Below are 130,219 nucleotides of genomic sequence, written 5' to 3'. Positions count from 1 at the left end.
AGCGCGTATGGCTGGGGAAGAATGTCTCGGACACTCAGACTATCAGCACAGGATCTCCACAGGGCTGTGTACTTTCTCCCCTGCTCTTCTCCCTGTACACCAACTGCTGCACCTCCACCCACAACTCCGTCAAACTGGTTAAGTTTGCGGATGACACCACCCTCATTGGGCTCATCACGGACGGCGATGAGTCTGCCTACAGGAGGGAGGTGGACCGGCTGGTGTCCTGGTGCAGCAGCAACAACCTGGAGCTTAACGCCCAGAAGACAGTGGAGATGATTGTGGACTTCAGGAAAGTCACAGCCCCCCTGCCTCCCCTCACCCTGACGGACTCTCCCATCACCACTGTGGACTCTTTCTGCTTCCTGGGCACCTGCATCACCCAGGATCTCAAGTGGGAGCCGACCATCAGCTCCCTCATCAAGAAAGCCCATCATAGGATGTTCCACCTGCGGCAGCTTGCATTTCCTCAGCTGCCGGTCCAGATGATGGTGCAGTTTTACACTTCCATCATTGAGTCCATCCTCACCACCTCCATCACTGTGTGGTTCACTGGGGCCAGGGACAGACAGAGACTGCAGCGCATTGTGCGCTCTGCTGAGAAGGTGATTGGCTGCAGCCTTCCATCTCTACAGGACCTGTACGTCTCCAGGACTCGGGGGTGAGCAGGCCGTATAGCAGATGACGCCTCTCACCCTGGACATGGACTATTTGAGCCACTTCCCTCTGGCAGGAGGCTACGGTCCATTGGGACCAGAACCTCTCGTCATAAGAACAGTTTCTTCCCCTCTGCAGTTTGTCTCATGAACACTTTATAATATTTGCACAAAACTGGACACTTTATAACACCGGCTACTTTAATAAGTCATGTTTGCACTGTTGTTCTGATGCTGCTGATGCTCCAAGTCCTCCTGACAGCACACACTGCCGTCAAGACTGCTGAAAGAGCGATGTGGATACACAGCAGCCACTGCAGGAAGGTCCCAAATCCCAGAGGCGACCCAACATCTACAGAGAACCTCCAAGCACCAGCTGAAGTACCAGCTCCCCAAGACACAACCATCTAGCAGCCACACCTACTACAATGGCAGATCCTTCTACACATCCCCACGTTTCAACCATCGCACAGCTGTCCAACACACTGTGGATCATATTGTTCATTTCACCTTTGCCCTCGGATACACGAACACTGTCAAGCCTACAAACAAGCACCAGCCATGACATGTCAACAGAAATGGATGAGAGCTTTCTGGGAAACTATCGTGCTAAACAAGCTCTTACTAAATGCAATCACAATACTGCATGTGCTCTGGCACTACTGAACAAACAGGACTTACAGATTGATGGGAACTGTTGGATTTGTCATACATTGTCAAACAGGTGGCAAGCAGAACCATTGACAGCAAAGTCAGTACTACAGGCTCAGACAATACAACAGCCCCAGTCACCTTGCCCTATCCCCCATGGAATGATGCTGCTGCTGATTGCTGGTAACCAAATTCGAAATAACATGCCAGTAAGCCCACATCCTAAGATCACGTGTTTAGAGAATCATCCCGCTACAAGCAACATGGTGATTAATGTTCCTCTTCAGAATGCAGAAACTTGTGTATGCTCAACATCGACACGAGGCCCATACTTAGGACACTCCCAATGTCAAACCAAAATATACATGAATAATGAATCAACCCAAAGTTGCTCTTTTAACTGGTCTAATGGCACCACAATCCATTTCCCTTGTTCATTCCAATTGCTGTCTTCGAAACTAGGAATTATGTGGTCATGTGGCACAGAAGCTTATTACAGTTTGCCACCTAAACTCCAATGGTCTGGATGCTGCCACCCATCTGTTGTCACCATAGGGATAACAGTACTTTATGAAGGCAAACATTAGAATTGAACACAATCTTTTGGGAGTGCCCCGCTGGTACAAAGGTTTTGTCCTATCAGACCCATGGACGACTCCAGGAGCAAATATAGGATGGTCTGTGTTCCTCGGAGGTGGCACCACTGCAGCCCTGAAGAAAATCAATGGACTAGCCTGGTCGGTATTGCAACTAGCCAATGAAACTGAATCAGGGCTCACACTAGTAAATGGCATGGTCAAGAACATGACAGTCCAACTGTCCTTCTTTTAATCAGTCTGTGTGGTGTAACTGTAGATACAGCTCCATCACAGGGCCTCAGCATGATGGGACTGAAACCTCTGGTGGGGCTGTCACAGACAGGTTCAAGGCCTGTGACGAGGGCCCTGGGGGAAGTGATGAAGCCTTCACTTGGGAAGGTAGTGCTGCTGATTTGTTCTCTGGGGAAGATGGTTGTGCTGCTGGTGGTGGCTCCTTCACTGGGGGAGGTGGTGGTTGTAATTGTGGTGCTGCTGGTGGTGCTGACACATTGCCTCGGTCACTGGCTGGTGGAGTAGGAATGCTTCTCTCATTTCTCTTTTCTCTCACTGGCCCAGGACCCTGTCCAGGCCGGTGCCTCAGAGCGTGGAGGAGGTTATCCGTCAGCACTGTCACTCCACCTCTGCTCAGGTGCAGGCCATTTCCCTTAAACAGATCCTCTCGTTTCCAGCATAGATCAAAGTTCTCAATGTAGTGCAGTCCTCTGGCTGCACATTCGTTGAATGGCCATGTGTTCAGCTGAAACAGCCAGGTAAATTTGTTCATCTTCCTTCTGTCTATGCTAACAATGAAACTATGAAGCTATGAAACAGGTACGAGGTATGATCAGACATGTTGGCTTTCAATGCTTCTTGGGGACATCACACTGACTTTTCATTTCATTCATTTTCTGGAGATTTATATCATGGAACACATGTGAGTATATGTACACATTTAAGTCCCCACAATAGGATAGATACCAGGCCATCACACACAAATATGGACTGGACCAGAACTAAACCAGGATTAGAACAGGACCAAACCAGGAAAGCATTCACACGTAAACATACTGTACATTATGTCTAAAATGGGACTAAACCACCTAAAACTGAACAAACAGCAGACCAGGACATGACCACAACAAGATCAGGATTAGACCAGGACTAACCCAAGATAAGACAAGGACTAGATCAGGACTAGACCAGCACTAGACCAGGACTAGACCAGGACTAGACCAGGACTAGACCAGGACTAGACCAGGACTAGACCAGGACTAACCCAGGACTAACAAGCACTAGACCAGGACTAGACAGGACTAGACCAGTACTAGACTAGTTTGGTCTTGTTTGGGCTTAGTTTGAGTCCTATTTTAGATTTGATTTGGTCCCATTCCAAACCTGGTTTAGTCCTGGTTTAGTCCATTAGTTCCACATTTAGTCTCATTTTAGTCAGAATTTTGATGTCACACCCTGGGACTAAACCAAAAGTGAGACAGCCAGACCACAGTCAGAGCTCTGCAGGACTCAGGGATGAGCACAAACCTTCTCAACTTAAATCAAAATAAAAGTGACATTATGGTCTGTGTCTAAACCATTGACTGTATATATAAATGGCCATAGCTCACTTCCAGTTGAGTGAACGCTGGCGCATTTTGCTGCCGCTGCTCGCTGGGCAGATAAAACATTTTTTAACTTAATCGGATTGTGACTGACCTGTGAATATAGGGCTATCTGCTAATGTCCTATATCTGCATGAGACTTCTGCTGTCTGCTGCATATGTGAGTGACTTTGGGCTTTGGCTTACCTGGGATCAATGTTCCCTCTAATTTTTCACGAGTCTGAGCAAACACACAAATTCCCTGAGCGGTCCCATGGACCAGTGTGACCAACATCAGATGTGTGCACTGTGGTTATGCTGCATCGCATCCATCCAAGTTAAATGGTTTATTAAAAGAATCAAATTACTGCATTTACATTTCTGTTATAAGACTTTTAATTAAGTGCTTTAGCCACTTATACAATGAAAATGACAAAAATCTTGCTCATGACCTGTGTAGTATGTTAATGCTATTGGAAGTATAAATATTTAATTTTAACTATGGCAAAACATGAGCTTCCAACCAAACCAAGCCAACTGTAAACTGTAAACTAAAATGTTGAAAACACACTTAACATTTTTATAATAAAGCTCTGACTTGTATTATGAGTATAAGCCATTGTGTGAAGCTTTTGCTTGATTTTTACAACTCATAAACTAGTGACAGTCAATGACCAATACACACAGAGGAATCTGTATTTGCACAGCTACTCTATTATTGTACATTTACATATCATAACACAATATATAATGTGTATTTGTATATAAAATATATTCAAAACAAGTGGTATGGGTCAAAATAAATATATATTTACAAACCACACACTGCAAACAGTGAACAAACACACACATTTCAAAATAGAATAAACCACGCTTACCGATCAGGAACAGCATCCAGTCCATCAGCACATCAGGTCCTCTGCTCCTGAGTCCATCATGAGATCTTCACTCGGTTCCACGAACCGCTCCGGGTCCGAGATGCCTCTAGTTTAACTTGTACAAACATCCACAGTGTCCTCGGTCGCGTACTTCCTTTGTTTTGTCCGTTTCGTCATGTTTAAAACGCAAAACTGCTGCAAAACAGTGCGTAAAATTACGCAATTACGCGCGCGTAATTTTACGCTCGGATCTGTGCCCGAGGGCGGGCTGTCGGAGCGTTAAGGGGTTAAACACTTAGAATCTTTAGCGAGTCTTCACTCCATATCGGCCACATCGGCTAAAACTCTGGTAGCGGCGCATGAGGACGCCTGTCAATGACGTAGATAAGCTGCGCAAATACGTCTGTGAATCACATAATTGTCTGGAGCAGCTCGTCCCCGCTCACACTCACTGACTCACACTGAAAAATAGCGCAGAATGAATTGTTGTGTGTTTATTTTATTTTCAACTCCGGTTCGATTTTTTTGTGCGCAGCACAGATTTTCTGTACGCGGAGACCGTGTCAGCAGTGCACAATTGCGCACGCGCGCAGTTTAGAGGGAACAGTGCCTGGGACTTGCTTCTCAATCACATGTGGCTCCTGTCTCTCCGACTCACTCATCTGGGTAACTATGTGGATTAATAAAATAGTCCGTTGGATTGCTGTCAGCTGGCTCTTAGTGTCCCTGGTCCATTTACAAACAAAAGCACTTCTCCAGTATTCTGCTGGTGAACTTTTAAAACTCCGGCATCACGTCACCGCTCCATGGCCCCCACCTGGGCTAAACCTGCCCACGGACATAGCCTACCAGCCTCGGGGGAGGTATATTCACCGTGGATCTCGCCGCAAGTTCCAATCCAACGACTCACACCAATCACACATGATGCACACATTTTCTGCGTCCTGTGTTCCCTGTGTGCTTTTCCCCTCCCTCACCTACCTGAACCTGGAGCTGGGTGGAGTTCCTGGCTCCTCCTACACGCACCTGCATCCCATCAGCGCCATCAATGCCACCTGCCATGGATAAGAGGAGCCAGGACCAGACACTCGGTGCCAGATCGTCCACATGTCAAACGTGATTTTTGCTGCCCTTAGATTCCTGCTCCCTGGACCGTCCCAGCCCCTCTGTCTCTGGCTCTGCTCCTGACCCCGTGTTCCTGCTCCAGTTTTGTCTGTCTTGTCTCCACAACCTTGTCTCGTCCTGCACCCTGGCTTGTATCCCGCCTCCCGCTCTGGTTCCCGCTCCCTGCCTCCATTGCCCCTGGCTCCGTCCCTGTTTCTGTCTCCCATTCCGGTACTGGTTACTCCCTGTTCCTGTCCCTGCTCTCCACAACGTATTCCCGGACTCCGGCTCACATCAGGCACCTCGCCGGTCTAACCTGTACTAGTCTGACATTTCACATACTGTAAATAAACACTGTAAAATTGCCCAGAGTTTGCACTTTTTGGTCCCACCTGCACTAGTATTACGACAAAAACTGGGCATTGCTAACACATTTAGTTGCCACGTTTTAAACAGGATGTGAGTAAAAGCGCACTTCCAGCTCTATCGACTCTGTATCACTTTACATTGAAAAACTGCCACTCCTCTCTCTGTAACTGCTGCAGTGAGCCTTGCCATTTTGGAACGCAGCTCTGGCTCCTTTTTCATATCAAGTCAATTCAAAATGTTATTGTGTTTAAATTTATGACTCCATGGGTCCAGTCTGCACTCTGTGGGGCCAGCGTGCACTCTGTGGGTCCAGTCTGCACTCTGTGGGTCCAGTCTGCACTCTATGGGTCCTCTTTATCTGAGGGAGTTACTGTAGCCCAATGCTCCCCCCAGAGCCCTGAGGTCAGAGGTCGGCTCACTAGTTCCTGCTCCTGAGCCCAAAGTCAGGCTCTAGACCAGATGTGACAGAGCCTTTTCTGTGGAATAAATAAATGGAATATAAATGAAACTGAATTGAAAAGTCCAAAGTCTGTATGCAGGTCTAAACTGGGCCCAACCCAGGATCAAACCAGGACAGGAGTGTGTGAATGCTACAGTGAGAGTTGGCACAAAAATAGGAATTTGTCAAGTGTTGAGTCCAATGTCAGGATCTCGTGTTTGATGAAGTAGAGATGGAAAATGGAGGAATAACATTGTATAACTATATTTATCATTAGAGGTTTAAGCCAGCGTTTCCTCATTCCTATGAATAACACCAAGTGGAGCTGGAGCAGCAATCCAACAAAAGAAGTTTAAGAACGCCGTCCGATCAGTTTCAGTGATAAATATGTTGTTCACTGTGTGTTTTTTGCCCGGAATGCTTCCGAAAGATGGCACAGACTTTTATGGTTAATGTCAGACTTACGTATCTGAACAGTGCTTTGGACCCCGTCTTCTACACCTTTTCCAGCTCAATGTTTAGGAGCAAACTGAAAAATGTCTTCAAAAATATGTGGAAACGAATTCTGTTTATGTCATGATCCCGGTCTGTCCTGCCTTTCCCCCTCCCTCACGTGTCTAAGTGTGGAGTTGGGCGGAGATCTTGGCTCCTCCCGTGCGCACCTAGAAGCAATCGTCATCAGCTGCACCTGCGGTGGATAAGAGGAGCCAGGACCCAACACTCGACGGCAGATCTTTTTACGTGCATACCAGATTACCTTTGCTCCTCACCAGATCCCACTCCTTGGACCAGCTCAGCACTCCTGCCTTCGACCCTGCTTCCCTGCACCGGTACCGTACTCATCATCTCAGACTCAGCTCTCTCTCTCTCTCTCTCTCTCTCTCTCTCTCTCTATATATATATATATATATATATATATATATATATATATATATATATATATACACACATATACACTTATACATATATACATATTTAGATATACACTGTTGTCTCAAATCAAAAAGTCGGTTTTATTGAATCAGTTGTGCACAATTGTCAAAGAGCTGTTGTCCCTGACACAATGTTGGGTTATAATTTTGTTTGTTTGTTTTTTTACCTTCTTAAATGTGACATCAAAACTGTAAAGGCACATTTATTTTGAAGTTATAGTTTAAATATTTGATAGAGGGGTTTTTTATTTTTATTTTTTTATCACAAAGTTATTTAAACAAAGAGTTCACAAACCAGAATACTGCTCTACATTTGAAAGTGTTCGTAATAAGTTGATTTTATGTTTCTTGTTTTTTATGTAGAGTTGATTCTCTGTTAAAGTTCAGGAGAAAATGGGTCATGACACTCTGAGCTTAAATATAGTACCTTAACAAATAATGAAGTCTAAATAGTCACTTTGGAAGTATTAGCTACTGGTTGAACTAATCATGAACTAATGGAGTTATTTAGATATTTCTTAATCATTATCACATGCATAAATAATGTGAAAATTCTATTATTTCTCTGAAGTTTGGCCTTAACAAAAACATAATAAAGCATCATTAGTCTTCACTTTAGCTCTAACAAAAACTTACTTAACATGTAATAGCTGTCTGAATTATCATTGCATTACAGGATTAATAAATCATTCTCTCAGAGTTTATTAATCATTAATAAGTGTTTGAGTTGATACTTAAATATGCATTTACAAATAGTTCAGGAGTGACTAACTGTTAAATAAGTATGAGTAACAATACAAAACACAGACCAATAAGTTGTCAATTAAGTGTTAATTAAGGTCATAATTAAGTAGTTATTAAGCCTGAATCATTATTAATTGTTTGTTCATTATTAATTAAGACTTTGATCATGCTTTATTAAGGCTAAATAGGGTGTAGTTATTATAAACTGTTACCAGTTTTGTTACTTTTTACTTATTTTTCAGGGTCCACTCAAGTGCAGAGATCCTGCAGGTTTGTGGGAGACTTTTGTGTAGTGTTGTTTTGTTTTTGCACATAACTTTTATCAGAGTTGCTGCTGTTGTGGACTGGCCTGTGTCTTGACATAGATCTGACAGTTATGTGCAAACTGTGGTGTGTTTATGTCGTTCTGTGTTGAAAAAGAAAGAAACATGAGAAAAAAATGTGTTTATTGAAATGTTTCAGTCCAGAAATACTGACATAACAAGCTCACACTGAAGCTCACACTGAAGCTCACACTGAAGCTTAAACTGAAGCTCAAACTGAAGTTCACACTAAAACTCACTCTAAAGCTCACACTGAAGTTCACACTGAAGCTCACACTGAAGCTCACACTGAAGCTCACACTGAAGTTCACTCGTCCATTGACATCATTTAAAGACATTATGAAGGATCTAACATTTTAAAGGGATTTCTTTTTTTATTCCTTAAATAAACACTAAAGTTAAAGCCTGGGCTCATTATTCTCATCATGATGGTTTTGGAGTGTGTAAATAATAGTTATATTTTGTTCCATTCTGCAGGGGGCGCTAGAGTCTAGTCCTATTTTTTCATGATGAATAAGTTTGGAAAAAATTTTTAAATTTAATGGCTACATATTTTGTATGTAGTTGCTGTGGTAAGTATTCTTTTTGTTTAAAAAAAAAAAAGTCATATTATGAATATTATTATTCCCAAAAATGATTTTAGTTTAAAAAATGTCAAATGTGAAGACAAACAAAATAAAAGTTCCTCAGACTAAAATCTTTGGTAAACCTGACCCCGAATAAAGAAAAAAAAAAAGATTGTCACAGTAGAGGCCTGCGGGGGGCGCTGTGTCAGAGGTGAACAAATCAGGCCTGCAGGGGGCGCTGTGTCAGAGGTGAACAAAACAGGCCTGCAGGGGGCGCTGTGTCAGAGGTGAACAAATCAGGCCTGCAGGGGGCGCTGTCAGGACACCATGACATCCCCTCGAATAGTCTGAAGAGAGAAACAGTATATTATATAACACATATATATACATATAGATATGATGTACTCTGATGTACTCGAGTACACAAACCTGCAGGTTGGCCTTGGCTTTTCGCAGCACGTCTCTTGTCCTCGACACTGAAAAATAAAGGTCAGAAAATCAGACATAAGAAAAGACAAACATCATTTTCACATCTCACATATACACAGGAAAAGTACTAGGAGTAGTGGTAGTGGTAGTGGTAGTGGTAGCGGTAGTAGTAGTAGTAGTAGCAGTAGTAGTAGTAGCAGTAGTAGTAGTAGCAGTAGTAGTCTTCAGTACTGGCGAGTGCTGATTCTTACATTGGCTGAGAATGAGCTTCTCCAGATCCTCCTTGTTTCTGTTCAAACTCTGCTCCTGATCCCACACCTGCAAAACACGACTAGGTCTGAACCAGGTCTGAACCAGGTCCAGGTCTGAACCAGGTCCAGGTCTGAACCAGGTCCAGGTCTGAACATGGACGAGGTTTGAACCAGGACCAAGTCTGAATCAGGACCAGGTCTTAAGCAAGGTCCTGGTCTAAGACGGCTTTTCTCACCTGTTGTTTTTTTTTTATGTTCTTGGTTTTGTGACTCAGACTCAGCGCCTCCTGAAGAAGAGTCCTGAGCCTCTCACAGTCCTGCCTTAGTCCTGGTTTGGTTTGGGTCTCACAATCCTGCCTTAGTCCTGGTTTAGTCCGGTTCTTCAGAGCTCGGTTTATGGTCTTAATCAGGTCCAAGGATTCCTGGAGGGTCTTCTGCAGTCTGCTGGAGTCCTCAGTCCAGAGGACCAGGTCGGGCTCTACAGCTGAACCTGAAAAGACAGAGACTGTAAAAACAGGTGACCTCACCTGAAGTCCTCTGTGGGCCAAGTCTGAGTCGGGGTCTAAGTCTGGTTCTGGGTCGGGGTCTGAGTCTGGATAAAAGTCTGGGTCTGGTCCAGGTCAAAGTCTGGGTCTGGTCCAGGTCAAAGTCTGGGTCTTGGTCTGGTCCAGGTCAAAGTCTGGGTCTGGTCCAGGTCAAAGTCTGGGTCTTGGTCTGGTCCAGGTCAAAGTCTCGGTCTTGGTCTGGTCCAGGTCAAAGTCTCGGTCTGGTCCAGGTCAAAGTCTGGGTCTGGTCCAGTCACAGCTCAAATCTGAGGAACATCTCATCGCATGTTTTTAATTGAATGTTTCTGTAAAAAAAAAAAGTTCAAATAAAAACTAAACATGTGGCGAACCAGTGAACTGCAGCCTCCTCTGCACCGTCGTCTCTGATTGGCTCTTGGTCTCTTCCCTCCGCTCTGATTGGCTCTTGGACTCTTCCCTCCGCTCTGATTGGCTCTTGGACTCTTCCCTCCGCTCTGATTGGCTCTTGGACTCTTCCCTCCGCTCTGATTGGCTCTTGGACTCTTCCCTCCGCTCTGATTGGCTCTTGGACTCTTCCCTCCGCTCTGATTGGCTCTTGGACTCTTCCCTCCGTTCTGATTGGCTCTTGGACTCTTCCCTCCGCTCTGATTGGCTCTTGGACTCTTCCCTCCGCTCTGATTGGCTCTCTCGGTCTCGGAGTTCCTGCTGCATGTCTCGGACGGCGTCCTGGAGTCTGGACACAGTAGAAAAACAAGGACACATTGTTTTATACTGACGCTTAAGTTTAAGGTCCACTTTTTTCCTCCTGTGTCCTCAGCATTTGACCCATCAGTGTCTTTGGGTTAAACCTGCATTTGACCCATCAGTGTCTTTGGGTTAAACCTGCATTTGACCCATCAGTGTCTTTGGGTTAAACCTGCATTTGACCCATCAGTGTCTTTGGGTTTCATCTCCAGATTTTGAGCCCAGCTTGTTTGGGATGTCCTTAACCCACTTAAAACACGCAAACTCCTCCCAGAAAGGCCCTGGAGAGTTGAACCCGAGACTTCCTCAGTGAGAAGCGAGAGTTTAAGCCACTGTGCCACTTCATAAAGGTATTTATCATTTCTCTACATTTAAATATTTCACCCTCATATTTTGTTTTTAATGTGATCGTGTTTTATAATAATAATTATTGAAAGGTAACTGACGTACCTGTCACGCTCTTGACGTAATTCCGTCACTTCCTGTTGCAGCCGTGTCACTTCCTGTTTCTGAGAGTTGGTTTCTGATTGGCTGCTCTGACTCAGCTCCGCCCACCGTTGTACCTGTAGCTCCGCCTCCTTAAGCCGTGTTTGGACCAATAAGAGCGCTTCTCTCAGATGCTCCGATTCCAACAGCGAATCTGAGGATAGCATAGGTTTCCCTCTGGTCAGAGTTCAGTCCTGGTTCAGTCCTGGTTCAGTCCTGGTTCAGTCCTGGTTTAGTCCTGGTTTAGTCCTGTTTTAGTCCTGGTTTAGTCCTGGTTTAGTCCTGGTTTAGTCCTGGTTTAGTCCTGGATTCGTCCTGGATTAGTCTTTGTTTAGTCCTGGTTTAGTCTTTGTTTAGTCCTGGTTTAGTCCTGGATTAGTCTTTGTTCAGTCCTGGTTCAGTCCTGGTTCAGTCCTGGTTCAGTCCTGGTTCAGTCCTGGTTTAGACCTGGTTTAGTTCTGGTTTAATTCTGGTTTAATTCTGGTTCAGTCCTGGTTCAGTCCTGGTTTAGTCCTGGTTCAGTCCTGGTTCAGTCCTGGTTTAGACCTGGTTTAGTTCTGGTTTAGTCCTGGATTAGTCTTTGTTCAGTCCTGGTTCAGTCCTGGTTCAGTCCTGGTTCAGTCCTGGTTTAGTTCTGGTTTAATTCTGGTTTAATTCTGGTTCAGTCCTGGTTCAGTCCTGGTTCAGTCCTGGTTTAGTCCTGGTTCAGTCCTGGTTTAGTTCTGGTTTAGGCCTGGTTCTCACCTCGGAGCTGGTTCTTCAGACTGAGGTTGGTCTCTTTCAGGAGTCTGGTCTCTGTGGACTCTGGACTCTGGATGTAGATGTTTGTTGGAGCTGGAACACAAAGAGGCTGTTACCCTAACCCCTAACCACTAATGCCCTAAACCCTAACTGTAAGCCGTAAACCAAACTGTAACCCCTAACCTCTAACCCTTAAACCCCTAACCCCATAAACTCCTAACCCCCTAAACCCCTAACGCCCTAATGCCTAACATCCTAACCCCTTACACCATAAACCCCTAAACCCCTAAAACATAACCCCTAATGTCCTAAACCCCTAACCCCCACACTGTAACCCCTAAACCCTCCTCCTGTGGCCCCTCCCCCTCAGGACTCCCCCCATCCCTATGTGGCCCCTCCCCCACTAAGGGAATACTCCTACATAGCTGGAGCACCCTTTTTGACCCTGGGTCTCTGCACCAACAGGAGGCGCTCTCAGGACCCCAGGGCTCCTTTTTCCTGTCACATACGTATGGCGCTATGTGGCTGTGCTCTGATTGGTTACCTGTGCTAGGGGGCGGGTCCAGGTGAGTCTCCAGGTGAAGTCGGAGCCTCTCATTGGTCTGAATGGACTCCTCCAGTCTGAGTCTGAGGGACCTAACCTCACTCAGGTGTTCCCCCAAAAGGTTTGGACCTATGACAAAAAACAAGAGTATGGGAGGGCATCTGACACACAGGGATACAGGAGGATGGGAGGGCATCTGACACACAGGGATACAGGAGGATGGGAGGGCATCTGACACAGGGATACAGGAGGATGGGAGGGCATCTGACACGCAGGGATACAGGAGGATGGGAGGGCATCTGACACACAGGGATACAGGAGGATGGGAGGGCATCTGACACACAGGGATACAGGAGGATGGGAGGGCATCTGACACACAGGGATACAGGAGGATGGGAGGGCATCTGACACACATACCGGTTAGGGAATGGTAGCTGGAAGCACCAGGATAAATATCCCACAAAGCACCACTAATCTGAGGAAGTCCTGGTCCAGTTCCAAGTTCAGGTGCAAATCCAGGTCTGAGTCCCGAGTCCAGACTGGAGCTGCTGACTATGGGCCTGAGGTGGGACGCTCGGAGGGAGTCGCCTGGAGAAGATAAACTCAAGTGTAAGTGACTATGGGCCTGAGGCGGGACGCTCGGAGGGAGTCGCCTGGAGGAGATAAACTCAAGTGTAAGTGAAATGAATCAAATGAATCAAAACTGAAGAAAGAATCACAGAAAAATATACAGATACATTTATGAGATACGTTTTTGCAATAAGTACTTTTAAGAATTATCCGAGTTTTTTAGAATAATCTGGATCTTGTAAAACAATCTGTAGTTTTTAGAATAATGTGGAGTTTTTAGAATATTTTGTAGTTTTTAGAATAATCTGAGATATTAGAATAATATGGCTCTTGTAAAATACTCTGGGATTTTTAGAATAATCTTTTGGTTTTTAGATATCTGTGTAATTCCTCAGTCCAGGGCTGATCCATAGTAAAAGTGAAAGTTAAATCTGTCACTGGACAAAAAGTCGTAGTAGTGAAGACATTTTGGCCGAGACACTTCTTCAGTGTCTGTGTGTCTGTATGTCTGTGTGTCTGTGTGTCTGTCTGATAGATAGATATCTGACGGGAGGAGCTAAATAAACTATAAACAGCTACTGTCTCCAATTTTAGCCTTAACGAGACTCTATTCAGCCTTAATGGCCCTGGCTGGTTCTTTTTTTCTTAGATTCCTTTGTTCCTTTGTTCGCTTTGGGTCGGAGGATAGAGTTGTTTATCGGTGACAGGTGATGTCTGAGGTCCCCATTGCTGTTCAAGGATGGTCTTTCCTAACAAAAATAGCCTCTTTAACTCCTCTCTCAAACCATTTCTTCTCTTTGGCTCAGATCTGAACCTCACTATCTTCAAAAGTGGTTAGTGTCTTTGAGACGGAGATGTACAAACCAAACCTCTCTGCCACTGTGAACACACCAAGTCCTCAGTTAAAGGACAAGTAAATGAACCTAGGTCCCAGGGAGCACAGCTCAGACCGTGTCCAGACACAGAGCACCTGACCTGGGTACAGTCTGCTGCAGGGTCCCTTCAGGTCCTGGAGGTCTCAGGGTCCAAACCATGCTGTTAGTCTCACTCCGAGTTTTGAATTTAGAACCTCACTGTGACGGGGCTGCAGCGTCTTCTGTAACATCTGCAGCTCCTGATGGACCTCAGCCAGACAGAAACCTGGACCAGAACCACGACCAGATCCAGAACCAAGACCAGACCCAGAACCAAGAGGAAGCACAGGAGCAGGGAGAGGAGGGGGGAGGAAGGAGGGCTTCAGGGAGGAAAAGGCCGGAGCTATAGAAGAAACCAGAAAATAGGGTGAGTGACAGGAGCAGACAGTAGGAGGCACCGCAGAGCTTTAGGGTTCAGGAAGGAGCAGTGCTAAAGGAGGAGGAGCACAGAGCTCAGACACAAACCTTTACCACTGAGGAGTGATGGAATAATCGTAAAGTGACTTTAGTATTTCATGACGTGTGTGTTTCACCTGAGGGGTGTCCAGGTGAGAGCAGTGCTCTGGAGCAGTGCATCATTGGAAAACTGTGGGCGGAGGCGACAGAAGGAGGAACAGACGAAAACATGGAGCGAAGCTCTGCAGCAAAAACAAATTATTTTGCTTTAGTTTATATTTAAAATAGTTTACAAAACGGTTTACATGGTGTTATTGACAAACCGAAACATAGACGCAGCAAAAGGATGTCAGTTACATGGGCCTGTCGCACACCAAAGCCCTGACTCTAAACCTAATCCTAACCCCAAATCCCAATCTCAACATGTCTGTCACTGAGGTAACCCTGACTCTAACCCTGATCCTTATCGAATAATAATGAGTTTTTAGAATAACCCTAATCTTAATCCCATCTCCAAAATGTTTGTTACCAAAGTCCTGAGTCTAATCCTAAACCTAATCCAACACTGAGGTAATAAAGTATGTTAAACCCTAAACTCTAACCCCAAACCAAACTTTAACCCCTGACATTTTCAGTGCAAAGTGTGGAAATAAAATTGGTTTTCTTCCAAAACTTTCCTTTTTATTTCTCTGACTTTTTACCAAATTCCACCTGGAGACAACCTGGAGTTTTCTCGTTTTTACCTGTGTGATTGGAGAAGCTCTCTGATTGGCCGTTTGTGTTTATACTGCCTTCTGGTTGGACGCTGTAGTGGATGCTGTGCTCTGATTGGCTGCTGGTCAGTGATTGGTTGACCTGCAGCTCACTGTTGGTCTCTGAGCTCAGATCTTCATCCTGATTGGATAACTGCCCGTCGCTTACATAGGAGATGCAATCTGATTGGTCGCTGGGTGTGTCTGAGCGTAGTTTGGAGCGCAGTGATTGGATGAGGAGATCCTTCTGCTGCAGCTCCTTACTCAGTCTGAAAAACACAAGACAAAATGTTCAAAGGTAAAACACTGAACCAGAAACGCCATAACCCCATATGTCAGATGCCCTCCCATCCTGTATCCCCGTGTGTCAGATGCCCTCCCATCCTGTATCCCCATGTGTCAGATGCCCTCCCAGATGCTGTGTGCTCGGAGAATGGACCTTTTCTAATGAAAATATTGGTTGAAGTTATACAAAGAAATTTCAGGTGGAGGCGTACTTGTGGCAGACGGCCAGCAGGGTGCGCTGCTCCCTCTCCCTCTGCCTGTCACTCACAGAGAATGAGAAGAGCGCATCTCGGTACAACGGACTCCATTTAGAAAGCATGCCCTTCCACAGAGGGGCCATAGTCACACAGATATACACTAAAAGTACACAAAAAGTACACTAAAAGTGCATAAAAAGTACTCTAAATGTACATGAAAAGTACTCTAAATGTACATGAAAAGTACTCTAAAAGTACACTAACAGTACACTAAATGTACATTAAAAGTACACAAAAAGTACAAAAAATGTACACTAAAAGTACATGAAAAGATCACTAAAACTGCACGATAAGTACTCTAAATACACCAAATATAAACAAGCATAAACAAATCTAAATTCTAAGACATTATTGGATTTGCACAGCAGGTTCAGCCGGAGCTTAAAGCTGGAAACTCTTCAGTCTAACCCTGGAACTCGCTCCATCTCTGGGCTAAAGTTTGAACATAAATCTCCTGATGAAAAACCTTTCCTTAAAAAAAAAAATAAAAAATTCTGTTCATTTTCCCAAACTTCCAGACGGGAGGAGCCTGGTCGAGTTCATGCCCAGAAATGGTCCTGATTCTGGGCTTCAGTTCAGACATACTCCCTGACTCCTGGATCCACTACAGCAGACTTCAGCACAGATTCATCCCAGGAGGAGGCTCTGTTTGTGGGCTTCACTTTGCACATCGACCCCTCTGGTCACAGACGGGATTTTGCAGATTTGAGGATTATTCTGGTTTGGTGTTTTTTGTTTTGTTGGTCACATGACCTGCTCTGCACACCGCTCCGACGCACCAAAGACCTTCATTAGTATTTATCCACAAAGTCTCACATTTCACCCACAGTCGCAAAGGTCTAAATCAAAACATGAAATCCTCAAAAATCCAGTAAACTCTGATTCACGGACGTCCAGAGAGGGGCCAGCCTCACTGACATGTACCCAGAGAAAGGACCTGATCTCGGGCTACAGTTCACACCACACCCCACTGACTTCCAGCTCTTTCTAAAAAGAGGTCCTTAAGTGAAAACATGTTCAAATGTTTTGTTTGAAACAAGCGAGTGTTTCCGAAGAGGCCAAACCCTTTACCAACCTCCAGGACAAGGGGCCTCAACAGAACACATCTACCCCAAAGGAGTGCTCTGATTTCAGGCTACAGTTCAAACATGTCTCCTTTCATCTCCGGCTCTTCCGATCTGAAGAATTTAGCCAATGATTGTTTTATATTTTCCTTTGAGAGAACCTTGACAAAAGGACGATGCATCTGAAGGAGTGATCCTCAAGAAAATGATCTTAAAACACAATTTTTATGAAAATAAATCACTTGATGAGGAAGAAATGTGACCAAAAGCATCAGGTCAAACCCTGAGCTACAGTGAACCTTAAACCACCCTCTTCAAATGTTCAAATAAAACCCTTTGAAAAAAATCATTATAATTATAATACATTTGTAATAATCCACAGGCTCATGAGAAAAAGAATAGAACAGGATCTGAGTGACTTTTCTCTGGGTAAAAGTGAAAGAAGAAATGGAAGTCCTTTAAAAACGATATTTAAATGATATTTAAATGTCCCGTGTAAAAATCATGGCTGTGAGAGGCAGATGTGACTCTCCACTGAGTTTGACCCATTTACTGGGATTATACTCTGACCAACCAATCAGAGCAAGGCATGACCAGAGACTGACCAATCAAGAGGAGGAATGGATTAAATATGAAAATAATCAGGAATAACCTTTTCACATCGAAATATGGGTTATTGTCTGTGAAAATGAGTTTGCAATATTAAACTGATAAATAAAATTATCATATAGAGTTCAGGCCAATCAGCTGCTGTCGCCGGGCAGAATATCTCAATGTATTAATTAAGAGAGAGCATTTTACCTCTATGGGGAATTAAAGAGGGGGTATTTTACTTCTGTGGGGTATTAAAGAGGGGGTATTTTACTTCTGTGGGGTATTAAAGAGGGGGTATTTTACTTCTGTGGGGTATTAAAGAGGGGGTATTTTACTTCTGTGGGGTATTAACTGTATCATATTCAGATCACCATGTTTCCTTTTGTTTTGTAAACGTTATTCACCTAAAACATTCAAATGTTTTATAAGTTTCACTTTTAACGCTCCGAGTGACGCCCCCTTTTTTAACCCTCACCCTCTGCTAAGTCACTCCCCCTTCAGAGCGCTCTGTAACCCTCACCCTGTGCTAATTCACTCCCCCTTCAAAGCGCTCTGTAACCCTCACCCTGTGCTAATTCACTCCCCCTTCAGAGCGCTCTGTAACCCTCACCCTGTGCTAATTCACTCCCCCTTCAGAGCGCTCTGTAACCCTCACCCTGTGCTAATTCACTCCCCCTTCAGAGCGCTCTATAACCCTCAGCCTGTGCTAAGTCACTCCCCCTTCAGAGCTCTCTGAAGTCTCACCTCATGGCCAGAAGCTCAGTCTTATCGTCAGGATCTTCAGGAAGCTCCTCTGAAAACACATCATAATAAACTTCAAATACTTGTAGTATTTGTACTTGCTACTCCTACTACTTCTAATAACAATAGCAGCACTAATAGTAGTAGAAGTATTATAGTAATAGTCGTAGTATCAGTAATAGTAGTAGTAGTAGTAGTAGCAGTAGCAGTAGCAGTACTACTCCCATACATTCCTGCTTCTGAATAGTACAGACGCAAACCTTGGTCGCTCCTGCTGCTTCCTTCTTTACTCTTTTTTTTTTTTCTTTCTTTTTAATTTTAAGTAAACCAAGACTTTTAAATCATTTTTACATTTTTAACTAAATTTCTGACAAGTCAGCGACATGTCCGGGGGAAGAAACAAAAGGAATTCTTTCTGCAAACGCTGTCGGAACAATCAACAACAAATGAATGAGCTACAAGCAGGATATTTTATTTAGAATCTGAAAAAGGACTTCACCGAACGCTCCCTGTGACTTCCAGGGGTCAGCAGCCTACAGTTACTTTCAGAGAAGAGAGTGAAAAAACTGCTACTTTAAACTTAGTGATACGGTGTCTTTTCCAAAACTTTGTAAAGATAAGAATGCCAAGCCAATGCAAGTGATAAGAGACAATGCTAATATAGTTACATCACCCAAAATTCAACTGACAAACAGATTTTTACCACTGTCACAGACTGATGTTGATGTTAATATACAAACAGAAAATGGGTTTTTGTCACAAAACAAGAGCAATGAAGTTAACAAAAGAGCAGCGGCAGACAGGCGGTCTGTGCCAAACGTCAAGGTCAGAGATACGCTGCTGTTTGGAGACGGTGCTATCAGAGATGTGACTCACAGAGGAATCCAAACTTGCTCGTACCCCAGTCACACTGTCTCTGAGATTACAAAACTCCTGCCAAATGTGTTGTCAACATACCAAGGAGCTAAACAGCTGATTGTGCACGTGGTGCAGTTGACACCAGATTGGAACAGAGTGAAATCTTGAAAAAGCATTTCATTATATTGTTTGAGAAGCTTGATAAAGTGGAGGTTAAGACATTGATCAGTGGACCTCCTCCCAGCACAGACAGAAGGAAGATGAACAAATTTATCCGAACTGTTGAACACATGGCTGTTCCAACGTGTGTGCAGTCAGAGGACTTTGATCTATTCTGGGAACAAGGGAAATGGCCCTGCCCTGAGCAGAGGTGGAGTGACAGTACTGACGGAGAACCTCCTCCACGCTCTGAGGCACCGGCCTGGACAGGGTCCTGGCCCAGTGAGAGAAAAGAGGAATGAGAGAAGCATTCCTGCTGCACCAACCAGAGACCGAGCCAATGTGTCAGCACCACCAGCAGCACAACCATCTCCCCCAGAGAACAAGTCAGCAGCACCACCACCCTCCCAAGTGAAGGATTCATCTCCAGCGTCACTTCCCCCTGGGCCCTCGTCACAGGCCTTGAACCTGTCTGTGACAGCCCCAGCAGAGGTTTCAATCACAGCAGCACCCACCAGCCCTGGGTCCTCTTTGCTACATCTACTCCCTCTAGGGACTCGTCACTCTGCTTTTTCTCCCCACCTTCACCCATGGCCCTTCGCAACCATCTAAAAAGCCTCATCAGATCAGGAATTAAGATACCCCCCACAGTTCTGGCATCAACTATGCTGAACACTTCCGCGTACCCACTTATCCCACCTCGTCTTTCACTTAAACTCTCCCCTGCTCCGCCTCCTCGACCCTCACCTGGTCCTTCACCCAAATTCCCCCCAGCTCGTCCTTCCCTGCCCTCGCCCAGAGCTGTCATCACCGAGAGCTAGGACACACAGGGCCTCTGCTGTCTCAGGACACACAGGGCCTCTGCTGTCTCAGGACACACAGGGCCTCTGCTGTCTCAGGACACACAGTCATGATAAAGATAATATCAGACTGAGGCCTGTGATGGAGCTATATCTATATCTACAGTTACACCACGTAGACTGATTAACAGAAGGACAGACTGTCCAATCAGAGACATTTAGTTCACATTCCCTGTAAGACGATAACATCCAGTCCTACTGAAACTAATCTGAAACTTGCTGTGCTCAATGTCAGATCTTTATGTAACAAGTCCTTTTTAATTATTTTATTTATTTTTTTAACCTTGACTTTATGTTTTTAACTGAAACATGGCTCGACAAAAACAGGTAATGCAATTCAAGTGGATTCAACTCCACCCAACTTCAAATTTGAATGTAAACAAAATAGGTGGTGTGTGTGCATTTTTTTTTAGAGATATTTTAATTTTTTATTTAGTTACTCACAGATTGTCATTTGGAGTGTTTTAATCTTTTGAGTATGTTTCATTTAAAATGGAGCTAAAACAATCCCCCTCCATCCTCTTAGTCATATACAAACCTCCTCAGCACTGTCTGAGTTTTATTGATGATTTTACTGAGATGCTTTCAATCGTATGCACAGACTTTGATGGTTTAGTCATTACAGGTGATTTTAATGTACATGTGGATAATGTGTTTGACAGAAACGCTAAAGAGCAAGAGTTCTGTCCTTGAAACCTTTGGTCTGACTCAGCGTGTCAGCGAGCCACAACAGAGGACACACTCTGGACCTGCTCATTACAAAAGGAGTAAATATTTCAAATGTCAATGTGGTGGATGTTGCTCTGATCATTTCTGTGTCTTTTTTGACCTGTCTGTTATTCCCAAACTGGCGGCTGGTCCTGCAGTTGTTCAAGGAGACACATAAATGATAAAACAGGTGCACTGTTCATGGAAATGATTCACTTTGAAAATGCCTCATGTTCTAATGTTGATGATTTGTTGAACTCTGTGACTCTGAGTGTTTTGAATGTTCTGGACACCATTGCCCCGATGAAGGTTAAAATGGTTAAAAATAAGCAGAAAGCTCCATGGAGGAATGATGACTCAGGGCACAGAAAAGGGAGGAGGGCCGAGCGGGAATGGAGCAAGTCAAAGCTCCAGGTTCAATATGAGATTTACAGAGAAAAGATGCACATGCACAACCACAGTTTATGTAGAACAAGGGAGAGGGATTTTTCTGACATTATTAGAAGTTGTAGTAATAACTCTTGTGTCCTGTTGCAACAGTAAACAGATTAACAAACCCTCCAGCTCAGCTGCTGTTAGAACTAATTTCCACATCTAAGTGCAATGAGTTTGCAGTATTGTTTAATGACAAGGTTCAGGGCATTAAAAATGCCATCAATTCCACATCGCAAATAACAACCCAGCACCACCGAGACACTTAGAGCTGACTCACTCTGCACCTGTAACTGACAAAACTGTCCCAGAGATGGTCACCAGTCTGATTTGAGCTACATGCTGTCTCTGTGTATTACCCACGAGACAGCAACTGTGCTCCACAGTTTCCTGTCACCGCTTGTTTGCATAGTTAACATGACATTAATCTGGAACATTCCCAAGAGCTTTGAAAACTGCGGTTATCAAGTCTCTCCTAAAGAAGAGCAGTCTTGATGTCACAATATTGTGTGTCAGTAATTGATGTTACAATTACTGACCAATCTCAAATCTGCCGTTTTTAGGCAAAGTCCTCGAAAAAGGTGTTTACCAACAGCTTATTAACTTTCTCCAAATAAACAACTCCTGTGATGTTTTCAGGTTTTAGACCCACCACAGACTGAGATGCTCTTATCAAGGACAAATGACGTCCGCCTGAACACTGATGCAGGCAAAGTCTCAGTGCTGATCCTGTTAAATCTGAGTGCTGCCTTTGACACTGTGGATCATGGGATCCTCTTACAGAGACTAGAGGACTGGGAGGGCATCTGTGGTACTGCACTAAACTGGTTCAAGTCCTATTTAGAAAACAGGGAGTACTTTGATGAAATTGGAAAATGTGTCGGATAAAATGTCCCTGACCTGTGGGGTGCCCCAGGGGTCAGTCCTGGGACCCCTGTTGTTCAGTCTCTACATGCTGCTGTTAGGACAGTTAATACACAACAATAATGTGTCACACACAACTCTGCAGACGAGTCAGATCTATGTCTCACTGGAGCAGGTGAATATGGACCAGTGGATTCACTGCATCAACAGATCAGTGTGTGGAGGAAAAACAACTTTCTCCAGATAAACTCAGACAAGACTCAAGTCACAGAAACATAAAGTGTCACCTCCAGTCTCTCTCTCTAAAACCTTCAACTTCAAATCTAGAGGTAATAATGGACTCAGACTTGAACTTTAACAGCCACATGAGCCACATGAACCATGTCACAATCTGAGGACTTCAGGGATCGGACTCCTGCTGGTCCCAGTGTCATGACTAAACATGCTGAATCAGTGTTTCAGTTTTATGAAATTAAAACCTGGAACATTCTTCCTGAAGATGTGAGACAGGCCTCTACTTTGACAATGTTTAAATCCAGGCTCAAAACAGTTCTGTTCAGCTGTGCAGACGACTGAAAGGTTTTTATTCTGCTTCTTCTGTTTTAATGTTAATTTTATGATGATTATTTGTGACTATTTATGTTTGATTTGTGTGATTTTAATGTCCTTCCTCTTCTGTAAAGCACTTTGAATTACTTTGTGTACGAATTGTGCTATACAAATAAACTTGCCTTGTCTGACCTTGCCTAGTAGTAGAAGTATTGCAGTAATACTACAGTATTATCAGTAGTAGCAGTAGCAATAGTAGTAGTAGTAGTGCAATAATATTACAGTAGTAGCAGTAGTAGCACACTAGTGGCAGTGGTAGTGTGTACTACACCACTACTGCCACTATTGTGTAGTATTTTGTACTGACTAAGGCTGATCTTGTGGCTCAGTCGATCCAGGACTTCGTGGGCCTCCTGCAGATGTTGGCGAAGTTTCTGACCCAGACTGTAGTCTGGTTCTCTGGAGGTCAGCAGAGACTCCAGACCTTTCAGCTGTTCACCCAGACTCTGGACCAGGATCTGGACCAGACCCCGAGACTCTCTAAGGACCTGCCGCAGGTGAGACAGCTCCCGAGCCTGAAGATGGACCAGCCCGAGATACCTGTGGAGAGAGGTCAGAGGTCACCCTGAGCATCCTCTGCTCCTCTTTTCTGCTCCTCTGTTCATCTGACCCTCTCTTTTGCTCTTCTGCTCCTCTGCCCCTCTGCATCTCTCCTCTGCTCCTCTGACCCTCTCCTCTGCTCCTCTGACAGTCTCCTCTGCTCTTTGTCTCTTCTGCTCCTCTGCTTCTCTGACCCTCTCCTCTGCTTCTCTGACCCTCTCCTCTGCTCCTCTGACCGTCTCCTCTGCTCCTCTGACTCTCTCCTCTGCTCCTCTGACCGTCTCCTCTGCTCTTTGGCTCTTCTGCTCCTCTGCTTCTCTGACCCTCTCCTCTGCTCCTCTGACCGTCTCCTCTGCTCCTCTGACTCTCTCCTCTGCTCCTCTGACCGTCTCCTCTGCTCTTTGGCTCTTCTGCTTCTCTGACCCTCTCCTCTGCTCCTCTGCTTCTCTAACCCTCTCCTCTGCTCCTCTGCTCCTCTGACCCTCTCGTCTGCTCCTCTGACCCTCTCCTCTGCTCCTCTGACCCTCTCCTCTGCTCCTCTGCTTCTCTAACCCTCTCCTCTGCTCCTCTGCTCCTCTGACCCTCTCGTCTGCTCCTCTGACCCTCTCCTCTGCTCTTTGGCTCTTCTGCTCCTCAGTTCTTACCCAGTTTTGCTCTTCTCCTCATTCTCAGCCCTGTGTTCAGTCTTGATCTGGTCTTCGAGGGACTGCACGCGGTTCAGCAGGTTCGCGAGGTCCAGATCTATGTGGGGTCCAGCCTCAGACTTGGCTGAGGTTTGGAGTCTCTGGACCTGGAACTTAGACCGGTTCAGCTCAGCCTTCAGGTGTTGCACGAGCCTCTGCAGCTCCTGTACCTCTCTGGGTCTGCGGGGAGTGCTGTGGTCTGGACTTAGAGTTGGGGTCTGGTTATGATCCTGGTCCATGTCTTGGTCCTGGTCTTTGTCCAGATCTTGGGGATTCCACCAGTTTGAGCCGTGGTCCAAAGACAGACACATCTCCAGGTCATCGAACTCTGAAACAAAGGACAATTTAACAAAGACTGGACCAGACCTGGACCAGACCTGGACCAGACCTGGACCAGACCTGGACCAGACCTGGACCAGACCTGGACCAGACCTGGACCCAGTCTGGTTCTGGACTGTTTCAGGTCTGGTTCTGATCTGGTTCTGGTCTACCACAGGTCTGGTTTTAGACTAGCTCAGGTCTGGTCCAGGTCTGGTCCAGGTCTGGTCCAGGTCTGGTCCAGGTCTGGTCCAGGTCTGGTCCAGGTCTGGTTGTGGACTGGTTCAGGTCTGGTCCAGGTCTAGTCCACTAGTTGTGATTGTAGTATTTTTAGTACTCATAGTATTCATAGTACTTGTAGTAGTTCTAATATTTATAGTATTCATAGTACTTGTAGTACTCATAGCATTTGTAGTATTCATAGCACTTGTAGTATTTGTAGTACCTGGGCTGCTCGTGTCCCTCTCGGCCTCCGTCTCACTTTTCTCACATGTCTCATATCCCAGATCCACAGCTCCACCTGCAGGACACAGAGGGCAGTGACAGTGACAGACAAAGACAGACAGGGGACCGATAGGGACCGACAGGGACCGACAGGGACTGACGGAACAGAGACAGACAAGGACAGACAGGGGAGCAACAGGGACAGATAGGGGACAGACAGGGGACAGACAGGAGACTGACAGGGACCGACAGGGACGCACAGGGACACACAGGGGACAAACAGGGACAGACAGGTGACAGACAGGGACACACAGGTGACTCACGGTGTCGAGGAGAGTCCTGGGGCATCGTCATGTTCTGACAAACACAGAATGACACAAATGTTACAATAATAATAATATTATTATTATGGAGCTGATGGTTTCATCACTCACCTGTGCAAGGTCAAAGGTCAGCTCTGAATCCCAGGCCTCCCATTGGTCAGACTCTTCCACAGTCCGTGTCCCTTGCCCCTCTTGCTGCTGTGACATCACTTCCTCTCGCTGTGACATCACTTCCTGTCTCAGTTCCTGGTTCTGGGTCCTCAGGTCTAAAAGGGCTTTTCTGTAAAACACACCGGCAGAGTGGTTAGCGCTGTCATTCCCCAGTTTGAGTCATGCAAGTCGTGAGTGTATCATTATTTTCATGATTTTACTCAGAAACATTTACACGTTGTGTCAGTTAAACATTAGTTCAATTCAGTTTCAATCCAATTTATTTTTATATAGCCCAAAATCCCAGCAGCAATTGCCTCGTAGGTTTGAATATGAGAATTGATTTAACTAAGAGAAAGTTAGAAACTCAACAAGAGAAACAGACAAGCAAACTAATCAACAGAAAACAAGCAAAAGCAGAAGTGTCCCCTGTCTTAGACCCTCTTTCTCAGCAAGGGAAAACAAAAAAAAAAAACAGTGGGAAAAAGAGAAACCTGGAGGAGAAGCACCATGAAGGAGAGATCCACTCCCATGGACAGACAGCTGCAGATGTGTCCAGGACTAATGCGAATCCATTTGCAGATGGAGTTGTGCTTAATTTAAGTGAAATGGAGTTTGTAAATAAAGTTTGATGAGGTTTATTTTGATAAAGACTGAAATATGAGCTTCAGATCAGAGCCTCCATGTTTGCTCTCATCCGTTTGCTCTATGAGAGCATTCACACATAGGCTGTGTCTCAATTCGCCAAATGCACCCTTCAAGGGTCCTTACGAAGTACTCTTCAATCAGAATCAGAATCAGAATCAGAATCACTTTTATTGATCCCCGAAGGGAAATTCTCTTAGTTACAAGATGCCACAACCACAGGATAGAATTTAAGAATAAGAATAAAAAGTCATTTAAATAAGAATAAAATTTGTGCAATAAGAATAAAGTGTCAGTGTTAAACAAAATAAATAAATAGATCATCTCACAAAATCACACACTATTTACATCTATGTACAAAGTGGAATATTGGAGTATTGAAGTGTTTGGTTAGAGAACGGAGTTTAACAGTTTGATGGCGACAGGCAGGAAAGATTTCCTGTGTCTCTCAGTGGAGCAGCGTGGCAGTAACAGTCTGTGGCTGAACGAGTTCAAAAGTGTAGTTTCAAGGTTCCGGTCGAGAATCTGCCCTCCTCAGTGTAGCCTCCATCTTGCTGAAGTGGGACAGGCCCACACCACGGACCGCACTTCCACCGCTGTCTTTGAGCGTACGATACGCACATTATGTACGTTATTTTTAATGATTTATTATTTAATAGAAAAAAAGTCAAGATGTCGTCGTCACAGCCGTTTCTTTCTGTTTAGATTGAATATCAATAGGCAAATATAACGTTCGAGGTGATTTTTTTTACTCAATTGTAGCTACTTCATAACTTAAACAAAATATACCTTGTGAAAACGTAATAACAGAGACAGAGGTAGCAATATAATTTTCACATTCATAGTCTATAAACCAGAGAACACTGATAAGTTGTACATATAGTGGGATATTGCAGTTTAACATTCGATATTTTGGCCAGTTGCTACACCACTTTACTAACAGTAGAGGGCACTGTTTCCCTTCTATGCCGTGCCAGTTCTTTTCATCTGATTATTATAAGGTATTTTCTATCAGTGCAGCTACATCAAGCTAGTATCTTGACTTACTAACAGGAAGGTAAATGACACGTGTCATCTGACTGTGTCTTAGACACTCAGATGAATAGTTGGGCAGATCTGTAGAGCACCACCTGGTGGAGAGTTGGATCCATTGGCAGAGGAGGAAGGACAGAGCTAGCAGATCCAAGTTTACTGTGGGGGTCTGTTGGGAACATCTGGTGGAGCCCTCTGTCAGTGGAGTCTTCAACTCACACCTCCGGGAGAGTTTCTTCCTGATCCCAGGGGAGGTTGGTGACATGGATTCAGAGTGGGCCATGTTCTCTGCCTCTATCGTCGATACAGCTGCTTGTAGCTGTGGTCGTAAGGTCTGCAGTGCTTGTCGGTGGCAAACACCGAACCCAGTGGTGGACACCATCAGGTTGAAGTAGGAGTCCTATCAGGCCCTGTTGGCTTGTGGGACTGCTTGAGCCACAACCCGTGCAGTCACAGAGGCAAAAACTTGGGGTTGGGAGGAGTTTGGGGAGGCCATGGAGGAGGACTATTGGTCGGCCTCGACTGGGGACGTTGTTGGACAAGTCTTCAGAGGAGGAAGCAGAGACTGAGGATGTGGAGGTGGACTCATCCACCACCCTGACTGAAGTCAATGAGGTGGTTAAAGCTCAGTGGCTCCAGGATGAGATCTGTCCTGAGTATCTTTGGTCTCTGGATGTTGTGGGTCTTGGCTGAGACATCTCTGCAATATCGTGTAGCAGGCGGGGACAGTACCTCTGGACTGGCAGACCAGGGTGATGGTCACTCTGTTTAAGAAGGGGGACCGGAGGGTGTGGTCCAACTATAGGGGTCTCACACTCCTCAGCCTTCCTGGTAAGGTCTATTCCAGGGAATGGAGAGGAGAATTCGAACGATAGTCGAACCTCGGATTCACTGGACTAGCTCTATAATCTCCATTGGGTGTTCAAGGGCTCATGAGAGTTTGCCAAACCAGTCCACATGTGCTTTGTGGATCTGTAGCAGCCATTCAACCGTGTCCCTTGTGGTGCCCTCTTGGAGGACCTACAGGAGTATGGGGTCCGGGGCCCTTTGCTAAGGGTGTCCGGACAGCCCTTAGCAGTAGGATCTGTGTTCGCATTGTCGGGAGTAAGTCAAACCAGTTCCAAGTGCATGTTGGACTCCTCCAGAGCTGCCTTTTGTCACCGGATTGTTTTTATGGACAGAATTTACAGGTACAGCCAGGGACTGGAGGGGAACCAGTTTGGGAACCACAGGATCTGCAGTTGCAGATTATGTTGTCCTGATGCTTCTTTGAGCCAGGACCTGCAGCACTGGGGCAGGTTTGCAGCCGAGTGTGAAGCAGCCGGGATGAGAATCAGCTCCTCTAAACCCGAGGTCATGGTTCTGGAACCGGAAAAAGGTGGTACCCTCTGCAGGTGGGTGGTGAGTCCTTAACTCATGTGGAGGAGTTCAAGTTTTAAGTCAAATCATGCAGTCTTGTTCACAAGTGAGGGGAGGATGGAGCGTAAGATTGACAGTTGGATCGTTGCAGCATCTGCAGTGATGCGGTCACTGTATCAGTCTGTTGTGGTGAAGAAGGAGTCGAAAGGCAAAGCTTTCGATTTACCGGTCAATCTACATTCTTGCCCTCACCAATGGTCATGAACTTTGGGTAATGACAGAAAGGACAAGATTGCAAATACAAGGGGAGGCATTCTGGGCATGTCCCACCAGAAGCAGACCCCTGAGAAGACCCACAGCTGGCCTGGGAACGCCTGGTCGCGAAGAAGCTAGAGGACGTGTCTTTGTTGAGGGAAGTCTGGGAGTCCCTGTTTAGACTGCTGCTCCCATGACCCGGTCGCGGACACGCGAAAGACAAATGATATTATTATTATTATTATGAATTCATTCATTTTTACTATTCACTATAAACCAAATATTCTGTGTTCTTAATAAAGATTGAACTGGATATTACATGTAGTTTGTTCATGTGTTTTGTCGTAGAAAGTGACCGTGTTTGTGCAGAAGCTGGGTATGATCAATTCTGGGTATGATCCTGGTCTGGACTCTCAGATCTAGGTATGATCTTGGTCTGGATCCTCAATTTTGGGTATGATCCTGGTCTGGATACTTTGATCTGGGTATGATCTTGAGCTGGACGCTCAGATCTGGCTGTGAGTCTTACCTGATCTGGGACAGTGAGGAGAAGCCGGTCTTGTGGACTTGGGTCTTGAGTTCGTGCAGTTCTCGGTCAACGGCTTTTTTCTGCTGCAGGAGCTGGTCCAACACACACAGCTCCTGAGGCCCTCTCTGAGGCCCTCTCAGCGGTCCACTGTTCTCATGAGGGCCCCTGGTTTCCACAGCCTCCTCGTCTAAGGGCATAACAGAAAGACTCTTAAACATTTGATTCATACACTATTTATACATTTTTAAACATTAGAGGGTTTGGGGTGAGGGGTTAGGATTAGATGTGAGGGTTTAGGGGATGAGGGGTTAGGGTTTAGGGTTGAGGGATTAGGGGTGAGGGTTTAAGGGTGAGGGGTTAACATTTAGGGGTAGGGTTTAGAGGTTGGGGTTTAGGGGTGTGGGGTTAGGATTTAGGGGTAGGGTTTAGGGATGAGTAGTGAGGGTTTATGGGTGTGGGTTAGGATTTAGGGGTAGGGTTTAGGGATTAGTAGTGAGGGTTTATGGGTGAAGGGTTAGGGTTTAGGGTTGAGGGGTTAGAGGTGAGGGGTTAGGGTTTAGGGGTGATGAGTTAGAATTAGGGGTGAGGGTTTAGGGATGTGGGGTTAGGATTTAGGGGTAGGGTTTAGGGATGAGGCATGAGGGTTTAGGGGTGAGGGGTTAGGATTTAGGGGTAGGGTTTAGGGATGAGGCATGAGGGTTTAGGGGTGAGGAGTTAGGATTTAGGGGTAGGGTTTAGGGATGAGGGGTTAGAGTTTAGGGGTTGGGGTTTACTTGTGTAGGGTTAGGATTTAGGGGTTAGAGTTTAGGGATGAGGGTTTAGGGGTGTGGGGTTAGGATTTGGGGTAGGGTTTAGGGATGAGGGGTTAGAATTTAGGGGTAGGGTTTAGGGATGAGGAGTTAGGGGTGAGGGGTTAGAATTTAGGGGTTGGGGTTTAGGGGTGTAGGGTTAGGATTTAGGGGTTAGGGTTTAGGGATGAGGGTTTAGGGTTTAAGGGGGAGGGGTTAGGATTTAGGGGTAGGGTTTAGAGATGAGGGTGTAGGGGTGTGGGGTTAGGATTTAGGGGTAGGGTTTAGGGATGAGGCATGAGGGTTTAGGGGTGTGGGGTTAGGATTCAGGGGTAGGGTTAGGATTTAGGGGTTAGGGTTTAGGGATGAGGGTTTAGGGGTGAGGGTGTAGGGGTGTAGGGTTAGGATTTAGGTTTAGGGATGAGGCGTGAGAGTTTAGGGGTGAGGGGTTAGGGTTTAGGGGTGAGGGGTTAGGGGTGAGGATTTACGGGTGATGAATTAGGATTGGGTGAGGGTTTAGGGGTGATGCTTTAGGGATGAGGGTTGAGGGATCAGGGTTTAGGGTTGAAAGATTAAGGGTGAGGGTTTAGGGGTGAAGGGTCAGGGTTTAGAGATGAGAGTTTAGGGGTGATGAGTTAGGATTAGGGGTAAGGGTTTAGGGGTGAGGGTTTGGGGGAGAGGGATTAGGGTCAGGGGTGAGAATTTAGGAGTGAGGGATTAGGGTTGAGGGATTAGAGTTTAGGGGTGAGGGACCAGAATACCAGAGTCTCTTCAGCGGATGCTGCTGCCCTCTGCAGCTTTTATCTCCCCTCAGGTCTCTGAGATTTGGTTTAGATCCTCGTTTAACTCGTATAAAGGGTTAGTTAATTACCCCTTAGAAATGGTTTGTTATGGCGTGGTCTCTGGGCAGTCACAAGAGCACCCCCTGCAGTCTGAGCAAGGCATTGGACTCTTTAAACCCTGTCCCTGTGTGACTCTGCCCCCTGGTGGTGAGATCTAGATTTGAACTCCTGAGGATTCCTCAAGACAAACAAATGAGTGAATATAGTGAGTTTAGATAAACATATAAGAAACTTTTGCGTCCAGTACTTAACCCTAACCCCTCACGCCTAACCTTTAACCTCTAACCCCTAACCCCTCTCCTCTACACAGACATTTAACCCATCAGTGTTATCTCCTCAGAGGCAGAGGGCAGATCAGGGGTCATTTGTTCAGGGTGAGGCTGAGTGGGTTATTTTTATGTGAGCCTAGTGGTTGTCTGGGGTATTGCAGGTATTGTGTTATTGTGTCTGAGCCAGGACCTTCTCTGGTCTTCTGTCAATTTCAACCTCCCATTATGCAGAGCCAAGTCTCCTCCACTCACTACAGATTTATTTATTAAACACATAGATAAATATAATTTTATATTATTAGGTGACAGTGGTTTAAGTCGTTATGAGTGTATTGTGCAGGCAGTGAGTTAGACACAGCAAAGATTTCCCAGAATGCACCACAGCCTCCAGTTAGTTCCATTAAAGCAGCAAACTTTATTAACCACCACCAAAGTCACATGACCATCTTATCAAAGTCACATGACCATCTCATCAAAGTCACATGACCATCTCACACACTGAAAATCAAATATCTGGAGTTTTACTCAGTATTTGATTTTTTAGACTTCACAGAGAGAATCCCACACCTCCAGACACAGGGGCCCCCTCTTCAGACGCCAAACCCAAAATGAGGCTTCGATCTGGTTCACAGTCTGCACGAAGCCTGCCTCTCAGCCTCTGGAGCTCCGACACTAGCTCCTGCAAAAACAAAGCCTGGCTCAGTCTGGTTCAGACCTGGTTTAGTCCTGGTTCAAATTCCTTTTTAGTCCTGATTTAGAGCTGGGTTGGTCCTGGTTTAGACCCGGTTTGGTCCTGGTTTGGTCCCTGTTTAATCCTGGTTTAGTCCTGGTTTCGTCCTGGACTATTTACCTTTACAAGGCGGTTTTTGTCCTCCAAGTCTTGTTGGGCTTGGTGTTGGTGTTCCTGAGTCTTCTTCAACTGCTCCTTCAGAATCCAGACCTGATCCTGGACCTGATCTTGGTTCTGGTCCAGGTTTAGTCCATAACTCAGCTGAGTGCGGAGCTCTTTTATGGTGTCGCTTTGCTCCTTTAAGAGCTCAAGGAAATGAGGAGACGAGTCCTGAGGAGGCAAGGAAGCAAGTGAGGAAGAAAGAACTGACCAGAACTGAACCAGATCTAAACCAGGGCTGAACCAGGACTGAACCAGGACTAAACCAAGACTAAACCAGGACTCAGCCAGAACTAGAACAGGACTAAACCAGGTCTAAACCAGGACTAAACCAGGACTAAACCAGGACTAAACCAGGACTCAGCCAGAACTAGAACAGGACTAAACCAGGTCTAAACCAGGACTGACCCAGGACTGAACCAGGTCTAAACCAGGACTGTACCAGTTCTAAACCCCAACTATACCAGGATTAAACCAGAACTAAACCACGTCTAAATACCTGGATGTACTGGTCCCTTTGGTCGATGGTCTGGGTCAGTTCATGGACCTGGTCTTGCTGGTCCTGGATCTGTCTTGCCCGCTGTGACATCACTTCCTGTAAGAGGTGGTCTTTGAGTTGAAGGCGGAGCTTGAGCTGCTGCATGACATCATCAGGAAGCAGAGGATTGTGGGAAAGAATTGAGCGTAGGTCCTGATGAACAGCAACATTAGTTCAGTAAAGCTTTAACATGAAACATTGAACTGGAAAAACATGACTTTTGAATAAGCATTTTATTCAGAACCACAGACTGTATAAAGAAGTGTTTTGAGAGTGTGATGTCACCACAGCATTCAACTCCACATGAAGCTCATGAGGCTAGCAGTTATAGCGGCTAATCTAAGTCTCATATTTGGATTTTTGACGGCAAGTATCATAGTAACCAAAGAGCCAATCAGGAGGGAGGCTGTCAAAGGTAACGCCACTTCCTGCACCGCTGGTTTTGTAGGGAGAAGGCACTTAGCAACGCTGTCGATTAATGCTGCTAACGTTAGCAGGAGCGACCTCTGGGAAAAGGCGCTTGATTGGTGTGTTATTAATGTTCATATCTTGATTTACAGACACAATAGTGAAAATACAACCTCAGGATCATGTAGAGGGTTAATACGAACATTTAAGACCAAAATGAGTCTGACAGCAGCAGGGACAGAGAGTGACTTTTTACACAGAAAAAGAATTGGAGCCAGAGTTGAAAGAGCCGGAAGTGCGTTCATGATCACTTCCTGTTTGGAACCTGACGGCTAGCAGGTTAGTTTTGTACATTTATATATACAGTCTGTGGTCTGAAGTCTGGTCTCTTATCGGGACGTCACCTGCACTTCCTGATCCCGCTCCTGCAGAACGTCCTGAAGACTTCGGATCACAGAGTCCCTCTCAGACAGAGACCGGTTCAGCTGAGACTGGACAAGGCTTTCATTTAGTCCGGACTTTCTCAGACTCTCTCTGAGCTGCTCCACCTGCAGACTCTGCCCCCGGAGCAATACCTCCAGGGACTGGAGAGGACCAGGGTTAGACCGGGACTAGAACAGGACTAAAGCGGGACTAAACCAGGACTAAACCAGGACTACACCAAGACTGAACTAGGACTAAACCAGTCCTAAACCAGGTCTAGACCAGGTCTACAAGGTCTTACCCTAATGGTCTCCTGGTTGCTGAGCAGGAGTTGTCTCTGAGTTTGGAGGTCTTGGTTTTTGTCCTTCAGCAGCTCCTGTAGCTGAGGATCCTGCTCCTTAGGCCAAGCCAGAGTCCAGGTCCGGTTCAACAAGACCCTCTGGAATAGAAACCAGGGTTAGTCCTGGTTGAGTCCTGGTTTAGTCCTGGTTTAGTCCTGGTTCAGTCCTGGTTCAGTCCTGGCTTAATCCTGGTTCAGTCCTCATTTAGTCCTTGCTCAGTCCTGGTTTAGTCCTGGTTTAGTCCTAGTTTAGAACTGGTTCAGTACTGGTTCAGTTCTGGTCGAGTCCTAGTTCAGTCCTGGTTCAGTTCTGGTTCGGTCCCGATTTAGTTCTCCTTTGGTCCTGGTTTGGTCCTGATTCAGTCCTGCCTTAGTCCTGGCTTAATCCTGGGTTGGTCCCGGTTTGGTCCCAATTCAGTTCTGGTTCAGTCCTGGTTCAGTCCTGGTTTAATCCAGGTTTAATCCTGGTTTAGTCCTGTTTTGGTCCTGGTTTAGTTTTGTTTTCTTCACCTCTAGCTCTTGCTCTTGGTCTTACAGAATGCGTCTTAGTTTTTGGCCCTGGGAGTCCTGTGGAGTCCTGGTCTAGGGAGTCCTGGTCTGAAGAGACCTGCTCTGTGGAGTCCTGAAGGTCTGTGGAGTCCTGAAGGTCTGTGGAGTCCTTGTCTGTAGAGTCCTGGTCTGTGGAGTCATGAAGGTCTGTGGAGTCCCGGTCTGTGGAGTCCCGGTCTGTAGAGTCCTGGTCTGTGGAGTCATGAAGGTCTGTGGAGTCCCGGTCTGTGGAGTCCCGGTCTGTAGAGTCCTGGTCTGTGGAGTCATGAAGGTCTGTGGAGTCCCGGTCTGTAGAGTCCCGGTCTGTGGAGTCATGAAGGTCTGTGGAGTCCCGGTCTGTGGAGTCCTGGTCTGTGGAGTTATGAAGGTCTGTGGAGTCCCGGTCTGTAGAGTCCCGGTCTGTAGAGTCCTGGTCTGTGGAGTCCTGGCCTGTGGAGTCCTGGCCTGTGGAGTCCTGGCCTGTGGAGTCCTGGCCTGTGGAGTCCTGGCCTGTGGAGTCCTGGCCTGTGGAGTCATGAAAGTCTGTGGAGTCCTGGTTTGTGGAGTCCTGGCCTGTGGAGTCATGAAGGTCTGTGGAGTCATGGTCTGTAGAGTCCTAGTCTGTGGAGTCCTGGTTTGTGGAGTCATGAAGGTATGTGGAGTCCTGGTCTGTAGAGTCCCGGTCTGTAGAGTCCTAGTCTGTGGAGTCCTGGTTTGTGGAGTCCTGGTCTGTAGAGTTCTAGTCTGTGGAGTCCTAGTCTGTGGAGTCCTGGTCTTTAGAGTCCTAGTCTGTGGAGTGGTCTGTGGAGTCCTGAAGGTCTGTGGAGTCCCAGTCTGTGGAGTCCCAGTCTGTGGAGTCCCAGTCTGTGGAGTCCTGGTCTTTAGAGTCCTAGTCTGTGGAGTCCTGGTTTGTGGAGTCCTGGTCTGTAGAGTCCTAGTCTGTGGAGTCCTAGTCTGTGGAGTCCTGGTCTTTAGAGTCCTAGTCTGTGGAGTCCTGGTTTGTGGAGTCCTGGTCTGTAGAGTCCTAGTCTGTGGAGTCCTAGTCTGTGGAGTCCTGGTCTTTAGAGTCCTAGTCTGTGGAGTGGTCTGTGGAGTCCTGAAGGTCTGTGGAGTCCCAGTCTGTGGAGTCCCAGTCTGTGGAGTCCCAGTCTGTGGAGTCCCAGTCTGTGGAGTTCTGAATGTCTGTGGAGTCCTAGTCTGTAGACCTGGCCTGTGGAGTCATGAAGGTCTCTGTTGTCCTGCAAAAACACAAAAGATATTTAACTGTCTATACTAATTTTTCTTTTTTGTTGAATTGAATTTGAATTCTGATTTTCCCTCATGTACCTGGACCACTTGCTTGTTGCAGCTAAGCCTCTCCTCCTTTAAAATCTGATTACGATCCTGGTTCAGTTTTTGGACCTGCTCCTGTTGATCCTTGAGACAAGTTCGGGTCTGATCCAGTTCCTGCTGCAGCTCCTTCAAAATAAAACACATCAGAAGAAATAAACAACAGCAGTTCCTACAAAATAAGATGTGCCGTGTTGTTTTACCTCAGAGCATTTATGTACATTTTTATGAGCATTGTCTGTAAAGAACAGAATTCATTTTCAATTCATTTTATTTTTGTAACGCCCAAAATCACAACAGTTGTCTCGAGGGGCATTCATGTTTTGGTTGATGGGGGAAACCGGAGTACCCGGAGGAAACCCATCCAGACACGAGGAGAAACATGAAAAACTCCACACAGAAAGGCCTGGTGACCCGGGGATCAACCAAACCTTCTGCTGTGAGACATGAGCCACTCAGCCACCGAGATATACACACAAGAAGAGGGAATCTGACCCACAACTTGACTCCACAGGAAGCTCCTCCAGGCTAGCACTTATAGCGACTAATCTGGAGCCCAGTTTCATATTTGGAATTCTAACCACAAGTATCCTAGCAACCAAAGAGCCAATCAGGACAAGGCAGCTGAAGGTAACGCCGGTTTAGCAGGAAACAGGTTCTGAGCAACACTGTCAATAAAACCTGACCAGGACTAGACCAGGACTAGACCAGGACTAGACCAGGACTAGAGCAGGACTAGAGCAGGACTAGACCAGGACTAGACCAGGACTAAACCAGGACTAAACCAGGATTAAACCAGAACTAGACCAGGACTAGAGCAGGACTAGACCAGGACTAGAGCAGAACTAAACCAGGACTAGACCAGGACTAGACCAGGACTAAACCAGGACTAGACCAGAACTAGACCAGGACTAGACCAAGACTAGACCAAGACTAGACCAGGACTAAACCAGAACTAGACCAGGACTAGACCAGGACTAGACCAGGACTAGACCAGGACTAGACCAGGACTAAACCAGGACTAAACCAGGATTAAACCAGAACTAGACCAGGACTAGACCAGGACTAGACCAGGACTCTGACCTGGTTGTGCTGCAGTCTCTCTTTGCCCGTCTGTCGCGCTCTTCTCAGGTCGGACTCGACTCGTTCTAGCGCCACCCGCAGGTCCTTCTCGGTCTGGTCTCGGGTCTTCAAGGCACGGTGGGCAGAGTCTAAGGCCAGCTGAAGACAGAAGAGCTTTGATTGGACAGCAGCAGCATCACCTGCATTTACCTGGACCAATCAGACAAGAGAGACAGCAGTGAGGCACAGTGAGCGTCCAATAAGAATGAGTTATTTCAGAGAAGGAAAGTGACGCAAGTCTAAAGGGTTATATATATATATATATATATATATATATATATATATATATATATATATATATATATATATATATATATATATATATATATATATATATATATATATGTAGTAACATGAGTATATATAACTTGAGTATATAACGTGTATATATAAGATGATATATATATATATATATATATATATATATATATATATATATATATATATATGTAGTAACATGAGTATATATAACTTGAGTATATAACGTGTATATATAACATGAGTATATAATTTGAGTATTTAACATGTGATCAGACCACAGACCAATCAGAGCGTTCACCTGGGCCAGGCCGGTTGTTTTCAGAGAACACAGCGCTCGGTTCTGATCCTCAACAACTCGAAGCAAATCTGCCGCCTGTGACCCAAGAGAAAGAAAAGTCCTGGTTTAGTCCTGTTTGAGTCCTGGTTTAGTCCTGGTCTAGACCTGGTTTAGTCCTGGTTTAGTCCTGGTTTAGTCCTGGTCTAGACCTGGTCTAGACCTGGTCTAGACCTGGTTTAGTCCTGGTTTAGTCCAGGTCTAGACCTGGTTTAGTCCTGGTCTAGACCTGGTTTAGTCCTGGTCTAGAACTGGTTTAGTCCTGGTTTAGTCCTGGTCTAGACCTGGTTTAGTCCTGGTTTAGTCCTGGTCTAGACCTGGTTTAGTCCTGGTCTAGACCTGGTTTAGTCCTGGTTTAGTCCTGGTCTAGACCTGGTTTAGTCCTGGTTTAGTCCTGGTCTAGACCTGGTTTAGTCCTGGTTTAGTCCTGGTCTAGACCTGGTTTAGTCCTGGTTTAGTCCTGGTCTAGACCTGGTTTAGTCCTGGTTTAGTCCTGGTCTAGACCTGGTTTAGTCCTGGTCTAGACCTGGTTTAGTCCTGGTTTAGTCCTGGTCTAGACCTGGTTTAGTCCTGGTCTAGACCTGGTTTAGTCCTGGTTTAGTCCTGGTCTAGACCTGGTTTAGTCCTGGTTTAGTCCTGGTCTAGACCTGGTTTAGTCCTGGTCTAGTCCTGGTTTAGTCCTGGTCTAGACCTGGTTTAGTCCTGGTCTAGACCTGGTTTAGTCCTGGTTTAGTCCTGGTCTAGACCTGGTTTAGTCCTGGTTTAGTCCTGGTTTAGTCCTGGTTTAGTCCTGGTCTAGACCTGGTTTAGTCCTGGTCTAGACCTGGTTTAGTCCTGGTTTAGTCCTGGTCTAGACCTGGTTTAGTCCTGGTTTAGTCCTGGTTTAGTCCTGGTCTAGACCTGGTTTAGTCCTGGTCTAGATCTGGTTTAGTCCTGGTTTAGTCCTGGTTTAGTCCTGGTCTAGACCTGGTTTAGTCCTGGTTTAGACCTGGTTTAGTCCTGGTTTAGACCTGGTTTAGTCCTGGTCTGGACCTGGTTTAGTCCTGGTTTAGTCCTGGTCTAGACCTGGTTTAGTCCTGGTTTAGTCCTGGTCTAGACCTGGTTTAGTCCTGGTTTAGTCCTGGTCTAGACCTGGTTTAGTCCTGGTCTAGTCCTGGTTTAGTCCTGGTCTAGACCTGGTTTAGTCCTGGTCTAGACCTGGTTTAGTCCTGGTTTAGTCCTGGTCTAGACCTGGTTTAGTCCTGGTTTAGTCCTGGTTTAGTCCTGGTTTAGTCCTGGTCTAGACCTGGTTTAGTCCTGGTCTAGACCTGGTTTAGTCCTGGTTTAGTCCTGGTCTAGACCTGGTTTAGTCCTGGTTTAGTCCTGGTTTAGTCCTGGTCTAGACCTGGTTTAGTCCTGGTCTAGATCTGGTTTAGTCCTGGTTTAGTCCTGGTTTAGTCCTGGTCTAGACCTGGTTTAGTCCTGGTCTAGACCTGGTTTAGTCCTGGTCTAGATCTGGTTTAGTCCTGGTTTAGTCCTGGTCTAGACCTGGTTTAGTCCTGGTCTAGATCTGGTTTAGTCCTGGTCTAGACCTGGTTTAGTCCTGGTTTAGACCTGGTTTAGTCCTGGTTTAGACCTGGTTTAGTCCTGGTCTAGACCTGGTTTAGTCCTGGTTTAGTCCTGGTCTAGACCTGGTTTAGTCCTGGTTTAGTCCTGGTCTAGACCTAGTTTACCTCCAGCTCTTTGGAGCACAGTGAGTCTGTCAGGTTTTGCAGGTTTCTTTCCTGATTCTGAGCTTCTTCTCGGACAGCTCTGAGTTCGACTTCCAGCTCCCCGAGACGCTTCTGCAGCATCTGCAACGCAGACAGACAGAGAGATAGACAGAGAGATAGACAGAGAGATAGACAGAGAGATAGACAGACAGACAGACAGACAGACAGACAGACAGACAGACAGACAGACAGACAGATAGATAGATAGATAGATAGATAGATAGATAGATAGATAGATAGATAGATAGATAGATAGATAGATAGATAGATAGATAGATAGATAGACAGACAGACAGACAGACAGACAGACAGACAGACAGACAGACAGACAGACAGACAGACAGACAGACAGACAGACAGACAGACAGACAGACAGACAGACAGATAGATAGATAGATAGATAGATAGATAGATAGATAGATAGCTAGATAGATAGATAGCCGCAGTAGCAGCAACAGTGGTAGTAGTAGTAGTAGTAGTAGTAGTAGTAGTAGTAGTAGTAGTAGTGTTAGTTAGTAGTTTAGTAGTAGTACTATTGATAATAGTAGTAGTAGTAGTAGTAGTAGTAGTAGTAGTGTTAGTTAGTAGTTTAGTAGTAGTACTATTGATAATAGTAGTAGTAGTAGTAGTAGTAGTAGTAGTAGTGTTAGTTAGTAGTTTAGTAGTAGTACTATTGATAATAGTAGTAGTAGTAGTGTTACCCTGTTGCGGTCCTCGCTGATTCGGATCTTCGTCTGTAGGGTCTGGACCTGGTTTTGGGCGTCCTGGAGCTGCTTCAGACATTGTTCTGAGGTGCTCTCACACTGAGTCAGCTGACCACTCTGCTCCTCCAGCACCCTCTGGACACAACCCCGGGATTAGACCTGGGCTAGTTCTGGTTTAGTCCTGGTTCAGTCCAGGTTTAGTCCTGCTTTAGTCCTGGTTTAGCACTGGGTTAGACCTAGTTTAGTCCTGGTTTAGTCCTAGTTTAGTCCTGGTTTAGCCCTGGTTCAGTCCAGGTTTAGTCCTGCTTTAGTCCTGGTTTAGCACTGGGTTAGACCTAGTTTAGTCCTGGTTTAGTCCTAGTTTAGTCCTGGTTTAGCCCTGGTTCAGTCCAGGTTTAGTCCTGGTTTAGCCCTGGGTTAGACCTAGTTTAGTCCTGGTTTAGCCCTGGGTTAGACCTAGTTTAGTCCTGGTTTAGTCCTTGTTTAGTCCTGGTTTAGCCCTGGTTTAGCCCTGGGTTAGACCTAGTTTAGTCCAGCTTTAGTCCTGGTTTAGCCCTGGGTTAGACCTAGTTTAGTCCTGGTTTAGTTATGGTTTAGTCCTTGTTTAGTCCTGGTTTAGCCCTGGATTAGCCCTGGGTTAGACCTAGTTTAGTCCTGGTTTAATACCTGTTGAAACCTAAAGGGACCACACTGAATATATTCATCGTTCCACTCGTCCTCCAGCTCCTCAAGCTCCGCCCACACCACGCTATGTGTCTGTGACCTCACTTCCTGCACTTGTGACCTCACTTCCTGCATTTGTGACCTCACTTCCTGCATTTGAAACCTCACTTCCTGTGTCTGTGACCTCATTTCTTGTGTCTCAGGTCCGGTAGTCTGCTCCCTCTGAGTCTCTTCTTTGTGATAATCTCCAAATCTTTCAAGACCCCTCGCTGTGTCTCCTGCCCGACCAGTGCTCTCCTCTGGGGTGGCCCTCTCTGTGGGGACCCCTCGCTGTGTCTCCTGCCCGACCAGTGCTCTCCTCTGGGGTGGCCCTCTCTGTGGGGACCCCTCGCTGGATCTTCTGTCTAGGACCAGTGCTCTCCTCTGGGGTGGCCCTCTCTGTGGGGACCCCTCGCTGGATCTTCTGTCTAGGACCAGTGCTCTCCTTTGGGGTGTCCCTCTCTGGCGCTTCCCTCGTTTCTCATTAAGGTTCTGGTCTGCAGTGTATCTCACGTCAGGTCCGCAGGAGGTACTCCTGTGCCCCATACCCCGGGGGACTCCACAGACCGTCTCACAGTCTGAGTCCGGGACCCTTAGCGCAGCACAGCCCCTGCACTTGCGCCATGGGGCGTGGTCCTCCTCTGACTCCGTCCACCACTCCAGCTCAGATACAGCCAGATCCTCCTCCACCAGCTGCAGGTACTTAGAGTCCAGAGGGCTCCCTGGGTCTGCTGCAGGTGCTCGTGTTTTTGTCCAGACTCAGGTCCTGGCTCTAGTCTGGACCCATGTCCTTGCGGCTCAAGTCTAGACTTGGACTCGGGGTTGTTCTTGTCATACTTCCTGCGCTCACTGTCCCTGAGCCTCTCCTTTTCCAACAGAAGCCTGTGAACTCTCTCCAGGGACAGCGCCACCACTCTGCACACCACAGTATTACAGCAGAACATTCGCTCCAAAATGAAGGCACATTTGGAACACACAAACTCGTGCACACACACGGCACCACTCCTGCATCCTCTATGTGTGTGTAAGCTCTGTGTGTGTGTAGGCTCTATGTGTGTAGCATCTTTGTAGGCTCTATGTGTGTAGGCTGTATGTGTGTGTAGCATCTGTGTGTAGGATCTATGTGTGTAGGATCTGTGTGTGTAGCATCTGTGTAGGATCTATGTGTGTAGGATCTGTGTGTGTAGCATCTGTGTAGGATCCATGTGTGTAGGCCCTCCTCACGTCATGCGGCAGTGCGCGGTCACGAGGAGTCTCGTGTTTGTCCTGATTAAAACCACGGAGCAGGTTTTATTTTTCTTCAGTTTTACAGATTCATGATAAAACCACAGTAGCTGCATAAACAAACTGTTGGACTCGGGTGTGTTTGTATGTACAGCCCACCAGGGGGCGGCAGCGTCTCACCTTCAGCTCCGAGTGGTCACTCTGTTCAGACTCGCGCTGGAAAAAACAGAAAAAAGGTTTGACTGATGTATACGTTAGAAAAAGGTTAAAAGTCATTTTTAAAATTTGTATTATTAATTATGAATGAGTCATTAATGAAACTCTCATAAATTCACTTTGATAAGTTACAGTTATATGAGACTATATATATATATATATATATATATATATATATATATATATATATATATATATATATATATATATATATATATATATATATATATATATATATATATATATATATATATATATATATATATATATATATATAATCTCACACTGGCCTGTTTGTGTCACAGAGCAGATACACTATGGTCAGACCCGGCTCGTGCCAAACTGCCTGTGGAGAAGAGGCTGAAAGGTCTTTGCCCGTTTGAGACACAGGGTTTAAAATGAAACGCAACACTGTCAACATGGATGTGTTAAATATAGATTTAACCCAGAGAACGGCCGAGCGGATCTGAAAATACACACGTGCACGAGAAGTGCACGAGAAGTGCACGTGCTCTGATCTGAGCAGCAGCTGCTCGTCTGAAGTCCAAACTGACCTACATCTGACAGTACTACGGACTACTCAGCAGTACTACTGTTTGTTTGTAATACTTTGTAGTACTCTATAGTTCTCTGTAGTACTTTCATGTATATAGTACTTGTAGTACTCTGTAGTACCTGTGGGGAGTGGAGCCTCTTCCTCAGGGCAGTGTTTAGCTCCTGAACTTTCTGCTCCAGTTTGTGTTTGTCTGTGGACAGCTCACAGATCACTCTGAAAAACAGTTTATCCGTTTGTTCAATTCTAAACATTTCAAATACATTTATGTGTTTATACATGTTTATATACACACATGTACACACACACACACACACACACATATATATATATATATATATATATATATATATATACATTCAGATGTATATCTCTATGTAGGTATATTTGTATGTGTATATGTACATGTGTATATATGTATGTGTGTATGTACGTGTGTATATATGTACATGTGTATATATATGTATGTGTGTATATATGTATGTGTATATAGATGTGTGTATGTACGTGTGTATATATGTACATGTGTATATATATGTATGTGTGTATATATGTATGTATGTGTATATGTATGTGTGTATGTACGTGTGTATATATGTACATGTGTATATATATGGATGTGTGTATGTACGTGTGTATAAATACATGTACATAGGACCAAAGGGTTAAGTCCAGTCAAAGTCAGACCTGTCCTTGTCCTCCAGAGCTTGTTTGTGAAGACGCTGCTGTGAGGTCTCACTCTGCCGCCTCTGCTCCAGCTCCTGTCACACAACAACACAACTTTAACCCTCACCTTTAACCCCGTCACCAGCCTCACCCTAAACCCCATCACCCGCCTCACCCTTTAACCCTGTCACCCGCCTCACCCTAAACCCTGTCACCCGCCTCACCCTAAACCCTGTCACCCGCCTCACCCTAAACCCTGTCACCCGCCTCACCCTAAACCCTGTGACCTGCCTCACCCTAAACCCTGTGACCTGCCTCACCCTAAAACCTGTGACCAGCCTCACCCTTAAACCCTGTGACTCACCTCACCCTAAACCCCATCACCCACCTCACCCTAAACCCTGTCACCCACCTCACCCTAAACCCTGTGACCCGCCTCACCCTTAAACCCTGTGACCCGCCTCATCCTAAACCCCGTGACCTGCCTCACCCTTAAACCCTGTCACCCGCCTCACCCTTAAACCCTGTGACCCGCCTCATCCTAAACCCCGTGACCTGCCTCACCCTTAAACCCTGTCACCCGCCTCACCCTAAACCCTGTGACCCACCTCACCCTAAACCCTGTGACCTGCCTCACCCTAAACCCTGTGACCCACCTCACCCTAAACCCTGTGACCTGCCTCACCCTAAACCCTGTCACCCGCCTCACCCTAAACCCTGTCACCCGCCTCACCTTAATCCCTGTGACCTGCCTCACCCTAAACCCTGTCACAAGCCTCACCCTTAAACCCTGTGACCCGCCTCACCCTTAAACCCTGTCACCCGCCTCACCCTAAACCCTGTGACCCGCCTCACCCTAAACCCTGTGACCCGCCTCACCCTAACCCTCTAACCGTCTGCTCCTGCTTCAGTCACACAAACATGTTTTCAGACTCTTGTCCATCGGCTTCTGTCTTGAATAAAAGTGTCCGTATAATGACCCCGACCTGCTGCAGCTGCTGGAGACGAGCTTCCAAAGACTCTTGAACCTGATTGGTGGTTTCATCGCTTTGCTGCTGCTTCTCTGGGCTCTGATTGGACAGTAGCTCTGCTGTGGAACTACAGGAAATAAAACAAAATAATACATTAATTCCATATAACAGTACGTGTGATTTATGCGTTTGCAGGTGTTGAGTTTATGTCTGTATTTTTGAAATCCCCCAGAATCTCAGGGTTCATAACTGATGTTTAGGTCTGGTTCTGCTTTAAACCTGGTTTAATTCTGGTTTAGTCCCGGTTCAGTCCTGGTTCAGTCCTGTTTTAGTTCTGGTTTAGTCCTTGTCTGGTCTCTGGTCTTGGGTCTCGGGTCTCGGGTCTCGGGTCTCGGGTCTCGGGTCTCGGGTCTGGTCTGTTTGGTCTGGTTTGGTCTGGTCTGCTTTGGTCTGGTCTGGTCTGGTTCGTGGTTCATATCTGGGTCATTTATAGATGGACATAAGTCCACAGGTCATGTGACTTCAGCAGCTGCAGTTTCAGTTTCAGCGGTTGGTCTGACACCGAGACAAAGAGACGTCACATTTCACTGGGTCCTGGTTTAAAAATAAAGGCAACAGGCGAAACCCGAGAAGTATCATTTTTATTTTTTACATTATTCTCTCTGTTTTTGCTGTAAAACCCCTCACCACACACTTTATACACTTTTCTCACACAGGCATTAACATTTTCTCACATTTCTCTCTCGTTTAAACTCTCTCAAAGTTCAAACTTTCGTCGGCGTCTTTGTCGGTGCAGAATGTTTCATCGACATTGTGGGTTTTGTCGGGGACAAAACAAATTGCAAACGTACAGCACTTCAGAGTCACACTGAGATCCAACGTTTATGTAAATTTGTCTGAACACATTCTGTACTGGACAGGAGACACAGCACGGAGGAGACTGATGGACAATGGTCTACAGTCCAACAGCCAATCAGGACGCACGACACAATGGTCTACAGTCCAACAGCCAATCAGGACGCACGACACAATGGTCTACAGTCCAACAGCCAATCAGGACGCACAACACAATGGTCTACAGTCCAACAGCCAATCAGGACGCACAACACAATGGTCTACAGTCCAACAGCCAATCAGGATGCAGAACACAATGGTCTACAGTCCAACAGCCAATCAGGACGCAGAACACAATGCACATTCATACAGTAAAAAATATGCAAATTGTACTGAAAAAATCCACAAAACAGCAAAAGGTGAACCACGATATAGAGACGGACATTTATGTGTGTGTGTGTGAGAGTGTGTGTGTGTTTGTGTGTGAGAGGGGGTGTGTGTGGGGGTGTGCGTGTTTGTGTGCGTGTGTGGGGGTGTGTGTGTGTGTGTGGGGGGGGGGGTTGGGGTGTGTGTGTGTGTGAGGGGGTGTGTGTGGGGGTGTGTGTGTTTGTGTGCGTGTGGGGGTGTGTGTGTGTGTGGGGGGGGTGTGTTGGGGTGTGTGTGTGTGTGAGGGGGTGTGAGTGTTGGGGTGCGTGTGTGAGAGAGAGTGTGTGTGTGTTTGTGTGCGTGTGTGAGAGAGAGAGAGGGTGTGTGTGTGAGTGTGTGTGTGTGTGTGTCAGACTCACACAGTCTGTCGTAGCAGTTGTTCTTTCTCCTCCAGTTTTGTCTTCAAACTCTGCAGCTGCACATTCAGCTCAACATTCTGCACAAAACAAAACACTCAGCTCAACAAAAACAACAAACACAAACCGAAACAACACAACAAAAACAGGAAAAACACAAACAGAACAAACACAATCACAAACAGAACAAACACAAACAGAACAAACATAAACAGAACAAACACAAAAAGAACAAACACAAAAAGAACAAACACAAACAGAACAAACACAAACAGAACAAACATAAACAGAACAAACACAATCACAAACAGAACAAACACAAACAGAACAAACACAAAAAGAACAAACACAAACAGAACAAACACAAACAGAACAAACACAAACAAACACAAACAGAACAAACACAAAAAGAACAAACACAAACAGAACAAACACAAACAGAACAAACACAAACAGAACAAACATAAACAGAACAAACACAAACAGAACAAACACAAACAGAACAAACACAAACAGAACAAACACAAACAAACACAAACAGAACAAACACAAACAGAACAAACATAAACAGAACAAACATAAACACAAACAGAACAAACACAAACAGAACAAACACAAACAGAACAAACACAAACACAAACAGAACAAACACAAACAGAACAAACACAAACAGAACAAACACAAACAGAACAAACATAAACAGAACAAACACAAACAGAACAAACACAAACAGAACAAACACAAACAGAACAAACACAAAAAGAAAAATATTTGGAACAGAAGTGTCCAAACTATGGCCCGTGGGCCAAATGTGGCCCTCAGTCTTCAGTTGAACTGCCCCAGTTGATCATAATCAGAACTTTTTTCAGCAAATTTGATTAATTCTACAACACAACCTAAATCACATCACACTGCACTGTCACACAGACCGAACATTAATATTTCAAGCCTTATTGAAAGTATGACGTCAAAACTATGTTAAACGCACCGTCTGAATGATCCACTGACACTGACACTGTCAAAGACTTTTCAAGATATGGCCCTCGATGAAAAGAGTTTGGGCCCCTCTGATTTAGAATAAAACAAACTCTCAAACAGAACAAAGTGAAAGTGTCCTCCCGTTTGAGAGAGTCTTCAGTTTCTGTTCAGTTTCTAGGTTGGGGTTAGTTTCTGTTGGGGTCAGTTTCTGTTGGGGTCAGTTTCTGTTGGGGTGGGGTCAGTTTCTGTTGGGGTGGGGTCAGTTTCTGTTGGGGTGGGGTCAGTTTCTCTCCTGTTTAAGTCTGGGCTCAACTTGAACCTGAATTCTGGAGCAGAGACAAAAATATCCACAACTACTGCAGAAACAGAAGCAAAGAGAAAGAGAAAGACAGGAGCAGACAGGAGCAGAGAGGAGCAGAGAGGAGCAGACAGGAGCAGAGAGGAGCCGACAGGAGCAGAGAGGAGCAGACAGGAGCAGAGAGGAGCAGACAGGAGCAGAGAGGAGCAGAGAGGAGCAGACAGGAGCAGAGAGGAGCAGACAGGAGCAGAGAGGAGCAGACAGGAGCCGACAGGAGCAGAGAGGAGCAGAGAGGAGCAGAGAGGAGCCGACAGGAGCAGAGAGGAGCAGACAGGAGCCGACAGGAGCCGACAGGAGCAGAGAGGAGCAGACAGGAGCAGACAGGAGCAGACAGGAGCAGACAGGAGCAGAGAGGAGCAGACAGGAGCCGACAGGAGCAGACAGACACAGACAGGTGCAGACAGACACAGACGGGTGCAGACAGGAGCAGACAGGAGCAGACAGGTGCAGACAGGAGCAGAGAGGAGCAGAGAGGAGCAGACATGAGCAGAGAGGAGCCGACAGGAGCAGAGAGGAGCAGAGAGGAGCAGAGAGGAGCAGACAGGAGCAGACAGGAGCAGAGAGGAGCAGACAGGAGCCGACAGGAGCAGACAGACACAGACGGGTGCAGACAGACACAGACGGGTGCAGACAGGAGCAGACAGGAGCAGACAGGTGCAGACAGGAGCAGAGAGAAGCCGACAGGTGCAGACAGGAGCAGACAGGCGCACAGTCCTAGTCTCAGTTACTCACAGTCTTGCTGAGGTCTGGGTCTGGACTCTGGCCTTGGACTCTCTCCTCCAGGAAGTAGATCCTGAGCTTGAGGCTGAAGTTCTCCTTCTTCAGGTCGCTCAGGTGCTGCGATAGAGTGCGGTAACCACGGCAACCAGAGAGATCACCACGGAGACCAGAGTCAGATATCAATGACATCAAAGACAAAAGCATCCCTGTCACCGTAGCAATGTGCAATACTAAAAAATGATTCTGATAAGTCTGAAACCACAACCGAACTCAAAACGTTTACTCTGATCTAGACCTCCTGGGTTAGACCTGGTTTAGTCCTGGTTTAGTCCTAACTTAGATCATGTTTCAGACCTGGTTTAGTCCTGGTTTAGTCCTGCTCTAGACCTGGTTCAGTTCTGAGTTGAATGAATGGGACAGATATAAACAACAGACTGAAGGAGGGGGGTGTGGCCAGTTTGAAAGGGGCGTGGTTTGGAGGAATGTGGGGGCGTGTCCCTTTGCAGCTGTCAGCTCCAGCAGAAGCAGTCTGAGTGTGACATGAGAGCGCCCCCTGGAGTCAGACTATGAAAAGAACAGAGACGGGAGCAGCTCTGTCACGATCATGTTTTAAAGTGAAGTAAACAATAAAATGAAAAAACCTAAAGCAGAATTTCCCCCAAATCAACTCTGAATGTGAAATAAAAATAACACTTTATGCTGAGCGTGTTTTATAAAAGCCTCTTTTTTACAGCTCAGATCTGTAGAAAAAATATTAAAAACATACTTCACTCCTAAAGTAAAAGTACTAGAGTATTGGTAAAAGTAGCTGAGAAAAATAGGCAGTGATCAAACATAAAAATAAATAACTACTATTAATTATATTTACACAGACACAGTGATGGTTTTTAGCCTTATTTAAACTGCTTCACTCCATTTATAGTTTTTCTGACCATTTTAATTAGTTAAATATATTTATATATAATTTTAAAAAATCTCATCCATTCTCCTCGGGTCCTGGGGGATGGATATATATATATATATATATATATATATATATATATATATATATATATATATATATATATATATATATATATATATATATATATATTACACGCTGTACTGCCCTGTCTGTCCTGGGGGGGGAGCTGCTGTATACACTTTAGAGTTAGAAAAGTAAATTTTATATTTTATTTATTTGAAATTATATATTTTATCTACAGGGTTTAACTAAACCAGGACTAAACCAGGACTAAACCAGGACTAAACCAGGACTAAACCAGGACTAAACCAGGACTAAACCAGGACTAAACCAGGACTGTCCTTGTGTGTATAGTGTTTTTTTTTTTCTGTGTGTTTTTGAGTCACAGGCTCCAGGCTAATGCTCGGTGACCTCAATGTGAATGCTACAGCTACTACTATTGTGTACACACGCATCTAGGTCACTACTGAATACTACTACTACCCCTAATACTACACCTACTCCTACTAGTATTATTACTAGTACTACAATAACTACAACACAACATTTTTAAGCCAAATGGTGGAAACTGCAGCAGTGTGTGTTTGCGTTTCATATTTGTGTCAATATTTCCGTGCTCTTCTTAAAATGTGAAAATATAGAACAAAGTCTGTGACGTAAACAGCTGCATGGTCCCAGTCTAAACACGAGACTGAACAGCTGCATGGTCCCAGTCTAAACACGAGACTGAACAGCTGCACGGTCCCAGTCTAAACACGAGTCTGAACAGCTGCATGGGCCCAGTCTAAACACGAGTCTGAACAGCTGCATGGTCCCAGTCTAAACACGAGACTGAACAGCTGCATGGTCCCAGTCTAAACACGAGACTGAACAGCTGCATGGTCCCAGTCTAAACACGAGACTGAACAGCTGCACGGTCCCAGTCTAAACACGAGACTAAACAGCTGCACGGTCCCAGTCTAAACACGAGACTGAACAGCTGCATGGTCCCAGTCTAAACACGAGACTGAACAGCTGCATGGTGTCCAGTCTAAACTCTCTCTCTCCTCCCTCCCTTCTTCCTCATCTCTTTCTCTCTTCGGTATTCTTTTTTCTCGTAGAGTTGATGTATTTGAATGAGTTCAAACCTGTTCAAAGTCTCGGAAGCTGTGGCTCTGAACAGCTGCATGGCTCTGAACAGCTGCATGACTCTTCTCCATCTCTGTGCTCCACAGATCTGTGAAAAACCATAGAAACAGATTGAACTTTAGAGCGACTCAAACGTGCCTCTTTTTTAAACCTGGTGTTTAAAGCTCACAGCGTCACTCAGGGTTTTTATCTGTCATGTATTTATATATAAATTACACATATTCATATAAACATTCACAGACTGTCTGTATTTGGCACTTTGGTCCAGAGGTTTGGCCTGTTCTGTTTTTCTCAGTTTGAAACGGTGAAAGATGAAGGAGGCGGAGCCATGACTCAGATCTGCCGTCCCTCGTGGGAGACAAGTCGTAAGTAAGTAAGTAAGTAAGTAAGTAAGTAAGTAAGTAAGTAAGTAAGTAAGTAAGTAAACTTTATTTATATAGCACCTTTCACAGATAAAATCACAAAGTGCTTTACAGAGTGCAAATAAAAGTAGCTAAAAATAGATAAAACAACAACAATAAATGTTCAAGAGATAAAATAAGACAAAGAGTAGTAAATTAACTAAAAGCTTGTCTGAATAACAGTGTCTTCAACTGCTTTTTAAAGGAGTCAACAGAGTCAGCCACACGAAGAGACGAGGGCAGGGCATTCCACAGTTTAGGGGCTACTGCTTGAAAGGACAGGTCTCCTCGAGTTTTAAACCGGGTCTTAGGGACCTTCAAAAGCTTTTGACACCAAGGTTTCTGAGGCTGGGCTGGGAAGAGGAGCCCAGAGAACCCAGGTGTTGTTTGATTAAAGGAACTTTCTTTTCAAGAGCAACGATCAGAGTTTCAGTTTTCCTATAATTTAATTGAAGACAGTTGAAGCCAGCCATTTAATAGCTCAGCTAACTTATGTAACTCTGAATCATTGAAGGAGCAGTACAATTGGATGTCATCAGCATACAAATGGTAAGACACATTTTTGAAGGTGCTTATAATTTTACCGAGAGGGCTGATGTACAAAAGGAACAGAACTGGGCCTAAGACTGAGCCCTGTGGGACACCGTGTAACAGGGGAGTGACTTCAGACATTATTCACAAACATGGCAAAAGTTCTGTTGGCCAGGTAAGAAGAAAATCGTGAAAGAACAGTCCCATAAATTCCCATCTCATTTTGCAGTCGACATAACAGTATTTTTTGGTCAACTGTGTCAAAGGCTGAGGACAGATCTAATAAAACCAATACACTGTACTGTCCAGAGTCTGCAGCCATCAATTTATCATTAGAGACCTTTAGCAGGGCAGTCTCAGTGGAATGCATCCTGCGGAACCCAGACTGAAACTTATCAAGAATACATTGACTATTCAGAAAAGTGGTCAGCTGCCCTGCAACTACTTTCTCCACAATCTTAGCTAGAAAAGGCAATTTTGATATTGGCCTGTAATTGCCTGGCTCCGATGGATCCAAATTTGGCTTCTTCAGAATAGGACTTAAAGCTGCCTGTTTAAGACCTTGGTACTGACCCAGTGGACAGAGAAATATTTATCAATCTGACAATATGTGGACCGATCACATCAAACACCTTTAAAACAGTGAGGTGGGCACAACATCAAGTGGCAAGAAGAGGGTTTCATCTTTTTTAGTAAAGCACTAACATCCTCCAAATTCACCGACATAAATGAAGACCAAGAGCACAACGGAGAACCAACACCGGGGCTACTACCCAGAGATGGTTTCACACTTGCCCTGATATCAACCTTTTTCACAAAAAAGTTTAAACATTTGCTACAGTCTTCTGTTGTGTGTAAGGGCACCAGAGGAGCTGAAGGTGATACAATGTTGTGGATGGTATCAAACAAGATTTTTGGATTTTTCTTGTTCAAAATCACAAGATTAGTAAAATATTCCGATCTGGCCTGTTTAATCATTTCATTCAGTGATGAGATCAACTCTCTTTAATGTAATCTGTGCACCTCAAGCTTTGTAGATTTCCACAGACGCTCTACCTGACGACATGTTCTCCTAAAAGCCATAATGTTCTCGTTCATCCAGGGGCAGGGTTTATTAGGACGAGATATTTTGTGCTTGACAGGAGCAACCTCATTTAAGATAGACAGGCAAAGGTTATTAAAAGACTGGGCAAAAGAATCCACTTCATTGCAACTGGCACAACAACTAGGTTCAAATAATTCAGAGAATTTCTCAACTGCAATTTGATTTATAATTCTCCTTTGAGAAATCACTTTATGCAGATGGCTGTCTATATCAAAAGACAAATTAAAATACACACAGCTGTGGTCTGTAACATGAACATCACAACACTGAGCTGGTCTATGTTGATGCCAAAGGAGAAAACAAGGTCCAATGTGTGTCCTTTATGTGTGGGACCAGACACATACTGTTTAAAATGAAACGACTCTGAGTGACAGCAACTCAGAGGCTCAGGGTCATCAATGTGTATGTTAAAATGGGGAGCTCTGGGAGTATGGGGTCCGGGGCTCTTTGCTAAGGGCTGTCCGGTCCCTGTATGACCGGAGCAGGAGCTGTGTCTCTGCAGTGAGTCAGACCTGCTCCTGGTGCAGGTTGGACTCAGGGCTGCACTTTGTCACCGGTTCTGTTCATTATATTTATGGACAGAATTTCTAGGCGCAGCCAGGGGCCGGAGGGGGTCTGGTTCAGGGGCCGGAAGGGGTCTGGTTCAGGGGCCGGAGGGGGTCTGGTTCAGGGGCCGGAGGGGGTCTGGTTCAGGGGCCGGAGGGGGTCTGGTTCAGGGGCCGGAAGGGGTCTGGTTCAGGGGCCGGAAGGGGTCTGGTTCAGGGGCCGGAAGGGGTCTGGTTCAGGGGCCGGAAGGGGTCTGGTTCAGGGGCCGGAGGGGGTCTGGTTCAGGGGCCGGAAGGGGTCTGGTTCAGGGGCCGGAAGGGGTCTGGTTCAGGGGCCGGAGGGGGTCTGGTTTGGGAACCACAGGATTTCATCTCTGCTGTTTGCAGATGATGTTTGTCCTGATGCTTCTTCGAGTCAGGACCTGCAGCTCTGGGGCGGTTTGAGCCGAGTGTGAAGTGTCTGGGATGAGAATCAGCTCCTCCAAATCTGAGGCCATGGTTCTCGACCGGAAAAAGGTGGTTTGCTCTCTCCAGGTGGGTGGTGAGTCTCTGCCCCAAGTGGAGGAGTTCAAGTATCTCGGGGTCTTGTTCACGAGTGAGGGAAGGATGGAGCGTGAGATTGACAGGCGGATCAGCGTCTGCAGTGATGCGGTCGCTGTATCGGTCCGTTGTGGTGAAGTTCGGTTCATGCTCTGATGATGTGAAGATGATGTTATTTAAATCATATTGCACACCACTGTACACTGCCCACCTCTGGACTCGGTACAAAAAAGCTCGTTTCCAGAGGCTGCGGGCGGATTATAATGACACGTTGCGGGTGCGACTGAGGAGGCCACGATGGACCAGTGCGACTGAAATGTTTGTCACTGCACGAGTGAATACGTTGCAAGCTGCACTGATGCACTGAGAACTTTAATGTACAGGTTCATCTGCAGAATAAGTCAGAAAATGAAATGATACTGTCACTCACAAACATAAGATGCAGTGCAATTCACTACCAGAATGTGGAGACACTAGTGCGGTCGTCTTTGTAAAACATAGATGTTAACTGTTTGTATTGTTACTGTCTGTTTTTAAAAAAATGGACGAGTCCGAAATAACGATGAATTGAAGTGTGTGTGTGTGTATGGGGGTGTGTGGGGGTGTGTGTGTGTATATATATATATATATATATATATATATATATATATATATATATATATATATACACACACACACACACACACATCTGTTATGTAACTCAATAACTCACATGTTTGAGATTCTCAAAACAACCAGAACGAGTCAAACAGGCAGAAAGAGAGAGAGAGAAAGATAGAGGGAGAGATAAAGAGAGGGTTTAGTTTAGACCTGGTTTAGTCCTGGTTTAGTCCTGGTTCAGTCTTGGTTTAGTCCTGTTATAATCCTGGATTAATCCTATTATAATCCTGGTTTAGTCCTGGTTTAGTCCTGTTATAGTCCTGGTTTAGTCCTGTTATAGTCCCGGTTTAGTCCTGTTATAGTCCCGGTTTAGTCCCGGTTTAGTCCTGTTATAGTCCCGGTTTAGTCCTGTTATAGTCCCGGTTTAGTCCTGGTTTTTGTCCTGTTATAGTCCTGGTTTAGGTCTGTTATAATCCTGGTTTAGTCCTGGTTTAGTCCTGGTTTAGTCCTGTTATAGTCCCGGTTTAGTCCTGGTTTAGTCCTGTTATAGTCCTGGTTTAGGTCTGTTATAATCCTGTTTTTTGTCCTGGTTTAGTCCTGGTTTAGTCCTGTTATAGTCCTGTTATAGTCCTGGTTTAGTCCTGGTTTAGTCCCGGTTTAGTCCTGTTATAGTCCCGGTTTAGTCCTGGTTTAGTCCTGGTTTAGTCCTGTTATAGTCCCGGTTTAGTCCTGTTATAGTCCCGGTTTAGTCCTGTTATAGTCCTGGTTTAGTCCTGTTATAGTCCTGGTTTAGTCCTGTTATAGTCCTGGTTTAGTCCCGGTTTAGTCCTGTTATAGTCCCGGTTTAGTCCTGTTATAGTCCCGGTTTAGTCCTGTTATAGTCCTGGTTTAGTCCTGTTATAGTCCTGGTTTAGTCCTGTTATAGTCCCGGTTTAGTCCCGGTTTAGTCCTGTTATAGTCCCGGTTTAGTCCCGGTTTAGTCCTGTTATAGTCCCGGTTTAGTCCTGGTTTAGTCCTGTTATAGTCCTGGTTTAGTCCCGGTTTAGTCCTGTTATAGTCCCGGTTTAGTCCTGTTATAGTCCCGGTTTAGTCCTGGTTTAGTCCTGTTATAGTCCTGGTTTAGGTCTTACCTGCCTCAAGACAAACAGCCGCTCATTTTTTACGACTGAACTTTCTGAAATGCAAAAATAAATCCAAAAAAATGGGGTCGTTGTTTCAGGTTTCCAAAGTAAAAGTCTAAAAACAAACAGCCCCTGGTTTTCAGAATGAACTGAGCAGAAGAGAGAAAGAGAGAAACAGAGAAAGAGAGAAACAGAGAAAGAGGGAGGAGGAGGGAGGAGGAGGGAGGAGGAGGGAGGGAGGACAGTACAGAGAGCGGTTTGTTTGGAGCCTTGACGTGGCTCAAAACTTTAAAAAGGAGCCGACAGGAGGAGACAAGAGCAGAGAGGAGACAGGAGCAGACAGGAGGAGACAGGAGCAGACAGGAGGAGACAGGAGCAGACAGGAGGAGAGAGGAGACAGGAGCAGACAGGAGGAGACAGGAGCAGACAGGAGGAGAGAGGAGACAGGAGCAGACAGGAGGAGACAGGAGCAGACAGGAGACAGGAGCAGACAGGAGCAGAGAGGAGACAGGAGCAGACAGGAGGAGACAGGAGCAGACAGGAGACAGGAGACAGGAGCAGACAGGAGCAGACAGGGGGAGACAGGAGTAAATGTGGCTTAGGTGTGAGTTTGAATATTACTGTGTTTTGTTGGAGCAGATTCAGGTTCAGACAAGTCCAAAGAAAAACCTCAAACCTCAAACTGAGACCTGCCCAGACCTGCACTGAACAGCTGCAGGGTCAGACCTGCACTGAACAGCTGCAGGGTCAGACCTGCACTGAACAGCTGCAGGGTCAGACCTGTGATCAACAGCTGCGGGGTCTGAGCACCTGTGGGGTCTGTACAGCTGCAGGGTCTGGGCGCCTCACAGAGAAAAACTGGAGTATAGCAACTACAGTGACAGTTTCTGTGCAGCTTCTGTCCTGTTTAGTCTTGGTTTAGCCCTGATTTATTCCTTGATTAGTCCTGGTTTAGTCCCTGTTTAGTCCTGCTTTAGACTTGGCTTAGTCCCCGTTCAGTCCTGGTTTAGAGCACTTGTTTGTACTCTGAGATCATTATCTTATGGTGTAAAAACAAGATCTAATTATAAACGGCCTGTTTGTTCTGTATTTATTTGTGTCTAATCAAAGACACTATAAACTGTGTTTTCTTTATTCTCGCTGACACTGTGCAGTTAAAGACAAAGGACTAAACCAGAACTGAACCAGGAACAAACCCAACGACAGAAACACAACAGAAACACAACACAACAGTTTTTAATTGAGGTAATAATAATAAAAATAATAATAATAATAATAATAATAATACTTCTCTTACTTCAAGTCAAAGCAGCTTCAGCGGAGATGAGTTTTGTCCCAAAAACAATCTCTCCAAAACAGGGTTTAAATCCATCACAGTCACGTACAGGGAATCCTGGTTTAGTCCTGGTTTAGTCCCTGGTTCAGTCCTGGTTTAGTCCCTGGTTCAGTCCTGCTTTAGTCCCAGTTGAGACCTGGTTTAGTCCCTGGTTCAGTCCTGGTTTAGTCCCTGGTTCAGTCCTGTTTTAGTCCCGGTTGAGACCTGGTTTTAATCCTGGGACCACCCTGATGATGCTGAGTCTGGATGAGCGTTTGAGCGTGTATGCGGATCGGACCTGAATGAGAACAGGACAGATTTTCAGCCTGTTGGCGCCCTCTGGTGGGGCATGTGGGACTGCAGATGGATTTATTTCAGTCCTGGAAGATTTGGAGGAAAGTTCCTTCTTGGAAATATCACAAATATGACGTAATGCGTACCTCACTGTGCACGTAACCTGCAGCTCCAGAGATCCATGAAACTGAACAAAACAAAAGAAACAAACACTTTCTGGAGGCTTCAGACTCTGGTTTGTGGAGTCTCTGTGATGGCACAACAAACTAAACAAAAAGTTACAAAGTGCAGCTTTAACTATATAACTGTCCAGCAGAGACACAGCAGCAGTATGAGTCATTCACTTTGAAACAGATTTTATTTTATAAGGACAAACTAGCCTCAGCTCTTTGTGTACGCGCAACAGAAATGTTACAGAGTATAACTTTAACTGTTTGGAGCCACCAAAGACACAGCACAAGTCTCATTCACTATTTCTCCTGGTTCTTTGTCCTAGTCCCTGGTCCTGGCTCTGGGCTCTTGGCCCCGGTTCCTGGTTTTTAGTCCTCTTTCTTGGTCCTTGGTCCTGGTTGTTGTCCCTGGTCCTTGGCGCTTCATCCTGGTGCTTTGTTCTTGGTCCTGGTTCCTGGTTTTTGGTCCTCATTCTTGGTTCTTTCTCCTGGTCCTTAGTCCAGGTCTTTGGTCCTGGTCCTTGGTCCCGGTTCTTGGCTCTTGATCCTGATTCTTGGTTCTTGGTCATGGTTGTTGGTCCTGGTCCTTGGTCCAGGTTCTTTGTTCTGGTCCTTGATCCTGGTTCTTTGTCCTGGTTGTTGGTCCTAGTCCTTGGTCATGATTGTTGGTCCTGGTTCTTGGCTCTTGGTCCTGGTTCTTGGGTCCTATTTGTTGGTCCTGGTTCATGGTTGTTAGTCCTGGTTCTTGGGTCCTGATTGGTGGTCTTCGTCCTTGGTCCTGGCTCTGGGCTCTTGGTCCTAGTCCTCGGTCGTAGTCCTTGGTTCCGGTCATTGCTCCTGATTGTTGGTCCTAGTTCTTGGTCCTGGTTGTCGGTCCTCACCCTTGGTCCTGGTTCTTGACTCTTGGTCCTGGTTGTTGCTCCTGATTATTGGTTCTGGTTGTTGGGTCCTGGTTGTTGGTCCTAATCCTCGGTCATAATCCTTGGTCCCGGTCGTTGCTCCTGATTGTTGGTCCTCGCCCTTGGTCCTGGTTCTTGACTCTTGGTCCCGGTCGTTGCTACTGATTATTGGTTCTGGTTGTTGGGTCCTGGTTGTTGGTCCTAGTCCTCGGTCGTAATCCTTGGTCCCAGTCGTTGCTCCTGATTGTTGGTCCCGGTCGTTGGTCCTCGCCCTTGGTCCTGGTTCTTGACTCTTGGTCCTGGTTGTTGGTCCTGTTCCAGTAAAAAAATGTGTTTGTGTAAATTGGCCCAAACTTTTGGACAGAATTCTCCCAGTATGATGTCATCAGTGTGATGTCATCAGTGTGATGACATCAGTGTGATGTCATCAGTGTCTGTGATGACATCACACTGACGATATCAGTGTGGGAATCTACTTCGAGTAAGTTTAAACACATTTTAAATATTTTTTATATTCTTTATTTGTGAAAAAGTATCATTTGTATTTACATCAGTTTTGATCCTCCAGATAAAGTCAAAATGAGCGAAAATGAAACGTGTCCTAGGCCCAGAAGTGTTTGTGTCTGGACCCGAGAAACGAAGTGAACGATTCTAGAGTCAAAGTGTTTGTGTCTACAGCTCTGGACCAAAGAAACTCCAAGTGCACATTTGTTTCTAGAGTTTATTCTAAGCTCATGGAGGAGACCTTTGAGCCTCGAGTATCAACAGCAGAAAAAATAAAACATTTACAATTCCTTTTTCAGATTTTTACATGAAATAAAAAGGCCCCGGAAAAACGGGGCGTAAGATATGATACAAGAGTGTCCGGTACAAGAGCGTCCGGTACAAGAGCGTCCGGTACGGGAGCGTCTCCTGTACGGGAGCGTCTCCTGTACAAGAGCGTCTCCTGTACGGGAGCGTCTCCTGTACGGGAGCGTCTCGGATACGGGAACGTCCGGTAGGGGAGCGTCCCCAGTACAAGGGCGCCACGCTAAAACAAACTTAAAAACTTTAAAACTGTACAAGTTTAAAACGGTAAAAACAGCATCACTTCTTCTGCTGCAGGAAACTCAGGTTGAGAGGGCGGCGCACATGAGGCAGGAGCGGGAAGCTGCCAGGAGGGGGCACCATGGAGCCTGCAGCAGAAAAACACACCAACGTATGAAGGTTAGTGCGAAATAAGAGTCTGAGGTCTAAACCAGGTCTAAACCAGGTCTAAACCAGGTCTAAACCAGGTCTAAACCAGGTCTGAAACAGGTCTGAAACAGGACTAGACCAGAAATAAACCAGGACTAAAGCAGGACTAAAGCAGGACTAAAGCAGGACTAAACCAGGTCTAAACCAGGTCTAAACCAGGTCTAAACCAGGACTAGACCAGGTCTAAAACAGGTCTAAACCAGGTCTAAACCAGGTCTAAACCAGGTCTGAAACAGGTCTGAAACAGGACTAGACCAGAAATAAACCAGGACTAAAGCAGGACTAAAGCAGGACTAAAGCAGGACTAAACCAGGTCTAAACCAGGTCTAAACCAGGTCTAAACCAGGACTAGACCAGGTCTAAAACAGGTCTAAACCAGGTCTAAACCAGGTCTAAACCAGGTCTAAACCAGGTCTGAAACAGGACTAGACCAGGTCTAAACCAGGTCTAAACCAGGTCTAAACCAGGTTTAAACCAGGACTAAACCAGGACTAAAGCAGGACTAAACCAGGACTAAACCAGGACTAAACCAGGTCTAAACCAGGTCTAAACCAGGTCTAAACCAGGTCTAAACCAGGACTAAACCAGGTCTAGACCAGGTCTAAACCAGGTCTAAACTAGGTCTAAACCAGGTCTAAACCAGGTCTGAAACAGGACTAGACCAGAAATAAACCAGGTTCAAAGCAGGACTAAACCGGGACTAAAGCGGGACTAAAGCGGGACTAAACCGGGACTGAACCGGGACTGAACCGGGACTAAACCGGGACTAAAGCGGGACTAAACCGGGACTAAACCATAGCCTAATTATTGAGTGATATTTTCACTGCCAAAAGTGAAAGTGTTGAGCATCACATGACCAAAGGTTTTGACACTCCTTGTTTTTTTCTTTATGTTTAAAACAAAAAACTTCAAATATATGAAGCAGACAAGTCAAATATGTTTTATATATTTTATATTTCTTCTTCAGACCCTCAGTCTCCTCCCTTTGTGGACAAACCCTTGTCCTTCTCCTAATGAGAAGTCGCTGAAGTTCATTTCACAGCTGCCTCAGGGTCAGAAGCAGTGACCAGAGCAAAGGCTGAAGCAAATTTTAAAACATTTGAAACATGTCTGGAGTCATTTTGAGTCATTCATACTGATGTTTCAGCGAGAATCCACTGAATACTCAAACCAAACCCAATATATAACACAGTAAAAGCACTTTTACTTTAATGAGTGAAGTACAGAGTAAAAGTATTCTGAAGTATTTGCTGGTACCTTGCTGGTGGAATCCTGGTGAATTTTGGATGTACGGGTGTGGTACCGGATATCTCCAGGAGGGGGAGTACTGCGGAGGTTTGTGGTGCTCCCACAGTCGAGCGCCCGGCGGAGGACCATGCAGCTGCCCAGAGTCTAAGGAGACAAGAGACTGAACAGCTGAAAGGTCTGTGTCCCTCCACATCACAAGAGACTGAACAGCTGAAAGGTCTGTGTCCCTCCACATCACAAAAGACTGAACAGCTGAAAGGTCTGTGTCCCTCCACATCACAAAAGACTGAACAGCTGAAAGGTCTGTGTCCCTCCACATCACAAAAGACTGAACAGCTGAAAGGTCTGTGTCCCTCCACATGTTCTAAAGTTTCCTCAACACAAACTCTGGACTTTGGTTTCATTCACACGTTTATAACACAATCCCTACAGAAAACATTCTGTTCCACCTTGTGATGTCATGTGGTAATACAGGACCACCGGCCCACATTCACAACTGACCCACCACAACAGCGGCCCACATTCACAACTGACCCACTGCGGCCGGATGACATCACAGAGGGCAGAGAGATAAATAGGAGGAGCAGGGAGACAAACAGGAGGAGCAGAGAGATAAACAGGAGGAGCAGGGAGACAAACGGGAGGAGCAGAGAGACAAACGGGAGGAGCAGGGAGACAAACGGGAGGAGCAGGGAGACAAACGGGAGAAGCAGAGAGACAACAGGAGGAGCAGAGAGATAAACAGGAGGAGCAGAGAGATAAACAGGAGGAGCAGAGAGATAAACAGGAGGAGCAGAGAGACAAACAGGAGGAGCAGAGAGATAAACACGAGCACGTGGAGTCAGGGACAGTACCTGGTTTGGTGTTCTGAGGCCCCGCCCCTCTTGGCCCCGCCCCTCGCGGCGTCGGCTGAGCAAAGATGATGCTCGGGTCGTTGAGTTTGAACTGAGGCCACTGTCCCAGAGCCGGAGGGAACCCCAACAGCGCCATCTGCTGGAGGGGCGGGGCTTTAAACGCCTGGGGCGACGTGCTCTGAGGCAGTAAGGGCGGAGTCTGGCGGCTATCAGACTGAAACCACAAGAAAGAGTTAGTCCTGGTTTAGTCCTGGTTTAGTCCTGGTTCAGTCCTGGTTTAGTCCTGGTTTAGTCCTGGTTTAGTCCTGGTTCAGTCCTGGTTCAGTCCTGGTCTAGTCCTGGTCTAGTCCTGGTTCAGTCCTGGTTTAGTCCTGGTTTAGTCCTGGTTTAGTCTTGATTCAGTCCTGGTTTAGTCCTGGTTTAGTCCTGGTTTAGTCCTGGTTTAGTCCTGGTTCAGTCCTGGTTCAGTCCTGGTTCAGTCCTGGTTCAGTCCTGGTTCAGTCCTGGTTTAGTCCCGGTTTACTCACACACTCAGAGTTGTGTCTGGTTCGTCCGTCTTGGTTCACAGGGATGGACTGGGAGCTCCTTTGGACCGAGACACCTCCTGTGGACACAAGAAGGTTTAGTCTGGACTTTGACTGAGACCAAGTTCTAACCAGAACCAGAGTCTCTGGTTCAGACCTGGTTCAGTCGTGGTTTAGACCTGGTTCAGTCCTGGTTCAGACCTGGTTTAGTCCTGGTTTAGTCGTGGTTCAGACCTGGTTTAGTCGTGGTTCAGTCCTGGTTCAGACCTGGTTCAGACCTGGTTTAGTCCTGGTTCAGACCTGGTTCAGTCCTCACCCTGTGGTCCGGCCGGGGTCCTGGTCTTCAGAGGTCTGTAGTCTGGACACTCTCGTCTCACGTGTCCAGTGTCTCCGCACTGGAAACAGCGTCTCTGCTCCTCCTCTCGGTCGTCCGGACACTCACTGTCCTTCTTCTTCACCCTGGACACCCAAAAGGTCAAAGGTCAACAGCCAAAAGGACACAGTCTGTATAAAGAGGTGGAGCGAGTCACGCCCCCAGAGGAGGTGGAGCGAGTCACGCCCCCAGAGGAGGTGACGCCCCCAGAGGAGGTGGAGCGAGTCACGCCCCCAGAGGAGGTGGAGCGTGTGACGCCCCCAGAGGAGGTGGAGCGAGTCACGCCCCCAGAGGAGGTGGAGCGTGCGACGCCCCCAGAGGAGGTGGAGCGAGTCACGCCCCCAGAGGAGGTGGAGCGAGTCACGCCCCCAGAGGAGGTGGAGCGAGTCACGCCCCCAGAGGAGGTGGAGCGAGTCACGCCCCCAGAGTTCAGCTCCACATGAAGCTCCTCGAGGCTAACGGCTGATCTGGAGCCTGATTCTGTGATTAAAGTTCAGATCTGGATTTAAAGACACAAAAGTGAAATAAAACACAGGATCATGTAGAGGATACGAACATTTAAGACCAGAATGAGACGGACACAGGGACAGAGAGAGGACAGAGGACAGAGGAGACAGAGGACATTTAAGACCAGAATGAGACGGCAGCAGAGACAGAGAGAGGACAGAGGACACAGAGAGGACACAGAGAGGACAGAGGACACAGAGGGGACACAGAGAGGACACAGTTTTTACACAGAAAGTGAACTGGAGTTGATGGAGCTGAATTGTGCACATAATCACTTCCTGAACACAGAGCAGGTTAGAAAATGTAAAAAAGAATCTACGACTAGAACAGATGGACCTGAGTCAGTCACAAAGTCGAGTCACACGGGTCAGTCACACGGGGTTTAAACAGGTTAGACACATAAGTTAGTTTAAACGGGTTAGTTTAATCCATCCATGTTCTTCCTCTTATCCGGGGCCGGGTCATGGGGGCATCAGTCTAAACAGGGACTCCCAGACTTCCCTCACCCCAGACATGTCCTCCAGCGGGACTTCAAGGCGTTCCCAGGCCAGCCAAGAGACATAGTCCCTCCAGCGTGTCCTGGGTCTTCCCCGGGGCCTCCTCCCGGTGGGACATGCCCAGAACACCTCCCTAGGGAGGCGTCCAGGAGGCATCCTGAGCAGATGCCCGAGCCTCAGCTGCTCCTCTCCACGTGTAGGAGCAGCAGCTCTAATCCGAGCTCCTCCCGTGTGACTGAACTCCTCACCCTTCCTTAAGGGCACACCCAGTCACCCTGTGGAGGAAACCCATTTTGGCCGCTTGTATCCACGACCTCGTCCTTTCGGTCATTACCCAGAGCTCATGATCATGGGCAGAACATAGACTGACCACGACCGATACAGCGACCGCATCACTGCAGACGCTGATCCAACTGTCAATCTCACGCTCCATCCTTCCCTCACTCGTGAACAAGACCCTGAGATACTTGTACTCCTCCACTTGAAACAGAGACTCTCCACCACCTGTAGAGGACGCCACCTTTTTCTGGTGGAGAAACATGGCCTCAGATTTGGAGGAGCTGATTCTCATCCCAGACACTTCACACTCGGCTCAAACCGCCCCAGAGCTGCAGGTCCTGACTCGAAGAAGCATCAGGACAAACATCATCTGCAAACAGCAGAGATGAAATCCTGTGACCCCTGAACCAGACCCCCTCCGGCCCTCTGTCCATAAATACAATGAACAGAATCGGTAACAAAGTGCAGCCCTGAGTCCAACCTGCACCAGGAGCAGGTCTGACTCACTGCAGAGACACAGCTCCTGCTCCGGTCACACAGGGACCGGACCCCATACTCCCAGAGCGCCCCCCAAAGGACACCACGAGGGACACGGTCGAATGCCTTCTCCAGATCCACAAAACACATGTGACTGTGGCAAACTCCCATGAGCCTCGAGGATATGCTCTCCTGGACGTGCGAGCTGCAGAAGCCCTGACAGATCCTCAAAGTAGAAGAGTTTGTTCTGGACAAACTGTGGCTCACACAGAAGAACAATAACAGAACAACAACAGAACAACAACAGAACAACAACAGAACAACAACAGAACAATAACAGAACAACAACAGAACAACAACAGAACAACAACAGAACAATAACAGAACAATAACAGAACACCACTCGGGTTCAGATGAGGGAGGCTGTTATTCCCGATCACGTCCTTCCAGGTGTCTCTGTCGTTACCCACGTGGGCGTTGAAGTCCCCCAGGAGAACAACGGAGAACAACGGAGAACAATGGAGAACAACGGAAAACAACAGAAAACAACGGAGAACAACGGAGTCCCAGTCAGTGCACTGTCTAGTACCCTTTTTAGGGACTCCAAGAAGGTCGGGTACTCCGCACTGCTGTTTGGCCCATAGGCCGACACAGTGAAGACCTGTGCCCGACCTGAAGGGACACGACCCTCTCGTTCACCGGGGTGAACTCCAACACGAGGAGGCTGAGCTGTGGGGCAATAAGCCCACACCAGCTCGCCGCCGCTCGCCATGGGCAACGCCAGAGAAGTGGAGAGTCCAGCCCCTCTGGAGGAGGTGGTTCCAGAGCCAGGCTGTGCGTGGAGGACGACTGTATCTTCACTCAACCTCCCGCACGAGCTCAGGCTCCTCCCCCCCAGCGACGTGACACTAGTTAGTTTTATGGGTTAGTTTAAATGGTTAAATTAGTTACCTGCGTCTCTTGGGACAGTCCTTCATGTAGTGGCCGATTTTGCCGCAGATTCGGCAGCAGCGGTCGTTTGGCGCCAACTCTCCGTCCGTCAGGACTTTGGAGTCGAAGAAGTAATCCTGAAAAAAGAACAGGTGAAAAGTGAAGGACACGAGAAGAGGGAAAGACAGGGACCCCATTATATAACTGGGACTAAACCAGGACTAAACCAGGACTAAACCAGGACTAAAGCAGGACTAAACCAGGACTGAACCTGGACTGAACCTGGACTAAACCAGGACTAAAGCAGGACTAAACCAGGACTGAACCTGGACTGAACCTGGACTAAACCGGGACTAAACCGGGACTAAACCGGGACTAAACCAGGACTGAACCAGGACTAAACCAGGACTGAACCTGGACTGAACCTGGACTGAACCAGGACTGAACCAGGACTGAACCAGGACTAAACCAAACTAAACCAGGACTAAAGCAGGACTAAAGAAGGACTCGTCCGTACCACTTCGGAGCCTGGCGGGGGGTAGAAAGGCGTCCCGAACAGCTTCCTGCCGTTTATAAAGGCTTTCATGATGAAGTTTGTCACTAAAACAGAATTAAGGTTAGCTTAAAATAAAAACACTTTCATATTTATGTCTCTTACTTTTACGAGAAACTCCAGCACCAAGGTTATGGTTCAAGTCGAACGGATCTAAAAAAACAAAAACATGAAAACATTTTTAAAGGGCCACATTAGCCTATTTTCTGATCTGTTTTGTTTCCTGTTTCTTCTTCTCTCAAACTGAACACATCACCTTGTGATGTCATGAGGTCATAAACACATCACCTTGTGATGTCATGAGGTCATAAACACATCACCTTGTGATGTCATGAGGTCATAAACACATCACCTTGTGATGTCATGAGGTCATAAACACATCACCTTGTGATGTCATGAGGTCATAAACACATCACCTTGTGATGTCATGAGGTCATAAACACATCACCTTGTGATGTCATGAGGTCATAAACACATCACCTTGTGATGTCATGAGGTCATAAACACATCACCTTGTGATGTCATGAGGTCATAAACACATCACCTTGTGATGTCATAAGGTCATAAACACATCACCTTGTGATGTCATGAGGTCATAAACACATCACCTTGTGATGTCATGTGGTAAACAGGAAGTGCTCCACTTAGGGGTCATTTAAGTGAAATAAAGCTCGTAAATAAAGTTTGAGGTTTAATATTATTCTTTCTATCTATGTATCTATGACATGGAGTTTTTGTTGTCGTAGGAAAGAATCTGAGCACGTGCGCAACAGGTTTAGGAGCAAATTTGGCTCTGACTTAAATTGGGGTGACGGGCTGTGTGAGGGTCAGGGGTCAGAGGTCAGTACCTTCTATAGCGATACATTTACTGGTCCACTGCTTCTCAAATGTAGTGAGCCGTTTCTTCTGCCTGATGCTGATCACGTGTTCTTTAAAATCAAACTCTTCAGTGTAAAAACGAAGCAGACCGAGCCACAGCGCCCCCACAGACTCGGAGTTCACGGGCTGCTCAGCCAAACGCCGCCGCTACAACAAGAAAATGGAGTACTGTTACAGGACTAAACCAGGACTAAACCAGGACTAAACCAGGACTAAACCAGGACTAAACCAGGACTAAACCAGGACTAAACCAGGACTAAACCAGGACTGAACCCTGAGTACAGACCAGGTCCTGCAGGTCATCGCAGAAGAAGGCATTCCATCCGTCCACCATTTTCTGCGGTGCCACAGCTCCGTCGTACATCTGCAAAAGTTCTATTATGAAATGTTCTTACATATTAAATAATAGTGTGATGAACCAAATGTGAATAAACCAGAAAACCATGAGAAGACAGTGGAGCAGGGAGTTAAGCACCCACCCTTTATATGTAATAATGCATTTATATGTCATGCAAAAGTGGGTATGGAACTGGGTACCTCCTGGAGAACGGGCACAACCGGTGGCGTTCTCTGCTGCAGGAAGTACAGTACCATCAGAATGTAGGCATACGACGACAGGCTCCCCCTGGAGGCGTCTCCGATATCACACCTCTGAAAAAGAGACATGTAAAAAAGTGATTTAACAAGATTAAAAACAAAACTAAGACCAGACCGAGGGGAGCAGGTGCCTTCAGCCTAACCCTGAACAAATATGATTAAGTACAAGATAATTATAAACAGACAGTTTAATGTGATTATGGACTGTACAATGTGATTATAGACAGTTTAATGTGATTATAGACTGTACAATGTGATTATAGATTGTACAATGTGATTATAGACAGTTTAATGTGATTATAGATTGTACAATGTGATTATAGAGAGTTTAATGTGATTATAGACAGTTTAATGTGATTATAGACAGTTTAATGTGATTATAGATTGTACAATGTGATTATAGAGAGTTTAATGTGATTATAGACAGTTTAATGTGATTATAGTCAGTTTAATGTGATTATAGATTGTACAATGTGATTATAGACAGTTTAATGTGATTATAGATTGTACAATGTGATTATAGACAGTTTAATGTGATTATAGACAGTTTAATGTGATTATGGACAGTATAATGTGATTATAGACAGTTTAATGTGATTATAGATGGTTTAATGTGATTATGGACTGTACAATGTGATTATAGACAGTTTAATGTGATTATGGACAGTATAATGTGATTATAGATTGTACAATGTGATTATAGACAGTTTAATGTGATTATGGACAGTATAATGTGATTATAGATTGTGCAATGTGATTATAGACTGTTTACTGTGATTGTGGACAGTTTAATGTGATTATAGACAGTTTAATGTGATTATAGACAGTTTAATGTGATTATAGATGGTTTAATGTGATTATGGACAGTTTAATGTGATTATAGATGGTTTAATGTGATTATAGACAGTTTAATGTGATTATGGACAGTTTAATGTGATTATAGACTGTTTACTGTGATTATGGACAGTATAATGGGATTATAGATGGTTTACTGTGATTATAGACTGTTTACTGTGATTATAGACTGTTTACTGTGATTATGGACAGTATAATGGGATTATAGATGGTTTACTGTGATTATAGATTGTACAATGTGATTATAGACTGTTTACTGTGATTATGGACAGTATAATGTGATTATAGACTGTTTAACGTGATTATGGACTGTACAATGTGATTATAGACTTTTATAAACTTTTTAATATGATTATAGGCTGTTTAATGTAACTATTGACACGTGATTTTACATTATTATAACTGTATAATCACACACAGTGGTACCTTGGCAAAGACTTTCATGGTGTATCCGAGCAGCTGGACTCGGGGGTCTAGAGCTGCATATGTCGCCAACATCCGAGTGTTGTGCTGAGCCTGAGGCACAAGAACCAGGTCAGAACCAGGTCAGAACCGGCACTAAACCAGGACTAAACCAGAGCTAAACCAGGACTAAACCAGGTCAGAACCAGGACTAAAAACCAGGATTAAACCAGGACTAAACCAGGACTAAACCAGGTCAGAACAGGGACTAAACCAGGACTTAACAAGACAGGGATGCACCGATCCAGCTTTTTCAGTTCCGGTTCAGATAAAGACACTTTAACTTTAAAGATCTGCCGATATCTGAAATTAAAGGTCCGATATTATACAAAGCTGACTGTGAGATTTAATCCATGTTCTGACACTGTTTCCTCCTCAAAAACAGACCTGGAGTTGTGTTTTGTTTCATTCACACATGTTTAACACTTTATTATTAGTCTGTAACATCTACAAAGCTCAAAACGCTCTGTTCCACCTTGTGATGTCATGAAGTGGTAATTTTCAAGTGAACTCCTCCTTTTACCTTTTGTTCAGTCGAGATAAGAGACAACTCCAGGACTGAAATGATCTAAATGAAGTGAAGATAGTAAAGGTGAAGTTTAAAACACAGTGGAGCACTTCCTGTATCACCACATGATGACATCACAAGGTGGAACAGAGTGTTTTCAGTTTGAGAGAAGAACTCAGTCTAAATCTGCAGGTTTGTGTTAAACATGTGAATGAAACAAACACAACTCCAGGTCTGTGACGAGGAAACATTAGAACAGATCAGAGAACAGCGTAATATGGGACGTTTAACCGATACCAGTGTTAGGATGGAAATATTGGTTTAAAATCAGATGCCCTCCCTCATTACCAGAGCGTTATAAAACCAGATGCCCTCCCTCCTTACTAGTGTGTTATAAAGGCTGATGTCGCCTTCAAGGCCGCTCTGTCTGTGCTCAAACTTCACGATGGGGACTTTGGCCGTGGTAATGGGCAGAATGTTCCTCAGACCTAGAACCAGATCAGGATTAGAACCAAGATCCAGACCAGAGACCAGAGACCAGAGACCAGAGACCAGAGCGGTTTCAGTCTGGACTATGTAGACCAGGTGAAGACCAGGTTCGGACTAGGATCTCACCTGTGTGTTTCTTCAGGACTTTGGCTAAACTCTCGATGATGTCTTTACAGTTCAGCTTCTGTTCAAAACAAAAATAGGAATTTGTCTCAAAAAAAAAAACATTCTGGGACATTTTAGTCAAAATTAAAACTCGGCCTCTCCCCTTCAGCCCCTCTAAGCCCCTCCACTTACCTCGGCCGTGTGGTGTCCCTCCAGAGTCATGCAGATGTCCAGGTCACTGTCTCTGAACCCGAATCCGTTTTTAGACGAACCAAAGAGACACAGCTGAGCCTTGTCTGAAAAAGACAAAACAAAAGCCATTTATTTTAAACAGTAAACCCAGAGTTCACTTCTGTCAAAACTCAAAATAAAACATCTGCTGTTTTATTCCACATGATTAAAAGAGCCAGACAGCACCCCCTGCTGTTTGTTCAGCTGAGTTTGTCACATAGACAGTATCTGTAGACGTAGCTAACCTGTTAGCCGCTGTGTTCCAAACAGGAAAAGAGCGTGTGTCCGCTCTCTCTGTAACTGCTGCTGTCAGACCCGTCATTCAGACCTTAAAATGTTCTTTTTAACCCGCTCTACATGATCCTGTGGTTTTTATTTCAATATTTTATCCCAAAATCAGGATATGCACATTAACAATAGACCAATCAGGTGCCTTATTTCCCCAAGGTCCCTCCCACTAGCATTAGCAACATGTTAGCAACTGTTTTTTTCTATTTTTACCATTAAACTCTTTGCGGATGAACCTCTCAAGCGACAGGAGAATCTGCTCACGCCTCTGCTGCTCCACCGGAGTCGGAGAGAGTTCATCTGAAACGAAACAAAACGACTGTTACTCAAGAACACAACATCGATCAAACAAAACGACTCATTTAAGAAAACAACATCGATCAAACAAAACGACTCATTTAAGAACACAACATCAATCAAACAAAACGACTTAAGAACACAACATCGATCAAACAAAACGACTCATTTAAGAAAACAACATCGATCAAACAAAACGACTCATTTAAGAACACAACATCGAACAAACAAAACGACTCATTTAAGAAAACAACATCGATCAAACAAAACGACTTATTTAAGAACACATCGATCAAACAAAACGACTTAAGAACACAACATCGATCAAACAAAACGACTCATTTAAGAAAACAACATCGATCAAACAAAACGACTCATTTAAGAACACAACATCAATCAAACAAAACGACTTATTTAAGAACACAACATCGATCAAACAAAACGACTCATTTAAGAACACAACATCGAACAAACAAAACGACTTATTTAAGAACACAACATCGATCAAACAAAACGACTTAAGAACACAACATCGATCAAACAAAACGACTCATTTAAGAAAACAACATCGATCAAACAAAACGACTCATTTAAGAACACAACATCAATCAAACAAAACGACTTATTTAAGAACACAACATCGATCAAACAAAACGACTCATTTAAGAACACAACATCGAACAAACAAAACGACTTATTTAAGAACACAACATCGATCAAACAAAACGACTCATTTAAGAACACAACATCGATCAAACAAAACGACTCATTTAAGAAAACAACATCGATCAAACAAAACGACTCATTTAAGAACACAACATCGAACAAACAAAACGACTCATTTAAGAACACAACATCGATCAAACAAAACGACTCATTTAAGAACACAACATCGATCAAACAAAACGACTTATTTAAGAACACAACATCGAACAAACAAAACGACTCATTTAAGAAAACAACATCGATCAAACAAAACGACTTATTTAAGAAAACAACATCGAACAAACAAAACGACTCATTTAAGAAAACAACATCGATCAAACAAAACGACTTATTTAAGAAAACAACATCGATCAAACAAAACGACTTATTTAAGAACACAACATCGATCAAACAAAACGACTTAAGAACACAACATCGATCAAACAAAACGACTTAAGAACACAACATCGATCAAACAAAACGACTCATTTAAGAACACAACATCGATCAAACAAAACGACTCATTTAAGAACACAACATCGATCAAACAAAACGACTCATTTAAGAACACAACATCGAACAAACAAAACGACTCATTTAAGAACACAACATCGATCAAACAAAACAACTTAAGAACACAACATCGATCAAACAAAACGACTTAAGAACACAACATCGATCAAACAAAACGACTCATTTAAGAACACAACATCGATCAAACAAAACGACTTATTTAAGAACACAACATCGATCAAACAAAACGACTTAAGAACACAACATCGATCAAACAAAACGACTTAAGAACACAACATCGATCAAACAAAACGACTCATTTAAGAACACAACATCGATCAAACAAAACGACTCATTTAAGAACACAACATCGATCAAACAAAACGACTCATTTAAGAACACAACATCGAACAAACAAAACGACTCATTTAAGAACACGACATCGATCAAACAAAACGACTTAAGAACACAACATCGATCAAACAAAACGACTCATTTAAGAACACAACATCGATCAAACAAAACGACTTATTTAAGAAAACAACATCGATCAAACAAAACGACTCATTTAAGAAAACAACATCGATCAAACAAAACGACTCATTTAAGAAAACAACATCGATCAAACAAAACGACTTATTTAAGAACACAACATCGATCAAACAAAACGACTTAAGAAAACAACATCGATCAAACAAAACGACTTATTTAAGAACACAACATCGATCAAACAAAACGACTTAAGAAAACAACATCGATCAAACAAAACGACTCATTTAAGAAAACAACATCGATCAAACAAAACGACTTATTTAAGAACACAACATCGATCAAACAAAACGACTTAAGAAAACAACATCGATCAAAGAAAACGACTCATTTAAGAACACAACATCGAACAAACAAAACGACTCATTTAAGAACACAACATCGATCAAACAAAACGACTCATTTAAGAAAACAACATCGAACAAACAAAACGACTTATTTAAGAACACAACATCGAACAAACAAAACGACTCATTTAAGAACACAACATCGAACAAACAAAACGACTCATTTAAGAACACAACATCGATCAAACAAAACGACTTAAGAACACAACATCGAACAAACAAAACGACTCATTTAAGAACACAACATCGATCAAAGAAAACGACTCATTTAAGAACACAACATCGAACAAACAAAACGACTTAAGAAAACAACATCGATCAAACAAAACGACTTATTTAAGAACACAACATCGATCAAACAAAACGACTTAAGAAAACAACATCGATCAAACAAAACGACTTATTTAAGAACACAACAGCGATCAAACAAAACGACTCATTTAAGAACACAACATCGATCAAAGAAAACGACTCATTTAAGAACACAACATCGAACAAACAAAACGACTTAAGAAAACAACATCGATCAAACAAAACGACTTATTTAAGAACACAACAGCGATCAAACAAAACGACTTATTTAAGAAAACAACATCGATCAAACAAAACGACTTAAGAAAACAACATCGATCAAACAAAACGACTTATTTAAGAAAACAACATCGATCAAACAAAACGACTCATTTAAGAACACAACAGCGATCAAACAAAACGACTCATTTAAGAACACAACATCGAACAAACAAAACGACTCATTTAAGAAAACAACATCGATCAAACAAAACGACTCATTTAAGAACACAACATCGAACAAACAAAACGACTCATTTAAGAACACAACATCGATCAAACAAAACGACTCATTTAAGAACACAACATGAGGATCTAGTTTCGATATTAATAGTGTTGTTTAGATATTTTAGTATTGATTAGAATCTGATTTTCGATACTTTTGCCAACACTCAAATGTGTAATGTTCATGTATCATGTGTTAAGTTTGATTTTGAGCTTTATCAGAACAAGACTAACCTCAACAGAAAGAGAATTAATATTTTATAACGAAAAAGGAGCTTTTTTTCATGATGAATATTGAGTGAATTCCTTAGTATCAAAAATGAGTTTGAAATGTTTGTACCGTGACACAGATTATACTCAGACACAACGGCAGCAGATGGATAAACACTGGGGCAAAAAAGTATTTATTCAGCCCCAACTGTGCAAGTTCAACTGAAAAAGACGAGAGACGCCTGGAATTTTCATCATAGTTTCACTTCGACTATGAGACAGAATGAAAGAAACGAGGGAATCACACTGTAGGATTTTTAATGAATTAATTGGTAAATTCCTCTGTAAAATAAATAATTGTCACCTACAAACAAAAAAGATCTGTGTCTCTCACACACCTGTACCTTCTTCTTTCAGAGGCTCCTCTGTCCTCCACTCGTTCTCTGTATTAATGGCCCCTGTTTGAACTCGTCCTCAGTATAAAAGACACATGTCCACAACCTCAAACAGTCAGACTCAAACTCCACTATGGACAAGACCAAAGAGCAAAGGAACCACAAACAAAACTGTAGACACCAGGCCCCGAACACTCAATCTGCAACAGGTAAGAGCTGGAGTCAACAAATCAACTGTGGAGCAAGTATTAGAAAATGCCTCAGAACATCACAGCTCTAGAGGAGATCTGCAGGAGGAACGGACCGAACTACAGCAACAGTGTAAACCTCTGGAGACAGAAAACGACCTGTCACTGCAACAAAGGGAATATAACAAAGTATGAGATGAACTTTGTTCTAGACCAAATACTTATTTACACCATAATTTGCAGGTGATTTTCTAGATATTTTTTTCTCATGTGTCTCATAGCTGAACTGAACCTATGATGAAAATTACAGGCCTCTCGTCTTTTTAAGTGGGAGAACTTGAACAACTGGAGCTGAATAAATACTTTTTTGACCCACTGTACTTATGTGCACACACACAAACACGTATGACCCACTGTACTTATGTGCACACACACAAACATGTAAAGTCTTACGGTAGCAGAGGCGGCACAGCCCGTCCAGGATCTCTCTGAAGCGCTCGTTCATCGGAGGCAGAGGTTTCAGTTCGATCTTTTTAAAATCCTCAGGACACTCGTCTTTAAGGTGGCCGTCACGTTTGCAGATGCTGCACACCACCACAGGGGGCTGTGGAGAGCACATACACAATATATCACACAACAACGCTAACATGACATAACGCTAACATGACATAACGCTAACATGATGTAACGCCAACATGACGTAACGCTAACACATGACATAACGCTAACATGACGTAACGCTAACATATGACGTAACGCTAACACATGACGTAATGCTAACATGACGTAATGCTAACACGTGACGTAACGCTAACACGTGACGTAACGCTAACACGTGACGCAACGCTAACACGTGACGTAACGCTAACACATGACGTAACGCTAACATGACGTAACGCTAACATGACATATTGTTAACAAAACATACTCCTAAAATGACGTAATGTTAATGCTAATATGGCATAACACTACTTCACTAACACTACCAATATCGTTATGTTACATAACGATATAACGTTATGTAACAATCTACAACAATTTGTCCAGTTGACAAATTGTAACTTTGTCGTTTGTTATGGATCAGACCTGGAGGACTGAGGGTCCACACAGACACTATGACATGTTAACAAGACATCACGTTAACATGACATAATGCTAACATTAGCATGACATTACACTAATACACTAAATACTAAAGGAACCCCTTAACGTTCAGACGGCCCGCCCTCAGGAACTACGGCTCTCATCTTTCTGAATATGTAAACGATTTACCCCTGAAATCACCACAGCGCTGACAGATAAGACGTTTTTACAGAGAAGTCAGAAATGTGGATTTGGACTTCACTTTGAGAGCTCTAGTTCTGTCAAACATCAACATATTCACACAAAGTTTGTCTCATTTGTTCTGTAAAGGTCCAGAGAATATAATCCAGTCAAGAAATAATGTCCACAAAATAAGATCCTCCATGTCCAGTCTGCTGTAAAATCTGCTCTGTCACTTTTTTGCATTTCTTTTGTCGATTTCAAGCATAATAAACTTCTGACGGTGCCAACTTTGTTCCTCAGTGCAAAACACACGTGTCAGCTTGTGAGTGACACCAGTGTTGGCCAATAAGGTGGGGCTGTGGGTTACTGAGGCCCCAGACAGTGAATCAGTGCTACAGATGACTGAAAGAGTACGCCTCACTCTCCCCCTTGTAGAATCAAGCTGTTACATTTCACACATTTAGTGATGTTTTCCCTTTAAAGCCAATGAGCAGCTGAACACGACGATGCACGACATGCAATAGTTTCCCGTAAACAGACGGACTATGCTGCGCGTGTAAAAGGAGGAGTCTGGATACAAAGATCTGCGCGTTTTAAACATGACGAAATGGACAAAACAAAGGAAGTACGCGACCGAGGACACTGTGGATGTTTGTACAAGTTAAACTAGAGGCATCTGGACCCGGAGCGGTTCATGGAACTGAGTGAAGATCTCATGATGGACTCAGGAGCAGAGGACCTGATGTGCTGATGGACTGGATGATGTTCCTGATCAGTAAACGTGGTTTATTCTGCTGTTGACTTCATTGTGGGTCAAATGTGTATTATGTGTAATCATTAGCATTAGCTAATGCCAATCTGCCCCCCCGACCACCACCAACCATCACAATGACAGAAGTTGGTCCGAGCGGGACTCGATCCTCCAACCTTCAGACCAAAGCTCTAACCACTGAGCCACTGTTGCTTAATGAGTGTCTCACTGTACAATCATGTCCAGTGTGTTTTCAGTTTTCAGTGTGTGTTTGTTTACATTTTGAAGTGTGTGTTTGTTCACTGTTTGCAGTGTGTGGTTTGTAAATATATATTTATTTTGACCCATAGCACTTGTTTTTCACTATATTTTATGTACAAATACACATTTTATATTGTGTTTCGATATATAAATGTACAGTAATAGAGCAGCTGCAGATACAGATTCCTCTCAGTGTGAGTTTTCAGTTGAGCCTCACTCTGTGGGTTGAAACATTCAAAAGTCATTGCAGTTTTTCCAAACATTCTCCAAATGTCTCCATTTGGATTTGGTTTGGAGAGGCCTGGACTTAAGATAAAATGATTGTAAAACTCAAATTTTTATAAATATTGACCTCAGATTTGAAATGTTAGTTGTCAACAAGATTTTCAGTTGAGATATAGTGTGTTTTCGTCCCCAGCTCCTACTGCAGCTTTCAACACCTTCATTTTAACAAAAAAATTTGAAAAATGAGAAAAATATTTTTTATGTGTGTTCCAAAGTGAATAAATGCTCAGCAGACAAACTCAGTGATTCTGACGCCTGTGAGTAAAACTACAGGGACTTTACAAAGACACAAACCTGGGTATTTACTACTGAGGGTTCAATAATGTGATCATTTTAATTTGGAGAGGTCAGAGCAGGCAATTTCACCAAAATGACCCAGAAGGTTAAGGGGTTAAATGGGGTACTGGGGTACTGGGGTACTGACTGCGACCGTGCACCAGCGGAAGAAAATGGATGGATGACTCTGAACAGCTGAAAGGTTTGTGTCTCACCTTTCCTCCGGTGAAGATCATTTTGTCAAACTGGTAAAGCATCTTGTCCTCCTCCTCCTCCTCGCTCTCGTCCAGTCCGTTCACTCGGTCCTCGGTCCGGTCCAGGTCCTGGTCTAGACCCAGGTCTCGGAGTCCGCGGTCGATGGAGTCGCTGTGGTTTGGTTCCTCCTCCTCGGTTCTGGTTCGATTCTGATCCGATTTCATGTTCCGGGAGGTGGGTTTTCTTTGGGACTTTTGGGGGACAGCGAAGTACTTGTAGGCCGCTCTGAATCTCTCCTGGACGTACTCGAAAACCATCTGACTGTTGAGGCTCCGTGCCACATTCCTCTTTAGAGCGAACGGGTCTGAAACAGGAGCAGAGCTAACTGAAGCACTGCTCTGTCTGAAGGACTCAAGTTAGACTTTCATCTGATCCTAACCTGTGTGTGTGTTTACCCTCTATAGCGAGCCGTCGCATGTGTGTGTGTGTGTTTACCCTCTATAGTGAGCCGTCGCCTGTGTGTGTGTGTGTGTTTACCCTCTATAGCGAGCCGTCGCATGTGTGTGTGTGTGTGTGTTTACCCTCTATAGTGAGCCGTCGCATGTGTGTGTGTGTGTGTTTACCCTCTATAGCGAGCCGTCGCATGTGTGTGTGTGTGTTTACCCTCTATAGCGAGCCGTCGCCTGTGTGTGTGTTTACCCTCTATAGCGAGCCGTCGCCTGTGTGTGTTTAACCTCTATAGCGAGCCGTCGCCTGTGTGTGTGTGTGTTTACCCTCTATAGTGAGCCGTCGCCTGTGTGTGTGTGTGTTTACCCTCTATAGCGAGCCGTCGCCTGTGTGTGTTTAACCTCTATAGCGAGCCGTCGCCCGTGTGTGTGTGTGTTTACCCTCTATAGCGAGCCGTCGCCTGTGTGTGTGTGTTTACCCTCTATAGCGAGCCGTCGCCTCTGTGTGTGTGTGTTTACCCTCTATAGCGAGCCGTCGCCTCTGTGTGTGTGTTTACCCTCTATAGCGAGCCGTCGCCTGTGTGTGTTTACCCTCTATAGCGAGCCGTCGCCTCTGTGTGTGTGTGTGTTTACCCTCTATAGCGAGCCGTCGCCTGTGTGTGTGTTTACCCTCTATAGCGAGCCGTCGCCTGTGTGTGTGTTTACCCTCTATAGCGAGCCGTCGCCTGTGTGTGTGTTTACCCTCTATAGCGAGCCGTCGCCTGTGTGTGTGTTTACCCTCTATAGTGAGCCGTCGCCTGTGTGTGTGTGTGTGTTTACCCTCTATAGCGAGCCGTCGCCTGTGTGTGTGTTTACCCTCTATAGCGAGCCGTCGCCTGTGTGTGTGTTTACCCTCTATAGCGAGCCGTCGCCTGTGTGTGTGTGTTTACCCTCTATAGCGAGCCGTCGCGTGTGTGTGTTTACCCTCTATAGCGAGCCGTCGCGTGTGTGTGTTTACCCTCTATAGCGAGCCGTCGCCTGTGTGTGTGTTTACCCTCTATAGCGAGCCGTCGCCTGTGTGTGTGTTTACCCTCTATAGCGAGCCGTCGCGTGTGTGTGTTTACCCTCTATAGCGAGCCGTCGCCTCTGTGTGTTTACCCTCTATAGCGAGCCGTCGCCTGTGTGTGTGTTTACCCTCTATAGCGAGCCGTCGCGTGTGTGTGTTTACCCTCTATAGCGAGCCGTCGCCTCTGTGTGTGTGTGTGTTTACCCTCTATAGCGAGCCGTCGCCTGTGTGTGTGTGTGTTTACCCTCTATAGCGAGCCGTCGCGTGTGTGTGTGTGTTTACCCTCTATAGTGAGCCGTCGCCTGTGTGTGTGTGTGTGTTTACCCTCTATAGCGAGCCGTCGCCTGTGTGTGTGTGTGTTTACCCTCTATAGCGAGCCGTCGCCTTTGTGTGTGTGTGTTTACCCTCTATAGCGAGCCGTCGCCTGTGTGTGTGTGTTTACCCTCTATAGCGAGCCGTCGCCTCTGTGTGTGTGTTTACCCTCTATAGCGAGCCGTCGCCTGTGTGTGTTTACCCTCTATAGCGAGCCGTCGCCTCTGTGTGTGTGTGTGTTTACCCTCTATAGCGAGCCGTCGCCTGTGTGTGTGTTTACCCTCTATAGCGAGCCGTCGCCTGTGTGTGTGTTTACCCTCTATAGCGAGCCGTCGCCTCTGTGTGTGTGTGTGTTTACCCTCTATAGCGAGCCGTCGCCTGTGTGTGTGTTTACCCTCTATAGCGAGCCGTCGCCTGTGTGTGTGTTTACCCTCTATAGCGAGCCGTCGCCTGTGTGTGTGTTTACCCTCTATAGCGAGCCGTCGCCTGTGTGTGTGTGTTTACCCTCTATAGCGAGCCGTCGCGTGTGTGTGTTTACCCTCTATAGCGAGCCGTCGCGTGTGTGTGTTTACCCTCTATAGCGAGCCGTCGCCTGTGTGTGTGTTTACCCTCTATAGCGAGCCGTCGCCTGTGTGTGTGTTTACCCTCTATAGCGAGCCGTCGCGTGTGTGTGTTTACCCTCTATAGCGAGCCGTCGCCTCTGTGTGTTTACCCTCTATAGCGAGCCGTCACCTCTGTGTGTGTGTGTGTTTACCCTCTATAGCGAGCCGTCGCCTGTGTGTGTGTTTACCCTCTATAGCGAGCCGTCGCCTGTGTGTGTGTGTTTACCCTCTATAGCGAGCCGTCGCCTGTGTGTGTGTGTTTACCCTCTATAGTGAGCCGTCGCCTCTGTGTGTGTGTGTGTTTACCCTCTATAGCGAGCCGTTGTGTGTGTGTTTACCCTCTATAGCGAGCCGTCGCCTCTGTGTGTGTGTTTACCCTCTATAGCGAGCCGTCGCCTGTGTGTGTGTGTTTACCCTCTATAGCGAGCCGTCGCCTGTGTGTGTGTTTACCCTCTATAGCGAGCCGTCGCCTGTGTGTGTGTTTACCCTCTATAGCGAGCCGTCGCCTCTGTGTGTTTACCCTCTATAGCGAGCCGTCGCCTCTGTGTGTTTACCCTCTATAGCGAGCCGTCACCTCTGTGTGTGTGTGTGTTTACCCTCTATAGCGAGCCGTTGTGTGTGTGTTTACCCTCTATAGCGAGCCGTCGCCTCTGTGTGTGTGTTTACCCTCTATAGCGAGCCGTTGTGTGTGTGTTTACCCTCTATAGCGAGCCGTCGCCGGGGCCAGCCCTTGGCCTCGCGGCTCACTGGTTCCTGGACTCTGATGCTGATGATAAAATCCTCCAGAGGAAACTCCAGAGTGTAAAACCTGAACAGGTCCAACCACAACTGCCCCACACAGGCAGAGTCTGGACACGACAGGGTCAGAGAGCTCTGAGGAGAGAGACCGGGTTTAGACCGGGTTTAGACCGGGTTTAGACCGGGTTTAGACCGGGTTTAGACCGGGTTTAAGTCGAGTCTGGACACAACAGGAGTGTGACTTTACTAAACCCAGAGTGTGACTTTACTAAACCCAGAGTGTGACTTTAATAAACCCAGAGTGTGACTTTACTAAACCCAGAGTGTGACTTTAATAAACCCAGAGTGTGACTTTACTAAACCCAGAGTGTGACTTTAATAAACCCAGAGTGTGACTTTACTAAACCCAGAGTGTGACTTTACTAAACCCAGAGTGTGACTTTACTAAACCCAGAGTGTGACTTTAATAAACCCCAGAGTGTGACTTTACTAAACCCAGAGTGTGACTTTAATAAACCCAGAGTCTGACTTTAATAAACCCAGAGTCTGACTTTAATAAACCCAGAGTGTGACTTTAATAAACCCAGAGTGTGACTTTAATAAACCCAGAGTGTGACTTTACTAAACCCAGAGTGTGACTTTAATAAACCCAGAGTCTGACTTTAATAAACCCAGAGTCTGACTTTAATAAACCCAGAGTGTGACTTTAATAAACCCAGAGTCTGACTTTAATAAACCCAGAGTCTGACTTTAATAAACCCAGAGTGTGACTTTAATAAACCCAGAGTCTGACTTTACTAAACCCAGAGTCTGACTTAAGCTCAAACTAAAATTTCTCCACCAGAGTAAAAAGTTCTGTGATAAATATTGACGTCCATGTTGTTCCGTCACAAACTGAACCGTGGGTTGATGTAGAGATCATGACAGGTCCACTCACCAGCCCCTCAGAGGAGTGCGCCTCGGTCAGGACTGGTTCTGGTTTAGTCCGGTTGTCGGCCCGGTTCTCGGTCCGGTTGTCGGTACTCGGGGGGCGGTGCTCCCAGCGCACAAAGGCGTCCTGACAGATGCCCGTGAGGTGGTACTCGTCGACTCGCTTCAGCTCAAACCCAGAGATCTGAAACGCATGGAACCAGAACCATGAGAACCACGAGACAATAGACAAAAAAAGACAAATTGGGGAAAAATTTGGGGAAAAAAATTACAAACAAATTGAGAAAAAACAAAATCATGAGACAGAAGCATCTGAAGTTTGACGAGCGTTTTATTTCACAGTAACTCTAACCCGACTCATGGCCCGAGAGTTGAACCACGGAACTTCTAGATGAGAGGTGAAAAAGCGAACCACTCTGCTGTACACACAGACTGACACATCAGGCCGATATTTGCACTTGTCAGCGTATCGTTTATCGTTTATCGGCCTTAACTCTCCACCAGGGGGCACTATAATATATAATATATATATATATAATATATAATATGTGCAGCGTCACGTGAAGAGTGCAACTTTTACAGAATCTAAATGTGCCCGACACATCAGAGCGACACAGGAGCGCGTCGGGGGAGCGCGTCGGGGGAGCGCGTCGGGGGAGCGCGTCGGGGGAGCGCGTCGCCGGAGCGCGTCGGGGGAGCGCGTCGGGGGAGCGCGTCGGGGGAGCGCGTCAGGGGAGCGCGTCAGCCGAGCCGCCGGTGAAAACCCCGATTTTGTTTTTTTCGTGGTTATGGTGGAGGACTCACCCAGGGCCCGATGTACACGGGCAGCACAGGCAGAGGGCGCTGCTGCAGGAAGAAGATGACCATGAGGGCCAGAGAGTAAGACGGGATGCCCCCCTCCGCCTGGTGGTCCATGTGGCACAGCTGAAACACACGGTTCAGAATCAGTGACAAATGTTTCAATGTCCTAATTCTAATGTTTCCTCGTCACAGACCTGGAGTTGTGTTTGTTTCATTCACATGTTTAACACACAAACCTGCAGATTTAGGCTGAGTTCTTCTCTCAAACTGAAAACACTCTGTTCCACCTTATGATGTCATCATGTGGTGATACAGGAAGTGCTCCTCTGTGTTTTAAACTTCACCTTTACTATCTTCACCTCATTTAGATCATTTCAGTCCTGGAGTTGTCTCTTATCTCGACTGAACTAAAGGTAAAAGGAGGAGTTCACTTGAAAATTACCACTTCATGACATCACAAGGTGGAACAGAGCGTTTTGATCTTTGTAGATGTTACAAACTAATAATAAAGTGTAACTCAAACATGTGAATGAAACAAAACACAACTCCAGTGTTTGAGGAGGAAACATCAGAACATGGATTAAAACTGCAACAGTCAGTAATATGGAACTTTTAAGAGGGACCAGACCTGGCCCTGGTCTAGTCCGGGTCTAGACCGGGTCTAGACCTGGTCTAGTCCGGGTCTAGACCGGGTTTAGTCCTGGTCTAGTCCGGGTCTAGACCGGGTTTAGTCCTGGTCTAGTCCGGGTCTAGACCGGGTTTAGTCCTGGTTTAGTCCTGGTCCAGTCCGGGTCTAGTCCTGGTCCAGTCCCGGTCTGGTCCGGGTTTAGTCCTGGTTTAGTCCCGGTCTGGTCCTGGTTTAGTCCCGGTTTAGTCCTGGTCTGAGTTCTTACTCGGGCCCAGTGTCTGAAGGCCAGGACCAGAGGAACCAATCGCGGCTCGAGTTTGGACAGCGCTGCGAGGTGATTGGTCGTGAGGCAGGCGACATCGTTCCCACCGCTGACTTTACAAACGAGCCCACTGTCGACAGAACGAGAGTCAGAACGAGAGTGAGCCAGAGTGAAGAGTCAGAGTGAGCCAGAGTGAAGAGTCAGAGTGAGCCAGAGTGAAGAGTCAGAGTGAGGAGCCAGAGTGAAGAGCCAGAGTGAGTCAGAGTGAAGAGTCAGAGTGAGTCAGAGTGAGGAGCCAGAGTGAAGAGTCAGAGTGAGCCAGAGTGAGCCAGAGTGAGCCAGAGTGAAGAGTCAGAGTGAACCAGAGTGAAGAGTCAGAGTGAGCCAGAGTGAAGAGTCAGAGTGAGGAGCCAGAGTGAAGGGTCAGAGTGAGGAGCCAGAGTGAAGAGTCAGAGTGAGCCAGAGTGAAGAGTCAGAGTGAGGAGCCAGAGTGAAGGGTCAGAGTGAGGAGCCAGAGTGAAGAGTCAGAGTGAGGAGCCAGAGTGAAGAGCCAGAGTGAAGAGTCAGAGTGAGGAGCCAGAGTGAAGAGCCAGAGTGAAGAGCCAGAGTGAAGAGTCAGAGTGAGGAGCCAGAGTGAAGAGCCAGAGTGAAGAGTCAGAGTGAGCCAGAGTGAAGAGTCAGAGTGAGCCAGAGTGAGGAGTCAGAGTGAGTCAGAGTGAGCCAGAGTGAGCCAAAGTGAGCCAGAGTGAGCCAGAGTGAAGAGTCAGAGTGAAGAGTCAGAGTGAGGAGCCAGAGTGAAGAGTCAGAGTGAGGAGCCAGAGTGAGCCAGAGTGAAGAGTCAGAGTGAAGAGTCAGAGTGAGGAGCCAGAGTGAAGAGTCAGAGTGAGGAGCCAGAGTGAGCCAGAGTGAGCCAGAGTGAAGAGTCAGAGTGAGCCAGAGTGAAGAGTCAGAGTGAGCCAGAGTGAAGAGTCAGAGTGAAGAGTCAAGAGTGAAGAGTCAAGAGTGAAGAGTCAGAGTGAGGAGCCAGAGTGAGGAGCCAGAGTGAAGAGCCAGAGTGAAGAGTCAGAGCGAAGAGTCAGAGTGAGGAGCCAGAGTGAGCCAGAGTGAAGAGTCAGAGTGAAGAGCCAGAGTGAGGAGTCAGAGTGAGTCAGAGTGAAGAGTCAGAGTGAAGAGTCAGAGTGAAGAGCCAGAGTGAAGAGTCAGAGTGAAGAGTCAGAGTGAGGAGCCAGAGTGAAGAGTCAGAGTGAAGAGTCAGAGTGAGGAGCCAGAGTGAAGAGTCAGAGTGAGGAGCCAGAGCGAAGAGTCAGAGTGAAGAGCCAGAGTGAGGAGTCAGAGTGAAGAGCCAGAGTGAAGAGTCAGAGTGAGTCAGAGTGAAGAGTCAGAGTGAAGAGTCAGAGTGAAGAGCCAGAGTGAAGAGTCAGAGTGAGCCAGAGTGAGGAGTCAGAGTGAGCCAGAGTGAAGAGTCAGAGTGAGCCAGAGTGAGCCAGAGTGAAGAGTCAGAGTGAGCCAGAGTGAGCCAGAGTGAAGAGTCAGAGTGAAGAGTCAGAGTGAGGAGCCAGAGTGAAGAGTCAGAGTGAAGGGTCAGAGTGAGGAGCCAGAGTGAAGAGTCAGAGTGAGGAGCCAGAGTGAAGAGTCAGAGTGAGGAGCCAGAGTGAAGAGTCAAGAGTGAAGAGTCAGAGTGAAGAGTCAGAGTGAGGAGCCGGAGTGAAGAGTCAGAGCGAGGAGCCAGAGTGAGGAGCCAGAGTGAGTAATTTACAGATACAAATAAATTATTTTAAAAATCATACAATGTGATGTCCAGATTCTTTTTAGATCATTTCTCTCACAGTGGAACATTTCAGACCCTCCCTGAAGTGGCAGAACGTGCAAAACCACAGGGTGTTCAAAGACTTATTTACCTCACTGTATGTGACAAACAAGATTATATAAACTTAAAGAGCAGGTACTAACTGTAACATATTTAAATCTCCATGTTTCTCCCCTCCCTTTGCTCTCTGTGCTAAGCCCCTCCCCCTTCAGAGCACTATAACAAAACAGCTGCATCCCACTAATGAAACTACTGCACATCACACCAGGTTTGTCACGTCATAGTGTACGGGTTTGTGTCAAGTTTTTGTATATTCATGGAAGACTGTTGTGCGGCGGTGATGTAGGCTTGTGGGCGGAGCCTCGTACAGGCTCGTACTGCTAACTGTATTGAGGGTTTGAACATTACTCAAACATGGATGATCTAAAACCTCTTCAGACGTGTTTCTGATGAGGCAACAGCGCTAGAACATGGGGCAACAAGAAAAGAACCAACTTTATACTGTCTCTACATTTAGAATATTATTTTGTACAGTCTCGGATGAAATTGGCTTCATCAGCTGCATCCGCTCACCGCCTTGCCCAAGGACACAACAACACTCAAAATTGTACCTGTGAACGTCTCGACAGAACACCGTCGGGACTTTGGCGTGGAAATCTGACTCCACCTCCAAGAAATCCGCTGGAAAAACACAGAGAGTTAAACAGAGCTGGACACCCGAAAGATCTCCAGACAAAAGCAGGACTTACGGCTGCACTTCAGGATCTCCAGCACCTGGATGAGGACTTCAGGCTGAGTCATCTGGGACAGAATCAAGACAAAAGAACCACAATCAAGACAAAAGAACCAGAATCAAGACAAAAGAACCAGAATCAAGACAAAAGAACCACAATCAAGACAAAAGAACCACAATCATGACAAAAGAACCAGAATCAAGACAAAAGCAGAGTCTAGACAAAAATACCAGATGTGAAAAAAAAAAGACTCCGCAACGACCCCAATACAACAATAATGACATAGTAGCAAATGTGTGATAAACTTGTGATAAACATGTAATAAACATGTAATAAACATGTGATAAACATCACGTGATTCACAACGGGAGGCGTGTCTGAAACGTGAGTCATGTTGGGAGGCGTGTCTGAAACATGAGTCATGTTGGGAGGCGTGTCTGAAACATGAGTCACGTTGGGAGGCGTGTCTGAAACGTGAGTCATGTTGGGAGGCGTGTCTGAAACATGAGTCACGTTGGGAGGCGTGTCTGAAACAGGACTCACGTTCGGAGGCACGCTGACGTCAATATTGATGTCGGACGTTTTAAAAGCAAAACGTGTCAAACACGAGCCGTACATCCGCAGGGAGCAGGCTGAAACATAAAAGATTCAAACACATTTAGACTCTCACAGTTAGACAATCTCACAGTCCCGGCTCAGTCTCTGTTCAGTCCCAGTTTAGACCCGGTTCAGTCCCTGTACCTGGGAGGTGTGCTTGGATGGTCCTTTCCATCAGCTCCACTGCTCTGTGTCTGCTCTGGAGGTCGTGGTCAGAGAGGCCGTATTTTTGGGCGGTTTGGGTCACGGCTCGGTCCAGAGCCTGAATCTGAGCCGGACTCGGAGGAGGCAGTGCCCGGAGCTCATTCTCCTCCTGCTTCTCCTGTAAACACCACATCTGTGACCTCAGTTTGACCCGAGTGACCCCTCTGTGACCTCAGTGTGACTCGAGTGACCCCTCTGTGACCTCTGTGTGACCTGATTGACCCCGTGACCCTCAGAACATCTGTGACCTCTGTGTGACCCGAGTGACCCCTCTGTGACCCTCAGAACATCAATTCCGACTGCAAGTATCATAGTAACCCAAGAGCCAATCATGAACACGGTTGTTGAAGGTAACGCCCGTTCCTGCACCGCTGGTTTATCAGGGAGCGGGCGCTTAGCAACGCTGTCAATCAAACCTGTTGCTAACGCTAATGCTAACGCTAACAGGAGCGACCTCGGGGACAGAAGGACCTGATTTGTCTGTTATTAATGTTCAGATCTGGATTTACAGACACAATAGTGAAATAAAAACCCCAGGATCATGTAGAGGGTTAATACGAACATTTAAGACCAGAATGAGACGGACACAGGGACAGAGAGAGGACAGAGAGGACACAGAGAGGGGACACAGAGAGGACAGAGAGAGAGGACAGAGGACACAGAGAGGACACAGAGAGGACAGAGGGGACACAGAGAGGACACAGAGAGGACACAGAGAGGACACAGAGGGGACACAGAGGGGACACAGAGGAGAGACAGAGGAGACACAGAGGGGACACAGAGGGGACAATCTATACACAGGAAGAGAACTGGAGCCAGCGTCGATGGAGCTGAATCTCGCCCATGATCACTTCCTGTTTGGCGCTAGCATGTTAGCTATGTCCATTTATTTACAGTGTCCGTCCACCACAGACTCTGAACAGCTGTAAGGTCCTGGTGTGAGCTGAGTCCGCTCTTTACCGTGATGTTCTTCTTGTGGCGCTTCTCCTTGATGTGCTTGTGCGCCCCCTGGATGTTCTCGATGTGAACGGCACACAGGCGGCACAGGTACTGGTAGTTTGGGTAATCCGGGGACGCCTGAAACCAAAAAAAAAAAAAAAAGGAACGTTTCAAATAGAACAAAGAGAATCAGCCTTATTGTGCTGTGTATGTGCTGTGTAGGGGTGTGTGTGTGTGTATATGTTGTGTGTGTGGGGTGTGTGTGTATGTGCGTTGTGTTGTGTGTGTGTGCTGTGTTGTGTGTGTGCTGTGTGTGTATGCTGTGTGCTGTGTTGTGTGTATATGTTGTGTGTGTGCGTGTGTGTATATGTTGTGTGTGTGCATGTGCTGTGTGTGTGTATGTGTGTGTATGCTGTGTGTGTATGCTGTGTGCTGTGTTGTGTGTATATGTTGTGTGTATGCTGTGTGCTGTGTTGTGTGTATATGTTGTGTGTGTGCTGTGTGTGATGTGTGTGTGTGTATATGTTGTGTGTGTGCATGTGCTGTGTGTGTGTGTGTATGTGTGTGTATGCTGTGTGTGTATGCTGTGTGCTGTGTTGTGTGTATATGTTGTGTGTGTGCTGTGTGTGTGTGTGTGTATATGTTGTGTGTGTGTATGTGCTGTGTGTGTGTATGTGTGTGTATGCTGTGTGTGTATGCTGTGTGTGTGTGCTGTGTGTGTCAGGTCTCTGTTGTGTCGTTCTGACAGAGTTTATTTGTCGTAGGAATATTTCTTAAACTTTATTTGACCAGGAGAAAAGTTCACTGAGATCACAACGGGCCAAAGTGAAAACACAGACACATTCACACACACAGCACACACACACACATACACACAGCACACACACAGCACACACACACCCCTACACACAGTACACACACAGACAAACACAGCACACCCAGCACACACACACATATACACACAGCACACACACACATATACACACAGCACACACACACATATACACACAGCACACACACACATATACACACAGCACACACACAGACAAACACAGCACACGTGAAAACACTGACACATTCACACACACAGCACACACACATCACACACACACACACACCCCTACACACAGCACACACACACATATACACACAGCACACACACACATATACACACAGCACACACACACATATACACACATACACCCAGCACACACACACATATACACACAGCACACACACACATATACACACAGCACACACACAGCACACGTGAAAACACTGACACATTCACACTAGAACAAGTGATTTTTAAGTTTAAAATTGTCCCTATGGCAGGTCATTTTACTACGACACACAAGAGCGTTATATTTAAGAGATTTTAGCTGAAAATGTCCCTGTTTGGCCTTTTTTAGGTTTAACATTTTACTTCCTGGTTGGAAATCATGACATCACAACAGAAAACTCTGTAAATGTTACCAAGCAACTGCTCTAATGTCACTGACACTTGGCAAATAAAAATATAAGAAAACACCTTTATTTTGTTGAACCATGTCAGAAAAAAGTGAATATTGTGCCAAACTTTTATAAAAAATTCTCCGTGTGACGTCATCAGTGTGACGTCATCAGTGTGACGTCATCAGTGTGATGTCATCAGTGTGACATCATTAATGTCATTCTACTTTGTGTCATTTTCAACTTATTTTTCAACTTTTCTTTTCAACTACTTCTTGATTTGTATAAAAATATAATTTAAAAGAATCAACAGAACCTGCTAAACACAACAAGAACTTCAGAAATGAAAGGTTTTAAAGAAAGAGCCAAAAGCTTTTCTGTAAAAGTACGACAGGTTCTGACTGTTCTTACCTTTACGAGTCGGTGGATGTAGTCACGGCACAGTCGCTCCTCCGCCTGTTTCAGACCCAGCTGCTGTTCAGTCAGAGAGGCTTCCTCCAGGGGGCGCTCTACTTCACCTCTCACTGAAACAAGAAAAACTATATCATACAAATGACACAATGAGGTGTACAGGAGTGAAACACGCAGGTGCACAGAGGAGTGAAACACGCAGGTGTACAGAGGAGTGAAACACGCAGGTGTACAGAGGAGTGAAACACGCAGGTGTACAGAGGAGTGAAACACGCAGGTGTACAGAGGAGTGAAACACGCAGGTGCACAGAGGAGTGAAACACGCAGGTGTACAGAGGAGTGAAACACGCAGGTGTACAGAGGAGTGAAACACGCAGGTGTACAGAGGAGTGAAACACGCAGGTGCACAGAGGAGTGAAACACGCAGGTGCACAGAGGAGTGAAACACGCAGGTGTACAGAGGAGTGAAACACGCAGGTGCACAGAGGAGTGAAACACGCAGGTGTACAGAGGAGTGAAACACGCAGGTGTACAGAGGAGTGAAACACGCAGGTGTACAGAGGAGTGAAACACGCAGGTGTACAGAGGAGTGAAACACGCAGGTGTACAGAGGAGTGAAACACGCAGGTGCACAGAGGAGTGAAACACGCAGGTGTACAGAGGAGTGAAACACGCAGGTGTACAGAGGAGTGAAACACGCAGGTGTACAGAGGAGTGAAACACGCAGGTGCACAGAGGAGTGAAACACGCAGGTGCACAGAGGAGTGAAACACGCAGGTGTACAGAGGAGTGAAACACGCAGGTGCACAGAGGAGTGAAACACGCAGGTGTACAGAGGAGTGAAACACGCAGGTGTACAGAGGAGTGAAACACGCAGGTGTACAGAGGAGTGAAACACGCAGGTGTACAGAGGAGTGAAACACGCAGGTGCACAGAGGAGTGAAACACGCAGGTGCAGAGAGGAGTGAAACACGCAGGTGTACAGAGGAGTGAAACACGCAGGTGTACAGAGGAGTGAAACACGCAGGTGTACAGAGGAGTGAAACACGCAGGTGCACAGAGGAGTGAAACACGCAGGTGCACAGAGGAGTGAAACACGCAGGTGTACAGAGGAGTGAAACACGCAGGTGTACAGAGGAGTGAAACACGCAGGTGCAGAGAGGAGTGAAACACGCAGGTGTACAGAAGAATGAAACACGCAGGTGTACAGAGGAGTAAAACACGCAGGTGTACAGAGGAGTGAAACACAAAGGTGTACAGTAGTGAAACACGCAGGTGTACAGAGGAGTGAAACACACAAGTGTACAGAGGAGTGAAACACGCAGGTGTACAGAGGAGTGAAACACAGGTGTACAGAGGAGTGAAACACGCAGGTGTACAGAGGAGTGAAACACGCAGGTGTACAGAGGAGTGAAACACGCAGGTGTACAGAGGAGTGAAACACGCAGGTGTACAGAGGAGTGAAACACGCAGGTGTACAGAGGAGTGAAACACGCAGGTGTACAGAGGAGTGAAACACGCAGGTGTACAGAGGAGTGAAACACGCAGGTGTACAGAGGAGTGAAACACGCAGGTGTACAGAGGAGTGAAACACGCAGGTGTACAGAGGAGTGAAACACACAGGTGTCAGGACAGACCTGGTACAGGGTCTGGCTTAGCTGGTTCTGGGTTGGACTCCGTCTCAGACTCGGTCTTGGACTCAGCCTCGGGTTCGGTCTTGGACTCGGTCTTGGGTTCGGTCTTGGACTCGGTCTTGGTCTTGGGTCTCTCTCCAGACCCGGTGTGGGTCCTGGACAGTCGTCCTCCGCGGGTTCTGCGTCGCTCCTGTGACACAGAACATCTCAGATCTACAATTGAAAAACACTACCTCATGACATCAGCAAGTGGAGTTTAGACTCAAGGGCTAAAGCCCCACTGTGGGACCTTAGAACAGGATTAAAGCCTCACTGCAGGACATTTATCACATTAGAACAGGCTTAAAGCCTCACTGCGGGACATGTATCACACACAGGGTTACAGAGAAGGGGCATTTAGCAGAATATCAGTTTAATCCTCTCACCTGGGCAGGGTCTGTTCTCCCTCGAGCTTCATCTCTGATTGGACGAACAGCTTTAGCCCCGCCCCTCTGTTGCATTCTGATTGGCTCATCCATTCTGGACCAGTATTTGAGCAAACTGTGAAAAACCAGAGCAGCAGAGCGTTTATAAACATGTTTCACCTCCCTGAAGCCAGGGGGCGGAGTCTGCTCTCAGGACATCACTCATTGGTCTAAACTTAGAAGTGGGAGGGGCCTGAGCCGTTTGCCCCGCCCCTTTCCTTCTGTCACTCATTTTCTGTTCTTGGTAAATGCCTTTAGTTTCACTTTAGACTTTCAGGCGTACAGCTCCATTGACCCTGATGCCTGTTCCCTAAACTAAATGTTACAGAGTCAAGTGTTTATAAAGGTCTTCCTCACTATTGCCATGGTAACGGAAGAATCAGAGGTTTTGGTTTATTATAAATGAAATAAACACTTCACTGGATTTACTCTTTCAGCTGTGTCCATTAATCCAGATGCCCTCCCAGTAGTACCACATGACATCATTTTATAATTTTATTGTTTTATAATTTTATTATTGCACTGATGAACAGACTCAGCAAATACTAGGAATAGGATAAGTACTAATATTACTACTACTACTACTACTACTACTACTACTTCTTATGTTTTCTTTTTGTTTTTCACTTTATCTCAAATATTCGGCTCGTCTGAGTTTCTGTCTATAGGTCTCCTGTGTGTCTCCCTCCTTCTACCACTCTCTCCCTCTTCTCTCCTCTCCATCCTCCACTCCTCCTCTCCCTTTCACTCCTCTTCTCCCTCCTTCACTCCTCTTCTCCTCATCTCCCTCCTTCACTCCTCTTCTCCCCTTTCTGTCTCGCTCTCTCTCTCCCTCTCTCTTGTGCATAACCCTCCTCTCCCTCCTTCACTCCTCTTCTCCTCATCTCCCTCCTTCACTCCTCTTCTCCTCCTCTCCCTCCTTCACTCTTCTTCTCCTCTCCCTCCTTCACTCCTCCTCTCCTCTCCCTCCTCTTCTCCCTCCTTCACTCCTCTTCTCCCTCTCCTCCTCCCTCCTTCACTCCTCTTCTCCTCTCCCTCCTTCACTCCTCCACTCCCTCCTTCACTCCTCCACTCCCTCCTCTTCTCCTCTCCCTCCTTCACTCCTCCTCTCCTCTCCCTCCTCTTCTCCCTCCTTCACTCCTCTTCTCCCTCTCCTCCTCCCTCCTTCACTCCTCTTCTCCTCTCCCTCCTTCACTCCTCCACTCCCTCCTTCACTCCTCCACTCCCTCCTCTTCTCCCTCCTTCACTCCTCTTCTCCTCTCCCTCCTTCACTCCTCTTCTCCTCTCCCTCCTTCACTCCTCTTCTCCTCTGCCTCCTTCACTCCTCTTCTTCTCCTCTCCCTCCTTCACCCCTCCTCTCCCTCTCCCTCCTTCACTCCTCTCCTCCCTCCACTCCCTCTTCTTCTCCCTCCTTCACTCCTCTTCTCTCCCTCCTCCTCTCCCTCCTCCACTCCCTCTTCTTCTCCCTCCTTCACTCCCTCTTCTCCTCCCCTTTCTCTCTCCTCTCTCTCTCTCCCTCTCTCTTGTGCATAACCCTCCTCTCCTTCGGAGCACGGGTCGGTGCCGGTTCCGTGGGGTTCCCGGTTTCACGGTCTGACGCCCGCGCACACGCACGCGCCTCGGTCTCACCGTTAAACTGCGCGGTTCCGGAGCTCCGGGACAGCGGGGCCTCTGCGCAGCTGCGGCCCGGCAGAGAGGCGCTGTGGGCGGCCTGAGCTCACGGCGCAGCGGCCTCCATGCTCCGGGGCTCCTCGGTGTTTTTCAAAGCCCAGACTCCGACGCCATGTTGGGTCTACGCCGCGGTGCATTCTGGGAAGAACACGGGTGACGTCATACAGGGGGCGTGGTCACAATGGTGCGTTCAAAGGCCGTTCAGAGTCCGTGACGCGTTCACGGAAAAAGAGCCAAGTCCACGGGTACGTGAAGGTGCTCCCAGACCCGGTGCCCCACCCTGGGTACTCTCAGACCAGGTGCTCCCAGACCCGGTGCCCAACCCTGGGTACTCTCAGACCAGGTGCTCCCAGACCCGGTGCCCCACCTGGGTACTCTCAGACCAGGTGCTCACAGACCAGGTGCTCCCAGACCCGGTGCCCCACACTGGGTACTCTCAGACCAGGTGCTCTCAGACCAGGTGCTCACAGACCCGGTGCCCCACCCTGGGTACTCTCAGACCAGGTGCTCCCAGACCCGGTGCCGCACCCTGGGTACTCTCAGACCAGGTGCTCCCAGACCCGGTGCCCAACCCTGGGTACTCTCAGACCAGGTGCTCCCAGACCCGGTGCCCCACCCTGGGTACTCTCAGACCAGGTGCTCACAGACCAGGTGCTCCCAGACCCGGTGCCCCACCCTGGGTACTCTCAGACCAGGTGCTCCCAGACCCGGTGCCCCACCCTGGGTACTCTCAGACCAGGTGCTCCCAGACCCGGTGCCCCACCCTGGGTACTCTCAGACCAGGTGCTCCCAGACCCGGTGCCCCACACTGGGTACTCTCAGACCAGGTGCTCTCAGACCAGGTGCTCCCAGACCCGGTGCCCCACCCTGGGTACTCTCAGACCAGGTGCTCCCAGACCCGGTGCCCCACCCTGGGTACTCTCAGACCAGGTGCTCACAGACCCGGTGCCCCACCCTGGGTACTCTCAGACCAGGTGCTCCCAGACCCGGTGCCGCACCCTGGGTACTCTCAGACCAGGTGCTCCCAGACCCGGTGCCCCACCCTGGGTACTCTCAGACCAGGTGCTCACAGACCAGGTGCTCCCAGACCCGGTGCCCCACACTGGGTACTCTCAGACCAGGTGCTCTCAGACCAGGTGCTCCCAGACCCGGTGCCCCACCTTGGGTACTCTCAGACCAGGTGCTCCCAGACCCGGTGCCCCACCCTGGGTACTCTCAGACCAGGTGCTCCCAGACCCGGTGCCCCACCCTGGGTACTCTCAGACCAGGTGCTCCCAGACCCGGTGCCCCACACTGGGTACTCTCAGACCAGGTGCTCTCAGACCAGGTGCTCCCAGACCCGGTGCCCCACCCTGGGTACTCTCAGACCAGGTGCTCCCAGACCCGGTGCCCCACCCTGGGTACTCTCAGACCAGGTGCTCCCAGACCCGGTGCCCCACACTGGGTACTCTCAGACCAGGTGCTCTCAGACCAGGTGCTCCCAGACCCGGTGCCCCACACTGGGTACTCTCAGACCAGGTGCTCCCAGACCCGGTGCCCCACCCTGGGTACTCTCACACACAGGTACTCTCAGACCAGGTGCTCCCAGACCAGGTGCCCCACACTGGGTGCTCTCAGATCAGGTGCTCCCAGACCCGATGCCCCACACTGGGTGCTCTCAGACCAGGTATTCTCAGACCAGGTACTCTCAGACCAGGTGCTCCCAGACCAGATGCTTTCAGACCAGGTGCTTCCAGACCGGGTGCCCCACACTGGGTACTCTCAGACCAGGTGCTCTCAGACCAGGTGCTCCCAGACCAGGTGCCCCACACTGGGTGCTCTCAGACCAGGTGCTCTCAGACCAGGTGCTCCCAGACCCGATGCCCCACACTGGGTGCTCTCAGACCAGGTATTCTCAGACCAGGTGCTCCCAGACCAGATGCTTTCAGACCAGATGCTTTCAGACCAGGTGCTCCCAGACCAGGTGCTCTCAGACCAGATGCTTTCAGACCAGGTGCTTCCAGACCGGGTGCTCCCGGGCCAGGTGCTCACCGGTGGGGTGCTCACAGACCAGTGCTCCTGACCAGGGTGCTCTCAAGTGGGTTGCTCCAGACCAGGTACTCTTTGGTAGGGTGCTCCCTGACCGGGTGCTCCAGATCGGGTGCTCTCAGTGACACAGGGAACGTGGGATGAATGTGGAGGGAAGGAGGAAGTTGAAGGCGCACTGCAGATGGGCTGATGATCTTGGTGATCTTGAAGCGTCCCAAAGTGAGGAGAGTTTCCAGGAATCAGTCTTGAGCAGAATATTCTTTGAAAAAAGCCAAAACTACTGACCTGATATTGAGGAATGGGGGAGTGGTGCTCGCCTGCTGCAGCCTTTGTCTTGGCCCCAGGTTGGAGAAGAGCTGCCCTAGTCTTTTTCCAGATTCTGTGGCAGCGTTGGAGGTGGTGCTGGACAGAGGGCACTGCCAGGTCCTTTTCCTCAGATGGGTGGAGGCTCAGATGGGTGGAGGCTGGTAACCTAGGGAGGCTTGGAAATGCCGTAGAGCAGTGAGTGCGAGGCTTGGCCCCTGGCACAAACCTGGCAGGCCAAAACATTGGCTCTCGTGTCCCTGCCGGTGTGTCCCCACCAGAAGTAGCGTTTCAGCAAAGAGAGAGGTCGGTTGACCCCAGGATGGAAGGCCAATCAAGAACAATGGACCCATTCCAGTACTTTAGAGCAGGCGGCATCTGGAACAAAAAGAGGCCCAGGGGAGCCGTTTCCTGGGCCGGTCCGAGTACGTTTGGCCTCCCGAACCAGATTTTCAATCTCCCAGCCGCGACCACACGTGTAGCCAATATGAAGGTCTCGGGCGGAGAAGGAGTGTGTTCCTGGGAGAACTGGCGTGAGAGAGCATCTGGCTTGACGTTACGGAACCCTGGACGATAAGTGAGGATAAAGTCAAATCTGCTGAAAAAGAGGGACCAGCAAGCCTGCCGAGAATTCAGATGTTTAGCGGACTGAATATACGGCAAATTTTTATGGTCTATCCAAACCAGGAAAGGATGAACAGACGCCTCCAACCACTGGTGCCATTCGTCCAGGGCAAGTTTCACCGCTAACAATTCATGGCTCAGGATTCTTCTTGGCTGGCGTAAGATGGCATGAAAAAAGCCACAGGGGTACAAACAATTGTCTGGGTCAAACCTTTGAGAGAGTACTGCCCCCACTCCCGTCTCTGAAGCATCCACCTCCACGACGAACTGACGAGAGGGATTGGGCTGACGCAGTACTGGAGCAGACATAAACAAGTCCTTCAGCATGACGAAGGCAAACTGAGCTCTGTCGGTCCAGTCCACGTCCGCAGTCGTGTCCAGAATTCGATGGTGTAGTCTGCCACCGACCTGAACTAAACTAAACAGGTGGAGAGGCGTCAGCTTGATAATGTGAGTAATGGAAGACAAGTTTAAATTCTCCCACAAACCCATCATAAGTCACTTGGTCTAAAGTCGTGTTACAGAGCTTTGCCTCAGCCCAGCTCTCTCCCTCTCAATAATCCACGTCACGTATTTTAGCAGCGACTGATGTAAAACAAACTGGACGCTGTTGAAACACGGAGGAGCACTGAAAAAGAAAACCACAGCAGAGGCTGACCTGAGTCTGAATCTGTGCATCTCGACTCCAGGGAGCGCATCGGGGCGGGGACTGTGGAAGCGGCAGCAGCTGCAGTAAAGGAGAGCACGCCAAGCAGAAACCAGGTGGGTGAGCTGAGGGACGTGTTGGGTCAGGGCTTGGTTCATTTCAAGCTGGGCCCGAATGCTCTGTTCATGTTGTCCAATCATAATTCTGTATTGTGAAAAAGCCCGGTGTAGCATTTGGTCCCGAGTCTGACCCATGTTAGACAGATTGTTCTGTTGTAATGTCTAGAGCTGGGTCAGAGGCGGAGGTGCAGGATGATTCCAAGGAGCAGGATCTGACGAAAAATTAGGAAAAAACAGCTGAGGACTGAAATCACATGCACGAAAACTAGACTGAGCTAAGCGGAACCGTAACACGGAGGATACTCGAACGATTTGGCAGAGTTTGTAGGATCCTCGGTCCCTTTGTCCTTCAGAGGTGGAGGCTTGATTGTTCAAATGTCTGTTTTATTGTGAAAGCGCCGCTTCATGTCTGTTTTATTGTGAAAGCGCCTCTTCATGTCTGTTTTATTGTGAAAGCGCCTCTTCATGTCTGTTTTATTGTGAAAGCGCCTCTTCATGTCTGTTTTATTGTGAAAGCGCCTCTTCATGTCTGTTTTATTGTGAAAGCGCCTCTTCATGTCTGTTTTATTGTGAAAGCGCCTCTTCATGTCTGTTTTATTGTGAAAGCGCCTCTTCATGTCTGTTTTATTGTGAAAGCGCCTCTTCATGTCTGTTTTATTGTGAAAGCGCCTCTTCATGTCTGTTTTATTGTGAAAGCGCCTCTTCATGTCTGTTTTATTGTGAAAGCGCCTCTTCATGTCTGTTTTATTGTGAAAGCGCCTCTTCATGTCTGTTTTATTGTGAAAGCGCCTCTTCATGTCTGTTTTATTGTGAAAGCGCCTCTTCCGGCCGTGCGGATGCTTTTACTGTGAAGGGCTCCAGCTGCACCGGGGGCGGAGGGTCAGGAGCCGGTTATTGATTCATGATTAGTTTTTAATCGATATTTCGGGGAAGATGCTGGTGCGCGCTCTCGTGGCTGTGCTCGCGCTGGTGTTCGTGCGCGCTCACGCCAAACAGCGGGACTTTTACTCTTTTAAAGTGGTGAACAGCCGAGGGAAGCTGGTGTCGCTGGAGAAGTACCGAGGCTCCGTGAGTTTTCCCCGGATTTGTGCCCTTCTCCCCGGGCTCGTGCCCCGGGCTCGTGCCCCGGACACGCGCATCTTTTTCACCTTTTACTTTACGTAGTTTTCTGACGGTGACGCGCAGAAGTGACTTTTTAATCACTTTATATAATCAACTTTGTGAAACTTTAACAAACTTGAGCAGAGGCGCGTGCGTCCTCTCTGCTGTAGTGCACGTGTCATTATATCTATGTATCAGAGGGGAGCAGAGAGGAGGTGCTGGAGGAGCAGAGGAGCAGAGGAGAGGTGCTGGAGGAGCAGAGGGGAAGTGCTGGAGGAGCAGAGGGGAGCTGGTGGAGGAGAGGGGGAGGTGTGACGTGGCACCGGGTCCCACGGTGTTTTCTCCCTGATCACGTGACACGTTTCATCTACAGTACGACCCAAAGGAAACGTAAAACTGCGTGAACGCGTCAGACACGCGCACACGTCTCGTGCTCAGGTCTCGCGCCTTCTTCTCTCTCAGCACGTGCAGTGATGCGTTATTACGCCTTCTCTCCTCGCGCGCAGTAAAATCACATTGTCTGATTTTTCCTGTTGTTTGATTTTCCTGTTTGTTTTTGTGTGTTGTTTTGTTTTTGTGTGTTGTTTGTTTTTGTGTGTTGTTTTGTTTTTGTGTGTTGTTGTGTTTTTGTGTGTTGTTTTGTTTTTGTGTGTTGTTTTGTTTTTGTGTGTTGTTTTGTTTTTGTGTGTTGTTTTGTTTTTGTGTGTTGTTGTGTTTTTGTGTGTTGTTGTGTTTTTGTGTGTTGTTTTGTTTTTGTGTGTTGTTGTGTTTTTGTGTGTTGTTGTGTTTTTGTGTGTTGTTTTGTTTTTGTGTGTTGTGTGTTTTTGTGTGTTGTGTTTTTGTGTGTTGTTGTGTTTTTGTGTGTTTGGTTGATCCCCGGGTCGCCCAGGCCTTTCTGTGTGGAGTTTTTCATGTTTCTCCTCGTGTCTGGATGGGTTTCCTCCGGGTACTCCGGTTTCCCCCATCAACCAAAACATGAACGCCCTTCAGACAACTGTGGTTGTGATTTTGGGCGTTACAAAAATAAATGAATTGAAATTGAATTGATGTACAGACGCACACAACCGCGTGTCATTCCCCCAGCGTCCACCAGGGGGCGGCACAGGGTCATGAGAAAGAGTGAGATTTAAGAATAAGACTCAAAACAGTTTGAAAAGCACGTGACGTTTAAGTCAGAAAGTCCAAAAGTGATAAACAAAACTTTTCACAAAAGTGTTTAGGACTCCAGAGGCACAGCGGCTAACGAACTGCTAACCTCTCTTCCTCTCTCCTCCTCTCTCTCTTCTCCTCCTCTTCCTCCTCTCCCCTCCTCTCCTTCTCTTCCTCTCTCCTCCTCTTCCTCTACTCTCTCCTCTTCCTCTTCTCTCTCCTCCTCTTCCTCTTCTCTCTCCTCTCCTTCTCACTCTCTCACTCTTCCTCCCCTCCTCTCCTTATCTCCCTCTCTCCTCCTCTTCCTCTACTCTCTCCTCTTCCTCTTCTCTCTCCTCCTCTTCCTCTTCTCTCTCCTCTCCTTCTCACTTGCTCACTCTTCCTCCTCTCCTCTCTCTTCTCCTCCCCTCTCCTTATCTCCTTCTCTCCTCCTCCTCCTCTTCCTGTTCTATCTCCTCTGTCCTCTCCTTCTCTCACTCTCTCGCTCTTCCTCCTCTCCCCTCCTCTCCTCCTCTCTCTCTTCTCCTCCTCTGCCTCCTCTCCCCTCCTCTCCTTATCTCCCTCTCTCCTCCTCCTCCTCTTCTATCTCCTCTGTCCTCTCCTTCTCTCACTCTCTCCCTCTCTCCTCCTCTTCCTCTTCTCTCCTCTCTCCTCTCCTTCTCACTCTCTCACTCTTCCTCCCCTCTCCTTCTCTCCCTCTCTCCTTCTGTCTTTCTTCTCCTCCTCTCCCCTCCTCTCTTTATCTCCCTCTCTCCTCCTCTTCCTCTTCTATCTCCTCTGTCCTCTCCTTCTCTCACTCTCTCTCTCTTCTCCTCCTCTTCCTCCTCTCCCTCCTCTCCCTCTCTCCTCCTCTCCCTCCTCTCCTCTCCCTCTCTCCTCCTCTTCCTCCTCTCCTTCTCTCTCTCTTCTCCTCCTCTTCCTCCTCTCCCTCCTCTACTCTCCCTCTCTCCTCCTCTTCCTCCTCTCCTTCTCTCTCTCTTCTCCTCCTCTTCCTCCTCTCCCTCCTCTACTCTCCCTCTCTCCTCCTCTCCCTCCTCTCCCTCCTCTCTCTCTCCTCCTCTTCCTCCTCTCCCTCCTCTCTTTATCTCCCTCTCTCCTCCTCTTCCTCTTCTATCTCCTCTGTCCTCTCCTCTCACTCTCTCTCTCTTCTCCTCCTCTTCCTCCTCTCCCTCCTCTCCCTCTCTCCTCCTCTCCCTCCTCTCCTCTCCCTCTCTCCTCCTCTTCCTCCTCTCCTTCTCTCTCTCTTCTCCTCCTCTTCCTCCTCTCCCTCCTCTACTCTCCCTCTCTCCTCCTCTTCCTCCTCTCCTTCTCTCTCTCTTCTCCTCCTCTTCCTCCTCTCCCTCCTCTCCTCTCCCTCTCTCCTCCTCTCCCTCCTCTCCCTCCTCTCTCTCTCCTCCTCTTCCTCCTCTCCCTCCGTCTCTCTCCTCAGATCTCGTTGGTGGTAAACGTGGCGTCCGAGTGCGGCTACACGGAGGAGCATTACGTCGAGCTGCAGCGTCTCCAGCGTGACTTTGGCCCCGCCCACTTTAACGTGTTGGCGTTTCCGTGTAATCAGTTTGGTCAACAGGAACCAGGAAGTGACCGTGAGATCGATATCTTCGCCCGGACCACGTACGGCGCCTCCTTCCCCATCTTCAGCAAGATCGCCGTGATCGGTACCGGCGCCAACAACGTGTACAAGTACCTCACGGGTAAGACCGGGGTCAGACCTGGGTAAGACCGGGGTCAGACCGGGGTCAGACCGGGGTCAGACCGGGGTCAGACCGGGGTCAGACCGAGTTTAGACCAGGATTAGACCGGGGTTAGACCAGGTCTAGACCAGGTCTAGCCCAGGTTAAGACCCGGTTTAGACCGGGTTTAGACCAGGGTCAGACCGGAGCCAGACCAGGGTCAGACCAGGTTTAGACCTGGTTTAGACCGAGATTAGACTGGGGTTAGACCAGGTCTAGACCAGGTTAAGACCCGGTTTAGACTGGGATTAGACAGGGGTTTAGATCGGAGTCAGACCGGGTTTAGACCGGGTTTAGACAGGGGTTTAGATCGGAGTCAGACCGGGTTTAGACCAGAGTTTAGAGTTGGTTTAGACCGAGATTAGACCGAGTTTTGATTGGGGTTAGTCTAGGTTTAGACCTAGTTTAGACCGGATTTAGACCAGGTTTAGACCTGGTTTAGTCCAGGCTCAGACCTGGTTTATCCTGTTTTAATTCCGCTCTCTTGCAGAGTCCTCAGGGAAGGAGCCGGACTGGAACTTCTGGAAGTTCCTGGTGGACTCTGGGGGGGCGGTGGTGGGAGCCTGGGGCCCTGAGATTTCGGTCCAAGAACTTCGACCCAAGATTCAGGAGCTGGTTCGTAATGTGATCCTCAAGAAGAGGGACGAGCTGTAGACCCCAAGAAGACCCCAAGAAGACCCCAAGAAGACTCCCAAAAAGACCCCAAGAAGACCCCAAGAAGACTCCAAGAAGACCCCAAGAAGACCCCAAGAAGACCCCAAGAAGACTCCCAAGAAGACCCCAAGAAGACCCCAAGAAGACCCCAAGAAGACTCCCAAGAAGACCCCAAGAAGACTCCCAAGGAGACCCCAAGAAGACCCCAAGAAGACTCCCAAGAAGACTCCCAAGAAGACCCCAAGAAGAACCCAAGAAGACCCCAAGAAGACCCCAAGAAGACTCCAAGAAGACCCCAAGAAGACCCCAAGAAGACTCCAATAAGACCTCAAGAAGACCCCAAGAAGACCCCAAGAAGACTATTTCCATTGGCACTGAAACCAAAAACTGAACAGTTTTGATCACATTATCATGTTACGGTGACCTTCCCTCTCCCCAGACCCCTCCTCCCACTCCCCAGACCCTTCCTCCTCTCCTCAGACGACTCCTTTTCCCCAGACGCTTCCCCCTCTCCCCAGACGTCTTCCAGTATTCGCAGTATTTTGTTCTGTACAGTGTTTTTCTATTTCTTTGTGATGTTTTTTGGATGAAATAAACTGAGACTAATTACCTGAATGTTTAAGATTTAACCACAGAGATACAGGAGGGAGGGCATCTGACACACAGGAGGGAGGGCATCTGACACAGAAGAGAGGGCATCTGACACACAGGAGGGAGGGCATCTGACACAGAAGAGAGGGCATCTGACACAGAAGAGAGGGCATCTGACACACAGGAGGGAGGGCATCTGACACACAGGAGGGAGGGCATCTGACATTATGACTAATAGAACTGGCGAGTGTTCTGCAGGAGGAGAGTGTTCAGTTGGAGAATGTTCTGCAGGAGGAGTGTGGGACCGGGTTTAGACCAGGGTCAGACCGGAGCCAGACCAGGGTCAGACCAGGTTTAGACCTGGTTTAGACCGAGATTAGACTGGGGTTAGACCAGGTCTAGACCAGGTTAAGACCCGGTTTAGACTGGGATTAGACAGGGGTTTAGATCGGAGTCAGACCGGGTTTAGACCAGAGTTTAGAGTTGGTTTAGACCGAGATTAGACCGAGTTTTGATTGGGGTTAGTCTAGGTTTAGACCTAGTTTAGACCGGATTTAGACCAGGTTTAGACCTGGTTTAGTCCAGGCTCAGACCTGGTTTATCCTGTTTTAATTCCGCTCTCTTGCAGAGTCCTCAGGGAAGGAGCCGGACTGGAACTTCTGGAAGTTCCTGGTGGACTCTGGGGGGGCGGTGGTGGGAGCCTGGGGCCCTGAGATTTCGGTCCAAGAACTTCGACCCAAGATTCAGGAGCTGGTTCGTAATGTGATCCTCAAGAAGAGGGACGAGCTGTAGACCCCAAGAAGACCCCAAGAAGACCCCAAGAAGACTCCCAAAAAGACCCCAAGAAGACTCCAAGAAGACCCCAAGAAGACCCCAAGAAGACCCCAAGAAGACCCCAAGAAGACTCCCAAGAAGACCCCAAGAAGACCCCAAGAAGACTCCCAAGAAGACCCCAAGAAGACTCCCAAGAAGACCCCAAGAAGACCCCAAGAAGACTCCCAAGAAGACCCCAAGAAGACCCCAAGAAGACCCCAAGAAGACTCCCAAGAAGACCCCAAGAAGACCCCAAGAAGACTCCAAGAAGACTCCAAGAAGACCCCAAGAAGACCCCAAGAAGACTCCAATAAGACCTTAAGAAGACCCCAAGAAGACTATTTCCATTGGCACTGAAACCAAAAACTGAACAGTTTTGATCACATTATCATGTTACGGTGACCTTCCCTCTCCCCAGACCCCTCCTCCCACTCCCCAGACCCTTCCTCCTCTCCTCAGACGACTCCTTTTCCCCAGACGCTTCCCCCTCTCCCCAGACGTCTTCCAGTATTCGCAGTATTTTGTTCTGTACAGTGTTTTTCTGTTTCTTTGTGATGTTTTTTGGATGAAATAAACTGAGACTAATTACCTGAATGTTTAAGATTTAACCACAGAGATACAGGAGGGAGGGCATCTGACACACAGGAGGGAGGGCATCTGACACAGAAGAGAGGGCATCTGACACACAGGAGGGAGGGCATCTGACACACAGGAGGGAGGGCATCTGACACAGAGGAGAGGGCATCTGACACACAGGAGGGAGGGCATCTGACACAGAAGAGAGGGCATCTGACACACAGGAGGGAGGGCATCTGACACAGAAGAGAGGGCATCTGACATTATGACTAATAGAACTGGCGAGTGTTCCGTAGAAGAAGAGTGTTCTTCAGGAGAGTGTTCTACAGGAGGAGTGTGTTCTGCAGGAGGAGTGTGTTCTTCAGGAGAGTGTTCTGCAGGAGGAGTGTGTTCTGCAGGAGGAGTGTGTTCTTCAGGAGAGTGTTCTTCAGGAGAGTGTTCTACAGAAGGAGTGTGTTCTTCAGGAGAGTGTTCTACAGGAGGAGTGTGTTCTGCAGGAGGAGTGTTCTTCAGGAGGAGTGTGTTCTGCAGGAGGAGTGTGTTCTTCAGGAGAGTGTTCTACAGAAGGAGTGTGTTCTTCAGGAGGAGTGTGTTCTTCAGGAGGAGTGTTCTTCAGGAGGAGAGTGTTCTTCAGGAGAGTGTTCTACAGAAGGAGTGTGTTCTCAGGTGTTTGTTATCTTTGGGCGATGTCTGAACTCCTGAAGGTGAGAATCAGATGAATAATGATCCGTCCGACTGGTTTGACTAAATCCTCTGATCAAAAGCCGTTTGACAGAGTCACAGTGTTCAGGTCAGACACAGGTCAAATACACCTGCTCCTGTCTGCTCCTGTCTGCTCCTGTCTCCTCCTGTCTCCTCCTGTCTGCTCCTGTCTCCTCCTGTCTCCTCCTGTCTCCTCCTGTCTGCTCCTGTCTCCTCCTGTCTGCTCCTGTCTCCTCCTGTCTCCTCCTGTCTCCTCCTGTCTGCTCCTGTCTCCTCCTGTCTGCTCCTGTCTCCTCCTGTGTCCTCCTGTCTCCTCCTGTCTCCTCCTGTCTCCTCCTGTCTCCTCCTGTGTCCTCCTGTATCCTCCTGTCTTCTCCCCTCTGCACTGCTACGGTCTGTGTTTAATGTTGAGGGCAGGTCTTATGGTCTGTACATCAGTCTGTTTCTTTTAGTACAAGTGGTAGGTCATTTGTGAAGATATAAAACAACAGTGGACCACGGCAGATTCCTTGGGGAATCCCACTGATCTTTCTGAAGAGCTGCTATTCAAATAATACTCTGTAAATACTGGGCCCTCCACATGACACAAGTCTCTCTCGTGTCCCGCTGTAACTGTGACCTTTACTTTCTATTGTTGAAATGTTGTGATATGATTTCACGTTGTGTTTGTGGAATCTTAAATCGGGTGACGATCAAACAGGTTTGTGTGACGGTAAAAGGGCGTGATTCTCCTGTGATGAACAACAAAGAAAACAAAACCTCCCTCCAAAAAAACAGCATCCAGAGTTTAAAAAGAGCCTCAGCATCCTCCGCACAACCACAACTACAGGCGCTAAGGCAGACGCTAACACCGACGCTAACGCCGACGCTAACACCGACGCTAACACCGACGCAGCTCAACCCTCCACAGAAAACTCCAAACATGAAGACCAGTCTGCTCCTCTCTCTGGCCTTAACTATCGCCCTGTCCATCACCTCAGGTAGAGTCCTGGTTTAGACCTGGTTTAGACCTGGTTTAGTCCTGGTTTAGTCCTGGTTTAGTCCTGGTTTAGACCTGGTTTAGTCCTGGTTTAGTCCTGGTTTAGTCCTGGTTTAGACCTGGTTTAGTCCTGGTTTAGTCCTGGTTTAGACCTGGTTTAGTCCTGGTTTAGACCTGGTTTAGTCCTGGTTCAGTCCCGCTCTAGTCCTGGTCTAGTCCCGGTCTAGTCCTGGTCTAGTCCTGGTTCAGTCCTGGTCTAGTCCCGCTCTAGTCCCGCTCTAGTCCTGGTCTAGACCTGGTCTAGTCCTGGTCTAGTCCCGCTCTAGTCCTGGTCTAGTCCCGCTCTAGTCCTGGTTCAGTCCCGCTCTAGTCCTGCTCTAGTCCCGCTCTAGTCCTGGTCTAGACCTGGTCTAGTCCTGCTCTAGTCCCGCTCTAGTCCTGGTCTAGTCCTGGTCTAGTCCTGGTCTAGTCCTGGTTTATTCCCGCTCTAGTCCCGCTCTAGTCCTGGTCTAGTCCTGGTCTAGTCCTGGTCTAGTCCCGCTCTAGTCCTGGTCTAGTCCTGGTTTAGTCCCGCTCTAGTCCCGCTCTAGTCCCGCTCTAGTCCCGCTCTAGTCCTGGTCTAGTCCCGCTCTAGTCCTGCTCTAGTCCCGCTCTAGTCCCGGTCTAGTCCCGCTCTAGTCCCGCTCTAGTCCCGGTCTAGTCCCGGTCTAGTCCCGGTCTAGTCCCGTTCTAGTCCTGGTCTAGTCCCGCTCTAGTCCCGGTCTAGTCCCGCTCTAGTCCTGGTCTAGTCCCGGTCTAGTCCCGCTCTAGTCCCGGTCTAGTCCTGCTCTGACCCTGTTGGTTCTTTCAGTCCCGGTCTAGTCCCGGTCTAGTCCCGGTCTAGTCCCGGTCTAGTCCCGGGCTAGTCCCGGGCTAGTCCCGGTCTAGTCCTGGTCTAGTCCTGGTCTAGTCCCGGTCTGACCCTGTTGTTCTTTCAGTCGTGGCCTTGTCTTGTGTGACCTGCACAAACCCAAACGACTCAAACTGTGGCTCCACGACTCAGTTCAGCTGCAGCAGCGGAGAGACCCAGTGTGTGTCGGCCACCGTCCTCAGTGAGTAAACCTTTACACACGTGTATGTGTTATATACTTTATCTGTGACCCGTCCGCTCCGCCGCAGCCACCTCCAGCGGCGGAATGTCCACCCAAAAGGTCAAAGGTTGTGCCGCGTCCAGCTTCTGTCCGTCCGCCGGTACCCGGGACTTTTCTCTGAACGTCGGGACCTCCAGCGTTTTGGCCAAAGCCGTCTGCTGCTCCACCGACAACTGCAACTCTGCCGACGCGCCCGGTGAGTCCTCCGGCTGTACCCCTGACCTCTGACCCCTGACCTCTGACCCCTGACCTCTGACCCCTGACCTCTCCCCTGACCTCTGACCTCTCTCTCAGCTCCGACCGCCCCGCCCGCCGGGACACTGCAGTGCTACAGCTGTAACCCTCTGACCAGCACCTGCTCCACTGGACTGACCTGTAACACTCTGGAGACACGCTGCTTCACCTCCTCAGGTCAGTGACATCACACAGTGACGCCCGCGGGGCCTCGGCCGGACGCCCGCGGGGCCTCGGCCGGACGCCCTCAGGACCTCATACTGTTTCTCTTTGCAGTGATTCCGACGGGCAGTAGCACAGCTGTCCCGGGTCATGGCTGTGCTTCAGAGAACATTTGTGCGGCGGCGGCCGCTCTCTCCTCGTTGCCGCTGTTCACCAACATTGGTTCCGTCCAAGGGACCCCCACCTGCTGCAGCACCAACAACTGCAACCCCCTGCCCACCACCACAGCGCCCCCTACCACGACCACAAGTGAGTCCCTCCCTCCTTCGGACGAGCACATTCAAAGAGATCTGAACTTTCTGACAAATTAAAATCTTCAATATTTTTTAGCAACAACAACCGCGACAACCACGACAACCACCCCGACAACCACGACAACCACCCCGACAACCACGACAACCACCCCGACAACCACGACAACCACCCCGACTACCACCACAACCACCCCGACTACCATGACAACCACCCAGACAACCACCACAACCACCCCGACTACCACGACAACCACCCCGACTACCACCACAACCACCCCGACTACAACGACAACCACCCCGACTACCACGACAACCACCCCGACTACAACGACAACCACCCCGACTACCACGACAACCACCCCGACTACCACCACAACCACCCCGACTACCACCACAACCACCCCGACTACCACGACAACCACCCCGACTACCACCACAACCACCCCGACTACCACCACAACCACCCCGACTACAACGACAACCACCCCGACTACCACCCCGACTACCACCACAACCACCCCGACTACAACGACAACCACCCCGACTACCACGACAACCACCCCGACTACCACCACAACCACCCCGACTACCACCACAACCACCCCGACTACCACCACAACCACCCCGACTACCACCACAACCACCCCGACTACCACCACAACCACCCCGACTACCACCACAACCACCCCGACTACCACGACAACCACCCCGACTACCACCACAACCACCCCGACTACCACGACAACCACCTCAACCACCACCACTGCAGCTGGGGCGACTACTACGACCACAGCAGGTACAGAGACTGGTCATGTTTAATGGCTCTTTACACACATTTAACACACATTTAACACACATTTTACTCACATTTTACACACGTTTTACACACGTTTTACACACGTTTTTACACACATTTTTCACACATTTTACACACATTTTACACATGTTTTACACACATTTTTCACACGTTTTACACACGTTTTACTCACATTTTTCACACGTTTTACACACATTTTTCACACGTTTTACACACGTTTTTCACATGTTTTACACACATTTTTCACACATTTTACACGTTTTTCACACGTTTTACACACATTTTTCACACGTTTTTCACACGTTTTACACACGTTTTACACACGTTTTTCACATGTTTTACACAAATTTTTCACACGTTTTACACACATTTTACACACATTTTTCACACGTTTTACACACGTTTTTCACACATTTTTCACACGTTTTACACACGTTTTACACACATTTTTCTCACATTTTACACATTTTTCACACATTTTACACACGTTTTACACACATTTTTCTCACATTTTACACACGTTTTTCACACGTTTTACACATTTTTCTCATTTTACACATGTTTTACACACATTTTACACGTTTTACACACGTTTTACACACATTTTTTTCACATTTTACACACGTTTTACACACGTTTTTCACACGTTTTTCTCACATTTTACACACGTTTTACACACGTTTTTCACACATTTTTCTCACATTTTACACACGTTTTACACACATTTTTCACACATTTTGCACGTTTTTCACACGTTTTACACACATTTTTCACACGTTTTTCACACGTTTTACACACGTTTTACACACGTTTTTCACACGTTTTACACAAATTTTTCACACGTTTTACACACATTTTTCACACGTTTTACACACGTTTTACACACATTTTTCACACATTTTACACACGTTTTACACATTTTTCTCACATTTTACACATTTTTCACACATTTTACACACGTTTTACACACATTTTTCTCACATTTTACACACGTTTTTCACACGTTTTACACACGTTTTTCACACGTTTTACACACGTTTTACACACATTTTTCTCACATTTTTCTCATTTTACACATGTTTTACACACATTTTACACATGTTTTACACATGTTTTACACACATTTTACACACATTTTTCACACGTTTTACACACATTTTACACACGTTTTACACACGTTTTTCACACGTTTTTCTCACATTTTACACACGTTTTACACATGTTTTACACACGTTTTTCACATCTTTTCTCTGTGTTCCAGGCGCCTTGTCCGTCACGTCTCTACTTCTGCTGCAGCTCCTCGCGCTCGTCCTCGCGTTCCTCTCCTAAAGACTCACATTTGAAGATCAATTTGACTCTAATTGTTCATGTTGTGACGTCTGTGCTGCATTTCCAAAACATCCTGAGATCAGGAGTTTCACATTAAAATGTCTGAACCTTTGCGTTGATCAGTGAGGCGTGAGGCTGAGGTGGACCAGGTTCTACATCCAAATGGTTTGAGTGAGATGATCTTTATTTATGTATTTATAATGTGATAATGTAATTAAATAATATTAAAGCCTGTTTAATAAAAACATGAAAGATCCAAACCTGTGTCTCATATGGACTTTTCCTGTCGTTGTGAATAATTCTCATGTTATTCTTTATCTTATAAATGACGTTAAACCCAGAGGGAGGAGCAGGTGTGGCTGACAGTTTGACACTTTTGTGTCTCGTACATTTAAATGGCGTCACGAGTCCTTTCAGGCGTCATAAAGTTTGGGGACATTTTATGGAGACATTTTGAACAAAACAACATGGATTGAACGAAGTCTGAGAAACTGTAAAAGGAGACAAACAAGGTCCGGGAGCGGCTGCAAGGTCCGGGAGCGGCTGCAAGGTCCGGGAGCGGCTGCAAGGTCCAGGAGCGGCTGCAAGGTCCGGGAGCGGCTGCAAGGTCCGGGAGCGGCTGCAAGGTCCGGGAGCGGCTATTCCAGAGATAAGCTCCAGAAGAGACTGTCCAAACCAGTCACAAATGTGCTCTGAGACGGTTAAAGGGTAAAATTTTAAAGAAGGTCATTTAGAACCTAAAGAAAAGTCTCCAGCTCTAAGAAAGTGTCATTTACTCACAAAAGGGTCATGTTTACAAGCCAAGATCTACAACTTTCTGTTGTACAAATGTTTATTGTGAATATATTTTTTTAAACCCGCTGCTTTTAGTTCTATGCTTCTTTTAGTACGAGCGGTAAGTCCCTGATATAAAACCACAGTGGACCACGGCAGATTCCTTGGGGAATTCCATTGATGCACTTTACTATTACTACAGGCGCTAATATAGATGCTAACGCTGACGCTAACACAGGTGCTAACACAGACCAAACCTCTTCTGTCTGTCCATCACCTCAGTGAGGGTCTGCTACAGGGTCATAATGTCATTAAGTCCCTGCCTTGTGGACACACCGCCCGTCGCTACTACCGACTGGATGTTTAGTGAGGCCCTCGGATCGACTGGTCGACCCCGGCGGACCGCCGAGAAGACGATTGAACTTGACTATCTGGAGGAAATGAAAGTATTTCTTTCACTTACCTGATGAGGAGGGGAGGTGTCAAGTACCCGGCCCCACTGGGTGTGACCCGCTCCGGGGACAGGGCAGGAGGGGAGTTTGACTGGTTCAGTCCCGGTTCAGTCCTGGTTCAGTCCTGGTTCAGTCCTAGTTTAGTCCTGGTTCAGTCCCGGTTTAGTCCTGGTTCAGTCCTGGTTCAGTCCTGGTTCAGTCCTGGTTCAGTCCTGGTTCAGTCCTGGTTCAGTCCTAGTTTAGTCCTGGTTCAGTCCCGGTTTAGTCCTGGTTTAGTCCTGGTTCAGTCCCGGTCTGACTCTGCTGGTTGTTGCAGTTGTTTGTCTTGCGTGACCATCCGACCAACTCAAACTGCGACTCCACGGTTCGGCTGCACCAACAGAGACACATAGAGACAGACTCTCTGTTCATTCTCTTATGTAGATGAACAGCAGACTGTGTAAGGAGCGGGTGCAAAGAGATCTCCATGTCCGGAGATCCGGTCGTCGAGGTCCCCGCCTTCGACTGCCGCCCGGATCTCCGGACATGGAGACTAGCTCTGGGGACGTGGAACGTCACCTCGCTGGGGGGGAAGGAGCCTGAGCTTGTGCGGGAGGTTGAGTGTTACCGGCTAGATATAGTCGGCCTCACCTCCACGCACAGCTCGGGCTCTGGAACCCAACTTCTTGAGAGGGGCTGGACTCTCCATTTCTCTGGCGTTGCCCGCGGGGAGCGGCGGCGAGCTGGTGTGGGCTCATTGCCCCACAGCTCAGCCGCTGCCTGTTGGGGTTCACTCCGGTGAACGAGAGGGTCGCGTCCCTGCGCCTCTGGGTCGGGGACAGGTCTCTCACTGTTGTGTCGGCCTACGGGCCAAACAGCAGTGCAGAGTACCCGGCCTTCTGGGAGTCCCTGGGAGGGGTACTAGACAGTGCACCAACCGGGGACTCCGTTGTTCTCCTGGGGGACTTAACGCCCATGTGGGTAACAACAGTGACACTTGGAGGGGCGTGATTGGGAGGAACGGCCTCCCCGATCTGAACCCGAGCGGTGTTTTGTTATTGGACTTCTGTGCTAGTCACAGCTTGTCCATAACAAACACCATGTTCGAGCACAAGGGTGTCCATCGGTGCACGTGGCACCAGGACACTCTAGGTCGGAGGTCGATGATCGACTTTGTTGTCGTGTCATCTGACCTCTGACCGCGTGTCTTGGACACTCGGGTGAAGAGAGGGGCTGAGCTGTCAACTGATCACCACCTGATGGTGAGTTGGATCCGCTGGCGGAGGAGGAAGCCGGACAGACCTGGCAGGCCCAAGCGCATTGTGAGGGTCTGCTGGGAACGTCTGGTGGAGCCCTCTGTCAGGGGGGTCTTCAACTCCCACCTCCGGGAGAACTTCTCCCTGATCCCGGGGGAGGTTGGAGACATGGACTCTGAGTGGGCCATGTTCTCCACCTCTATTGTCGATGCGGCTGCTCGTAGCTGTGGTTGTAAGGTCTGTGGTGCTTGTCGCGGCGGCAATCCCCGAACCCGGTGGTGGACACCGGAAGTAAGGGATGCCGTCAAGCTGAAGAAGGAGTTCTATCGAGCCTTGTTGGCTCGTGGGACTCCTGAGGCAGCTGATGAGTACCGGCGGGCCAAGCGTGCCGCGGCTCGGGCAGTCACAGAGGCAAAAACTCGGGGTTGGGAGGAGTTCGGGGAGGCCATGGAGGAGGACTATCGGACGGCCTCAAAGAGATTCTGGCAAACCGTCCGACGCCTCAGAAGGGGGAAGCAGTGCTTCACCAACACTGTTTACAGTGCGGGTGGAGAGCTGCTGACCTCGACTGGGAATGTTGTCGGGCGGTGGAAGGAATACTTTGAGGATCTCCTCAATCCCACTGTCACGTCTTCCGAGGAGGAAGCAGAAACTGGGGACCCAGAGGTGGACTCGTCCATCACCCTGGCTGAAGTCACTGAGGTGGTTGGCAAGCTCCTCAGTGGCAAGGCTCCGGGGGTGGATGAGATCCGTCCTGAGTACCTCAAGTCTCTGGATGTTGTGGGGTTGTCTTGGCTGACACGTCTCTGCAACATCGCGTGGCGGTCGGGGACAGTACCTGTGGAATGGCAGACCGGGGTGGTGGTCCCTCTGTATAAGAAGGGGGACCAGAGGGTGTGTTCCAATTACAGGGGAATCACACTCCTCAGCCTTCCCGGTAAGGTCTATTCCAGGGACTGGAGAGGAGAATCCGACCGATAGTCGAACCTCGGATTCAGGAGGAGCAGTGTGGTTTTCGTCCTGGTCGTGTCACCGGTTCTGTTCATTATATTTATGGACAGAATTTCTAGGCGCAGCCAGGGGCCGGAGGGGGCCTGGTTCGGAAACCACAGGATTTCATCTCTGCTGTTTGCAGATGATGTTGTCCTGATGCTTCTTCGAGCCAGGACCTGCAGCACTGGGGCGGTTTGCAGCCGAGTGTTAAGCAGCTGGGATGAGAATCAGCTCCTCCAAATCCGAGGCCATAGTTCTCGACCGGAAAAAGGTGGTTTGCTCTCTCCGGGTGGAGAGTCTCTGCCCCAAGTGGAGGAGTTCAAGTATCTCGGGGTCTTGTTCACGAGTGAGGGAAGGATGGAGCGGGAGATTGACAGGCGGATCGGTGCAGCGTCTGCAGTGATGCGGACGCTGTATTGGTCCGTTGTGGTAAAGAAGGAGCTGAGCCCAAAGGCGAAGCTCTCGATTTACCTCAATCTACGTTCCTACCCTCACCTATGGTCATGAGCTCTGGGTAATGACCGAAAGGACAAGGTCGTGGATACAAGCGGCTGAAATGGGCTTCCTCCGCAGAGTGGCCGGGCGCACCCTTAGGGATAGGGTGAGGAGCTCGGTCACACGGGAGGAGCTCGGAGTAGAGCCGCTGCTCCTACACGTTGAGAGGAACCAGCTGAGGCTCGGGCATCTGCTTAGGATGCCTCCTGGACGCCTCCCTAGGGAGGTGTTCTGGGCATGTCCCACCGGGAGGAGGCCCCGGGGAAGACCCAGGACACGCTGGAGGGACTATGTCTCTCTGGCCTGGGAACGCCTTGGGGTCCCACCGGAGGAGCTGGAGGACGTGTCCGGGGTGAGGGAAGTTTGGGAGTCCCTGCTTAGACTGATGCCCCCGCGACCCGGCCCCGGATAAGCGGAAGAAAATGGATGGATGGATTTTACACATTTTAGACACGTTTTTACACAATTTTACATGTTTTATAGTTTTAAATACAGTTTTACACATTTGACATGTTTTACACTATTTTACACATTAAATAGTTTTACACATATTTTATACTCTTTTTAGATCCGTTTTATACATGTTTCAGGCAGGTTTTTACACATTTTTACACATTTAATAGTTTTGTATTTACATTTTTTACACATTTTACGCACGTTTGATATGTTTTTGCCACATTTGTACACATTTTTTTTACACAATTTTACACATTTAGTAGTTTTGCATACATTTTTGGATGTTTTCAACATGTGTGCGTACATAGTCACACACACACACACACACACACACACAAACACAAACACAGTGACACTCTATAACAATACAACCACACACCTCAACAAAGCATTCGGCATTATGGCTCATGCCAGAATTGAACCGGTGACTCAGTGGTGTCTTGCCCTTCTCTCGAGGTTTCAGGTAAACACATAACTGTAATTCTGTCTTTAGTTCTTTGAAAATACGAAACAAAAGTCTCTCCAGCCACACCTAAAGAAAAACACAGGAACAAAAGGCCCGAGCCTCTCCCTGCAGGTGTTCAGTCCCTGCACCAAGGGCTCTAAACATGGCCTGTTCAGTGGGCCGCGCTCAGTGGGCCGCGCTCAGTGGGCCGCGTTCAGTGGGCCGCGCTTAATGGGCCGCGCTCAGTGGGCCGCGCTCAGTGGGCCGCGTTCAGTGGGCCGCGCTTAATGGGCCGCGTTCAGTGGGCCGCGCTCAATGGGCCGCGTTCAGTGGGCCGCGTTCAGTGGGCCGCGCTCAGTGGGCCGCGCTCAGTGGGCCGCGCTCAATGGGCCGCGTTCAGTGGGCCGCGCTCAGTGGGCCGCGCTTAATGGGCCGCGCTCAGTGGGCCGCGCTCAGTGGGCCGCGCTCAGTGGGCCACACTCAATGGGCCGCCAATAAGTTATGAATGTATAAATTTGAATGTTTGTGCTTCAGGAGCTGAACCATGTTCTAAATCTGCGGCTCATTAATGACAGTTTGGTCCATTCACATCGCTCATGTGATCGTTTATGTCGTACCATGTGACCGCTCTGACCAATCAGTCTCTGTCAGTCCCTATCAGTCTGAGACACCTTCTGGACACCTGAAAGGTCCTCTCTCCTTCTGGACACCTGAAAGGTCCTCTCGCCTTCTGGACACCTGAAAGGTCCTCTCTCCTTCTGGACACCTGAAAGGTCCTCTCGCCTTCTGGACACCTGAAAGGTCCTCTCTCCTTCTGGACACCTGAAACGTCCTCACGCCTTCTGGACACCTGAAAGGTCCTCTCGCCTTCTGGACACCTGAAAGGTCCTCTCGCCTTCTGGACACCTGAAAGGTCCTCTCTCCTTCTGGACACCTGAAAGGTCCTCACGCCTTCTGTACACCTGAAAGGTCCTCACTCTCTCTCAGGGTTAAGCTTTATCAAGTTCTTGGGTGGATTTCTTAAAACAGTGCCCTCATCTGGACAACAGAGGAATTACGTTTGGACTGAACAGCTGCAGAAACCACTCACCCAGGAGCTGGTGGAGGTGGAGCCTCTTGAGGTGGAATTTTTGGAGGTGTGGTTTGTGGAGGTGTGGTTTGTGGAGGTGGGGTTTGAGGAGGTGTGGTTTGTGGAGGTGGGGTTTGTGGAGGTGTGGTTTGTGGAGGTGTGGTTTGTGGAGGTGGGTGGAGTGAGACAGGTCAAAGGTTTGGACACTGTTTTTTTTAAATAACATTTTTATTTTATTATATTTTAATGAATTTTTTACAAACAAATATTTTTACTCAAAAAGAAAAACATTAATTTAACAAGAATTTAAGTAAAAAGCAAAGGACTGAACCAGGACTGAACCAGGACTGAACCAGGACTGAACCAGGACTGAACCAGGACTAAACCAGGACTAAACCAGGTCTTGTGTGGAGGTTTATCCTCAGACCCGAGCTCTGTCGTGGTTTTATTCATTTCTCTTTGTTTTTTGCACCTGATGAGTCTAAATACAAAGAATTATCTTTTCACATTATGTCGTTTCTGAGAAAAAAGAAAAAAAAGTAAATCAAACGTCGTCATATGTGAAATTTTACTCATTTTGATAAAACATTTAAATAATGATTTACAAAAACTATTAAGACCCTGAAACAGAAACATTTGTCCTGAGTAAAAGCAAAATGAGAAACAACAATTGTGTCTCTTGGAACAAAGTGTCTCATGTGAAGAGACAGGAGCAGGAAGGAAAAGAAAAAAAAAATTAAATAAAATACTCTAAACATGCAAACATAATTTGCACTGTGGCCCAGACGAGCCAAAAACGTGTGTCCACATATGAGGACGCCGGGTCTCAGGAGGTTAGAGGTACAGCTGGAGGGCGGGGCTTTGGTCTCAGGAGGTTAGAGGTACAGCTGGAGGGCGGGGCTTTGGTCTCAGGAGATTAGAGGTACAGCTGGAGGGCGGGGCTTTGGTACAGGTAAAGGTAGGCGTCGCACAGCAGCCTCTTGGCCACGCCCTTCATGTCTCGAGGCGCCTGATTGGCCAGTTCAGACAGAGACATGTCCAGGTATTGGCCGAGCTCCGGAGCCAGAGTCACCTGAGGAACATTGAACCCGTCGTCCCCCCCTGAAAGAACGACAGCAACAAGGACGACAGGTTTCAACATTTAATATTTAATAATATTTAATACATTTAATATTTAATAATATTTAATACATTTAATAATATTTAATAATATTTATTAATAAATTTAATATTTAAAGTGCAGTACTAGACCAAATGCAGTACTAGACCAAGTGCAGTACTAGACCAAGTGCAGTACTAGACCAAGTGCAGTACTTGACCAAGTGCAGTACGTGACTCTGCAGTATTTACTACCGGGTAATTGTAAAATTTTGTTTGACCGAGTTGTACTCTGGGCTATTTTTATGTTTTTATATTTTTATGTTTTAATGTTTTTATGTTTTTATAGTTTTATGTTTTTATGTTTTTATATTTTTATGTTTTTATGTTTTTATGTTTTAATGTTTTTATATTTGGCACTAGCACTTATTTATTTATTTATTTATTTATTTATTTTAGTTCTACTGTGGGTGTCCCATGTTTGTATTGGAGGGTTGTTTTTAATCTCACTGTACATGTGTACGGTGTTGTACATGTGTACGGTGTTGTACATGTGTACGGTGTTGTACATGTGTACGGTGTTGTACATGTGTACGGTGTTGTACATGTGTACGGTGTTGTACATGTGTATAGTATTGTACATGTGTACGGTGTTGTACATGTGTACGGTGTTGTACATGTGTATAGTATTGTACATGTGTACGGTGTTGTACATGTGTACGGTGTTGTACATGTGTACGGTGTTGTACATGTGTGTGATGTTGTACATTTGTATAGTGATAATAAATGCATTCTATTCTATTCTAAGTATCTGAAGTAGTAGTAGTGTTAGTAGTAGTACTTGTAGTACTTGTAGTACTTGCAGTAGTACTCGTCGTACCTTGGCGGTCGGCCATGCTGTCGTAGAACAGCCATTGTTCTCTTTCAGGTCCGTACTTGACGAAGGAAACGTAGTGACTCGTCTCGATGCAGAGGACGGCCAGCAGGTGGAGCCGCTCTCTGTTACCATGGAGACACCGGCCAGGGGGCGGTGCTAGGGAAATAGGGCGGTGGCCACAGCGACGGGGATGGGCGTGGACCTGAGAGAGACAACTGTGTCAGATGCCCTCCCTGTGTGTCAGATGCCCTCCCTGTGTGTCAGATGCCCTCCCTGTGTGTCAGATGCCCTCCCCGTGTGTCAGATGTTCTCCCCGTGTGTCAGATGCCCTCCCTGTGTGTCAGATGCCCTCTCTGTGTGTCAGATGCCCTCCCCGTGTGTCAGATGTTCTCCCCGTGTGTCAGATGTTCTCCCCGTGTGTCAGATGCCCTCCCTGTGTGTCAGATGCCCTCTCTGTGTGTCAGATGTTCTCTCTGTGTGTCAGATGTTCTCTCTGTGTGTCAGATGCCCTCCCTCTGTGTCAGATGCCCTCCCTCTGTGTCAGATGCCCTCCCTCTGTGTCAGATGCCCTCCCGTACCTGTCGGCTGCACACGTCACAGAAGAACTTGAATCCCTCAGAGCCGAACGTCGAGTCGAGGAAACACTCGGAGCACTCGTACGTGGCCCCGCCCCCACAGAGCACACACTGTTTAAGACCTGAGGAGAGACCAGAACCAGGAATAAACCAGGACTAAACCAGGACTAAACCAGGACTAAACCAGGACAAAACCAGGACTAAACTCACCCTGCTGGACGAGGCCTGTGACGTCCAGCTCCAGGGACGGGATGATTTTTTCAAACATTTTGAACTTTTTTCCGAAACGCGGCATTTGTAAAATCAGACACGAAGGAACCTGTGGAGAGAGAGATTTAGATCCAGACCTGGTCCAGATCGGGTCCAGTCTGGGTCCAGACCTGGTCCAGTCCGGGTCCAGTCCTTGGTCCAGTCCTGGTCCAGTCCGGGTCCAGACCTGGTTCAGTTTCAGTCCGTTGCTGTGGAGCGAGTGTTCCAGGAGCTGTTGGACCGTGGGCAGGACCAGGCCGTGGTTCTGGTCCAAAAAGATCTGATAACAGAATGAGTCCTGGACTTTTCCCCCGGAACACCTGCAAGAAACCGACCAATCAGAGCAGAGGACACAAGACACCGACCAATCAGAACAGAGGACACAAGACATCAGCGAAATAGAGCAGAGGACGCAAAACAGCAGCCAATCAGAGAGCAGGACAGAGTCAGACGCACAGTTTCAGCAGTGGGTCCAGTGCCAGGATGTGGTGCATGAGGGCGGTCAGGAACTCCTCTGGGTCTAAGAAACATTAAAAAAAAACATTAACAAAACAAAAAACATCTGAAACACATGAAAAACACGTTTGACAGGATGAACAGCTGCAGGGTCTGTCTCATTTTAAGTGAAGGCAACAGAGACTTTATTATCTGAACAGATGACTGGTCTGATCTGTGGTCAGCTATGGACTGAATACCTGTAAGGTTTGTGTAATGTCTCTGATGGTCTGAACACGCGTTTGTGTAATTATGTGATGGTCTGAACACCTGTAAGGTTTGTGTTATCATGAGATGTCTGTACTCCTGTAAGGTTTGTGTTGTTACCATATGATGGTCTGTATATTTGTAAGGTTTGTGTTATTATGTGATGGTCTGATCACCTGTAAGGTTTGTGTTATTATGTGATGGTCAGAACACCTGTAAGGTTTGTGTTATTATGTGATGGTCTGATCACCTGTAAGGTTTGTGTTATTATGTGATGGTCTGATCACCTGTAAGGTTTGTGTTATTATGTGATGGTCTGATCACCTGTAAGGTTTGTGTTATTATGTGATGGTCAGAACACCTGTAAGGTTTGTGTTATTATGCGATGGTCAGAACACCTGTAAGGTTTGTGTTATTATGCGATGGTCTGAACACCTGTAAGGTTTGTGTTATGTGATGGTCAGAACACCTGTAAGGTTTGTGTTATTATGCAATGGTCAGAACACCTGTAAGGTTTGTGTTGTCGTGCTGTGATGCTCTGAACCTTTTTCGTCGGTGGTGAAGGTTTGACTGAAGCCGTGTTTCTGAAGCTGCCTCCTCAGTTTCATCACGTGGCGTCCCTCCACAAAACCCTCTCTGGAAAAATCAACTAGATCAAAATGTGCCAGACCCAAAAGATCTTTAGTTTTGAATTGTTAATTGCTGTGTCCAAATTTTTCACACTGAAGAAAAAGAATCAGCTTCATTAAGAGTCGCAGCAATGACAGTAGTACTCACAGGACTAGAAGTAGTACTTGTAGTAATCATAGTAGTAAGAGTATTAGTAGTAGTACTTCTAGTATTAGTAGTGCTTGTAGTCATGGTAGTAGTAATTGTAGTAGTAGTAGTACTTGTAGTAGTAGTACTTGTAGTAGTAGTAGTAGTACTTGTAGTAGTAGTAGTAGTAGTAGTACTTGTAGTAGTACTTGTAGTAGTAGTACTTGTAGTAGTAGTACTTGTAGTGCGTACCGTCGCAGCGGGTTGATGATGTCATGCAGTAGAATCTTCTGAACTTCAGCGTCTTGAGGTGAAGTCGATTTAAACAAAAGAGAATCCAGAACCGACGAACAACTGAACAAACTGAAGGACGAGAGAGAGGAGAGAGGTGAGAGGAGGAGAGAGGTAAGAGGAGGAGAGAGGTAAGAGGAGGAGAGAGGTAAGAGGAGGAGAGAGGTAAGAGGAGGAGAGGGGTGGAGAGAGGTAAGAGGAGGAGAGGGGAGGAGAGAGGTAAGAGGAGGAGAGAGGAGGGGAGAGAGGAGGAGAGGAGAGGAGAGGAGAGAGGTAAGAGGAGGAGAGAGGAGGAAAGGGGAGGAGAGGAGGAGAGAGGTAAGAGGAGGAGAGAGGAGGAAAGGGGAGGAGAGGAGGAGAGAGGTAAGAGGAGGAGAGAGAGGAGAGGGGTAAGAGGAGGAGAGAGGAGGAAAGGGGAGGAGAGGAGAGGAGGAGAGGAGAGGGGTGAGAGGAGGAGAGGGGAGGAGAGGAGGAGAGGGGTGAGAGGAGGAGAGGGGGAGAGAGGAGGAGAGAGGAGGAAAGGGGAGGAGAGGAGAGGAGGAGAGGAGAGGAGAAGAGGAGAGGGGAGGAGAGGAGGAGAGCGGTAAGAGGAGGTGAGAGGAGGAGAGGGGAGGAGAGGAGAGGAGGAGAGAGGTAAGAGGAGGAGAGAGGTAAGAGGAGGAGAGAGAGGAGGAGGTGAGAGGAGGAGAGAGGAGGAGAGGAGAGGAGGAGAGAGGTAAGAGGAGGAGAGAGGTAAGAGGAGGAGAGGAGGAGAGGGGTGAGAGGAGGAGAGGGGAGGAGAGGAGGAGAGAGGTAAGAGGAGGAGAGGGGAGGAGAGAGGTAAGAGGAGGAGAGAGGAGGAGAGGAGGAGAGGAGGAGAGAGGTAAGAGGAGGAGAGAGGTAAGAGGAGGAGAGAGGAGGAAAGGGGAGGAGAGAGGAGGAAAGGGGAGGAGAGGAGAGGAGGAGAGGAGAGGGGTGAGAGGAGGAGAGAGGTAAGAGGAGGAGAGGGGAGGAGAGAGGTAAGAGGAGGAGAGGAGGCGAGAGGTAAGAGGAGGAGAGGAGGCGAGAGGTAAGAGGAGGAGAGGAGGAGAGGAGAGGAGGAGAGCGGAGGAAAGGGGAGGAGAGGAGAGGAGGAGAGGAGAGGAGGAGAGCGGTAAGAGGAGGAGAGGAGAGGAGAGAGGTAAGAGGAGGAGAGGAGGCGAGAGGTAAGAGGAGGAGAGGAGGAGAGGAGAGGAGGAGAGCGGAGGAGAGAAGAGAGGAGAGAGGTAAGGCTACAGAAGACATGTCCCAACCTGAAGAGTGCACTGTCCATGTAGCAGGAGTTATGGTGACCCTGGATGCCCTTCATCTTCCCCACCAGGAGGTGCTCCACCTCCTCCACCCCCAGAGGAGGAACCGGCCCTGAGGAGAAGAGAGAGAGGGACGAGAGAGGAGAAGAGAGAAAAAGAGTGTCTGTGGGTTAAATCTCAGGAGCTGTGAGACGACCTCAGCTGGAGAGAACACGCAAACTCCACAGACACAGAGAGAACACGCAAACTCCACACAGACACAGAGAGAACACGCAAACTCCACAGACACAGAGAGAACACGCAAACTCCACACAGACACAGAGAGAACACGCAAACTCCACAGACACAGACAGAACACGCAAACTCCACAGACACAGACAGAACACGCAAACTCCACAGACAGAACACGCAAACTCCACAGACACAGAGAGAACACGCAAACTCCACAGACACAGAGAGAACACGCAAACTCCACAGACACAGAGAGAACACACAAACTCCACAGACACAGAGAGAACACGCAAACTCCACACAGACACAGAGAGAACACGCAAACTCCACAGACACAGAGAGAACACGCAAACTCCACAGACACAGAGAGAACACGCAAACTCCACAGACAGAACACGCAAACTCCACAGACACAGAGAGAACACACAAACTCCACAGACACAGAGAGAACACGCAAACTCCACACAGACACAGAGAGAACACGCAAACTCCACAGACACAGAGAGAACACACAAACTCCACAGACACAGAGAGAACACGCAAACTCCACAGACAGAACACGCAAACTCCACAGACACAAAGAGAACACACAAACTCCACAGACACAGGGAGAACATGCAAACTCTCTGGCTGTGGGGAGTATCAACAGTCAGTGTCCTGATGTCCGTTTGTCCCTGTCCTCCTGTGCTCTCTCCCCCTCCCCTACCTGTCTGTCTGGAGCTGGGCGGAGTCTCTGACTCCTCCCACACGCACCTGGAGCGCATCAGCACAATCACCGTCACCTGCTGCTGAGGATATGAGGACTCGACAGAAGACACTCGGAGCCAGACCGTCCGTGTGTGAACGTGAATGCTCCGGCTCAGTTTTGTATCTTTGTTACTCGTCTGCACGCTCTGCCCTCGCTCGTTCCTGCTCCTGCCTCTGCGCTCCGGCTCCGGTACAGTCGTCCCTCCGTCTTGCCTCCTGTCCTGTCTTGGTCTCCGGCTTGCTGCTCGCCTCCTGCCCTGGGTCCCGCTCTCTGGACTATGCCGGCCCCGCCTGTCCCGGTCTCGTCTCGCTCCTGTCTTCACTCCGGTCCTGGCTTTCCCGTCCCTGACCTGCCTCCCGCTCCCTGGTTCCTCGTGTGTTTGAATGAACTGATAAAAAATTCACTATTCTGTAAATAAACACTGTCAACTTGCCCTGAGTCTGCACACTTTGGTCCGCACCCGCACAAACCGTGACGACAGTCGGTCAGGGCGGGGGACAGACACCCACAGGAGGAAGTGTTTTGCTCAAGGACACGACTCACCTGCATCGTCTACACTGAGGTCGCTGTCGTTCACTCGAGCTTTCTTCAGAGGACTGCTGTAAATGGCCGAGTCCCTGCCGTTCCGAGCGCTCTGATTGGCTGAGTCTCTGCCGTTCCGAGCGCTCTGATTGGCTGAGTCTCTGCCATTCCGAGCGCTCTGATTGGCTATGCTGAAGCGTGAGTCCGGGCGGCAGGAGGCGAGCTTCACAAACATGGCATGTTTGTCGGGACACTTGAAATACCTGAGCCCTTTGAATGTCCCATCACTTGTTCCCATGGGGTCCTCCTGGAGAGACAGGCAGGGTTAGGACAGGGACAAGTGACACAGGTGGGACAGGTGACACGGGTGACACAGGTGGGACAGGTGACACGGGTGACACAGGTGGGACAGGTGGGACAGGTGGGACAGGTGACACAGGTGGGACAGGTGACACGGGTGGGACAGGTGACACGGGTGGGACAGGTGACACGGGTGGGACAGGTGACACAGGTGGGACAGTAGACACAGGTGACACAGGTGGGACAGGTGACACAGGTGGGACACTTTCACTTCACTTCTTTATTCAGTAAACACAGAGGACGTACCAGCTCCAGTCCGGCCATCGTGTGCTGGAATCCAGGTAGATTCCCGATCCACCGAATGGTCCCGAAGCTGCTCCCATTTCTAAGACTGATCTCCACCAGAGAATCCAGCCCGAGAGCGTCTCCAGGGGGCGCTGTAGAGTTCTCCTGAGGCTCTGACCTGTACAGGTCCTCTGTGTCTGGATCTAAGAAAATCCAAATGCAAATTCAGTTTATAAAGCATTAAAAACAACAGTTATGTTTTATCCACAAAGATAAAACATAACAGTGTAACACAGTGGACATTGTGTATATATAGAAACGATTATTGTACAATAAACGGCAAGACTCAAACGAGACTCCAACAAAGCTCCAATGAGGCTCCAAGGAGACACAAACAAAGTTCCAACGAGACACAAACAAGACTCAAACAAGGATCCAACGAGGCTTCAACGAGACTGAAACGAGACTCGAACGAGGCTCAAGCATAAGGTAGTGTAAAGCAGCGACCTGAGCAGAGCTGAATTTATCTTTCACTGTGGATGAGACCTGTAGGACTCAGACGCACAGCCTGAAATCCACAGACATCCTTAGGTGTGAGCTAACACGCTAACACGCTAACATGCTAACACGCCTCTGTTTCCTGTTTAGAGTAAAATGACTCACTCACATCGGGTTTAAATCAGGCAAATCCTGTAGTGTTTGGCAGGATTTATTTACTCGTACAGGACCAGGACTAAACCAGGACTAAACCAGGACTAAACCAGGACTAAACCAGGACTAAACCAGGACTAAACCAGGACTAAACCAGGACTAGAACAGTGTAAAATACAAGTTGTGAACACAGCTGTGCAGTACCTCGCTCAGGTTCCAGTTTGGCCACGCCCTGAAGAGGAACAATGGAGGTCCCTGTGTCGCTCTGAAACACACACGAACATCATCAAGAACAGGAGCTACACACAAGAACACACAGAAACACACAAGAATACACAAGAACACACAGAAACACACAGAAACACACAAGAACACACAAGAACACACAAGAACACACAAGAATACACAAGAATACACAAGAACACACAAGAACACACAGAAACACACAGGAACATAATGTACACAACAGCTTTTAGACTCTGAGGAACATCTCCACTGAGGAGCACTTTGCCGGAGTCTCCAGTCGCGTCTACGTCCTGTAGACACAGACTGTACAATAACAATGGGACGGTCCAATCACAGCGGCTCCTTGGTGTCACTTGTCTCAGTCCTCTGTGATATTTTTCCTTTTTTTCTCCACCATGTTTGACCTGAATGGAGCATCTGATGAAATGTTCCGCAGTGGGGCTTTAGCCGGGACTCACCGAGATGTGAACCATAGTCCCATCTTGGTCTGTCTCTATGAAGACCACGGCGCCCTCTACACGCCGCTCCATCTCATCGAAGAAAATAACCCGGTCTCCTGCTCTGAGTGATGAGCCAGGTCTGGACTCAGGTCTGGACTCAGGTCTGGACTCAGGTCTAGACTCAGGTCTGGACTCAGGTCCAGTCCTGGATCTAGTCTTGGGCTCAGACTGGGACCGAGGTTCTGGTCCGTGTCCTGGAGACCCGCTGAGATGTTCCAACCTTTGAGGTAAGAGTTAAATTATGAATAATGCATCTTTAACAGATTCTTCAAGCTGTTCTGTTCAAACCATTCAACCTCCACCGGGACACGCCCCCTGAGACACACCCACTGTGACACGCCCCCTGAGACACCCCCCCAGAGACACGCCCCCTGTGACACGTCCACTGTGACACGCCCACTGAGACACGCCCCCTGAGACACCCCCCCAGAGACACGCCCCCTGTGACACGTCCACTGTGACACGCCCACTGAGACACGCCCCCTGAGACACACCCACTGTGACACGCCCACTGAGACACGCCCACTGAGACACGCCCCCTGAGACACCCCCCCAGAGACACGCCCACTGTGACATGTCCACTGTGACACGCCCACTGAGACACGCCCACTGTGACACGCCCACTGTGACACGCCCACTGAGACACGCCCACTGTGACACGCCCACTGTGACACGCCTACTGAGACACGCCCACTGTGACACGCCCCCTGTGACAGCCCCCTGAGACACGCCCCCTGAGACACGCCCACTGTGACACGCCCCCTGTGACAGCCCCCTGTGACACGCCCACTGTGACACGCCCCCTGTGACAGCCCCCTGAGACACGCCCCCTGATACACGCCCACTGTGACACGCCCACTGTGACGTCCGCTCTTCCTTCTCCAGTTTTATTTTCTTAATCGTTGATACTCGTAGGATTCTGCAGCGTCGCATCGTCATTTTGGTGCAAATGAATAAAAATGTGCTGCTCTAGTATGACGTGCATCTGTCCATAGGGGGCGCTACAGCGGCGCTTTGTTGTGATGACGTTTACGGTTACTGTGGACACCACAGTTTTCTAACGTGGAGGTCAGTGGACTTGTTTTAGATGAATATTGTGATTTAAAATGTGTAAATTATAACATTATGATCCACAGGGGTCAGAGATGAGAACCATAGAGACTCAAGCAGAATATACGTCTACTTCAAACAGACCTGGACTGGACAGGACCAGACTGGGACTTCACATGGAGCAGAACCTCAGACGCTGGCCTGGATGGGTCGGTCTTAGACTCTTCAGACCCTGGGTTTTGTTCCTCTGAATCTGAGGGAGGAGCATCATCATTAAGTTATAATTTACTATATGAACCACATAGACCCTCCCAGTGTCAAAAGCCTGATGCTCTTCCATACTTTAGCTCCGATGCCTTTTCAGTGGGAGCTTTAGCCTCCAAACATCACAAACTCAAAAAACTAGGGCTGTTTTGGCAACTGAAACGACTCGATTTGGCAGAAAACATCACCACATGTAGCAACACCAAACATGAGGAATTTTACAAACTGGAGCTGGATCTTCGATATCGATGTTTTTATTCCTGTTAAATGTGACAAACATTTAAACATCTCTGTCCACAAACGCCAGAATAATGTTTTTATTATACTGTTAAAATGAGATAACACATTTGTATCAGAACCGGGCTGTGAGCAGAGTCATTCGACACACTGCTGGAAGGGTCTATACTTTATAATAAATGAAATACATTTTAAATAAATGATGAATAAATTATCCTAAATGAGATCCTTTGAGCATAAACAGCTTAAACTGTACCGGCTCCAGGCACCACCATCAGGACACGCTCCAGAGGAATCGCAAGCACCGTCCCGGAACCGCCCTGAAACACACGTCAGAATGAAGAGCCCCGCCCAAAGAAGCTCCGCCCACTGAAGCTCCTCCCACTGAAGCCCCACACATAGAAGGTCCCATAGCCCGTAGTCTGGAGATCTACTGATAACCCCCCCCCCCCCTCTGGTTCTGCAAGTCATTTCTCATAAATGTTTCCCATAAACATTTTGAAAAAATATATATATATACATATACTATATACAGTATATTAAAAGTGATGGATACCAGTTAGCACACAGCTGGTTAGCATGTAGCTGGTTAGCCTCCCTGATGTCTTTGAACTCATAATATTTGATTCTCTCTTTCTATCTGTCTCTATTTCTCTCTCACTCTCCTCTCTCTCCTCTTTTTCTCTCTCTCTCTTGCTGTACACGATGACATCACGATGTACCTCGACGTGCACCATCGTCTTCTCACGGCTCAACACCACGAAACCCTCTGCAGTCTTGTTCTTTTCCAGCTCAAACAGAACCCGGTCTCCTGCTCTGGGTCGCACTGGTTCAGATTTGGGTCCAGTGCTGGTTCCAGCCTTGGTCTTGGGTTCAGGAGGAGACTTGTGATTGGTCAGACTGTGGGGCACATTAGAGATGATATAATACGATACTACATTCAGTATTTCTCTGTATCTGTCGTCTACATAACATACGTGTCACGATCCGCACTATTCCGCTCCATGTGTTGTCTCCTGCCCTGCTCCTTCCCTCCCCCACCTGCCAGAGCCAGAGCTAGGCTAAACTCCTGGCTCCTCCCACGCGCACCTGCAGCTCATCAGCCCAATCATCTCCACCTGCCGTGGATAAGAGGGGCCAGGACCAGACACTCGGGGCCAGATCGTCCGCGTGTCAATGTGAATATCTAGCTTGTTTTTGCCTTTGTATTTTTGCTCGTTGTATTCTGCTCATTCGGATTTTTCATGCTCCCCTCCAGACCCTGTCTTCTGGACCACCCCAGCTCCCTGCTCCAACCCGGCTTTCCAGACCTGGTACAGTCCTGTCTCGCCTTGTTCATCGCACACTACGCCTCTGGACACCGCTCTGCACTCTGCTCCTCCCCCTGGCTCTGGTCGCCCTGTCTCTGTCCCTGTGCCCCGTACGTTCCTGGACCCCGGCTCGCATCCTGCTCCCCGCTCCAACGCCGCCCGCACCGTCGGCTCTGCCACACCACCCGTCCTGTCCCTGGACCCTTGGCCTGCACCTTGCCCCCTGTCCCCCGCCAGCTCAACTCACATTATTATTTGTTATTTCACAACTTGTAAATAAACACTGTAAATTTCCCCCAAGTCTTGCGTCTCTTGGTCCGATTAGCCCGCTTTTCAACAAGACGTGTTCTTTATAGTAGGCCCTCAGGATCATGGTCATACCTGGTTTTGCCAGCTTCTGCCGTGGACTTCCCGCGATCCAGTTCCAAAGACTCTGATTTCATTTTGGATTTGGACTCAGGTCTGGACTCTGGTCTGGACTCTCTGTGAGGGAGGGGTTGAACAAAATGGCTTGAAAGAAAGGACATGGGCTGGCCTTGGTCTGGGTGAAGGTCCGGCCCAGACCACAGGGACTGTCTCAGTCTCAGATCTGGACTGCCCGGTTTTGGGTCTGGGTCTAACTCTGGTTCTGGTTCTGGCTCTTGTTTGAGGCTGGTCTTTGGTTCTATGGCTGTGATCCTGTTGAAGGGAACGAACACACCACAGTTTTTATCGCAGGAGAAGAATCGAGAGCCGTCAGAGTTGCCTTTGCCTCGGTCTGAGCCCTGGAAACACAAGAGCATCAGCAGAAACAGACATGAAACATGAGTCTACGAGAGTGAGACGCACACACAAGAAACAAGAGTCTACGAGAGTGAGACGCACACACAAGAAACAAGAGTCTATGAGAGTGAGACGCACACACAAGAAACAAGAGTCTATGAGAGTGAGACGCACACACAAGAAACAAGAGTCTATGAGAGTGAGACGCACACACAAGAAACAAGAGTCTACGAGAGTGAGACACACACACAAGAAACAAGAGTCTACGAGAGTGAGAAACACACAAGAAACAAGAGTCTATGAGAGTGAGACGCACACACAAGAAACAAGAGTCTATGAGAGTGAGACGCACACACAAGAAACGAGAGTGTATGAGAGTGAGACACACACAAATATAAGAAAAAAGAGTCTATGAGAGTGAGACACACACAAATATAAGTAAAAAGAGTCTATGAGAGTGAGACACACACAAGAAACAAGAGTCTATGAGAGTGAGACACACACACAAGAAACGAGAGTCTACGAGAGTGAGACGCACACACAAGAAACGAGAGTCTAACAAGAGTGAGACGTACACACAAGAAACGAGAGTCTAACGAGAGTGAGACGCACACACAAGAAACAAGAGTCTATGAGAGTGAGACACACACAAGAAACAAGAGTCTACGAGAGTGAGACGCACACACAAGAAACAAGAGTCTATGAGAGTGAGACGCACACACAAGAAACAAGAGTCTATGAGAGTGAGAAACACACAAGAAACAAGAGTCTACGAGAGTGAGACGCACACACAAGAAACAAGAGTCTATGAGAGTGAGACGCACACACAAGAAACAAGAGTCTATGAGAGTGAGAAACACACAAGAAACAAGAGTCTATGAGAGTGAGACGCACACACAAGAAACAAGAGTCTATGAGAGTGAGACGCACACACAAGAAACGAGAGTGTATGAGAGTGAGACACACACAAATATAAGAAAAAAGAGTCTATGAGAGTGAGACACACACAAATATAAGTAAAAAGAGTCTATGAGAGTGAGACACACACAAGAAACAAGAGTCTATGAGAGTGAGACACACACACAAGAAACGAGAGTCTACGAGAGTGAGACGCACACACAAGAAACGAGAGTCTAACAAGAGTGAGACGTACACACAAGAAACGAGAGTCTAACGAGAGTGAGACGCACACACAAGAAACAAGAGTCTATGAGAGTGAGACACACACAAGAAACGAGAGTCTACGAGAGTGAGACACACACACAAGAAACGAGAGTCTAACGAGAGTAAGATGCACAGAAGAAATGAGTCTATGAGAGTGAGACACACACACAAGAAACAAGAGTCTATGAGAGTGAGACACACACACAAGAAACAAGAGTCTATGAGAGTGAGACACACACACAAGAAACAAGAGTCTACAAGAGTGAGACGCACACACAAGAAACAAGAGTCTACAGGAGTGAGACAAACACAAGAAACGAGAATCTTTGAGAGTGAGACACACACAAACATAAGAAACAAGAGTCTACGAGAGTGAGACGCACACACAAGAAACAAGAATCTCGGCGAGTGAGACACACAAGAAACAAAAGTCTACATGAGTGAGACACTCACAAGAGTTTATGAGAAGTGACATTGGAATCAGAGGGAACGCCCTCAAATGGTTTAAATCCTATCTATCAGATAGGTACCAGTTTGTTAGTATAAACCAGAGCACCTCTCCCTGTTCTAAAGTAGCCTGTGGTGTTCCACAAGGATCTGTGCTTGGTCCAATCCTATTTACTCTGTATATGTTGCCATTGGGTAACATTATCAGAAAACATGGCATTAATTTTCACTGCTACGCTGATGACACTCAGCTGTACTTATCAATGAAACCAAACCAGACTGATCAAATAGATAAACTCAGTGCCTGTGTGAAGGACATCAAAACCTGGATGACCTTGAATTACCTGCTCTTAAATCCTGAAAAAACAGAGGTCATTGTCGTTGGTCCCAAAGGTCAAAGAGATTCTCTGTCAGACCAGATATTCTCACTCGACAATGTGAATATAGCTTCTAGCCCTACTGTAAAAAATCTTGGAGTCCTATTTGATCAAAATCTCTCATTCACAGCCCATATAAACCTAGCTTGTAAAACCGCATACTTTCACCTGCGAAATATAACTAAAATTAGAAATATTTTACCTAAAAACGATGCTGAAAAACTCATCCATGCATTTGTTACTTCCAGACTTGATTACTGTAATTCCCTGCTTGCCGCCTGCCCCAAAAGTACTATAAAGTACTATAAAGTACTATAAGGAGCCTCCAGTTGGTCCAAAATGCAGCGGCCAGAGTCCTAACAGGAACTAAAAGAAGAGACCACATCAGTCCTGTACTAAAATATCTGCACTGGCTTCCTGTCGAGCTTAGAATCAAATTCAAAGTCCTCCTCCTGACATACAAAGCCCTAAACGGTTTGGCCCCATCCTATCTGCAAGATGCTATTGTCCCGTACCAGCCAAACAGAGCACTCCGCTCTCAGAATGCAGGACTATTAGTGGTTCCTAGAGTGTCCAAAAGTACAGTGGGAGGGAGAGCATTCAGTTACCAAGCTCCTGTGCTATGGAATCAACTCCCTGCTGATGTTAAACAGGCCCCCACAGTCTCTGTATTTAAGACCAGGCTTAAAACTTTCCTCTTCGGTATAGCGTATGATCAGGTTACTTAGTGAGGGAGTTAGGGTTATTAAAACCCGGGATAAGATAAGCTGCAGTAGGAGTAACTAGCTGGGGGAAGTATGGCAACCTGAGCACTATCCTCTACTTTGCCCTATTTTCTCATCAGCAATGCTATTCACATGTTGTCCCCTGTCCCACTCCCCCTGTGGAGTGTATCTCTTTCAGATGCCCCGATGACAGTTGGACCTCCTCCTTGCCTGGCTCTCCTCCTCCTCGCCCGGCTCTCCTCCTCCTCGTCTGGTCTCCTGGCCGATTTCTTATGTTGTCTGATTTTTCCTGTTGTGTCTGATTTTTCCTGTTGTGTCTGATTTTTCTTGTTGTGTCTGATTCTTCCTGTTGTTTTGTTTTTTGTGTCTTGGCGGCACGGTGACTGAGTGCCATCACTCATGTCTCACAGCAAGAAGGTTGGTTCGATCCCCGGGTCACCAGGCCTTTCTGTGTGGAGTTTTTCATGTTTCTCCCCGTGTCTGGATGGGTTTCCTCCGGGTACTCCGGTTTCCCCCATCAACCAAAACATGAACGCCCTTCGAGACAACTGTTGTTGTGATTTTGGGCGTTACAAAAATAAATGAATTGAATTGAATAGAAGCAAACCAGAGTTTACAGCATTTATAAGAAATCAGTCGTTTAAAGTTTTGTCTTTCAGTTCTTTGATTCTTTGATTCTTTTAATGTGGGACTCATGAGCCTCTGTCAGACACTGGTATCAAATACTGAAAAATGTATTGGATCGATCAAATATCGGTCCAGCCAATATCCTGGTTGGACAAATAAACCGATATAATTACACTAGCAGGTACTGGTCCAGAAAGTTTCAGACTGAAGTTTTATCGATGTCAGTATCTCTGGAGGAGTTACACCTTATTTTATTTTTGTTTCAGATTCTGGTATCGGTCGACATTGAGTATCTGCAGATACTTAAAGCTGCAGTATCAGAATAGGTATCAGAGCTGAAACAACTGGATCGATGCATCCCTGTCCATACTCCTGTCCACACTCCTGTCCACAACAC

General features: G+C 47.2%; 5 protein-coding genes across 5 annotated transcripts in view; 2 read left to right on the top strand and 3 right to left on the bottom strand.

The window, feature by feature from the left end:
* Window positions 1–8,940: 8,940 nt before the first annotated feature.
* On the bottom strand, window positions 8,941–54,478 carry LOC117369975 (myomegalin-like). Its single transcript, XM_055221186.1, has 38 exons — window positions 54,370–54,478; window positions 49,517–49,605; window positions 47,438–47,542; window positions 45,373–45,449; window positions 43,769–43,880; window positions 42,804–42,877; window positions 42,239–42,332; window positions 41,528–41,563; window positions 39,419–39,556; window positions 38,679–38,798; window positions 36,931–37,005; window positions 36,333–36,521; window positions 35,247–35,378; window positions 35,126–35,158; window positions 33,354–33,491; window positions 33,034–33,213; window positions 32,183–32,374; window positions 31,645–31,854; window positions 31,362–31,473; window positions 28,896–29,082; window positions 25,037–25,205; window positions 24,926–24,959; window positions 24,604–24,678; window positions 23,802–24,168; window positions 22,925–23,157; window positions 18,131–18,179; window positions 15,178–15,455; window positions 14,572–14,676; window positions 14,199–14,381; window positions 12,972–13,142; window positions 12,555–12,683; window positions 12,014–12,103; window positions 11,234–11,423; window positions 10,411–10,772; window positions 9,752–10,005; window positions 9,516–9,582; window positions 9,265–9,311; window positions 8,941–9,182 (listed from the first exon to the last, which is right to left on the bottom strand). Exons 2-38 carry the CDS (start codon window positions 49,586–49,588, stop codon window positions 9,153–9,155), a joined length of 5,109 nt encoding a protein of 1,702 aa, XP_055077161.1. The 5' UTR covers window positions 49,589–49,605; window positions 54,370–54,478; the 3' UTR covers window positions 8,941–9,152.
* A 3,240-nt stretch (window positions 54,479–57,718) lies between these two features.
* On the bottom strand, window positions 57,719–91,779 carry tut4 (terminal uridylyl transferase 4). The gene is made up of 31 exons (XM_033964971.2): window positions 91,599–91,779; window positions 89,931–90,045; window positions 89,509–89,695; window positions 87,872–87,984; window positions 86,030–86,146; window positions 85,010–85,187; window positions 84,812–84,900; window positions 84,284–84,335; window positions 84,146–84,215; window positions 81,731–81,857; window positions 80,841–80,960; window positions 80,044–80,220; window positions 79,067–79,241; window positions 75,984–76,327; window positions 73,383–73,533; window positions 69,144–69,230; window positions 68,604–68,707; window positions 68,433–68,490; window positions 68,202–68,305; window positions 67,274–67,363; window positions 65,933–66,046; window positions 65,682–65,759; window positions 65,365–65,542; window positions 64,622–64,669; window positions 64,481–64,563; window positions 63,985–64,100; window positions 61,217–61,359; window positions 60,904–60,980; window positions 60,377–60,590; window positions 59,532–59,666; window positions 57,719–58,213 (listed from the first exon to the last, which is right to left on the bottom strand). Exons 2-31 carry the CDS (start codon window positions 90,021–90,023, stop codon window positions 58,125–58,127), a joined length of 3,711 nt encoding a protein of 1,236 aa, XP_033820862.1. The 5' UTR covers window positions 90,024–90,045; window positions 91,599–91,779; the 3' UTR covers window positions 57,719–58,124.
* A 4,467-nt stretch (window positions 91,780–96,246) lies between these two features.
* Window positions 96,247–100,149, top strand: gpx7 (glutathione peroxidase 7). Its single transcript, XM_033964972.2, has 3 exons — window positions 96,247–96,428; window positions 99,040–99,301; window positions 99,831–100,149. The coding sequence occupies exons 1-3, from the start codon at window positions 96,294–96,296 to the stop codon at window positions 99,992–99,994; spliced, it is 561 nt and encodes a 186-aa protein (XP_033820863.1). The 5' UTR covers window positions 96,247–96,293; the 3' UTR covers window positions 99,995–100,149.
* A 3,263-nt stretch (window positions 100,150–103,412) lies between these two features.
* On the top strand, window positions 103,413–107,775 carry LOC117369973 (mucin-2-like). Its single transcript, XM_033965315.2, has 7 exons — window positions 103,413–103,656; window positions 104,633–104,746; window positions 104,814–104,981; window positions 105,080–105,196; window positions 105,296–105,490; window positions 105,572–106,291; window positions 107,574–107,775. Exons 1-7 carry the CDS (start codon window positions 103,413–103,415, stop codon window positions 107,639–107,641), a joined length of 1,626 nt encoding a protein of 541 aa, XP_033821206.2. The 3' UTR covers window positions 107,642–107,775.
* A 6,132-nt stretch (window positions 107,776–113,907) lies between these two features.
* Window positions 113,908–130,219, bottom strand: part of cyldl (cylindromatosis (turban tumor syndrome), like) — a 19,792-nt gene continuing 3,480 nt past the window's right edge. The window contains exons 3-19 of the mRNA XM_055221190.1: window positions 126,102–126,484; window positions 125,133–125,310; window positions 124,667–124,730; window positions 124,054–124,162; window positions 122,818–123,079; window positions 122,318–122,378; window positions 121,484–121,665; window positions 120,899–121,184; window positions 119,380–119,488; window positions 118,070–118,180; window positions 117,606–117,697; window positions 116,816–116,879; window positions 116,547–116,679; window positions 116,321–116,429; window positions 116,114–116,232; window positions 115,539–115,737; window positions 113,908–114,661 (exon numbers count right to left, since the gene is read on the bottom strand). Coding sequence (XP_055077165.1) covers window positions 114,477–114,661; window positions 115,539–115,737; window positions 116,114–116,232; window positions 116,321–116,429; window positions 116,547–116,679; window positions 116,816–116,879; window positions 117,606–117,697; window positions 118,070–118,180; window positions 119,380–119,488; window positions 120,899–121,184; window positions 121,484–121,665; window positions 122,318–122,378; window positions 122,818–123,079; window positions 124,054–124,162; window positions 124,667–124,730; window positions 125,133–125,310; window positions 126,102–126,484 — 2,646 coding nt within the window. The 3' untranslated portion in view covers window positions 113,908–114,476. The remainder of the gene's footprint in view (window positions 114,662–115,538; window positions 115,738–116,113; window positions 116,233–116,320; window positions 116,430–116,546; window positions 116,680–116,815; window positions 116,880–117,605; window positions 117,698–118,069; window positions 118,181–119,379; window positions 119,489–120,898; window positions 121,185–121,483; window positions 121,666–122,317; window positions 122,379–122,817; window positions 123,080–124,053; window positions 124,163–124,666; window positions 124,731–125,132; window positions 125,311–126,101; window positions 126,485–130,219) is intronic.

The sequence above is a fragment of the Periophthalmus magnuspinnatus genome, chromosome 4 (genome assembly GCF_009829125.3).
Source record: "Periophthalmus magnuspinnatus isolate fPerMag1 chromosome 4, fPerMag1.2.pri, whole genome shotgun sequence".
NCBI lineage: Eukaryota > Metazoa > Chordata > Actinopteri > Gobiiformes > Gobiidae > Periophthalmus > Periophthalmus magnuspinnatus.
Note: the sequence above shows the minus strand (reverse complement) of the source record. Positions and strands in the feature narration are given on the sequence as shown.

What these genes read in the sequence shown, in the direction of transcription:
- LOC117369975 (XM_055221186.1), bottom strand. Translation starts at nt 49,588, where the DNA reads ATGGAGAAGAGTCATGCAGCTGTTCAGAGCCATGCAGCTGTTCAGAGC. An exon ending in GCAACAAGCAAGTGGTCCAG is followed by an intron (nt 35,159 to 35,246) that starts GTACATGAGGGA and finishes GTGTTTTTGCAG; the next exon opens with GACAACAGAGACCTTCATGA. An exon ending in CAGCTACCATTCCCTAACCG is followed by an intron (nt 12,684 to 12,971) that starts GTATGTGTGTCA and finishes TTTTTGTCATAG; the next exon opens with GTCCAAACCTTTTGGGGGAA.
- tut4 (XM_033964971.2), bottom strand. Translation starts at nt 90,023, where the DNA reads ATGGATGAGCCAATCAGAATGCAACAGAGGGGCGGGGCTAAAGCTGTT. An exon ending in GGAGAACAGACCCTGCCCAG is followed by an intron (nt 89,696 to 89,930) that starts GTGAGAGGATTA and finishes TCTGTGTCACAG; the next exon opens with GAGCGACGCAGAACCCGCGG. An exon ending in CCATGAAAGTCTTTGCCAAG is followed by an intron (nt 66,047 to 67,273) that starts GTACCACTGTGT and finishes TCTCTTTTTCAG; the next exon opens with AGGTGTGATATCGGAGACGC.
- LOC117369973 (XM_033965315.2), top strand. Translation starts at nt 103,413, where the DNA reads ATGAACAACAAAGAAAACAAAACCTCCCTCCAAAAAAACAGCATCCAG. An exon ending in CGCCCTGTCCATCACCTCAG is followed by an intron (nt 103,657 to 104,632) that starts GTAGAGTCCTGG and finishes TTGTTCTTTCAG; the next exon opens with TCGTGGCCTTGTCTTGTGTG. An exon ending in ACGCTGCTTCACCTCCTCAG is followed by an intron (nt 105,197 to 105,295) that starts GTCAGTGACATC and finishes TTCTCTTTGCAG; the next exon opens with TGATTCCGACGGGCAGTAGC.
- gpx7 (XM_033964972.2), top strand. Translation starts at nt 96,294, where the DNA reads ATGCTGGTGCGCGCTCTCGTGGCTGTGCTCGCGCTGGTGTTCGTGCGC. An exon ending in TGGAGAAGTACCGAGGCTCC is followed by an intron (nt 96,429 to 99,039) that starts GTGAGTTTTCCC and finishes CTCTCTCCTCAG; the next exon opens with ATCTCGTTGGTGGTAAACGT. An exon ending in CGTGTACAAGTACCTCACGG is followed by an intron (nt 99,302 to 99,830) that starts GTAAGACCGGGG and finishes GCTCTCTTGCAG; the next exon opens with AGTCCTCAGGGAAGGAGCCG.